We start from the raw sequence: 144,179 nt of genomic DNA on the forward strand, positions 1-144,179 counted from the left end.
ATGGCTGAAGAAAATATTTCTTTTTTTATAATTAATCTTTTCTCTAATATATGATACAACAATTGATCTACTTTCTTTCAGTATTTGATTAACTAACCTGCCAAAAAATTTACATAAATACAATGAAATATCATTCATTCTTTTGCGTTAACATCTTTTATTTGGAATAGTTTTAAAACTTATTTTATGTTTATTTATGTGTATTTGCATGTATATGTGTATGTGTGTGTGTGTGTGTGTACAACTAAGATCCTCTGCAACTATATTTTTAAAGAAAACGATACCTGAGTTTATGTAGTAATAGACTTTACTTGCTGATTTCATGTAGAATTATCCCTAAATTTTAAACCTTTCTTACAAAACTTTCAATAATAATGTACGTAGATATTTCTGCTAATATATTTTTCTATTAATTACTTTTGGACTTTATATCATTTTGTCCATTCTTGTGTCTACTTTGACTTTTCAACTTGCCTGTGGGTAAGCATAAAACTGCATAATACTGAATTCACTCAAAATGTGAAAGCACTTTCACAGAACAAAGCAGTATGTCAGGGATGCCACAGACACAAGAATGAGCAAAACAAACTCCTATTTCCATTGATCTTAAAATGCTAAAAATATAGTCAAGAAGGATGTGTCTTATGTTGAGGAGATACCATTTCATTAAGGAAATAGAAAAAATATGTTTGAAACAACTAAATACATTTAAGTATTAATATCTGTATTCTTTGGTTGTCTATGATCATTCTTTCACTATTAACTTACAAGCAAGCAAAGCTACATCACTGGAACTTTTAAATTCATGTGAACCAGTGTGATTCACGTGGATCATTCTGTTTCCAGAAGTTTTCCATTTTATATCTATGCTTGAGGTATAATGATGTATTACAGTTTTCCCTCATTTTCTTAAATTGAGAGTAAACAAAATTATCCAACTACAAAATTGAAGTTATGCAATAGAACCACATTCTTCACATTTCCATGATATGCTGTGAGATTTTTAAGTTTATTTAATATATTTTTAGAGTTTATATAATACATCTCAATGTTCTTTAGCTGAAAACAAACTAAAACAAGATAAAAATAATAAATCAAATGTTCTAAATGTTCACATTCCTCATGACTACACAAATTTATAACTAGAGCCTTGGTCTTTCCAGTAGCCTTCATACCTCAACTTCTGTTCACATCAATCTATTTTCATTGTCATTAAGTTGAAGTCCTCTCATAAAATATGGCACAAATTATGTCATTTCTCTCCTCAAAACTCTAAAGTCTCTCACTTCCACTGTTTCCTGCACCATGCAGCCCTCTAGTGCCAATTATCTCTTCCTTATATCCTACTTTTCTTGGCTGCAGGGCCACTGTGTCCTATGTTGAAACTCAAATAATGCTCAGCATGGTTTCACATGTCAGTTCAACTACATTCCTTTCTCTCTAGTTCTCTTGTAACTCTTTTGGATTCAGACATAAAGGTCATTCTCTACCCACCAACCTACATAAACTTAAAATCACTTTCTATCTTTGTAGTAGGAGCTGTGGACTGTGTTCCTGCCACCCCAGCTCCTGGTTGCCTGGCTAGCTAATGCCCCAAAATAAAACACACAAACTGTATTCTTTTAAACATTGCTTGGCCCATTATATCAAGCCTCTTCTCGGCTAACTCTCGCACCTGGACTAGCCATTTCTAATAATGTGTGTAGCACCCGAAGGTGCACTTACCGGGGAGATTCTAGCCTACATCCATCCTGGGTCGGAGCTTCATCGCATCTGCCCCAGAGAGGAGAACTATCAAGTCTGAGCTCACTTACTCTTCCTCCCAGCATTCTGTTCTGTTTACTCCACCCACCTAAAGGCTAGCCAATCAAATGGGCCAAGGCAGTTTCTTTATTAGCCAATGACCTTCCTCCATCATATCTTTCAATATACATTCCTTCATCGTTATCATAATTTTCTACACAGTAAGGATCATCTCATACTGCTTCATTAACAACATTATCATCATTATTCATCATCGATTATTTTGGGACAGAATCTGATTGTACAGCTGTAGTTGCCCTCAATGCAGGCCTCAGATTCCCAGCATTTGCTTCCCAAGTGCTGGAAATAAAGCTGTCGTCACCACTCTGGTCTTTAATATTATTAGGGTTAGTGTTCAATATATGTGATTTCAACAGAAAATAAGCAGTTTAAAAACTTAAGAGTTTATTTTATTTTTCACCTACTTACAAGAGTTAAAAGAATACAGACTAGCATACTACATCTTTAAAATAGTTACTGTTGAGATGACTCAGCAGATAAAGTTCCTTGCCATAATTCTTGGAGAATTAAGCCTAATCACCATGGAAACACAAGATGGAAAGAGAGAACACACTCCTGCCAATTGTCCTTTGACTAAATATAATCCTGTATTTAAAAGCACATAAAATAAAAGTTAAAAACTATATATGCAGGGACTAGAGAGATGGCTTAGTTTAAATCAGTGCCAGCTTCTCTACCAGAGGACTGTGTGTGAATATCCAGCACCCTCAAGCTGGCTCACAGCTATCTGTATGTCTATAACTTCAGTCTCAGAGAATCCATTTCCCACTGTGGGGCTGTAAGTATAACAATTATACATATGACATGAGATTATAATGTAAACAAAGCACCCATATAGTTATAACTAATTAATTAGCTAAGTAATTAGTTACATGGAAGAAACTACCACACCTCACACTTTAAAAAATATGTATACAGGTATATTTATCAGCATTTTATATAATTGAATAAATAAGAGACTCTTTCCAAAACAAAATGGTCTGTCCTTAACCCCCACTTGATAACAAATATAGCATCAATTCTCTTCATATATTATATTTAATTAAAATTGTTTTCAAAATTCTTTTCATACCTTTGTCACTTTGTGCCAGTTACTAGGCATTTAATGGATTATGAAAAACTTTTGGGCCTCTGGATTTTCTGACCTGTACATTTTTTATTGAATTTAAGGTACCATTTGAAACAATGAGTTTTATAATGAGATAGTAATACATCTTTCTTCTTTTTTCTTCTTCTTTTTTTTAGTAAGAGTCAGACTGTATATCCCTGGCTGGCCTCTAACTCAATGAAATCTACTTGCCATTACCTCCAAAATTCTGGAGTTAAATGTGTGCACCATACTGCTTAGTCATACTTTTTTTTTCATTTATCCTCTTCATGACTGCCCTCTCTTATAACCTTGCCTTCCTCTGACAAGTCACTCCCCCAACAAGAGTAATCTACTTTGTTTACAAGACCCTCTTGTTACTTTAACTTGTATAATTTATTTTTTGGAAATAACCAGGTTGTGTAACATTTTAAAAACATTGTGTCAGGCAATTTTTGTTTATTTGTTTGTTTTTTCTTTCACCTTGTGTTAAAACTTTCTACCTTCTGTGGAGGGGGCAATTAATCATGTCATCATTGTTGGCTGAGATACACAATTTGGCTTCATGTAAAAAAAGACCTTATGTTTTCCCTTTACACTTTTCTGCTGGTTTGGAATTCCTTTCACCTTGTGTGTATGCATGTTGATTGCTTTAAAGGGAGAAAGGATGGTTCCAATTCACTGGTGTGATTCAAAGATGAAGGTACTAGCTACTAGTGACTTCTTCTAGGCAGAGATTACAGTAGTTTATTTATTACTATAGCACATAATGAAATATTTTGTTAGCAGATATTTCTATGATTCAGTGGAATAAGGAAGTAACCAAAAGAAGAACATTATCATGAACTTTTTCCCCTTAATTCAGCCAAGAATCTCTAGCAAGCTTTTCTAAATTACTTGACTTGATGAGACTTGATTATTTTCCAAGATGTGTCAGATCTGTAGTCCTTGCCATCTGCTCATTAAGATGAAGATTAAAGCTGATTTATTAACATTGAAGCAAGTACTCATGTAAAACCTTATTATTTCTTTCCTATTCTTAGATTTAAATATCCAGCCCTTTGTATATATGTACCATCCTTCTTCCTACTCTAAAAAGATCCTAAGAGGGTTTTGATGTACAGGTTAATTTAAGGTTAATATTTCTACTAGAGTTAATAGAAGAGCCAAGAAAATGATTTAGTTTCAGAGGACTCTATAATTAGGGTTAAAATATTCTATTTATTTTTCAAAGAATAATCATTTTATCCTTCAACAGAAAATTAATTATGTAACAGAAATAACTAAAGATGCAAATAAACTATTCTGAATACAACTAAATAAAAGTCATAGTAATATATCCACTAATTAATTTATTTAGCTACTATCTAAAGAATGATAAATTAATCACAATTTTATATGACATTGGAAAATGATAATTTGATAGAAGACAGGAATATCTACTGTTTTGTAATCTAAAAAGCAGATCTTCTTACCTACATTAACCACATAGACATGGAACACCTTTGAACATTTAGCTGCTTCCAGCTCAAGACATATTAGTTACTTCCAATTGACACCACCAAAATAATGTGTAAAAACCATAAGTGTGGCAAGTGTTTATTCTTATTTTCATGTATCATTTCAGAGGTCTGCCAGTGCCTTGACAGTACAACCATTGTGGAGTTCACAGTTATAGCTGCATGGGGTATAGATTCCTTACTTCACAATAAACAGAACCACAAAGTGGACCCTTGACCAAAGAAAGGTATGATATCCCCAGATGAGCCCTTAGTCATATCCACAATCTCCAAAGTAGCATAAGAAACTGACAATTGGGCTGGAGAGATGGCTCAGAGTTTAAGAGCACGGACTGCTCTTCCAGAGGTCCTGAGTTCAATTCCCAGCAACCGCATGGTGACTCACAACCATCTGTAATGAGATCTGGTGCCCTCTTCTGGCCTGCAGGCATGGAGGCTGAACACTGTGTATATAATAAATAAATAAATAAATCTTAAAAAAAAAGAAACTGACAATTCAGAAATAAACTCACAGAGGAGCTTTTCAGTTTTATTCATTAAAGTGAAATGTTCTATTGACCTATTAAAATTGTTAACATATTTGCAACTGCCTACTCTGTGTTTCTCATTCACCTGTCCTCCCTATGTGTATCTACCAACATATTTCTAACTAAAGTTTCAAAACCAAGTACTTAGCTCACTCAGTTCACTTGGTGAAATTCTGGTGGTACATTGGTTTAGACGATCATCACCCAGGAAAAAAAGGCTGTTATGGGGCATAGCCTGGAATTCTAACACTAGATAAGCAGAGACAAGAGGAAGGATACCTGGGGCTAGCTGGCCAGCCAGTCTAGGCAGCTCACAAACCCCAAATTCAGTAAGACACCCACTATGAAAATAAATTGGAGAATGATTCAAGAATCTTTGAATTCTGCCATCTGTGGACACACTTGTATACACATGCTCATATGCATACACATACTCGTACATAATATAAGCAATTAAAATGTGATAACAGTATTTATGTGTTATCTCAAATATTCATTCACATAACATGTAAAAAAATATGTCTAAAATGAAAACTAGCTGTATCATTGTTACACAGTTTACTTTTCAGTTACCCTTCTACGAATTCTAGAAATATAATTACAGAGCAACCACATGATAAAACATCTCATATAATCTATCTCAGATAGACTTTATAATTCAGAACAGTGAAAAATCATATATCTGGGTGCTGGAGACATAGTTCTACAATGAAAAAGGCACTAGTTATTCTCACAGAGGACTTAGTTTAAGTCTTTTAACCCAACATGGCAGCTCACAACTATCTCTAGCTCTAGTCTCAGAAAGTCCAAAGTGCTCTTCTAGATTATATGGGAACCAGACATGAACATGATGCATATATGCACTTGTAGGCAAAACTTTCAAATGCATAAAATAAAATAAAACTTTTATAAAAATGATAAATACAGGTAACTTAAGATAGCATAAAATCATAATTTAAGGAGATATTTCAGTAAAAATTAAGGACATAAATCCATATTATGTGAAATGTTTTGTTTATTCTGGAGTGGTCTTTGGGAGCTAAGGAGTTTTCTATACAAAGAGATAATGTAGAAAATAAAATCAACTTTATTTTAACATTCAGTTGAGAATTCTAAAATGAAAACCTTGGCAAAAATAAACAAAATGAATATATCTTTATTAATAGACTATTAAAATATAATATAATACCATTAATTTCAGGATTAAAATAGCAATTTTTATTTGTGAAAAAATATTTTTATTCTAAAACAAGACTGAAAGAAAAAAACCTTAAGTTCTAAATAATGCTAACAGATTTTTGTTTTGTTTTGCTTTTTAACATATCTCTTAAATTTTTAGGGAAATAAAAATATTAAGGTTTATACACAAGCATAGAAACTAATATATGAAAAATTAATGAGAATAATGGAGTTTTGGGACATGATTTATCATTGCTAATGTGTCTGTCATGACAGACATAAAAAGTTATTTTAATCTACATCAGTTAAGCTCTATATCACTCTTCTCAATTAAAATAAGTTTCCTTCATATCTAGGGTATGAGTCAGATTATTTTACAGCAATAAAACTAAACTAAGCAGTCCCTGAAATTTTAATCACTTCATCATACAATTTACATCTGAAAAAAGAATCAAAAGACTCATTTTTCACTTGATTACCCAGGTCTAAACCTATTGAATGAAGAAGGCTCACTTTTGCCTGTAAGGTGTTCTTGTGAAAGACTATTCACATTATGAAATTTCCACAGGAAGGTAGGGTTTATTCAAATAGCCAGTTTCTTAATCGTGGAGTTATTTGTATGGAATCCATAAACAAGATGGCAGGGAAGAGAGAAACAAAAGTGAAAATAGACAAGAGCCCACAATAAAAGTGAAAGACTCAGGACAAGTCCATATGGAAATAAACAACAATGAAATATAGGCCACTGTTAGAATGTATAAAAAATAAATATTAAGATAGGGAGCTTAAGAAAAAATTGCAGTCACTGAAAAAATTAGAACATGAGCCCATTAAGAGATTTATTTTATTAACTCAGTAAAAAGACAGAGGAAACAATGGGTAAAATTATACAACTTAAAGAAATATATGCACTAAATTTTAACTGAGAACATTGAGGTAGAATTTTCAGACATAACAGGAAAGGTAAGAGAAAATATAGACTTTTTCAAGCTGAGTAATTTAAAGGGAACATAAAGGTCATGAGTTGTTTGTGAAATTAAAAACCTGAGATCATGGGAAACATAGTTTTGTTACTTCCATGATCATGACTTTCATGTATTAATGTGTTGGAAGCAAAATATATATCATCTAGAAAGAGTATAGATAAGCTTTCTCACTACATCCTCTTTCCCTTGCCAAGATTATTCTCTCATTTAAAGTAATGCCCAAGCACACAACTAATTCAAAGATGAAAATATATGTTTCTCAACCCCTCTTCTCAATGCATTGAACACAATGTTGCCAGTCTGAACTGTTGCCAATTCAACTAGATTAACTAGCCTTACAGTGCTCTGAGTCATGGCAAATTTCTGTAGATAACAGACAATTGGATTTTGAGCTCTTTACTGGGCAATATGCAATTGCTCTGTGGTAAGCTCAGTTGCTGCTGCCTAGATTCTGTTTGATACAGTGAGTGAAAAAGATGTCCATATGATTTCCCTATCTAATTCTCTCTTCAGATTCACTTTGTATATAAGCTAAATGTTCCTAATGAAATATTTAAGGAAAAAAAGTATTACACTTACCACATTCACCAAAAAGGGCCATGTAAACACATTTGATACTTCATCATTTATTTTCAGGTGGAAAAAAAGATATATTTTTTGAACATTTTTTCTATTAAAGATGCTGACATTTCCTCCATTTTCTGGGGACAAATGAAGCATTTATAAAGAAAACTATTGACTATCTAATAGGTTATGTGTTGGCTTGATTGATAAATTTTCAGTTATTTAAGAACTTCTTTATATGCTGACATAAATAAAAATAAATACTTGCAAATCATACTTCAATGAAGACATTTTTAATACAATGAGAAAAGTTAATTTATCTAAGTTGAAGACTTTTCCTTTAATGGTTATATTGGTACTTTGTGCTTTAAGCATTCGTGAGCAACTCAAACTTGCTATTAAATACATTTTTAAATAATTATGATACTATTAAGACTCCATTTCAAAATAATTGCACTCACTTATCTTTTAACTTTTACCTTTTTTTCCCATGTAGTGGAGAAATTGCTTTCCGGGGTACAATCTTATTCTATTCTTCAACTTCGGGAACATTCTTGTTATTTGGTACCAAACTCAGCACTTTTTCTGTGTAGATAATGTATCAGCCATTAGAGGGAATCTATGAATATATTTATGTTGGAGAATCATAGACATAGAGTAGATATCAGAATTTTAATAAGAATGCCAGTATTTTCAAATAATAACTATCTATATCTGAATATTCTACTCTAATGGAACATCTAGAAATAATAACTTGTTGGTTTGATTGAAGAACCAATATAGCCTTAAAATATTGTTTAAGCATCTAAGAAGTCCACAGTAAATTACCCAATTTGGAAGTATCAAAACATATATTTGAGACCCAGGCCAGCTGGCCTTGGTGAGTTCCTGATAGAACATCCCCATTGTCTCAGTGTGTGGGTGCACCCCTCGAGGTCCTAAGTTCCTTACTCTTGCTCCGTCTCCTGCTCATGATTTGGACCTTGAGATTTCAGTCCGGTGCTCCAATGTGGGTCTTTGTCTCTGTCTCCTTTCATCACCTAAATGTTTTTCTTTGGGTTCACCTTCTTAATTAGCTTCTCTGGGACCACGCATAATAGGCTCAACGTCCCCTATTCATGGCTAGAAACCGGACTAGCTGAACATAATGGACAATGAGGACTACTGAGAACTCAAGAACAATGGCAATGGGTTTTTGATCCTACTGCACGTACTGGCTTTGTGGGAGCCTAGGCAGTTTGGATGCTCACCTTACTAGACCTGGATGGAGGTGGGTGGTCCTTGGACTTCCCACAGGGCAGGGAACCCGGATTACTCTTAGGGATGATGAGGGAGGGGGACTTGATGGGGGAGGGGGAGGGAAATGGGAGGTGGTGGCAGGAAGAAGTCAGAAATCTTTAATAAATAAAAAAAAACAATAAAAAGAACTGAACAAAAAAGAATATAAGGTTGAGAGAGATAACAGCCTGAATTGTTTGCATAAGGAAATGTTTTAAGGTCTAAAAAAATCATTTTGGGTTGGTAATACAAGTTAGGATAAAAAATATGGTTTAAGTATAAAACTTTGAACTTCCTAAGATAGGCTACATAATGGAATAATTTCTCCAAATTTGTCAAAGGAAATGGGATAGATATTGCAAATGTAATTCTTACCTGAAAAAAAAACATATATTTGAGAATCTAAGTAATTACCTATTATAATAATAATTTTAAAAGATTCTCAAGTATCATCTTATCATTCTAAATAAAATAAAGGAGTAGAAAAGAAGAAATAACTTCAGGCATATGCCTTCATGAAAGCAGATACTGAGAGGTAGAGAGAAAAGTGTAACCATTTTATGCAGCCATAATACTGCAAGTAAGGAAAAATGTGTGGTCATGATTTCTTTCTGCTGTTTAGTTCTCCATTGTGTAAATGTACCGCATCTTCTTTATCCATTCTTCGGTTGAGGGGCATTTTGTTTGTTTCCAAGTTCTAGCTATGACAAATAATGTTACTATAAACATACTTGAGCACATGTCCTTGTAGTATTATTGAGAATCTTTTGGGTATAGAACCAAAAGTGGTATTGCTGGATCTTGATGTAGGTTGTTTCCTAATTTTTTGAGAAGTCACAATACTGATTTCCAAAGCACTCCCACCATCAAGGGAGGAATGTTCCCTTTACCCCACATCGTCTCCAGCATAAGCTGGAATCAGTGTTTTTGATCTTGGCCATTCTTACACATGTGAGATGGAATCTTAGAGGTGTTTTGATTTGCAATGTTCTGATAGTTAAGGATTTTGAACATTTCCTTAAGTGTCTTTCAGCCATTTTAGATTCATCCGTTGAGAGTTCTCTGTTTAGGTCTGCGTCTTGAAATTTTCATGCAAATGGATGGATCTAGAAAACATCATATTGAATGAGGTAACCCAGACCCATAAATATAAATATGGTATGTACTCGTAAGTGGCTTTAAACATAAATCAAAGGAAAAAAGCCTATAATTTATAATCCCAGAGAACCTAGACAACAAAAGAAAACTAAAAGGGACATTCATGGATCTAACCTATATGGAAAGTAGAAAAAGACAAGATCTCTTAAGCAAATTGGGAACATGGGAATCATGGGAGAGGGTAGAAGGTGAGTGGGAAGAAGGGAGGGGACCAGGAAAAAATATATAGTTCAATTAAAAATAATAAAAAATGAATGGAATATCAGAACTAGAAAGCTAAAAGTTATATTAACACAGATTTCTTGTGTGGGGAATGCAGCCATGTTTTATCTGGTGGAGAGTTGTATTTTCTAATGGTTTAGGAAATTACTGAACAACACTGGACATTATGTCTTTTCACAGCAAGGATAAAAGTTATAAAGGACATGTGTCTTTACTAACAGTATTTCTCCCATTATCCCCATGCCCTTTTAATTTCCCTTCTCAGACGAGATGTGGTGAGTGTTTATAATAAGCAATTGACGTGGAGAAAAGATAAAACTATATTAAAGGAAAGAATAGAATAAAAATAATGAAATAATCTAGCATGTATAATGATATCAATAATAACGCACAAGTATATTTCTGAGCACCACTGTGTCCCATAAACATTTTGACATCAGTAAATGATGTGAGGAAATATCTTACATGCATCTTTTGATAGATCCATGTGAAGTGGATAAAACAAATGGCAGGAGGAATGTAATCACTATAGTGTTACTAGACTGTTATTTCACCTCCTCAAGACTTATAAAGTTCTGAGCTACAAAATAAAGAGATATCTTCTGTCACCAAGAAATAGATTGAAACTATGAAAATTATCTTTACTTATAAATGTGGCATAGAGGTAAGGTGATAACTGATAATTTAAAATATCAAAAAAGGCAAAAAGACAACAATTCAAAAGTATTAATAAAAGCTGTAAATGTTTTACATTACTTTTTAGATATGATAATATTTCAGGATTCTCTCTGTCTGTTTCTCTGTCTCTCTGTCTCTGTCTCTCTCTTTGTAGGTGTGGGTGGATGGATGTGTGTGTGTGGATGTGCCCATTCATTTCTCAAAGAGGGTAAAGCTTCTAATGTGGAGTCAACAAAATCTAGTACGTCCCTTTGAGGCAGGACCAAGGCCTGACATTTCTCAAGTGTGTTCTTTCAAACAGATCCCTGCAAACACTCTCACTTCATTGCCCATATAATAGTTAAATATTGTGCTCCTATTTGTACATGGGACTATGCTGTCAAATGAAAATAAAGCATATTATGAGCACCTATTAGGTGATATTTCGGCCTCTGTTCCCATGCTGTATGTTTACTTTTGTCTGGAATTAAGTTGAGCTGCCTCACTGAAGCTAATTCCTGGAAGGTTGTTTTCATTGTTTTCACAGTTGGCCAAGCCCTGCCTTGTGCAAAATCTATGCTCCCTTTGCCCTCAGGGTTTGGTGACCAACTAACCAAAAGAAAAAAGGAAATACCACAAATAAGGAGGGATGTGTGTGAGAGTAGGGGTGGCATTGTATCTTTGTATTTTCCTTGTGGGTAATGAATGCAGTTTGTACTTAAATATGTGAAAGTAGGAAGTTTTGGATATATCATGAATGAGGAGGGTAATTCATGTTTTTAAAAATAGAATGCAATCTTTCTTAAATGATTAAATATTAATTAAAATCTTTCCTAGTGATTAAATATTATAAGACTAATTTTTAAAACTGAATGAAATATTGCTAGAACATATTGGACAAAATAAATACAGTCCTAAGAATTTATATCTACAATGCTATTATTGAAATTTCTGAGATTTCAACCAAAGAAGTTGATTATATACTTTATAAATCTTTGAAAAGCTGGAGAACAATATAAAAATCTGAATATAGAAAAAAATCTCATTAGAAGCAAAAAAAATAAAAGAATAATGAATGAAAAAGGAAAAAGGAAAATAAATAGAAAAAATTCAACAGAGTTGGCTCAAGATAGATACAATTGATGATAAATCTTTAGGTAAATTTAAAAAAGAAAAAAATCCAAATAAAGTTAAGTGTTAAAAAGGAAACATAAGAATAGACACAAATAAAAATTTAGAGGATCTCTGAGGCTGAGTCCTTACATGTAAATTCAATGAAAAACTTTTTAAAGAATTAATACACTTACATGGTCTATAAAAATGAATTCAAGAGGAATGTAAATTCAATGAAAAACTTTTTAAAAAATTAATACACTTACATGGTCTATAAAAATGAATTCAAGAGGACACAAAGAAATGTGCATCAAAACTATAATTAAAAGTCCACAACCACAACAATACCCAAGGTCTGGATGGTCTATATGAAGGTCTATATGAAACCATTAAAGAAAACTGCATTGCAATGTTCCTTAATCAATAATATAATATATTAAAAGATGGACATGCTTCTAAGTTCACTTTATAAAGGTTCCAGTCCTTCAATACTAAGAGCAGATAAAGACAAAACAATACAAAGTTATAGTCTAATCTCCTTGGTAAACATGGGAGCAGAACTCCTCAATAAAACACTAACAAACTAAATTCAACACTTCAAAAAAATCATTCATCATGATCAAAGTCACTTTGTTTGGAGACAAAAAATAGTTCCAAATATATAAATCAATATATATATATAATACATCATATAAATGGATGCAAAAACAGAAATTTTGAGCTGACATTAGGGAAACAAAAAGGGGGATTTTGCTAAAGTTTGATATCTCTGAAGAATTTTATACATACACACACAAAGTGAAAGAAACTGAATAAAGGCTATCTGTGACAAAGTTGAAATGAACACAATAAATGGGGGAAAATTAAGCAATTTGAATCAAGTTAGAAATGGAACAAAATTATCTGCCTTATATCCTCATAGTCAATGTACTACATCAGATCTTAAAATATTAAAACAAGAGATAGAGATAAAGGTTTAAAAGAAGAAAAGATTAACGTAAAGTTTAGTTATTTAGAGATGATATAATCCTATAGATTTGAGAACTTAAACACTCCACTGGAAAATATAGTTCTAATAAACACTTTTAATAATTAGACAAGACAAAAATTAACATTTAAACTAGTAGTCTTCTTGTGTACAAAAAGGCAACATTCTTAAAAATGGTCAAAAAAAATTCACAATTGCTTAGTAAAAAAATAAAAATCCTTTGTAATTACTAACTAAAGAATTTAAAGCTTCTGTGAAGTTTTAAGTTGCTGAAGAAAGATATTGAAGAAGACACTAGAAGGTAAAAAAAAATACTTCTTTTTCTCCATGGGTTAGTAGAATTAATATTATGAAAATGGCCATATTACCAAAGGCATTCTACAAATTAAACAAAATTCACATTATAATTCCAATACCATTATATAAAGAGATTAGAAAAAGAATTTTAAAATTCATATGGAAATACAAAAAACCTCAAATTGTCAAGTAAATCTTAAAAAATTACTAGTATGGCTGATAACATGCCTGAATGTAATATATACTCCAGGATACAGAAGCAAAACTTACATAATACTGGTACAAAATTATAGCATATTAATTACTGTAACAGAATAAAAGGTCCATAATTAAAACAATATGGTAATCCCTTGTTATATTATTGACAAATATGCTAAAGGCTTACATTATACAAAGAGATAGCTCCTTTAACAGATTTTCTTAGAAATGTCATCTATTTGACTCTGCTTCAATTGTGCTGGTATTACAGGTATATACCATCATTCACAGTTCTTCATTTCCTTTTAATGTGGTTAAAATAGAACTCTTTTGTTTTATTTAATTTTGTTTATTTGTTTATTTTGACTTCTATGTTCTTGCTTTGTAATGATTTAAATGTTATATACATATTTTTTTCTTTAAAAAACTGAAAAATACACATGTAACACCAGTAGAAACTGGTACACATTCAGTAAATTGAAATGTAATTTCCACTCTTTTCATTAAAAGCTGTATTTTTTTAACAAAACCAAATCAAATAAAACAAAACACCATTTTAAATAAAAATCATAAAGTTACATGGAGGGGGTATCCCTATTAATTGTTGGTCAAGGACAATTCAAAAGTCACCAAATCAATCCAGGCTATCAACATTGCTTCTAATTACCTACCAAGAGAGTTAGACAACATGTTAAAGACACCTTGCCAGTTATTTGTGGGACATATTAATGCCCCTATTTATTGATATTTCTGCTTATGTAAGTAAATTTTGTGGTTTCAGTTTGGCTATTATTCCAGAATAATTAATAATGTGATACTCTCTAGTCTCAGCAGTAACACTTTATTTACTACATTTTGATGAAAACGAAGATACCAAATATAATTGACAAACTAATGACCTATAGGTCTAAACAAAACGGACAACAAGAAATCATTAGGCATTTGCATAGATCTAGTTATTTACATTTTTCCTGTAATTAAGTTGTTCAAACTGTTTCCTTTAGTATTCTACAATCAGCATTAATATGTGTGACATACAAATTAGTATCATTAAAACATCCTGAGCAGTATATCTATACATGCACACATACATTTTTCACATTTTGTTAAATTTATAATTATATGTATAATTCTATCTTTGTATTAGTTGTAAACATAAGTGCATGTCCAGGGACGACAGAATGTTGCATTATTCTCATGGATCTGAAATTTCAGTTGACTGATGAACCAGAAAACAAAGAGCTGAAATTCAATTGCAGGTCCACTGAAAGAGCACTATATACTCTGAACAATGTACCCATCTCTTACACTCCAGGAAAAGTACAATTACTACATTCAAAGATTATCAATGTTCTACTATTTGATTTTATATTTTATACTAATGTAAAATATTTAAATATATGATGTCAAAATAGATTCAAATATCTCCCATAACGTTATTTTTGTGTTGTAGTAGGAGGCTTCTTGTTGGTTCCTGGCAATCTGGCTATCTTAGACCCAAAATAGTCACCCAGAAACTGTAATAATTAAATCACTGTTTGGTTCATTTATTCTAACTTGTTATTGGCTAACTCTTATATTAATTTAACCCATTTCTATTAGTCTGTATGTCATCACGAGATAGTAGCCAACCAGCAAAGTTTCAGCACATCTCTGGCAGTAGCTCCATGGTGTCTCTCTAATTCTGCGCACCCTTTTATCCCAGCATACAGCCTAGCTTTTCCTGCTTAGTTCTGTTCTTCCCTGTCATAGGCTCAAAGCAGTTCTTTATTCATTAACCAGTAAAAGTAACTTGTTATAAGAATTCATGCTGCCAATAGCCATTAAATTACATGCTCCCTTCAGTGTGACTGCTTCTATTTATGCCAATGTAAAGCATTCATCTGGTCTCTTTTCTGGCTGCCAGATTCAGTTGCAGAAGATTGTGATTTGTGAGTGACCCCCTAAAAAAACAAACTTCTATCATTCTCAATTCTGAGCTAGTGTGGGTTCTTCTTAAGTGTCTGTCTTCATCTGCTACTCCATGTGGATTCAGACTCTACACCTACCAGGTGGATGACCTGAAGGCCTGGCCAGTTCACAGCACAGAAAGTCTCCCAACCCTGCCTTCTTGGTTTGGTTTTACCTAAGCGACTTTTTGTAGAATCCCACCACAGAAGTGCTAACTGCGCTCAGCAAAGTAGAAATTTCCCAAACACATGCATACACCCTGCCGCCACTGCCATATTCTCTGGCGGAGTTCTCTGCCTGTTGTGATTCCCTGCCACTTGGCGACTTGTGAAGAATCTGGTTTGTACTTCCTGTCCATGTTCTGGGCTTCTTGCTCGGTGTATTGAATTGTTTTAATCCATTTTATTTTGTCTAGAAAAGCATATTTCTCAGTGTTTAACCAATACCAAGGCAAGAAAGTAAAGTGGCTCAGGACCATTTGTGTCACCACTGGTAGTATCACAAATATGCAACCACGACACCTGCTGAACAATAAAGATTATTAAATGTAATATAATTTGCCAGATCTCATAACAGGTAATTAATACATTGACATTGAAACTTTGAATAATGTAGTGAGGAGGCAGTGGGCCTGCTTTTCATCTTGCCTGGCTCCCGCATGGTTAGCTTTACACCTGAAATAACAACACATAAACTGTATTCATTTAAACACTGCCTGGCCCATTAGTTCTAACCTCTTATCAGCTAATTCTCACATCTTGATTAACCCATTTCTAATAATTTATGTAGCACCACAAAGTGGTGGCTTACCAGGAAAGATTCAGCATGTCTGACCTGGTGGCTGGCTCCACTGCGTCTGACCCAGAGAGGAGAGGCATGGCTATTACCTCACTTCCCTCTTCCTCCCAGAATTCTGTTCTGTCTACTCCACCCACTTAAGGGATGGCCTATCAAATGGCCAAGGCAGTTTCCTTATTAACCAACAAAATCAACACAAAACAGAAGAACCTCCCACATTAGAGTAACTTTTTTTTTGCTAATAATATGTATTATATTCTATAAGGCTTATATGGTTATGATGATACAACCATTTATTGGGTATTTGGACTCAGTTTTTTTCTTCATATTATATCATTAAGAAAGAAAGTGGCACTTTTAGAAATGATACAGTCTTAGAGACTACTAATATTCAACTACTTGACAGGATTAATACTAATGAAAATCAAAGGTTACCTGAAAAAAATAATACTATTAAAAAAGATAACATTAATTTGACAGACAAAATTGAATCTATGTCTAAGGGTACTGAAAAATTATCTGAAAGAATTCATGCTGTTTACCTTGACAAAAAAAGTGTTAAAAAGTTATGATAGGTTAACAGATAGAGTATCTCTCCAGGATGTCAATCTGCACACTATTCAAATAATGTCCAAATATAAGATGTTATCTTCAAAGAAGAAACTTCAGACCTTGAAATCATATGTGCAGAATGAGGACCAGAGGCTAGGTGCCTCAATGAAATCACTAGAAATATATACAGTCCAGGATATTCAGGATTTGCAAAAGACAATAGTAAAAAGATTTGAATGATTGAGGAAATTATTGGAGCTGATGAAAAGGGAAAGAAGGCATATGAACATGACACCATCACCAGTAACTGTCAGAGATAACTTACCCAGGGTTTCAGCTTCCTACTGTGACAAAGCATCAAGTTTTAAAAAACTAAAAAGATCCAAAGAAGGTAGATGAATAACTGCAGACATGAATATTCTAAAAGAAATTAAGCAAGCTGTTGTAGCAAATGGCTTGCATTCTGCATTTGTTAGGGAGATGATAAAGATACAGACTTCTAGCATTAAGGTGACACCATATGACTGGATTCAGTTAGTTTTAGCAGAGCTAGATGATGGACACCAGTTGATATTTAGATGTTATTTCAAGTAACAAGCTAAAATTTAAAACAACAGGGAAAAGCAAAAGGACTTGACACTTTCCAAGATCAAATTATTGGTGAGGGCACTTATGCTGACCCACAGGGTCATGTATCTAACAGAAAAAAAAATTTCACTATGCCACAAAGCAGCCTTAAATGCTCGGGATAGAATTCAAGAACTAAGAAAACAATTTGAATCAATACCAGGGTTAAACAGGGCCATAAAGAACCCTTTAGTGACTTTTTACAAAGATTAACTAAGGCTGTACAAATAGGAATAACAGACCCAGATGCTGGATGAGTACTTATTGATTCTCTGGCTTTGAAAATGTCAACTTAAAATGCAAAAACATACTTGGGTCTCTAAAGGTTAGATCACCACCTAAGGATGAACAGATCCTGCATACAATGAAAAATGAGACATTTGTCTATATTACTAAATCTTGAGTAGGAAAAACAATTTTTCATGCATGTCCAGTTTATCAAACAGTCCAGGAAAGAGCAATTCCTTGCCAAATGGTCAACCAACTCAATAAGGAGCCTCCTCAATGCCCATAGTCCTCTTAAAGTAGCTTGGTGCTGTCAGGAACTGATGTGTCTCACTGTCATGAAACGTCTTAAGTTTTTAAACATTCTAAATGCCATATTCTGAAGGTCTCTGAAAGATTTGAAGAATACCTATCTAACTGAAATATATCTCTATACATCTAGATAATCTAGCTAACATGACTACAAGCTTGACTATTATCGATAATTATCTATCAACCTATATTTCTTAATTATACATTACATTTTTAAATGAACTACATAATCACAATACCTTAATCAAGAGCAGAAATATACATATAACAAGATTGACTTTAAATTTGTATCAATAAACCAAGATGTATACCTGTGCAAATCTCTGTAGCATATCCCCCTTTAAATGAGAAGAAACATTTATAAACAATATTTGAGAATATGGGCACAGTTCTGTCCAAACTTCTTACTGCTGTTTATTGAGTGAAGTAATTTTTTGAGAAATGTTCAAGGCAACCTTTCAAGGGGTTGTGTTCCATCAAACCACACCACTCTGGAAGCAATCCACAAGTTCTCATCCTCTGTGGAAACAAAAGTAGAACATTTTTTCCAAAGCAACAAATCCTTAGACCCAGATTTGGAAGTCCTAAAACCTTTATAATATACATGCTGGTTTAGCTTATCAGCCCACACAATGAAATGTCTCTCTGTACTTAGCACCTTTATATCAAAAAATTCAAAGAAAACATAATAATATACATAATCCACACTCTCTGTGTATATACCATCTTTGTGTGGCTTTTTTTTCTTCTCTCACCCAAGCCTACATACATTTTTCCAAAACTGTGACACATTTGGAGTTCTTTTACATCTGGATTTGTCTGAATCTGTCCTTATTGAGTTATCTGTATTTCCTTACAGTATGGAAGAGCTTTTAAAATGGTAAGCAACTTGTTTGCAGCTAGTCTGGATGCTGACTCTACCTCTCTCCACTTTTAAACTTGTGGAGGTACCATTACTGCTAGCTCTGGGGCTGCCAGGTAGGAGCTGAACTCAGCATTTTAACTCTGAGAATGAGTGTGCAGCACATAAATCCTTTTTATCTGAGTAATAGCTAAATCTACCATGCAGAGCACTGTGCACCCTAGAACTATCTCTGTGTTTGGTGCCAGGAATCCATCATGTTCTCCTGATGTGCAGTCCTAGCAATCCTGATCCTGCCACTTGCCCTTCAAAATCACTTGTCATTTTTCTCTATAGATGGGTTTCTTTATCCACTACTGGACATACCTCAAATTAATTCAAGTAGCTTTTATTCTTATATTTTAATTATAGATCTTCATAAGTTGAACTCATCACAGTTCTATTGTATATGCCTGTAATTTCATTTACTCAATTCTTACAGATGTATAAAATCTGAACAAACCTCAATTTTCACTAAGACTACAATTAATCAAGAATTTAGGCAAAATCATTCTCATAAAAACATATGAAATCTTTTAAAAGTAAGCCTTTTTGATTACTATTTTACATATTCAATTTATATAATGATTCCATACTCAAATAGTGGATATGAATTATGTGCAGAGTAATGAGCTTGTTTTGTGCACAATTTTGGCTGGATAGAATATTATCTCAAAAAAATCTGTAACCCTCCTGTATACAAATGAGAAGTGATATGAGAAAGAATCCCAAGAAACATCACACTTTACAATAGCCACAAACAATGTAAAATATCTTGGATTAACCTTAACCAAGCAAGTGAAACATTTGTAGAAAAAAATACTCTAAGTGATTCAGGAAATTGAAAGGAACATCAGAAGATGGAAAGATCTCTCATGTTCATTAATAAGTAGAATTAACAATAACAAATAGCCATCTTGCCAAAATCAATCTACATATTCAGTGAAATTCTCATCAAAATAAAAACACAGTTTTTTTCAGATCTTGAATGAAGAATACTCAATTTCATATGGAAAAGGAAACAAACAAAAATCCCAGGATAAGTAAAACAATCCTGAACAATAAACAAAACTCGAAAGGTATTTCTCTTCCTGATTTCAAACTGTACTACAGAGCTAACATAATAAAAAAAATATCTTTTTGCATAAAAAAAGACATGTTAATCAATGGAATTGAAAAACATAAATTCCCACATTTATAAACACCCGATTTTTGGTAAAGAATTGAAAAATACACAATAAAAAGATAGCATATTCAAAAAATGGTGGTATTCTAAACATATGTCTTGTTAGATGCACATTTATCATGTAGAACAAAACCCAAGTCCTAGTGAATCAAAGTCCTCAACATAATACAAGATACACTGAACCTCATTACACACACACACACACACACACACACACACACAGACAGACAGGTTTTTATTCAAAAACATGGGGAATATATTAACCAAAACACAAATAGTGAAGACAATAAGTTTGACAAAATAATGGGATAACAGGAAACTGTAATTCTTCAATAAGAGGGCACTAGCAATAGGATAAATTGGCAATCTACAAAATGGTAAAAGATTTTCATATATTGGCTATCTGATAGAAGGCTAACATCCAAAATATATTTAAAAATGCAAGAAACTAGACATCAACAAACAAATAATTCAATTTCAACATGGGGTTAGAGCTAAACAGAGAATTCTCAATAGCTGAATTTCAAATGGCTGCGAAGCATTTAAAGCAATGCTCAATATCCTTAGCTATTAAGAAAATTCAAATCAAAACTGTTTTGAGATTCCATCTCACAATAGTCAGAATGGCTAAAGTCAGTAACATACAAAACAGCTCATGCTGGTGAGGATGTGGTTCAAAGGACATATTCTTCTATTGTTGATGGGAATACAAAGTTTTACAGTCACCACTGTATTCAATATGGTTCCTCAGAAAAATGAGAATGGATCTGCCTCAAGACCCTGCTGTAAGACTCTTGGGCATATACCCAAAAGACTCTCCATCACAGCATTAGGACACCTGTCCAACTAAATTTACAGCACCTTGATGTGGGTATCCCCTCTGTATGCTGTGAATATCATTGGTGAATAAAGAAACTTCCTTGGCCTGTTAACAGGGCAGAACTTAGTTATCTGGGGAAAGCTAAACTGATTGCTGGGAGAAAAGAGGCTGAGTCAGGGAGAAGTCATGTAACCCCACCAAAGACAGATGCCAGAAATTTACCTAGTAAGCCACAGCCTTCTTGCAATACACAGATTGATAGAGGTGGGTTAAATTAAGATGCAAGAGTTAGCCAATAAGAAGCTAAAGCTAATGAGCTATGTGGTGATTTAATTAATACAATGTCTGTGGTTATTTCTGGTTTGAGCTGTCAGGTGGCCAGGAAACAAACAAGTGGCCTCCTTATAACAGCATCTTATTCCTAATAGCCAGGAACCTAAAAATAGTTATCCCTCTACAGAAAAATGAATAAAGAATATGTGATACAATGACAAAGTGAAATATTACACACATACTTAGATAATTACACCATAAAATTAGCAGAAAATGGATAGAACTAGGAAAAAAATCATCCTTAGCAAGGAAACCCAGACATAGAAAGACAAACAAGATATGTGCTCACTTTCAAGTGGATATTAGTTGTTGTAGAAAGAATAATAATGCTACAATCCATCCACACAGGAAGACTAAGAAATATGTAGGGTTCAAAGAGGACACATGCACCTTCTTGGGAATGGGAAATAGAGTAGATTTTATGAGTAGATTAGGGATGTGTGTGGTAGGAAAAGAAGGGATCAGGTTGGGAAAGGAGAGAGCATAGGAAGTGATGACTGGAGTAGGCATGCATTTACGGGCTAATGTGAAAACCTAGTATATTGGCAACTTCCTGGATCCTATGAGGATGACCCCAGAGAGGATCCCTAGTAACAGAAGTTATGAAGCCAGAATTGACCATATTCTATAACCAGGCTAATCTCCCAGTGGAGGGTGTAGGACAGCAAACCAGTCACAAAACCTTCAACCCATATCCTGTCTTGCCTGAATATGCACTGGGGCAATGAGGGCTCAGAGTTTGTGGGACTGGCCAAACAATGGCTGGTCTAAATTGTTGCCCAAGCCATGAAAGGGAGCCCATCACTACTTGAGTGGCCATGTATTGGAAACTGATGTTTCAGAGATAGGATAGAACTAAACATCACTGAGAAAACAAAAGCCAATTAAATCATTTCTAAAGATATTTTTTTTTAAAGAAGTACTTTTAGATAGGTGCCAAGCTCAATCATAATTAGAGAGGCTTACTTTAGTAGCTGCTGGGAGGAGATGTAGAGACACACACCCAAACTTTAGGCAAAGTTTCATGAACTTGTTAAACAGGGGTAAGGGTAATTGTTGGAGCCAGAGAGCATGAGAACAACAGAAGAACATGGCCCCCAAAATCAACTAAGCAAGGTTCACAGGGCCTCACAGAGACTGAAGCAGCAATGACTGAGCCTGTATGTATTGGTGGCAGGCACTCTGTATGCATGCTGTGGTTTTAAACTTGTGATTTTTGTGAAATTCCCAGCAGTGGGATTCCTAACTGCTTTTGGTATAATTTTTCTTCTACTGTATTGCCTCATCCAGCCTTCATATGAGGTTTTGTACTCTGTTTAATTGCATCTTAGTATGCTGTGTTTGGTTAATATCACTGGGAGGCCTGCTCTTTCCTGAAGGGAATAGGAAGAACAGTAGTTCTGAGAAGAAGAGATATGGAACTAAGACTTGGAGGAGAGAAGGGACAGGAAACTGTACCTGGGATTATTGTATGAGAGAAGAATAAAGAAAGAGAACAAAACAAGAAAAAAGAAGTGAGCTTTCATCTGTTCTTGTTAAAATTCGATTCATCTCTCATCATGGACTCAAACACTTAAAACTGTTAACCCAATTAAATACTTTTTTTTATAAGTTTCCTTTATCATGCTTTTTTTTTCATAGCAACAGGGAAGTTACCTGAGACATTATCTATGTGCAGTTAATTTTTATATAGACATAATGACTACCTATACATTAGGATACTCATAGAAGCTAGGGAGATGACTCCATGGGGTAAAAGTTCTTGCTGAGAAAGCATAAGTCCCTGAGTTAAAAATCTCCAGCATCTACATATAAAAGAGTTATGCATGGTCATCCTTTCAATTGTAACCCCAGCATTCTAGAAGATGTATGAGAGACAGAGTCAGCAGTATCACTGTAGCTACTGGTTATTACTAGTCTAGCTATAGGTTTAGTGAAAAGATAGGGAGTGCTAGAGGAGAACACTTATAACATGCTCCTGTAATCTCTGCATATATGTGCACACAGGTATGCATATCTCTATATATGGACTCATACATCACATATAAATTTTCCTCCCCATTTGCACACATACACACACACACACACACACACACAAGGTTTTAGAAAAACCAGAAGACTGGCAATATTTGATTATTGGAATGAACATGATTTATCCTTACTCTAAAATGCTAATGGCATAATTAATAGTCTACAAGTTATCTCATTGAAAATCATTCTACATGAATCATAACAAATAACAATTTCTTTGAATTTTCTTTGCTAAATTATATGTCTCTATCTTAGAGTGTGTGCTGATTCCTTGTACAAGAACTGATTACTCACTCATGTTCTTATTAAATTCAATAACCTGTCAGTACTCATGGAAAATTTGGAAAACATAACATTGACAAATGATAACAATTAAGAATAATTCCTTGCTCATTAACTGTTTGACATACTCAGTGTCTGAAATAAAAGAAAGGAAGCAGAATCAAATGATGAACAGAAAACGCCATGCATTATTTAGCATTTTATGTAGGAGGAGCAGTATGTAGAAAGTATTTACTTACTAAAAATGGTAAATTTCAATTAAGAACTTATATACAAATTGATGTAAATTTACATGTAAAATTGCCACTAGCTGCAGCTATCTTAAAAATAGAGCAGCAGTTGAAATATTCTACATGAGATTAGGATTGGTCAGAATGAAAATGAAGACATAAAAAACATGCATATAATGATTTAATTAATTAAACAGTGAAAATCATTCTTTGTCTCCATTCATTTCAGTAACAAGATAAAATATAAACCTTACAGTTTTGCAGGAGCTCCTTCTGCGTCTTCAGCAAATAGCCGCTGAGATACCAGCCCATTGGGGCTTGGTCTCTCTTTTTTTTAAAAAAGCAGCCACTTTCGTCCACTCGCTCTCTGGTTTCCAGCTCCACTTCCGGTGACTAGGCTCCCTTCCTGATTGCACAGTGGGCTGTTGTCTGGGACGGTGATCTGTAAGTTTTTCCCCCTTAAATAAACAACCATTCTATTAATCATAATTCCAAACTGGTGTGGGATTGTTTGTGACTTACCTCTTCATTGCATATTTAATGAGAGTTTTTTAAACTACCTAACACACACTCACAGATATATCTTGAATTTTTATAGGAAAATTCTATGCTATGTATTGAATTTTTTCAATCATAACTGTTTATTTCTGAGTATTTATCTTCATTTTATTCCTGCTGCAGTGGTAAAATCACTGAAAATAGGCAACCTAAAGGAGACAGGATTTACTCTAGTTCCTTGTTCAATATACAGAGCACCATGGTGGGGAAGTTGGTGGCAAAAGCTTAAAGCATCTTGTCATGTGGCATCAAATGTCAAGAAGCAGGAAGCAGTGAATGAATGTTTGTGTTCAGCTCATTTTCCTACTTTTTACATAGTGTAACGGCCAAGCCCAGCACATGGTAATATCTACTTTTAATGTTAGTCTTCCTACTTTAATTTCCCTGATCAGTGTAACTGTGTTAAGTGGCAAAGTAGTCCCTCATTGGTATGCTTAGTGACTAGTTACCTGGGAACTTGCAGATCCCATAAAGTTGATAAACATAAACTGAATTAGGATGACACCAATAACACTGCCAAACTGCATATGGAAAAATCTACAGGACCTCAATGCTACAAAAAGAACTATAGGCAATGGAGAAAAGCTGGGAGTAAGAGAGGTAATGCTCCCCAGGGAAGTGTATATCAATTCGTCACCCACTGCTAAGGGTCAGCCCTGAAAACATACACAAAAATAACAATAAATTGAATTACAGGTTTTATTTTGAAATATATATATAATTATGCAAATATATAAGCAATAAAAATAGATTTTTTTAAAGACAATACATTTGAAGGTGGATAAATGGGAGGGATTAGAGGGATAAAAGGAAAGGAAGAAATATTGTAATCAAAAAACTATCTAAAAGGCAAAAGGGAACTATTTCAATTTTGCTTACTAAAATATTTTATTTATAGTCTCTTTTTATAATATATGTTTCTTTACAAAATTACACATTAACTTCAAATTTTGAAATAGAACAATTGTGAGAAGCCATGACATTTAGAACTATTGACCTAGATCACAAAGATCAGATCAGACTGAAAAGGCATATTCATAATGTAAAATTTCAATTTTGGAAATTGAGAAATAGATATAGAATTCAACTTCTCTAATATCACACATATCACATTAGCAAATTCAATTACATTTTTAAAAATCCAGTTCTGATTATTAAGTCGTACTCTAGAAGACTTTAGCATCATTTCAATGAAAAGATAATCTAATTTTCTCCAACCTATTAGTAAACACCACCAAAAATATCCATAATTCTTGTAAATTCTTAACTGGTTTTGTTATCCAGAATATATTTCTCTGTATTTTATAATCTATTTTCTATATTAGAACTGGAATGCACCTTTGCAAATAAATGCCAGACTAGGCTATGGCTTCTTACTGACATTCACATAATGTATTTGCATTTTCTGTCAATTAGTGACTAAATACTTAAACTGGTCTCCTGAATCTTCACACTTTCTATGGAATTACCTCCTTTATTCTCTCTTAGCTTAGTTCCTCCTGTCATCTATGCTTCTTCTTCTTATCCAGTTTGTATATTTTCATCCAAAACATAGTTCACCACGTTGCACTCCTTCCTGATCCCCCAACACATTGTCTCTTCATCAGATGAACTACTAATGATCTGGTGAGCCAAAATCCACATTACTACACCTACTTGAGATACGGAGACCTACATTGCTAATCAAGAAGTAAGATATCTGCCTTTATTCCATATAAAACTATTCTGTTTTATTTGAAATTAAATAACTGTCTTCATTAATCTACAGTTGTCACTTTCTCTAAATCCATGCATTCTTTATATACTATATATCTATATACTACTTAGAAGTATATATACTTACATGCTGCTTATCTACTGGAAAATTATATAAATTGCATTTTTTTTTAGTTTAACTAAATATTACTTTTGGATTTTGTTGTTTCTCTTTCATGACTAACATGCAAAATTTTATTAAGGATAGTTGATACATTTTAAACAAATGCAGAACACATACATTAAAACTAGCTTTTAATATTTTGTTAGAAGATAAATGTCATTGTTTTCTGACAGAAAATAATATTGAATATTTGAAACCAAGTTTCTTCATAGGATTAAAAGATTTCTTTCAACTTTCAATGTACATTAGTACTGAAATATATGAATGATAATAAACTTCTATTTTATTTTACATTATTTATTTTATCAAACCTATAATAGTTAACTTTCTCCTGGAATTGAAAGTAGTGGTTTTGTAGCTCTGGAGTGTAACCACTTATTTTGCACAGTAGGCAGTAATTTGTGGAACTTGTATTCATGGTGCCTAGGAAACTAAAAGTTACAATGCATTTAACAGAATTTTACACACACTTTTGAATCATAGGATCACTTCTGGTAATGATTTCTTGTCAGCAACATCCCATCTGACAATTTTTCCATCATATATCATAACAAAGACATCACTGGAATGCTGGGTCTTGATCTATTCTGCATAATTTTTATGACTACAGACTTATTAAACATTTAAACATTGTAAGAGGTGCATTATTTTCTGTTTGTATAACAGGCAAAGAAAATACTCATCTATAAACATAAAGTATTGTATGCTTTTAGTTCTCTGGCTCAGGATGCAAAGACGTGGATTCTTGAGTGTTCCAAGCCAAACAAGACTACACAATTAGACTATGTCTCAAAAACAAGAGAAAGGTAAATACCCAATTGCACATGAAACTGGCATCTTTAAAAACTTTATTGAAAATAATTCTAAGGCAATGTATTTTGAACATATTTTTTCCTACAAGTGTTCAGGCACGCTCTGCAGAGTACTCATGAGCAGATTGTACCGTGTCTCCATAGGAGGCAAATTGTAGCCACACTTGATCTTTCTCTTCCCCCAGGCAAGTGGTTCTCGGTCTCTTTCTTTCCCTCTTCTTCATCCCTGTTTCTTTCTCTCTGTGTCTCTTTCTCTGTCTCTCCCACCCTCCCACTCTCTTCCCAATACTCTCTTTCTAAACAAAACTACATGCTCAACCTCTCTGTGTATGACTTACTTTGAACTTGCTGAGGTTTGGGCCCATCCTTCTCCTGCCCTATCATACAAGAGTACCTTGCATGACTTGACCAGGCTCTCTCCCTGTTCCTTCCTGCCTGGTGGCAGATGGCTTGAGGCACACAGAGGTTCTGAAGGTGGAACAACAGCTCATATTGCAACTCCCTTTTTGTCTGCTGGAATTTCACACACTTAATAATGGTAGGCCACTCTTCCAACTCTGTCCAGGCTTCCATGAGTAAAGATTTAGATTTGTTTCTCAACTCTGTGTGTGTGTGTGTGTGTGTGTTCAGGTGTTCAGGCTCCAGTCTGTAATGGTCTGTCCTGTCCCTTTAAGAGAAAGATCCACCCAATTCACCAATCCCCCCCTCAACCCCACTTCACCTTCCTTTGTTGAGGCAAGCAGATCTTTCTTTCTCCCCTCCCCCTCTCTCTCTTTCTTTCTCTCTCTTTCTCTATATCTCCCTCCCTATCTTTCTCCATTTTCTGCTTTGCTTTCTCTGTCTATGCATCTTTCTCCTCATCTCCCTCCCTTCTTTTCCCATTTCATCTTCCCTGCCAAAATGTATTTTTCTGTCTACTTGGTGTATAAAAGAATGTGTAAAGTGTGTGGCTACCTGGATGTGATTCGGTTCTAAATATGTGTTTTACACACCCTGTATGCCAGCTGTATAAATGCTGTGTAAGACATATCAATTCTCAGTGACTTGCAACATATGGTTAGGCACCATCTTGGCTAAGGGCAGGTCTGATGACCTCACTGTCATCTTTGTTATGGGTGACTATGTGGCCTATGCCATCTTGACTAAAGACAAACATAGCAGATAAGATGACCTAACCTCCATCTTTGCCATGGGCAATCATATGATCAACTGCCCCAGCAAAACTCCACCCCAGGTTTGGACTGGGAGGAGCTACAAACTTCATCCCATGTTTGGACTGGGAGGATCCAAAAACTCAAGCAGTTCTACCCTTAACTAAGTGGCACCACACTCTACCCCCATGCAAAGATTTTATCTGTCTATAACATCCCTCTAACACCTCTAACAAATCTGATTTTCATTGATGGCTTTGATTCTCCATTTTTTTCTTTGCTCCGAAGACCTGCACATCTGTGTGACATGCAACATGTGACACATGCAAGACAGAGATGGAAAAGTCAGCTTTCTCTCACTCATTTTCCATTTAATTTTATGTGTAAATTTTATGTGTAAATGTAAGCAATATAAACCAGCTTGAACTCTTTACGTGTATCTGTGTATGCAACTTAAATTCAACTGTGCATGTACAAAATTCAGTTTATTGTACCTTGTAGTGAGGAGTGGCAGGATACATTCCTGCTGCCCAGCTCCCTGCCGCCCGGCTAGCTTATGCCCCAAAATAATTATATGGAAACCGTATACTTTTAAACACTCCCTGGCCCATTAGTTTCAGCCACTTATTGGTTAATTCTCACATTTTGCTTAACCCATTTCTAATAATCTGTGTAGCACCACGCAGTGGTGGCTTACTGGGAAAGATTCAGCATGTCTGACCTGGTGACAGGCTCCACAACTTCTGCCTCACTTCCCTTTTTCCCAGCCTTCTGTTCTGTCTACTCCACCCACCTAATTTTCTGTCCTATCAAAAGGCCAAGACAGTCTCTTTATTAACCAATGAAAGTAACACATAGACAAATGACCCTCCTCCATCATTTCCCCTTTTTCTGTTTAAACAAAAAAGAAAGGCTTTAACTTTAACATAGTAAAATTACATATAGCAAAACAGTTATAAATCAAGAATTACAGTTACAATATTTATATTTTATCTTTTATCATAACTAAGGAAAACTGTAACTATAAATAACCATTTTTCAACTCCATCAAAGATTCCAGAAGGATATAATATTACCTAAGTAAACAAGAGATAAACAACTTTCAAAACTCTAGAAATGGCAGAGACATCTCACTGTCTGGACAGTCACCCAATGTTTTCTTGTACCGTTGGGGCATCCATCTTCGGCCTACAGGCCCATAGTATCCAGCAGACATTTCCATGAAGCAGGGAATTTCAAAGGCAGTTCGGTCACTATCTGTTGTGTCCTGCAGAATGTCTCATAGACTCTTTCATAAATCAGGAACCCCAAAAGATCATCTCACCTTTAGGTAAGTTCAGCAGTCCTCTCTCTGTGGGTTCTCTTGGTCCAGTTCATGCATCAGTCCAGGCAAGAGCAGTTTCTTGCCCAAATGGCTAACCAACTCTATAAGGAGCCTCTTCAATGCCCATCTTCCTCTTTAAGTAGATTGGTGCTGCTAGGAGCAGACTTGTTTCATTTTCATGAAAAGCCTTAAGTTATTAAAACATCAAATGCCATATTATGTAGTCTTTGAAAGATATGAATGCCTATCTGAAATATGTCCATGAACATCTAGAAAGTCTAACATGACTACAAATGACTATTATCGATGATTATTCATTAACAATCTATATACATTACATTTTTAAATGAACTACACAATTACCTCAATCAAGAGCAGAAACATATATACACATAACAAAATTGACCTTAACTTTATACCAATAAAGCAAAATTTATAACAATGTAAATTATTCATATCTATATCATATTCCCCTTTAAATGTAAAAGAATATTTATAAACAATATTTGGGAATAAGGGCAGTTATTTTTCTCCAAACTACTTCGTGCTGAATAGGGGTTCTGTGAATCAGGTCTTTTATGGTGTAACCTGTGTGCTAGGTTCATCTCAGTCAGCAGTTGAGTGAAGTAATTTTTTGAGGGTGTTCACAGCAACCTTTCACGAGGGTGTACATATTGGGATAGAAGCAATCCATAGGGTCTCATCCTCCGTGAAAACAAAAGAAGGACTTTTCCAAAGTATCATAACCTTAGATCCAAATTCTGAAGTCAAGGTATTTTCAAAATATCTATCTTGGATTAGTTAAGCAGCATTTATAAACAAATATCTTTTAGCATCTGTTGCTCCTTCCTCAGCATTCAAACAATTCAAAGAGAGCAGAATAGCATACAGTATCAAGATTCTCTGTATATTTTCCATGTTTGTGCAGCTTTACTTTAACCTCTATTTTGTTTATTTTTACTTTTATTTTTTGAGACATGCTCTCTGTATATCTCTGTCCTGAAATAACTCTGTAGACCAGGCTGTCCTTGAACTCAAAGAGATCAGTCTGTCTCTGCCTCCCAGGCATTGGGATTAAAGGTGTGTCCTGCCACACCTAGAAGTCACAGAGGTCAATCTTCCTCTGCCCCTTGAAGTCTCAGGGGTCAATCTACCTCTGCCTCCCAAGTGTTGAGATTAAAGGTGTGTACTACCACACCCAACTACTCTCTTTCTTTCTTTTTTTTTTTACTTTAAGAACTTTAAGTTTTATCCTGCATATATTTTTTAACATGCTGTAAACCATTTAGAGGGTTTTATCGACTTTGAATCTTTCTTTTACTGTATATCTCTCTTTTTGTGACCACATGAGTATTTATGCAGAGGCTATAAGCCATGGCTTTGATGGCTGGATCCAGCCCATTCCTTAGCTTTCCAGCCTCATGGTGGAGGTACCTGCTGTAGCCATTTTTCTTGCCACAACTCTATGTCATTTCAAGGTCCCTGCCAGCAAGCAAGCTGCAGCATTCTGCTCACAGACCACACTCAGTTGGACTGCCTGCCTGAAAGAGTCAAAGTTTGCCCTGGCAGAACAGCCCAGAAAGCCAGCATTTAAAAAATTTACAACTTTTTTCCTGCTACAGCTGAAAACCAAAAAACATGTGTGCAGCTTTTCATCAACACCATTTAAGTGTTTTGTGGCAGGACCTCTTAAAAGAACTGCAAGTTTTTATAGCTAAAACTGAGTCAGAAAGTCTCTCTTAGATGAGAGCGCTTGCTTGCCTCTAGCAAGAAGAGCAGACCCGAGAAATTGCTGCTACCAAGAAAACATGCTTTATTCTTTCCCAAGCTTTCTCAGGCTTTCTGTGGATTCAGTTATCCACATCTGGGTGCCATTTGTAGTGCTGAGACGAGAAGGCCTGCTTTTCGTCCTGCCCAGCTCCTAGTGAGAAGTGGTGGGATGCATTCTTGCAACCCAGCTCCAGGCTTCCCAAGAGCTTATGCCCCAAAATAATTACACGGAAACTTTGCTTTTAAACACTGCCTGGCCCATTAGTTTCAGCCACTTATTGGCTAATTCTCACATTTTGCTTAACCCATTTCTAATAATATGTGTAGCACCACAAAGTGGTGTCTTACTGGGAAAGATTCAGCATGTCTGACCTGGTGTTTGGCTCCATGGTGTCTGTTTCACTTCCCTTCTTCCCAGCCTTCTGTTCTGTCTTCTCCACCCACCTAATTTTCTGCCCTATCAAAAGGCCAAGGTAGTCTCCTTATTAACCAATGAAAGTAACACATAGACAGATGATCCTCCTCCATCAGTACCTCCTTTTAGACTAAGGAAGCAATAAGTCTCAAATATTTTAAATTAATTCGTACTTTTAAATGATGATAAATATATGCTCATATTTGTTACAACATATTGTCTATGTAGTTGAACTCTGCTTTAAAATATGTCCTATGTAATTATTAAAAAAATGAGCTTATAAAAATCTATTTCAGATTAACAAAAGCTAACATTCTCAAACATAAATCTCACCTATTAACGTAAAGCTAGTTACAGTCAGGACACTGCATAAAATAATCCTCCACAATCTCTCAGTTAGGGTCCAAATCTCCAGGCTGATCCTTCTCTGTAGTTGTAAGCTATATATACCCAACAGCTTGTCCACAAATTCCCTCAGAAGTTCTTGGGAATATGGCACTTAAGTGTTTAAATATTAAAAGGCTTTCCATGACAGAGAGACATGTTGGCTCCTGGCCACCACCCCACTCCCTCTAAAGAAGATAAATGTGTACAGAAGAATGGTCATTTATAAACTGTTTCATAAAGTGAAAGCATTAGCAACTGAACAATACTGCCTTTCATTCAAACTGTTAAAGGTTTCCAGAAAATGGACAATGGGACATTGAGGAATCAATAACTTGGTTTCCTAGTGCAACTAAGTTGGCCTTCCTACAGACTCCTAAACCACAGGATCTTCTGAGGTCTGCCAGGGCCCATGCTGTGAGTCATAGGACCAATGTTGTCCCAAAGCCCCTGTCCTCAATGACCATGGATGACCCTGGGATGTGGCTGTCTAGGTAGCCAATCAATTTTCTGTCAGTTTTAAATTAATAACTCCAGTAAAATTTATTCTTCTCAAGTTCTCTTATGCAATTTGATTACTCATCACCTTGCCAAAAGACTTTTCAATTTTCAGTGTAGCATTCAGGTCACAGGCCTCATGCTCCTAGTCTTTACCAGACTCAAAGAGGGTATAAACTCACAAAATGATTTTTTTCTGAGTGTTAAGGTAATGTAATAATAATAGGGAAAGAATATGTACTTTTAGGTTTATTTATGTAAAGGCATAATTACTCAGAGGGTGAGTATCTAACAGTGTTTTAGGGTCTAAGGATGTGATTAAATCTGTACAAGTGCAAGTTATCAGACTTCTTTCTCACTAATCTGTTGTTCATATTCTTAACATTAATTAATACAAATTTGACAAGCTATCTAGCTTTGGCAGAGTACTACAACTTCTGTAATTGCAAGATCAAGATTTTAAATTCTCTTTGGTTGTTTTCTAACTATATAACTAAAAGATACTTTTCAGTGTAGAGAAAACATTTGTCACCATCATTTCTGACAGGCATATACTGCAGTTTCACAAAATAATTTCAGTACAGATTATGAAGAATAAAAATACTAATATGTCTAAAATTTGTTTTCATAATCTCAAAGAATTGTTATAAGTTCCAGGTAGTCACCTTGGAGAGTTCACCTCAAACATGTCAGATATACACATCCCTCAATTACCAAGCCCTAAGCAGCCCAAGTCTTCCCACATTTTCCTGACCATGATACCCTTCCCTTCAGTCACCAGTAACTAAAGAAATTTTTTCCTAAACTTAACCTTATCCTCTCTATTGCCAGCACCTTGTCAGGTCCAAGAGATACCAGACAATTCCCCAGAGCCTGGACAGCAGTAAAAACCAACAACCCCAGAATATGGCAGCACTCCAGATGTCTCAGGTCACTTTATGCCTCAAATCAACAGAAAGAAGCCTCAAGAACTTGACACTAAATTTGTTTAAGCTGCCATACCTTTTTAAATAAAAACAGAAGTGAGAAATGTTAGTGTTTAATCATACTGTGTCATAGTTTGTCACAAGCAGATCGTAACCTGTCCTTTTTAAAAAGGCTAGCTCTGGGAGTGACCTTTAGGAGCAGGCAAGCAATGCCAAAATGATCTCCAGAAGTAGGCAAGTAAGGCCTGAGCAACACCTGGGAGATGGCAGGCAAAGCTCCAGTGACCTCCAAGAGCAGGCCTGAGTGATCCTGCAGGTGCAGTCAAGTAATGCTGGTGTGACCTCAGTGAGCAGGCAGGAAGGTCTGAGAAACCTCTGAAAATGACCAAGTATAATCTAGAAACAGTGAGTAACCTCTGGGAGCAGGGAAGCATGGCCTGAGCAACCTCCTCTAGCAGACAGGAAGGGCCAAGCGACATACAGCAGTGTCTGATCAACCTCCAGGAGTGATGAGCAACCTCATCAGGGAACAGACAAACAAGGTTGGATTGACCTCCAGGAGGAGGAAGGAAGGCAGGCTCAAGCAAACTCAGGAAGTACCAAACAACCTATATGACTGAAATCATTGTCAGGAATCCACCTCGAGGAGCAACCATGTGAGCCTGCCACCTGGAAGAGTGATCACCAGAGAGACATCCCCAACTGTACAAATTAGAGGAAAAGATGGGTAGACAACAAGGTAAGAACACATTCAACAACACAAAAAGCAACAGGGGACTACTAAAGACTACTGGTTCTATAACAGCAAGACTTGAACACCCCAAGAATTAGAGGGAAAGGCAAGAAATTGGGAGAAATCAATAATACCTTTAAAGAAAAGCAAGAAATAGCAATCAAACAGATGACAAAATGATTCAAAACTTGAAAGCAGAAATAGTGACAAAGAATAAAATACAAAACAAAGTAATTCTGGAAATGGGAAATGTGGGTAAATGATCAGGAATGACAAAAGCAAGCAAAAACAATAGAATACAAGGGATTGAAGAAAGATTGTGATGTATTGAAGATACAAGGGAGGAAATAGAATCAATCATCTGTCAAACAAAATGTTCTCTAAGAATAGTTTAACACTTTCGTATTTAGCTTCTCTAGGATCACAGATTATAGGCTCAATGTCCTTTATTTATGGCTAGAATCCACTTATGAGTGAGTACATACCATATTCTTCTTTTTGAGTCTGGGTTACCTCACTCAGGATAGTGTTTTCTATTTCCATCCATTTGCATGCAAAATTCAAGATGTCATTGTTTTTTACCACTGAGTAATACTCTAATGCATACATATTCCATACTTTCTTTATCCAATCTTCCATTGAGGGGCATCTACATTGTTTCCAGGTTCTGGCTATTACAAATAATGCTGCTATGAGCATAGTTGAACAAATGCTTTTGTAGTATAATAGAGCATCTCTTGGGTATATTCCCAAGAGTGGTATTGCTGGATCCTGGGATCCACATCTCTGAATGTGGCAGACAAGGAGGGCTGACTTAGAAGCCAAGGACAATGGCACTTGGTTTTGATCCTACTGCATATACTGGCTTTGTGGGATCCTAGTCTGTTTGGATGCTCAACTTCCTAGACCTGGATGGAGGTGGGAAGACCTTGCACTTCCCACAGGGTAAGGAACCCTGACTGCTCTTTGAACTGTAGAGGGAGGGTGAGGGATGGGGGAGGGAGGAATGGGAGGAGGGGAGGAGGTGGAAATTTTTAAGTAAAAGTAAATAAAAAATGAAATAAGAAAAAAGCATCAAAAAAAGAAGAGTTTAACACAAAATATCCAGGAAATATGGGGCACTATAAAAAGAGCAAACCTAAGAAAAACAGGCATAGAAGCAGGAGAAGTTCAACTGAAAGGTACAGAAAAAAATATTCAACATAATTATAAAAGAAAACTTCCCCAACCTAAAGAAGGACATGCCTATGAAAGTAGAAGGAGGTTACAGAATACCAAATGACTGGGAAAAAAAAAAGAAATGAGCCCCCTCACTACAAAATTAAAAAAAAATAAAAAACTAAATATACAGAATAAAGAAAGAATAGTAAGAGCTGCAAAGAAAAAAGTCCGAGTACCATATAAAGAGAGACATATCAGAATTACACTTGAATTCTGAATGGAAACAATGAAAACCAGGAGGTCCTGGTCAAGCATTGTATAGACATTAAGAAACCATGGATGTCAGCCAATACAACTAAATCCAGCAAAATATTCAATCAACATAGACAGAGAAAACAAGATATTTCAAGATAGAAGCAGGTTAAAACAACATCTAGTCACAAATTCAGCCATATACAAAGGAATAGAAGGAAAATTCCAACCCAAAAAATTAAGCTACACCAACAAAAACATAGAAAAGATTATCTCACAACAGCAAATCCAATATAAGGGAAAAACACACACAATTATACCATCAAAAACAAAAACTACAATTACTGGAAATAACAATCACTGGTCATTAATATTCCTCAATATAAATGTACTCAACTCACATATGAAAAAACACAGGCTAACAGATTGGATATGAAAACATAATCTATCCTTGCACTACATTCAAGAAACACACCTCAACCTCAAAAATAGACATCATCTCAGAGTAAAGGGTTGAGAAAAAACTTTTCAATCAAATGGGCATAAGAAACAAACTAATGTAGTTATCCTAGTATCTAACTAAATAGGTTTCAAATTAAGTCAATCAAAATAGACAAAGAAGGACATTTCATGTTTTTCACAGGGAAACTCCCTAAGTGGAAATCTCAAATCTGAACATCTATGCACCTTCAGATCTCAAAGAAACATTGCTAAAGCTTAAGCTGCACATTAAGCCTTACATATTAATAGTGGGAGACTTTAACTCTCCTCTCTCATCACAAGACAGGCTTTCCAGACAGAAACTTAACAGAAAAATAAGGGAACCAAAAGTAGCTATGACTCAAATGAACTTAACAATCATCAATAGATTAGTCCATCCAAAGAGATTCAATACAATATCCAGCAAAATTCTTCACAAATCTCAAAAGAACAATACTCAACTTCATATGGAAATCAAGTACTCAGGCTAGTCAAAACAATCTTGTATGATAAAGAAACTTCTGGAGGCATTACCATTCATGACTTCAGACTCTACTATAGAGCTATAGTAATGAAAACAGCCTCATATTTATAATAAAACAGACAGGAGTACCAATGGAATTGAATCAAAAACCCAGATATCAATCCACTAACCTATGAACACTTGATTTTTGACTAAAAAGACAAAATAGAGAAAAGAAAGCATATTCAACAAATGGTGCTGGCATAACTATATATCAATATAAGAGAGAATGAAAACAAATCCATATTTATTACCAAGTACAAAATTTAAGTAAAAATGGATCAAACACCTCAACATAAAACAAAGCACACTGAACCTTATAGAAAAGAAATTGGAAAGTATACTTGGAAGCATTGGCACTGGAGACCACTTCCTAAATATGATCCCAGTAGCACAGACACTGAGAGCTAGTTACCATTTACAATTAGTAAATGGTACCTCAAGAAACTTAGAAACTTCTGTAAAGCAAAGGACAGAATCAACAAAACAAAATGGCAGCTTAAAGACTAGGAAAAGTAATTCATTACACAACATCTGACAGAGGACTCAATTCCAAAATATGCAAAGAACTCAAGAAAAATGACAACAAAATAACAAATAATTCAAAAAAAAAAAAAACAAATGGGGATGGGGTATGGTCCTAAACAGAGAACTTTCAGCAGATGAATCTCAAATGGCTGAAAGACACTTAAGGAACTGTTCAACATCCTTAGTCATCAAAGAAATGCAAAACAAAATAACTCGGGGATTCCATCATGCACCTGTACTACTGACCAACATCAAAAAAAACTATTGACAACTTATGCTGTCGAGGATGTGGGGTAAAGAGAACACTCCTCCTTTGTTGATAGGAGTGCATAATGTACGTCAGTTTTAGAAATCAATATGGCGATTTCTCAGAAAATTAGTAAACAACTTACTTCAAGACTCAGTAATTACTACATTTGGATATATAGCTAAAGGATGCCTCAAAGATGTGTGTTCAACTATGTTCATAGCAACATTAATCATAATAGCCAGAACCTGCAAACAACCTAGATGTGCCTCAACTGAAGAATGGATAAAGAAAATCTTGTACATTTACTCAATATTGTACTACTCAGAGTTAAAAAATAAAGACATCTTGAAATTTGCAGGCATGTAAGGCTGCGTGTTCCACATTCTCTCAGTCTCTATACATTGCTCACTTGTAGATCTCTGTATTAACTACTATAGCTTCTATGAGAAAGGCTGAGTGCTGAACTGTTGCAAAGAACAAGCCGCTTGTTGGTTCCCAGCTGCCTGGCTAGCTTAGACATGAAATAATCACATAGAAACTATATTAATTAAAACACTGCTTGGCCCATTAGCTTTTTTCTTATTGGTTAACTCTTACATCTTAATTTAACCTATTTCTAGTAATCTGTGCATCACCATGAACAGTTTGTGGCCTACCAGCAAACTTTCAGCTTGTCTATCTCCAGTGGTGGTTCCATAGCATCTCCCTGACTCTGGCTCCTCCCAGCATTCAGTACAGTTTTCCCCACCTACTTCTGTTCTTCCTTCCCATAGCTCAAAGCAGTTCTTTATTCATTAACCAAAGAAAGCAACACACAGAAAGAAGGACCTCCCACACCAATGGAGATACCTCAGAGTACATAGAAATATGTCCTTTAGAGTCATTGATATCCTAATATCCCTTTAGCAGAATATAGTATGTGCTACTTACAATGCTTGTGACCTATCTATTCTAAAGTTCCTATTCCTGTTAATAGTTTCAATGTGGTTTCCATTTCATAGAATGTGCCGTAAATTAAAATTTTAAAAGTGATTAGTTACTCTCGTAACAGTTGTCTTAATATTATCAATGTGTATTTTTTAGGTAGGACTCTAGTATCAGTCTCAGGATTTGTGTCTGGATGATACTGATGATTACTTTTCTTCTCATCCTAGTGCCATGAATACTAGACAGTAGTGTGAAACTTCCAGTTAGACGCCAGCTCAATTTTTTAATGTTTGACTAAATGCATTGTCTTCAGCAATAGAGTGGTTTAAGAGGTCTTTCAGTATTTGCGTTGCTTTCATTGGTTAATAAATAAAGAAACTGCTTGGCCTGATAGGGCAGAACTTAGATAGGTAGAGAAGACGGAACTTTATTCTGGGAGGAAGAAAGCAACAGATAGAGCTGAACCGCCATTAAGCTGCCAGGTTCGACATGCTGAATCTTTCCCGGTAAGCCCCAATCTCGTGCTTAAACACAGATTAATAGATATGGGTTAAATCATGATATGAGAGTTGGCCTAGAAGAGACTAGATATAATGGGCCAGGCAGTAATTTAATTAATACAATTTCTGTGTGGTTATTTGGGGAGTTAAACTAGCCAGGCAGGATGGAAAAAAAAAAAAGGCCCTATGTTCCCTACAACAATGGAGCTTTACCATCATCAGGTTATAAAGAGTCAATAGCCTTGGGAGTAGCATGTGAATATGCTCAGTTATATATGAAATTTATAGCATAAAAGCAAAAAAAAAATATAGGCTTAATCAAATATAACCATGTTGTTCTTTTATAATTTTTATTTTTTGCCCTAATCGTTCACTTGAATATGTAATCAAGTAAGTTTTGGGATTTGTATTCATTGTAATAGGACATGGCTTTATACTATTTTTTAACATTAACATTGACTGTAGCATAATTTGAGAAATAAAGATTAAAAGTAAAAAATGTATACACAAGAACTGAATTGGTGATAAAATTCTATGTGTAATAATTATTTATATTATTGACATTGTTAAATTTTCTCTTTATTGTTGAATACTAACTTTATATATTCATTCAGGAAGCAAAGGGTAGTATTGACAAAATAGGTGCTATCATATGGGAGGACAGTGAAAGGATCATGTCTTGAGCTTTTAAAGTATACCCTTATCCAAGCTTAAATCTGTAGCTGAGCCTCTGCTTTTCTGATTATATGCTAAGTCAGAGAAACCTCACAAATGAAAATTGATATTCATTGAAGACCTCAAATGAATATTTATAGCATTATAGAATCCCTGGGAAAAAGTAGAATGGTAATCATAAAAACATTTTCATTAAAGATTAAAATTAATTTAGAAGGTAGTTCATATGTCTGTGTTGCATCATTATGACTTTGAAAATTTATTATCACCAGGGAAAAGTAAATTAAACATACCACATCACCATATTCAGAATGGCTGTTATTCATAAGTCTGACAAATATTGCCAAGGATGTAGAGAAAGAGAAAGTCTTATTCAGTGCCAGTGGGAGTGCAAAATTTAGAGTTGCTGTGGAACTTAGTACAGAAAGTTCTGAAAATATTTTCAAAGAAACTACCTGATGACCCAGTTAAACCACACCTGGCTATATAATCTATGCATAGTGTGTCTATACTCTATCATGTGGATACACTTCTGCAAATAGAATGAGTTTAGGTGTTCATCTGCTGAGAGACAAATGGATAACGAACAAGTGTATATATAAATGGTATAAATTTATTCAAGTATTAAGAAAACTTAAATCAATACATTGTAGGATAATGAGTAAATCTTAAAAGCATCATATGAAGAATTTGACCCAAACTTCCAGCCACGGACCAGCTCAGGGGAGCCACTCAGACCATGGAAGAAGCAGGGTCTTGGTAACAGGAATGTACAAGTTCAGGGAGTGACAGACAGACACAGCATACAAGAGAGTGGTCGTAATCTGCTGTAATTTTACTGAATTCACGTTTTCATTATATAGTATTCAAACAAAGAACAAATCAGAAGGTCATGTATCATTGGTTGGCACAGTATGAAAGCTTCTTTTAGTCACATCAGCAATATTTAAGAAAAAACATATTATCAAGGACAGGTGTTAAACATAAAACATCCTTAGAAGAGGAAATCTTGTCCTTGAGAACGTAAACCTCAGACAAGTGGTTTCATCTTAAGAATAGAAAGTTTCTGTCTCATTATCACTATCATGGCCTTTCCTCTTTCTAACACTTTATCTCATCTAGTGACCAAATATGCCTAACCGGTTCTCTGCTCGTGTTGAAATATACTTTTTATTACCTTCTTATGCAGCAGACACCATGAGGGCTGGGATTTAGCAAGCCTATCCATAAAGTTCAATGTATAGTATAACAGTCTGTCTATCATCATTAACCCTTGCTCATCATACACCCCGTGTATGACAAAAGTTCTGCTGTAGTCTTATAAATTCCCATACTGTGCTTCCTTATCCCAGAGCTGTTCCTGAAGAGATAATCCTTGTCTTGTAGATATATAGAATATTATTATTATAAAAACAGATTGTGCAAAGCCCATATCCCACATAGCCAGCTAATTGAGAAACCCGTCTATGTCCCAAGGGTGGCCAATACTGGGCCATCTGCCATTGACCTCCAGGAAGCCTAGTCCCATGGGACATGTTGCTCCCGTCTGGCATAATGACATATGTCATGTCACACAGATGACACTGGAGTTGGTGTGGCACTTCCAAATTTAGAAAGATAAAAAAATTTGTAATTCACATAATTGTATGTAGTGTGTGTGCATGTGTGTGTATGTAAATATGGATAAAGCTAGAAAAACTAGAAAGGAAACCAAAAGAAAATAAAAATGGGTGATGAAGAATAATGGGGGATTAGGATATGAATACATGCAGCAGGAAAGAGAAAAAGAGACTAGGAGGATGGAAAGTTATAAGAGTAGATAACTGCGAATGGGGGCTGGAAAGAGATAAGAGTAAAGGATAACATATTAAACCATACTTTGTACAAAAATATCACAATGATAGTTCCTTGTGTACTAATTTAAAAAATTCAATTATTTACTTAGAAATATAACAATGACTGCATGTTATTAGAAATATTTAACTTCTCAAATTTCCAAAGAATATCTGGACTATTTGATCAAATAATTTTTAATTATTTAGGCAATAAAAAATTTAACAAATTATTAATGTAAATAATATATTCAATATAAAGTGTGTATTTTATAGAAAAAAGCAATTGTAAAGATTTTATTTCACATATAATACTCTTAAAGATATTAAATATGAATCATTTGCTATGATATAAATTTTGATACATTAGACCACACAGTTGTAGAAGAAGCTTAGTGTGGGTTGATGGATTGGTCTTACAATATTAATGATATAATTATACTGATGTTTAGTGATCAATACTCCATGAAATCCCAGCATAATTTGTGAACAGTCAGTAGATAATAAAGGTCATAAATTAATAATAGTAACTTTTATCTTTGTGGACCATAAGATTTCTGTCATAGATACTCAATTTTCTCTACAAAAGAAGAAAAATACAAAATGCTATAGAAACTTACCAATCAATAATGTTTTACTTGGAAAAACAGATAGTTGGGGGGTAGCACAACATTTTAAACTGGAGTACTCAGGAGGAAGAAGTAGACCACTCTTGTCTACACAGTAAGTTCTGGGACTGATACACAGAGAACATGCCTAGAAACAAACTTAGAAAATAAATGACTGATCTGCCAGCTACAGTGTAAAAAGCCTTATGCTAAAGCACAGATGAAAGAAAATATTCATTATATCCAAATTTATAGATGGGATTTGATCATATAATACTACTTTTTATTTCTAAATTAGTAAAAAACTTTTATTGTTAATGTTTTATTAATTCAATGGGGATGTTTAGTACTTAATCAGGAATTCCCATGATTCTTTAAATATCACACACATATTCAAACATACACACACACACAGAATTTTCTTAAGTATATGCAGGAGAAAACTATATATACATTACTATGTTTATGTTGCACTGTGTCTATTTCTTGTTCCTTGTCCCTATGACAGTGACAAAGGATAGAATTTCACATCCAAGAGACACAAAAAAGACAATTAAAAATCGATTTAAAGAAATAAAGATATCTATCTACTAGTTCCTAGTATTATAGACTCATAATTACAATGACATCAAAAAGTCTGGCTCTAATTACTCAGTATAAGCATACTTAAAATTTGGAATTGAATTCTCATCTAGTCTGATTTATCCAACTGAATTACTAAATATTAAACACTTATATGTTTGATAGTGTCACATGCTAGGGACATAGGAAAAGCAGCTCACTCTGCAGTCTGCCCATCCCTGACCTGAAGTAGAATGACCTCCTTGAAATAGCTACTTTGAAAAGCACTGATTTGTCACAGGATTTAAGCTGCAATCTCTTGTCACTTTAAACATTACATTACTTAATTTAGTTTTCAAATGATATCATACTATATATCACTAAATGCTGTGGGACAATGGTCTGTATTCTGTCACTTGTATTTAAAATAAAGGTATTTTAAATTGGCTATTACCGCAGGCTTCTTATTAACTCTTATAACTTATAGTAGTCTGTGTTAGCCACATGGCTTGCTATATTTTTAAATGAGGCAGTCCAAAAAATGGATTATGAATATGTATCTTTGTTTAGATGTTTGTTATAAGTTGTTATGGATAACAGGAATAAACCTGAACAATGGAGATTTGAATCAGAGTTCTTGTTTAAATAAAAGGGGGGAGGGTGCTCTGGGACAATGGTCTGTACCCTGTCACTTGTATTTTAAATAAATACTGATTGGCTAGTAGTCAGGCAGGAAGTTGAGGCAGGGAAAGGAGAACAGGAGAATCCTGGAAAGAAGGAAGATTCAGTCAGCAATCATCACCTAGAAACAGAGGAAGCAAGATGTGACTGTCTTGTCAAGAAAGGTACCAATCCACGTGGCTAATGCAGACAAGAAATATGGGCTAACATAAGTTATGAGTTAATAAGAAACCTGGGCTAATGGATCAATCAGTTTATTGTTAAAGTAGGCCTTTGTGAGTTTATTTGTGATTAAATGGATGTGGGAGGTAGTGGGACAGAAAATCTCAGTCAACAACTAAACAATGGAGAACTTGTATTAGAGGTGTGATTAAGTTCCTTCCTCTACACTTTCTGACCTATAATCTGCTTTATTTCCCATCAGGGACAGGAGATAATATACAAATATGAATCATGAGTAGATATAATTTTCAAATAAATCATGTTTTTCTTTTCACTGATACAGACCAAAAGAATACTCAACTGAGAAATAATAAAAAGAAAGAAGAAAAAAATAATGTAAAGTTGAATCATATGAAATTTGCTTCTGTTAATTCATTGGGTAGAAAAAAGCAATTCAGTGATTCACATGATCATCAGAACCATAGTAGTTTAGTTATAAGTTACTAGAAATACAGATCCAGAGGTGGTTTAATTAAGGATGAGTATCAGAACTTTCTTGAGTACTTTGCTGGAAACAATCTAAAGATTTAAGAAAATAAAATAACAGTATATTATCCTATTAACACATTAAACATTGTAGCAATTTCCAGAAGAGGTTTTTAAAACAATGTTGTCACAGCTATATGAAATAAAACTATAAGGATCAATAAAGAGCTTCATGATGTCTAATTTCCCTTTTTTCCTTCTCTTTATTCTCCCCAACTCTCTCTCCTCTATAGGACAGAATTATAGGTATCAGTACCATTCAACAGATTTGTAAGCACAGAGCCAATGATGGGATTCCACAGTAATACAGCCCAACCCTTTATACAGAATCATTCAAGAAAAACTTGCTATAGCCTCTCTAATAATGTGATTATCAAAGTAGGATTGTAGTTGAATCACTATGTATAGTTCAAAAAATTTGACAAATGGATATCCTTGATATTAATCATTTGATCATCAAATGAGTAGAGAGAGTCTGCTCACTTGAAATACATTTAGTGAGGCGTGTGTGTGTGCATGCATGTGTGATTTAGTTGTAAAGATCATATATTTGACTTTAATAACAAGCCTAAGCTATCAGTCAAATTTTAATAATTAACAGAGTCCAAAATCCAGGACACATATTTTCATATAACAATGAAGAAAGTTTAAAAAAAATAGTTCCAAACAAACAAAAACACAATCAAACATAACTTGTTAGATGTACAGTTTTTTTAATGCCATGGTACAGAGCCATGTTTTACAGGTGTAGCCTGTATGTTTGAAGGACCAGCTTGCCATGATCTAAGCTATGCAGAAGTTTATATTTTTTATCATACAGACAGGAAAGGGTACAGATACATAAGGTTCAGATGACAAAACAATCCCTAAACAGGCTGTGTTGTGCTTAACAATGTGCATAGGCTTAAGATAAAGAAAAATATTATGGATAACCAATAAATAAATAAATAGATAATAAATTAAAAGATAATAAAGTAAAACTTTTAAATAAAGAATAATGTAATAAAAAATAATAAGTCATATAGAGATGGGAAATACATAGGAAGTCTGGATCCTGTATATTTTTGTTATCTTTGAATTTTTGATTACTGATGAATAAATGAGAGTTATTAGAGACATTGTCTTATGAAAACTGGTAAACTAAACCAAACTATATATTTTTAAAATGTCATAACTTAAAAATAGAAGTCAAAAATATGTTATGTTGAAGAAGATGCTATGCCTTTGACTACCCAGAAAATGAAAGGCTGTGTATTCATTCAAGATTAAAGAAGATCAGTTTTGATCAGAAGAGACCCCCTGAAAAACCATAAACTATAGAATCAAAAAACTATAAGACAGGTGACATACTTTTTACCAACACAAACATAAAACAATAATCTTTGACTGGCTTTTGCACAATTCACAGTTCATATATGTGTTAATACAGATATGTATGCTACCTTTGAAAGTTTATTATTTTGCAGTGCTAAGGGATCAAAAATCAATGAAAACAGAGAGCTCAGGTAAATTATCCATTCATAGTGACTCTCTTGCATTTTCCTCAAAGTTCTGTATGCAGTAGATCTTCAAGGATGCTTGTTGAGATGGTCCAGTCTCACAGACTGTTCTAGCCAGGACTTGATTATTAGTCTAATTTCCTCAGAGTCCTCTGAAATACCCTTGTATTCCTAGCTAGCACTCATAGACAAGAAGAAGTAGTCTAGACAAAACAGTGCCCATATTTTCAAGAGATGGGGTTGATGGTTTTTGGTCATTCAACAGGTTATGGATGTTTGCTATTGTTTAAGGGGGTTGGTTACAAAATGTTATTGGCCATGCTGAGGGACAATCCTAAACAAAGGAGAATACATTCATGGATCTCTTTGTGAAAGGAAAAGGGGTATAAAATATAGAAAGGGTTAGAAAAAAAGAATAAATTTTGAGTCTACTTTTAAACAACTATTCTCAAATATGTTCCATTGTTATTGAATTTTATATATTGATATAAATTAAAGTTTACTTTCAATAGGATATGCTGTATACATGTTTCTACTCTTGTTTTAGGTATTGTACCTACACAGCACATTTAACAGTGTAATGTCAATTTCTAATTTTTGAACATTGCTAGTGTAAACTATTTAAAATATTAAAGAAATACATGCTAGTAATTAGTAACATATAACAATCAAAATTGTATTCATGTTACATATGTTTTCAAGGTCATAGATATGTTTTAGATATGTGATTTTCAAACATATCAATGACCTAAAGAATATGGCAATTAAAATGTTAAAATAACATAAGGCTTTTCATAACAAAGAGATATATCTGTCCCTTGCAGCAACAATTTACTTCAAATAAGATGATGGGCACCAAAGAAACAACAGGTGGAATATGTTTGCAAAGGAACAAAACTAACATTCAGGCAAGAAACTGTTTCTGTATTGACTGTTGAGAATATGCTGTACAAAATGGGCAAGCAGGACACAAAGGAAAAAGACTATTGAACTTTACTAATATTGAAATCATTCATTTTTACTAGATGTTACAGAAGTGACCTTATTATTTATTCAGTTACAAAAATAATCAGAAAAAGGAACCATTATATATAAATAACATATATCCAAGTCCATGCAAGTCTGCCAGGTCCTCTAGAACAAGATAATAGAGAAATTGATCAAATATTGATTGAAAATGTGCTGAAGACCTCAGAATTTTATTTTAAAAGCATGTCAATAGCAAAGGCTTAAAAAAGAACTTTCTCATCACTTGGCAAACAAGCTAAAGAAATTATTAGGTAATGTCTTACTTGTTATTTATACAACCAAACACAAGTACCTACAAGAAGTAAGTAACCCAAATGGTATATATCACCTATGATACCTATTAAGGTTCTTAAGGGGAAACTACTTTGAGTTTGGTAAAGGCTAATTCAGCAATCACGTATTTGCTAGAATTTATAGCCATTATGGATATATCTATACAAATAAAGACAGACAATTGTTGTGGGAGCTTCGGGCTGCATTCTTGCCATTCAATTCCCGGCCGCCTGGTTAGCTTATGTCCCAAAATAACAACACACAAACTGTATTCCTTTAAACACTGCTTGGCCCATTTCTATTCATGTGTGTAGCAGCCCAAGATGCACTTACCGGGAAGATTCTAGCCTATGTCCATCCTGAGTGGGAGCTTTAGCACATCTGCCCCAGAGAGCAGAGCTAAGGCATATGAGCTCACTTCCTCTTCCTCCCAGCATTCTGTTCTGTTTACTCCACCCACCTAAAGGGTGGCCAATCAAATGGGCCAAGGCAGTTTCTTTATTAGCCAATGACCTTCCTCCATCATTTCCCCTTTTTCTGTTTAAACAAAAAAAAAGGAAGGCTTTAACTTTAACAACAAAATTACATATAACAAAACAGTTATCAAGCAAGAATTACAGTTACAATATTTACATCTACTTTATCTTTTATCATAACAAAGGAAAACTATAACTATAACTAAATATTCTTCAACTCCATCAAAGACTCCAGAAAGATACAATATTACCTAAGCAAACAAGAGATAAGCAACTTCTAAACTCCAGAAATGACAGAGACATCTCACTGCCTGGACAGTCACCCAAAGTTTCTCTGTACTGTTGGGGCATCCATCTTCAGCCTATAGGCCCATGGTATCCAGAGACATTTCCATGAAGCAGGAAATTTCAAAGGCAGTTCAGTCACTATCTGCTGTGTCCTGCAGAATGTCTCACAGACTCCTTCATGAATCAGGAACCCCAAAAAGGTCATCTCACCTTTTCAGCCGTCCTCTCTCTGAAGGTTCTCTGTGTCCAGTTTATGCAATAGTGCAGGCAAGAGCAGTTTCTTGCACAAATGGCTATCAAACTCCATAAGGTGTCTCTTCGATGCCCATCTTCTTCTTGAAGTAGATTGGTGCTGCCAGGAGCAGAGTGTCTCATTGTCATGAAAAACCCTAAGTTATTAAAATATTCAAAATGCCATATTCTATAATCTTTGAAAGATATGAAGAATGCCTATCTAAAATATATCTATGTACATCTATAAAATCTAACTAACATGACTACAAGCTTGAATATTATTGATAATTATCCATTAGTAACCTATATACATTACATTTTTAAATGAACTACACAATCACAATACCTTAATCAAGATCAGAAATACATATACATATAACAAAATTGACCTTAAATTTATATCAATAAAGTCAAATCCATATCAATGCAAATTATTCATATCTATATCATATCCCCTTTTAAATGTAAAAGAACATTTATAAACAGTATTTGGGAATATGGGCACAGTTAATTCTCTCCAAACTGCTTCCTGCTGAATGGGGGCGCTGTTATTCAGGTCTTTTATGTGATAACCTGTCTGCTAGGTTCATTTCAATTGGCAGTTGAGCAAAGTATTTTTTGAAGGTGTTCACATCAACCCTTCAGGAGGGCATGGTCCATCATACCATATTGGAATGGAAGAAATCCATAGTGTCTCATCGTCTGTGAAAACAAAAGAAGAAACTCTTTTCCAAAGTATCATATCCTTAGATCCAAATTCTGAAGTCAAGGTATTTTGAAAATATCTATCTTGGATTAGTTCAGCAGCATTTATAAACAAATATCTTTTAGCATCTGTTGCTTCTTCCTCAGCATTCAAACCATTCAAAGAGAGCATAATAGCATACAGTATCAAGATTCTCTGTGTATTTTCCATCTTTATGCAGCTTTATTTTAACCTCTATTTCATTTATTTTTACTTTTAACTTTTTGCTTTTTGAGACAGGTTCTCTGTATATCTTTGACCTAGAATAACTCTGTGGACCAGGCTGTCCTTGAACTCTCAGAGATCCTTCTGTCTCTGCCTCCCAGGTATTGGGATTAAAGGCGTGTGCTACCACACCTTGAAGTCACAGAGGTCAAGCTCCCTCTGCCTCTCAAGTCTTGGGATTAAAGGTGTGTACTACCACACCCAACTACTTTCTTTCTTCCTTTTTTTTACTTTTAATATTTTTAACTTTTAGCCTGCATATATTTTTAACATACTGTAAATCATTTAGAAGTTTTCTTTGTTTTTGATGCTCTCTTTACTCTATCTCTCTCTGTTTTTCTGACCATATGAGTCTTTAATTTACCAAGCAATCTCAGGGGCTTTGACGGCTGGATCCAGCCCATTCCTTAGCTTTCCAGCCTCATGGCTAAGGTATCGGTGGAACCATTTTTATTGCCACAGTTCTGTGGCATTTTAAAGTCCCTGCCAGCAAGCAAGCTGCAACAGCATATCCACAGACAACACTGAAGTCCTCTCTCTGCAGTCAGCCTTCCTGCCTCAAAGAGTCAGAGTTTGCCCTGGCAGGATGGCCCAGAAAGCCAGCATTTTAAAACAGCACAACTTTTTCCAGCTACAGCTGAAAACAAACAAGCATGCAGTCAGTTTTTATCAATACCATTTAAGTGTTTTGTGTCAGGACCTCTTAATGAGCTGCAGGGGTTTGCATCTAAAGCTGAATCAGGAAACCTCTCTTAGATGAGAGTGCTTGCTTGCCTCTAGCAATCAGAGCAGACCCGAGAAATTGCTGCTACCAAGAAAACATGCTTTACTCTATTCTTTCCCAAGCTTTCTCAGGCTTTCTGTGGATCCATTTATCCAAATGTTGGGGGCCATTCTGTTGTGGGAGCTTTGGGCTGCGTTCTTGCCACTCAATTCCCAGCCGCCTGGTTTGCTTATGCCCCAAAATAACAACACACAAACTTTATTCCTTTAAACACTGCTTGGTCCATTTCTATTCATGTGTGTAGCACCTCAAGGTGTGCTTACTGGGAAGATTCTACCATATGTCTCTAAAACTTGAAACAGATTTTGCTTTCCATAGTAAAAAGCATATTACAGGTATACCACAGACAACTACAGGGCAGACCATTACAGAATAATCAAATTGAACTCAAAATGATATATGTTAAGTAGGAGAAAGGTATGGAAAAGACGCCCAGAAACAGATTGCATAATGCTTTATTAACTTTTAATTGTTAATGAGAAAGGAACTACAGCTGTGGAGAGACACTGGGTAGAAAAAAAAAACCTAAAGAATTAATCCCATGATAGGTTAGAATGAAATAAAGTAAAGGGTTCATTATTTAGGGGTGAATTCACAGATCAACAGACCTCTGTCCAGACAGGGAATAGGAACTGATTCCAGAGCGAAAAGAGGCCACACAAGCTTTACATCTGTATTTATATAACAGGAGACCATGCCCAATGGGGTTGGTATCTTAAAGGCTATTGGCTAGAGGAGTTCCCATAGCACTTCCCACTTTTGCCTAAATAAGAGAGTATTGAATTCAGTATAAAATTATATACAATAAGAATAAATATCAAGTATAAAATTTAGAATTGCAACCAGCATAAACAATAACAAGAAAAAACATATGCTAAATGTTTTAATAATTATCCTATCCTAAGAAATTAAGTTTTACATTCAAAATGACTTGGATAAATTATGAGAGAAATGTAATTAAGACTCTCTAGTCTTCAACCTCATTGAAGACCTGAGAAGGGAAATAAGTTTACTTGAATAAACAAGAAGTGCAATCAAGCAACTTCCAAAATATTCATTAAAGACAGAGACAATTGGCTACCTAACAAATCACCTAAAATCTCATTTGCAACAATGGGACAGCCAACATTTGCTAAGGCTTTGAGTAACTGACAGATCATTTTCAGTGGCAGGAAAAATTTTAAAACAAGCTTAACCTGTATTGGCAAGGTTTGACAGTTATTTTCCTTGTATCCTGCTTGTCCAGTCCAGACACCATGCATTTTGTCAGTGGACAAGGCACGGGTAGGTCTTTGCCCAAAGGTAGGTTTTGTCAAGAAAAAAAAACAAGCTCCAAGTGGAGTGTTTTGATACTAAACATTCTCTTGGGAAAAGATTAGTGTTGCTAGGTGCAGTTATGTCTCATATTAACAGAAACCTAAGTTGTTTAAGTGTCAAATTCTACAGTTCTTTGTAGTAGTTGAAGGATATTTATCTATGCAGAATGCAATCTCTATGTATCTAAAGAACATAATTAGTTTAACTATAAGTATAACAAAAATAGATGACTACTAACCTATAATTCTTAATATGTATATAGCTTAAAGAGCGAGGCCTCATACTAGAATATTAAACAATATTTAAACAACTGTGCAACAAATGAAGAAAATGAACTCAAAATGTAAACAATTTATTTAAACAAGACATTTAAGTATCTTGATCAGAGGTAGAAATGTATAGTGCACTAAAATAAATATATCCTAAAACTGAATCAATGTACACAATGTATTAAGTAGAGGTAGAAACATGCATGCATAAAATATGACAAAATAACTTTGCATTTGTGTACAAATATTGTAAACAGAAATAGGAACTTATTCAATATGACAAATATAATTTAAACTTGTATCCACATACAAGAATCTATACCAATGTAAATTGTCTATAAATAGCTCACAAGTATTCACTCTACTACTCACTATTACTATTTGTTGTCAGGGTTTCTATCCTACCCAGTTCCCACAATCATTAAGTCCCAAAGAAATCACACAGAGGTCTACATTAACTATTAACTAGTTAACTCATTAGCTCAGGCTTCTTATTAACTCTTATAACTTATATTAGTCCACTATTCTAGTATATGTTAGCCACATGTCTCGGTGCCTTTTTCAGTGAGGCAGCCACATCTTGCTTCTTCTGTGTCTGAACTGGGACTGTGTACTCTTCCCAGAATTCTCCTGTTCTCCTTGACCTGCCTCTACGTCTATCTGGTTGTCTTGCCTATACTTCCTGCATGACTGCTGACCAATCAGCATTTATTTAAAATATTATTGACAGAATACAAACCATGGTCCCACACAAATTATTAGTGTGAGTAAGCTCACACTAACCTCCTTATTAACTCATTCAATTTCCCCCCTTTTCTCAAAGAGATTCCTGAGCCTGCATAATTTCCACCTCTACACCAACCTTATACCAGTTATAAACAATACTTTGTTGATGTCCTTATTCCTTAAGTTAAACTTTGTTGTGTGAGGGAATTACATCTTCTAGAATTACTTCCAGTTGTCATGGGGCAATGCTATTTCTATGGATTCCTTGTAAAATTAAATGATAGTTAAGTTTCAAAATGATTGTTATGGATAATTGCAAATATTCTCTCAGTATTCTGTGGGGTTTTTCTAAAGTTATTATTTGAAGTTCTGGCCAAAGAATTCATAAGAATCTGCAGTATTTCAGCTAAACAAATTAAAACCATCTGGTACTCAAAACCAATCTTGAATTAGAACTATCAGCATTGTGACATCATAACAGATATGTGTAATCATTGTTGTCAAAGTTCACTGCAGGAAAAATTAATTTTCATTGTGGAAAACTTAAAAAATTTTCATATATATATATTTATATATATTTTTCATATATATATTTCATATATATGTATATATATATATGATTACAGGAAAGATAGAGACAAAATAATTATATTATTTAAATCACTGTCCAATCAGTTAAGTGTATTGCTAGTTAGCCCTTACATCTAGTATCAGGGCATTTCCAGTATTTTATGTTTTACCATGAGGTTTGTGGTCTACCTGCAGTGTTCCAGCCTGTCTGTCTCTGGTGGTGGCTCCATTTCTTCTCACTGTACTTCACCTGTCTTCTCCCAGCATTCAGTATAGTTTTTTTCCACTTAGTTCTACTCTTTTGTCCTATCATAGGTCAAGACAGTTTTCTTTATTCATTCACCAATGGTATTCACAGCACACAGAGGGAAATCCCACATCACATCAATCTGCCAGATTTCATTTCTTTGAGAATCCTTTGGGTAACTCCTTGCAGGTAGTGGTGATTGGTTATAGAAAGAGAAAGTAGGACATCACCTTATAATCTTCTTATTTTGTTGCCACGTAATAGCAAATTATTTCTTTAAACCTTTGCTATTGGCATAATATTTTTATGAAATTCTGAGCACATTCCAACCAATAATCAACCAATTTCTGCTTTACTTTGTGTTAGAGGACCCGAGAAACCTATATGGGACCAGATGTGTGTTATGTTTATGGGAAAAAGTCTATTTTTAATTATGTCTTGAAACTGAATGAAAATGAAGTCAATTCTGCATTATCTGATATAAACTCAGCTGGTTCAAATTGTAAAACAACTCTTTCTGCATATTAGAAATCAGGAAATATATTGAGAAGTTCTTAATTTCCTTTAGTATCATGAGAATTCTTTCTTTTGGACATAATTATTAGGGCTTTGTTCCACTTTCCTTAAATAATCTTACTGGTAACCTGCCTTTCCTGATTTATTTACATCAATATAAAATATACAGGCTCCAGTTATTGGTGTGTCACATACAATGCAAGAAGGATCCAAGTAGCTCTCTTAATAAGCTTAATTCTATCACTTTGGGGATAATTGATGTTAATCTCTCCTAAAAAAATTAGCACAAACTCTTTGCCATGATTCACTATCTTTCTGTAAATTTTAATTCTATCATTAGTAGAAGGCACTATAATCTTTACTTGGTCTTCCCTACTACTTGATAAAGATTAAATTTCTTCATATAATTAATTCAGTGACCTTTGCCACATAAATTTTTAATCTTTTTCTTGGATTATGTGGTAAAAATATCTAGTCTAAGATAATATCTTCCATCTGCTTTAAAATTCCTGTAGGGGAAATTTTTGTGGGTAATAAGACTATAATGCATTATAGGTTGGGATCCAACCTATCCACATGTACTTTTTGTAAATTCTCTTCAATCAAAGTTAATTCTTTTTTAGCTTCAGAAGTTAATTCCCTGGGACTATTTAAGATTTAGTCACCATCTAATCTTTTGTTTAAATTAATTATTAGATCAGATGTTATCCCAATAGCTAGTCATAGAGTAGAAATATCTCTTAACAATCTTTGAAAGTCATTAAGATTCTGCAGTCAGTCTGTCGGAATTTGAACTTTTTATGTCCTAATTTTCTGTAAACCTATTTTATAACTTAGGTAATTGATGGAATCTCCTTTGTATTTTTTAGGAGCAATTTGAAATCCCCATTTACCTGAAAGTTTCTTTACTTCTTCAAACATTCTTTCTAAATTATCTGCATTTGAATCAGATAGCAAAATGACATCAATGTAATGGTAATTTATTGATTTACCAAATTGTTTGCATATTATTTACAATGGCTCACTTAGAAAATAATGGCACTGATGGGCTATTGAACATTCCCTATGAGAGGATTGTCCATTGATATCTATTAGTAGGCTGAGAATTATTATAAGTAGGCACTGCTGTTTTCTTGTAAAGGTATAAAGAAAAACAATCTTTTAAATCAATAATTATAAGATGATATAATTTAGGTATTAAGAAAGGCAAAGGAATTTCACATTGTTGAGGACCCATACGTTGAATTACCTTCTTGCCAACTTTTAAATCTGTCACCATTCTCTATTTTCCTGATTCCTTTTTAATAACAAATACAGATTTCAAAGGACTGTTTGATTCTCCAATATGGTAAGCATCTATTTGCTCCTGTACCAACTGTTCTAAATCCTGCAATTTCTCTTCTGTTTATCCCATATTGGTTCCTCTGTTAACCATTTTAAAGGAAGGGCTGCTGGTACTTCTGAAGGTTTGCTATTAGTTTAGTGTTCTTATACAGCCTTAATGGCTGGTGAACTTTTTTATAGTACCTTATAATATCCTTCCAAGAAACATGAGTTTTTGGGACTGCAGGAATATTAATCTTGATATTCCATTGCTTCAGCAAGATATTACCTCATAAATCTCTGCAATATTAACCACATATGGCCTCAGCCTTTCTTTATGTCCTTCTGTCACTATGTGTGATGGAGGTGGGTCATCTTTCTATCTGTTGTTTCATTGGTTAAGTAATAAAGAAACTGCCTTGGCCCCTTTAATAGGACAAAAATTAGGTAGGTGGAGTAAACAGAACAGAATGCTGGGAGAAAGAAGCCGAGTGAGGAGTCGCCATGATTCTCCCACTCCAGACAGACGCAGGTTAAGATCTTTCCTGGTAAGCCAGCTCGTGGTACTACACAGAATATTAGAAATGGGTTAGATCAATAGGTAAGAGCTAGCCAATAAGAGGCTGGAACTAATGGGCCAGGCAGTGATTAAAAGAATACAGTTTCCGTGTAATTATTTCGGGGCATAAGCTAGTCGTGCGGGCGGCCGGGTGTCGGGGACGCAGCCCCGCCACTCATATTACAACAGAGTGGCGCCCAACGTGCTAATGAACTCCACGTAAAACCTGAGAGGGCTTAAAAAGGACACAGAGATAATTTAAGACAGCTTTTTGCTGTTTGTGGGTTGCGTGTGGTAAAGAAATTTTCCTGACTCAGCAGCAGGAAAAAACTGGCTATTTTAAAATGCCGGCTTTCTGGGCTGTGCCGCCATTGCAATCTCTGTCTGGCTCCTGTAGGAGACAGAGCTTTTGAATGGAGCATTTGGAGTAAAGTGCTACGATTTGTTTGATGGCAACTAGACTCACTGTGTGCCTAAAAGGAAGTCATTTTGTGCTGTGGCTCAGAGGCACAAACAGCTCCACCATGCTACTGGTGCAATGTACAAGGATCAGAGGCACGAGCGGTTCCGCCATGTTGGACTGGGCGGGGCAAGCAGGCAGTACCTGTTTTTGACCTAGGAATGTCACAGCTTAGATTAAGTGCTTAGCGATTTAAAAGCACAAAACAAAGTTCTCCTGGATAGTAAAAAAAATTAGATTCACAATAGAACTGATTCAGACACTGTTGGATGAATGTACGTAGGCTTGAGAGAGAGAAAAATATATATATAAAGAATAAAGTTAATGTCTTAAAAAAAGGGTAAAGTCTTTAAAGAGACAGAGTACAGATAGTTATAGATTAAAAGAAATAAAGAAAAATAAGCCACGTAACAATGGAAAATTCACAGAGAGTCTGGATTCTTTGTATTATTGTGTTTTCTTTAAAATTTTTGACTGTAAAGGAGCTAAGTGCAGAGAGACATTTCATTATATGGGCTGCCAAGCTAAACCAGAATGGATACAAGGGTATTATGATTTCAGAATATGGGTCTAAGGATATGATGCTTTGGAGAGGGTCTTCTTTTGTTTTCACAGAGGATGCGACCCTGTGGATTTCTTCTATCCCAATATGGTATGATAGACCACGCCCTCCTGAAAGGTTACTGTGAACCCCTTCAAAAAATTACTTCACACAACTGCCAACTGAGATGACCCTGGCACACAGGTTATCCCATAAAAGACCTGAATAACAGCGCCCCAATACAGCAGGAAGCAGTTTGGAGAGAAAAAACTGCGCCCATGTTCCCAAATATTGTTTATAAATGTTCTTTTACATTTAAAGGGGGATATGATATAGATATGAATAATTTGCATTGGTGTGGATTTGAAGGTCAATTTTGTTATATGTGTATGCATATTTCTAATCTTGATTAAGGTATTGTGATTGTATAGTTCATTAAAAAATGTAATGTATATAGGTTGTTAATGGATAATCATCGATAATTGTCAAGCTTTTAGTCATGTTAGTTAGATTTTCTAGATGTGCATAGATATATTTCAGCTAGATAGGCATTCTTCATATCTTTCAAAGACTGCAGAATATGGCATTTAAATGTTTTAATAACTTAGGACTTTTCATGATAATGAGACACGTCTGCTCCTGGCAGCACCAATCTACTTCAAGAGGAAGATGGGCACCGAAGAGGCTCCTTAAGGAGTTTGATAGCCATTTGAGCAAGAAACTGCTCTTGCCTGGACTGTTGCATAAACTGGACACAGAGAACCCGCAGAAAGAGGACTGCTGAACTTGCCTAAAGGTGAGATGGTCTTTTGGGGTTCCTGATTCATGAAAGAGTCTGCGAGACATTCTGCAGGACACAGCAAAAAGTGACTGAACTGTCTTTGGAATTTCCTGCTTGATGAAAAAGTCTGCTGGATACTATGGGCCTGTAGTCTGAAGATGGATGCCACAACGGTACAGAGGAACTTTGAGTGACTGTCCAGGCAGCGAAATGTCTCTGTCATTTCTAGAGTTTTTTTATTTCTTGTTTACTTAGGTAATATTATATCCTTCTGGAGTCTTTGATGGAGTTGAAGAATGGATAGATAGTTATATTTATAGTTTTCCTTAGTTATGATAAAGGATAAAATAGATATAAATATTGTAACTGTAATTCTTGCTTGATAACTGTTATATGTAATTTTACTATGTCAAAGTGAACGCCTTTCTTTTTTGTTTAAACAGAAAAAGGGGAAATGATGGAGGTGGGTCATCTTTCTATCTGTTGTTTCATTGGTTAAGTAATAAAGAAACTGCCTTGGCCCCTTTAATAGGACAAAAATTAGGTAGGCGGAGTAAACAGAACAGAATGCTGGGAGAAAGAAGCCGAGTGAGGAGTCACCATGATTCTCCCACTCCAGACAGACGCAGGTTAAGATCTTTCCTGGTAAGCCAGCTCGTGGTACTACACAGAATATTAGAAATGGGTTAGATCAATAGGTAAGAGCTAGCCAATAAGAGGCTGGAACTAATGGGCCAGGCAGTGATTAAAAGAATACAGTTTCCGTGTAATTATTTCGGGGCATATGCTAGTCGTGCGGGCGGCCGGGTGCCGGGGACGCAGCCCCGCCACTCATATTACAACATATGTGTTTAAAGCATCTGTTGCTTTGTTTCATTTAAGATAGGTTTACAGTTCCTAGAAATTGAACATTTACCTCTTGAATAGGCCAAGTTGAATGCAAAGATTCTGGAATAATGATAGTTACAATTTCACCCATGACCTATAATCTTTCACTTGTAATGTTATTTACCTTTAACTTTAGACTGTGGGCATTTATAGAAGTCTGCCTAAATATATGTTCCCTAATTTCTAATGAAATTTTTGATTCATCCTCCATATTTATGCCATCATCCAGAACGCCATGGATTTTACAGCAGGTACTGTATTTTTTTTCCTGGTAAGAAAAGGCATCAGCAGTGACTAAAAATGACAAGACCACATTTGACCTGGGGTCCTGCAAGAGAACCCCAAGGAGCTTCCCTATGGAAACAGTTTGTCTAGAATGTCTTTTTTATCTACATTTATTGATCCAATCTTTGCCTCTGCTACATCTTTTACATAATTCAGAAGATTTAGACATTGTCTTTTTGTCATTACAAGAGGAGACATTATTTCTTGGAATGCCTTTTCAATAATCCTTTCTCAGATGTCCTATTCTACACAGTTAATACACTTGACCTTTTGATGTCTCTTCATATCTTTGAAAATAGCTTCTCCTACCCAAGACACATTATTTTAGTCAAATTACTGAATGTTCATTTTATGCAGGATCCATTCTTCCATTGGTGCTGGTCTAACCTTTAAAAGTTCAAGTATCCTTTTACATTCTAAGTTGGTATTTTCAAAAGCCAAAGAATTAATAAGTACTCATCTTGATTGTCATATTCCTCTTTGTACAGCCTTAGTTAATCTTTGTAATGAGTCACTAAATGTTCACTTTGACCCCCTTTAACCATAGTATATGATTCAATTCTCTTTCCTACTTCTTATATCCTGTCCCAAGCATTTACAGCTGATGTATAGCATAGGGACAACATGACAACATGTGTTCTTCATAAAGAGCTTGCTTGTATGGATCAACATAAGGGCCATTTTCAAGAATTTGACCTTGGGAAGCCTCAAATAATTTTGCTCTTCCCTATTGTTCTAAAAATTCTGCTTTGTCTCACTAGTATAATTTCTATAGTAATTGCAGCCCATCTTCAAAGACTGTTGAGACAAATTGAAGCAAGCCATGTTGGGTAGCCTTATTGCTAGAAGCCCATGTCTTTACCATCTCTGACTCTGACATGTACTGGCAATGTTAAATCCTGTCCTTGTACCTTCTCTTCCTGCACATCAGTTCCAATAATTTCAAATATTTTTACCACTGTCATTTGTAAAGCCTGAATCTCCTGACCTGTGAATATTTCTAATGATTCCCTCAACTCAAATAACTTCTGGTCCACATTCTGCACATATGATTCTAAAGTATTAAGTTTTTCCATTAATGATAACTTCTCATCCTTGGATATAGTTTAGGTGACATGAAAAATTTCTTCATAGAGAGATACTCTATCCACTAATTTATTAAAACTTTTTTAACAGATTTTCATTGACAAATTCAATACTATGAATTGTTTCAGATAATTTCTCAGTACCTTTGACATGGATTAAATTTTGTCTTTCAAATAAACATTATCCTGTCAATGGCATTAATTTTTCAACTAACTTTTCATATTCTGTGGTTTAAATCTTATAGCTAGATATTCATTATTAGCTCATTAAGACTGTAAGTGTCTCTTACTTGGTTTGTTTTCAAACCATTTTTAAGGATATAATATGAAAATCAAAGCTAAGTCCCAATAAGAAATGAATGGATGTATTAGAAAAACCACCTAAACCTTTCAGGATACCATCTATAATATAAGCAAAAGGGTTATTAAATTCCTGGGCAGTGATATTGTCTGCAATTATATAACTTTCAGGTTTATTGATTTATTTATTAATCAAATGAATTTACCTCTAATATGAGATTTTAGTAAATTGTTGTAAGTATAATAATCTTTATTGTCCATGAGGTGTTGCAGTTGCAGGTATGTGGCAGAGAGATGACTGTTAGTGGCCTGAACAGTCCTGCTCAGTTCCACATTGGTGCTTCCTTAAATACTGAGAAATATGCTTTATAAATTAAGAACAATTAAATCAATTCTGTACATGGAGAGAGGTATTTTTGTGACCAGAGTATCAGGAACACAGAGCTTTCATGCAGAGAACACCAACTAGAACTGTGAAACTAACCACATAGCAGGGAAAGTCGCAGGAGAGTCTCTCTCTCTATATATATATATTGCTTTCCATAATATTAACCATATTGCAGGTATACCACATAATCCTAAATGCAAAGTCAGTATAGAGAGATCAAACTGAAAAGTAAAAGTATATTTTGAGTCTTTGAATGTTTTCTTGAGACATACTTTTCCTAAATATTTATATGATTGAAAGGTACATTGTAACATTAAATAAGCAGAAAGGGATGATAAAAACCACAGCAATAGACTGCACATTGCTTTATTAACATTTGTTCTCTAAATGCTAATCATAAATTAACAATAATTGTGGAATGACATTAGATAGTAGAAAAACTACAGAATTAAAGCAGCAAGTATACTGTAAAATTATGTTGACCTCAGAATGGAAACCAGGACATGTTTTTTGCTGGGGAAAAGGTTTTGCTTTTGTTTTTACAAGAGAAGAAAAGTTATGGATACTATCAACATTGATAAAGATTGAATTGAATAAGAGACACCCCTCGATTAAAAGATAAAAAATTTAATTAAACAAGAAGGTCATTCATTCTAAACTAACTTTAAACTAAGAAATGTTTTCATTTGATCAGATATAACTTGCCTTATGGGAACCTCCTAAAATTTAAGGTTGGGGAATGGTTTCAATTTTTTTCTTTAAGGAAAATAAAGGCATCAAGCTTAGGAATCTGAAGACCACTGGATAAATAAGACATCTGAAGAAAAAAATTGGCCAAAGAAAAGCAATAATGTGTCATATTGGTATATTATTTTTCTTACAAAATATAATTTCATAATGTTTGTTTTCTGTTATTCTCTACAGACATATAATACAATTGGCCATTTGTAGTCCCAGTTCAAGTAAAAATTATAACTGACTTTGGAGTTAAGAGTGTAAACATGCTTGTTAAAGTCCAAAATCAATCACACATTAGAAGAGCCACCCATTATGAACAGAAAAGCAAAAGTTGAAGGACTATTTATTTCCACTAATCTCATAATCCCATGATTCTATTTTGAGTCTTTGGAGCTTTTCTTGGAGCATGAACATTATCTGAATATTTGTAAGCTTAAAAATACATTTTAAAGTTTTAATATTGATATTAATGATTATATAGAGAACTAATTCTAGAAAATAGACTTTATCTAGCTTTGTGTACATACTTTCAGGTTTTAGTCTCTACCAGATAATTAGGAATTAAGTTTTTGTACTCTGGATGTATATAACAAATAATGATCTTTTAAATTCTTTAAGATCTACTGCATAAGACATTTAAAATGTTCAAGATTTCTTCAGTGAACCTAGACCATAAATAACAGTGACATTTGAAGGCGTCTAAAGGAAGATGGGGCCTCACAACTCTGATTCCACTGGGACTAAGATAACACCACTATGCTGCAAAACACCACAAAAGATGGGCTTTGGAATACAAACTGCTCAGGGAAATATTATGGTGATAGCTGAGATGATCCAGCTAGCCAGACTACTCTAGCCAGGACTTGATACAAGTCTTGTACTTCCCCATTATCGAGGCTGGACTGCACAACAAATGATACAACTACTCCTTCCAAGACTTGATAATTAATCCAAAATTTTGTTTTCATGATCCCCTAAAAATGCCATCAGCCCCAGAGAGCAGTCAGTAAATTTAAGAATATGATAACAACATTCCTAAGAGTGGTGGTGGGAGGTTATTGGTTGTTGATTGGATTATAAATATTTACCATTGTTTGCAGGTGTTGGTTACAAGTTGTTATTATTTACAGGAAGAACGTTGAACAGAGAATATTAGATTCACAAATATTACTTTGAAAAAAATTAAAAATATAGGTATTATAGAATATAAGGTTAGAAAAAATAAGGGTGATATAAAAAGGATTAAAATATAGATTATTGAATCTATTTTTGAAGCAAAAAACCTACTAATTTTAAATATTTTACATTTTGGCTTGGATTTTTTATGATGATACAAAGTTGAGATTATTTTTCTTAGAACATACACTGCATACATTTTTAATCTTGTTCAAGGTATGGTAACAATGCACACTTTTTAACAATGTAGTACAATTTTCTAGTCAATGAAAGACATCATTACTATCTATTTAAGATGACAAAAAATGCACCTTATCAATCAATCAATCACCTTTTATAATCAAACTTGTAGTCATATTAGTTATGGGTTTTTTTTTGTTTTTTTTTTTTGTTTTGTTTTGTTTTTGTTTTTCGAGACAGGATTTCTCTGTAGCTTTGGAGCCTGTCCTGGAACTAGCTCTGTAGACCAGGCTGGTCTTGAACTCACAGAGATCCGCCTGCCTCTGCCTCCCAAGTTAGTTATGTTTTTAAGGTTAAACAGAAACATATTTTAGACAGATTGTTTTCAAACAATTCAGAGATATACAGAATATGACATGAGAGAGTTAGTTATGCTTTTAAGGTTAAACAGAAACATATTTTAGACAGATTGTTTTCAAACAATTCAGAGATATACAGAATATGACATGAGAGATGTTTTAAAAACATGGGTTCTTTTCTATTTTTTATGACAATGAGTCATATCTGCAGTTGAAAGCACCCACCTACTTATGAAAAGATGATGGGAATCAAAGAAACTCCACATGGAGTTTGCTTACTTTGTGACAGTACTTAGCCACTGAGTAAGAAAGTACTCTTGCTTCAACTGTTGACATTATACTGTAAAAAAATGGACAAGCAAAACACAAAAGTAGAGACTTCTGAGCATTGCCAAGACAAGTTCAAACAGCCCTTCAAAATATCACAGAAAAGTATGTCAGTTTTGTTACACCTATATGCTAAAGATGGATGTCCCAATGTTGTAAAGAGACCTTGGGTGACTGTCAGGCAACCAGCTGTGCCTTTCAATTTCCACATTTTTTGGAAATCACCTGCTTGCAGTACCTTCTTACTCGGGTAATATTATTTCCTTATTGGATCTCTGATAGAGTTGAAGACTTTATATTTATATTTTTTTTCTTTTCACCAGATTTAGAAAAGAAAAGAAATTAACTAAAGAAATGTAAAATATGTATGAGTTAGAGACAAACCTAGATGCCCTTCAATGGAGGAATGGATGAAGAAAGTGTGGAATATATACATATTAGAGTACTACTCAGCGGTAAAAAACAATGACTTCTCGAATTTTGCGTGCAAATGGATGGAAATAGAAAACACTATCCTGAGTGAGGTAAGCCAGACCCAAAAAGAGGAACATGGGATGTACTCACTCATAATCGGTTTCTAGCCATAAATAAAGGACATTGAGCATATAACTTGTGATCCTAGAGAAGCTAAATAAGAAAGTGAACCCAAAGAAAATCATATAGTCATCCGCCTAGAGAGGGGAAGTAGACAAGATTGCAGGGCAAAAACTGGGAACTTGCGGGTGAGGTGGCAAGGGGCAAAGGGGAAATGGGATGAGAAACATGAGAAGGGGAGGATGGGAGGAGCTCGGGGGATTAGGATGGTTGGGAAATAGGAAGGGAGGATACAGGAGCAGCGAAGTGTATATCCTAACTAAGAGAGCCATCTTAGGGTTGGCAAGAAACTTGACTCTAGAGGGGTTAGCAGGTGTCCAGGGAGATGTCCCCAGCTGGTACCTTGGGCAACTAAGGAGAGGGAACCTGAAATGACCCTATCCTATACTGATGAATATCTTGCATATCACCTTAGAACCTTCATCTGGCAATGGATCGAGGTAGAGACAGAGTCTCAGTTTGGAGCAACGGTCTGAGCTCTTAAGGTCCAAATGAGGAGCAGAAGGAGGGAGAACATGAGCAAGGAAATCAGGACCACGAGGCGTGCACCCACCCACTGTGACAGTGGAACTGATCTATTGGGAGCTCTCCAAGGCCAGCTGGATTGAGACTGAATAAGCATGGGCTGAAACTGGACTCTCTGAACATGGCAGACAATGAAGGCTGATGAGAAGCCAAGGACAATGGCACTAGGTTTCGATCCTAATACATGAACTGGCTTTGTGGGAGCTTAGCCTGTTTGGATGCTCACCTTCCTGGACCTAGATAGAAGTGGGAGGACCTTGGTCTTCCTGTAGGGCAGGGAATTTGGACTGCTCTTCAGTATCGAGAGGGAGGGGGAATGGACTGGGGGGAGGAGAAGAGGAGTGGGGATAGGGGGAGGGGAGCGGGGGGAGGGGGCAATATGTGGGAGGAGGGGGAGGGAAATGGGAAACAGGGAGCAGCTGGAAATTTTAATTAAAAAAGAATAAAAAAAAAGAAAAGATAGTTTAGGTAATGCAAATTATAATGAAAGTAAATTAGTATCAATTTTTGGGCTCACTAAGATAGGATAAATATAAAGTAATTTTTCTGAACTTTTCGATTGCTAATAGACTAGATTTTTGATGCATTTATTGTCCATATGTATTGTATACAGTTATTGTGCTTATTGTATATAGTTCTTATATTAGTCATAATCTTCTTTTTAAAATCTTTAGACAAAAAAGGGGAAATGTGTGATATCCTGTTTGTACAAATAGAGTTTCCTTGAAGATCAGAGAACAGAGCTAGCCAGCAGCTAATCATAGAGGTCTGGAGGTCTGTACAGAGAGACAAAATGTGATATGTCTGGGAGGAAAGAGGAAGTGATAAGGTGGGAAGAAATAGAAACTCACTCTCTTTTTGATTGGGAAGTTGTGGAGTAAGAAGCTGTGGTTTTGTTCCTTCACCTCTTTGATATGTCAGCATTTTAACAAATATCTGATCCTGAGCTTTTATTATTAATTCCTATTATAACTCATGTTGCATAAAGTGGGAAAATGTCCAAAATTCCTGCTTTAGAGAAATATCTTCTTGACATTTATCAAATTATTCTAGGTCTCCAGGAAGAATGTGGATGCCACAACATTACAGAGAAACCATGTGGTAACTGTCCAGGCTGGACATATAACTGGACAGCCAGATGTCTGTCCTATCTGTAAATATAGAACTGGTGTGCACTATACTCTTTGGTATCTTAGGTAATATTTTATCTTTCAGGGGTCTTTGATGAAGTAAAAGACTAGATAATTATAGTTAGTGCTTCCCTTAATTATCATAGAAAGTAAATTAGGTACAAAACTTTGAATTTATCAACATAGGATATGCCAGATGCAGATGAACTGAACACTTTGAATTTTTGCTTGATAATTGCCCTTATTGTATACAGTTGCATTTGTTAAAGTTAATATCTTTTCTTTCCATTTAAACAATGCTTGATAATTTCCCTCATTGCATATATTTCTACTATGCTAGAGTTGAAACATTTCCTTTTTATTTAGACATAAGTGAGAAAAGTTGTGGAATAATTTTTATTCACAATGTTAAGATATGTCACTAGGATTGGTTGTATAAAAAGATGGATTTTAGGGGCAAACAGAAAGCAGGGAAGAAGATGGAGTTACCAGGCAGGCAAAGGAAGCAGAAAAACAGTATGGATAGTACAGAACAAAGGTAATAAATCCATGAGGTAGAAAGTAATTTAATACAAATGGATTAATTTAAGTTTTGAGTTAGTTAGAAACAAACATAAGCTATTAACCAAGCCTTCATAATTAATAAGAATAACCATGTGATTATTTAGTAGCTGACTTTCAGGACAGATAATCCATCTATAGATCATTACCACTACTGCATATTTGAAATATCTAGCAGTGTTGACCTGTTGAAGTGGGAGTGACGGGGCTGTGTCCCCGGCACCTGGCCACCCACATGGCTTTACCCAAAATAATTACACAGAAACTGTATTCTTTTAAACACTGCTTGGCCCATTAGCTCTAGCCTCTTACTGGCTAGCTCTCATATCTAGATTAACCCATTTCTAATAATCTGTGTAACACCATGATCTGGGCTTACCAGGGAGATCTTAACCTGCGTCTCTGTCTGAAGTGGGAGAATCATGGCGACTCACTGACTCAGCTTCTTTCTCCCAGCATTCTGTTCTGTCTACTCCACCCACCTAAAGGTTGGCCTATCAAATGGGCCAAAGCAGTTTCTTTATTAATTAACCAATGAAAGCAACAGATTAGAAAGAGATCACTCCCACATCAGTTGACCCTTACCATATTATTTTCAATTCAACTGCAACTATTACAGAGCCATTAACAAAGAAAATATTTTGCATTCTATATTCTTGATAATAAAGACATCTGTTCTAATTTCAAAATACAGACATTTCAAAACACCTAAAATTGTTTTGTCTAGAAACTATGTGCAATTTCAAGCCTTATAACCCTTATATGTAGCAACACAACAACCTGGTTGCTATTACTCCTCATTAGAAGACACTACGTTCAACTGTCATTGGTATGATAATACATTTAATACATATGCCATATTTTCTCAACATGGTAAGTAAGAAGACTTAATTTTATCTGGGAACATTGAAGAAGCAAGTATGGGAAAAGAGAGGAAATGAAACTCATAATTAAGCATATGTTGTGTTAATAATTTGTTAGTGTTGTAGTTATTTGTATATTTCTTCCACTTTTTAATTTGAATGTTCTATTATTCTACATCACTCTTAAATATTAAGAAATATTTAATTAGAAAATAAACAGAAATATGAACAGAAAACACACGGAGTGAACTATGCTGTGTCTACCATTATTAGTACCCTGAGTTTCACATTTCCAAGTGCAGAAGTTAAAATTTAGGCACTCTTAAAAATAGATGACTAAATCTAAGTTTTGAGGTGAAAATTAAAGTTGAAATCCTATAAACTTGTAGTCACAGAGATTTTTCATCACATTCCTCTGACATGAACTAATAACACTATAACAAGAAACTGAGGGGGAATTTCTAATGTGAACATATGGCTACAGAATTATTGAGAGTTTCCCATTAAAGGTAGCCAAATATGTATTCCATTAACCATTTATCCTACTCTTTGAGTTCACTGCATATGAAGTATATATGGATAATTCATAAACTGTTCTTAGATGATTAATGAGATTAAGAGACAGAGAGAAATAATTAAAATGAGAGATATTTGATTAATCTAGTGTGATAAATGACACAGATAAAATTCTAAACTGCATTAACATTATATGTAAAGCTATTTAAGTAATAGGGGAAACTAACAGAATTATAATACTAGTATCATTTTGATCAATATAAATATGACTCTAAATTTAACAACTGTCCATAATTACCAAAGCAAAATTTATTGTTCTAGATTTTCACAGCACAAAATATCTGGAAAAATAACTTTAAAAACAATCTTTTATACTACATTAAATGATCTAGTTAATTCTATGTGTCTTTTACTTTCCTAAATTTTGTTTTCATTTAAAGGACATTTTAATTTAAAACATTACTCAAACATTCTAAAAAAGCCAAATAGACAAACTGATTCTTTCTCAATGGCATCACATTGTATCAGCAACCAATTTGTTGATGATAGCTTCATATAACTAAAATTTTTATATTATTTTCTATGCTATTGTATAAAAGTTATTTTATTGAATTTTGTATTCATTAATTAAATATATTAATGATATTTTGATATTATTGCCTCATCCACCACTCATATTTGAATTGAAACATTCTTACATTGTAGTACTAACACAACTGAAATATGTCTATAACATATATAAACAGAAGGATAATTTTTAATTTTTACACAGGAAGGAATATAAAGGCAATATATAAAAAGTATAAAGAGATATGAAAACATAAAACAAGAATTGAATGGAAACCAGTACTTCAAGACAGAAATTGTATTTGAGTTTTGTTTGAAGTTCTGGTATAAACAAGAAGGTGGAGAGTCAGATTTTCATGTGAGAAAATGGGTTCTGACATCCTAGTGTTCTGTGGCATAGTTTCTATCATGTGAATATGATAGCCAATATACAAGTGGTGTCTAAATTATATGAATATTTTAAAGTTTATGATAAATAATAGAATTTAAATGCTTACAATCATTGTAAAGGACTCCATTAATGAATGCCATTATTTTCTTATAAAGAAAACATTGAAAACGTTAATGTTTTACACCCAGATTTTGTTGGTAAATAGCTGCTGAAAGGTCAGTTCTCAACATGTCAGAAACTGAGGAGGGGGTGTGGAGTAGGCGATTAATCACACAATTGACATTTCTATCTGTGGGAGTAAGACTTATTCTCTGAGGTCAGTGAACAGGACAAAACCTTTTTTTTCTCACCCAAGGAGAGAAAAATGCATTCAAACACACACACACACACTCACTCACACACACACACTCACACACACACTCACACACACTCACTCACACACACACTCTCACACACACACAAACACACACACTCACACACACAGACAGACACACATATTCAACACATTCCAAGCTATCTTTAGTTGTTCCCTTACCTTTTTCCTAATGTTTCCGTTTGCATCTTTCCTTCAATTTTTCCTTATTTCCCAGTAAAATATTTCAAACAATATAAAATCTTAATGTGGTCATATCCTATTTTTCAAGTGAATAATTACAACGAATATAAGTAAAATATAGCATATTCCCCAGTTCTCTTAAATGATTAAACATTTTACCTATTGCAGGTGAGAAACAAATTTTTCCCAAGTACCCACAGACATGTATGTCTAAGCAACTTGTTACAGAATAGCAAAGTATTTTTCTCAGTCATATTTTTTTTTACCAATAGGGTGCTTACATAGTTACAGTGAAAGGATCAATCATATTATTACTTATCTCAAAAGGTAATGTTATAAAAATCTTAAAAGAATCATGAATCTAAATTTTATATATACAAAGCAATTGGTCATTTCTACTTTTAGCCTCAGAATACATACCAATGCATCAACAGTTTTTTATTAAGTCATATCAGAAAACTGAAGGCAGAAATATGTACAGGGAATTAATCATAACCTTTGATCACTAGCCCATATTATTAAGAAAGGTATGTCAGCCAGCAATAGTCAACCTGCAAATGTTTTTGGTCCCTGATCTCAAAGGGTCACTTGCTCAACTATCAAATTGTGCCTTTCTAAATTTAAATTGTTCCCCAAAATTTTCTACATCAAAGCCATTGACAAAAACATATTCACCTAACTTTACTAATAATCTGCATCATACAATTTTTTCTAAGTATGGTGATTGAATCATTACTCTGCTCCAGAAGTAATGCTGGGAAAAATTCAATCATTATTATTGTAAGTACCAGTAATACTGCCCAGTGAGGACCTAGGTGCCCCCTGAAAGTTTGCATACAGCTCGTAGATGATGAGGGACTGTAACTATGAGAGCAATAAGCAGAGCTATGCTCAATAACAGCATGAGGTCTTTAGGACACATATTCTTTGGGGTCTGGCTCTTCAAGGCTCATCTGGCACATTTCTGCTGACTACTATACTCATAATCATAAGTTGCAAGGCTGCTTGCTGTTTAACTCAAATGGCCATTGATACAAAATTGTGCTTTTACAAAACAAGATACACCCAAAACATTATGGCTCTGTGACAGTCTTCATTAGCTCATTTGCTATAAATGAGGAGGTTCTTTAATGAAGGGCACTAACATTTAAAATTTTATTATGAATTATATTGGTCTAGAGAAATCATAATATTATATTATTTTTTAAGATCCTTGATGTTACTAGTACTGGAAAGTTGGTTACAGTTCTACTGTCATGCATGTTTTCACTCTTGTTGAGTGAGTATTTGAGTCCAGTTAGAAAAGTTCTGGTTATGATCAACATGTAAGTGTCATTCACTAAATCATTATGGTTAGCTTGCCATTCTGGTCATTACTGTGGTTCACTAATGTTACCACAGAGTAAGCCTACTAATAGCTTCCCTGCTTGGATGCTTACATGATATTTTCTCATGCTATGGAAACTAGACAGCGTTCAGGCTAGATCCATCTCAAATAATTCCAGTCCCATGTCCAAGGGTTCAGAACCTTCAACTAAGGCAATTTAACTTCAACCTAAGAGACAACCAAGGGAAAAACTCCTAGCCTTTAGAAGGAGCTGCGGGCTGCATTCCTGCCACCCAGCTCCTAGCAGCTGCCTGGCTAGCTTATACCCCGAAATAATAACATGGAATCTGTATTCTGTTAAACACTGCCTGGCCCATTATATCCCCCAGCAGAGAGGTCACCAGCTCCTGGCAGCCATGCAGCGACCAAAGGCTCAGAGACAGGTCGCCCAATAGCCCCACGTTGGGCACTAATTGAAGGGTTAAGTCACAAACAATCCCACACCAGTTTGGAATTATGATTATTAGAGAGGTTATTTATTTTAAGGGGGAAAATTTACAGATCACCGTCCCAGACAACAGCCCTCTGCACAATCAGGAATGGAGCCTACTCACAGGAAGTGGAGCTGGAAGTCAGAGAGTGAGCAGAGGGAAGTGGCCGCTTTTTTAAAGGGAGAGAGACCACGCCCCAGTGGGCTGGTATCTCAGTGGCTATTGGCTGAAGGAGCAGAAGGAGCTACCGCAACACTAGCCTCTATTGTTTTAGGAGCTACTTCTACTACACTGTCTAAAGGAGATTTCTAATGCTTTGTAATAATGGTTCTTTTAGGGAGCATTGTCAGCTTTAATGACATAACTTCCAAATATGTATGCATTTGTTTGTACAAATTTATATGTGTTTTATATAATTTTATTATAAAACAATGTGATTTCTTGAGACTTTATCAAATACTTTTTGTGTTACTTGTCTCTCTTTCCTTTATCTCCTTTCATCTTGAATTCTACACAACCTCCCCCACTGGAGTCCCTTCTGTGCTTTTCCATTTTCCTCTTCATATCACCTGTGTCCTATTATTTTCCTTTTAGTATCTCCTCCCACAATCAGTTTCTACCTTCCTGGGATTTTTATTTACTTCACATTGTACACTCACATCTGAAGATTGGTGCTAAGAACTTCAGATGAGAAAGAACATGTGTCCTCTGGAACCCATCCCACAAGGATACATCTACATTGCATTTCCTATATTTATGACTTAAAAATGTTATAGAAAAGGTAGTAAAATAGCTTATAAACTCAGCATAGCAAAAATATCTGCTATGAAATAGTCCCAGAAATTGATGAATAAACAAGATCTGAACAATAGTAATGTGAAAGGGATATTTTACATGTGGTTTTACTTCTGGAATTAATGCAGATGATGACCAGTTTGAGAGGCATATGAAGTCTAACAGCCATATATATATCATAACTAGTCATCCTGTCTTTTAATTTTTTTGATTTATGTGAGCAGTTCCCCATATGTTCTGCAAATGATAAAGTTTAAATTGGAGAAAATTCTTTTTTGTTGTTTTTTTTGTTGTTTTTTGTTTTGTTTGTTTGTTTTTTTCATGACAGGGTTTCTCTGTGGTTTTCAAGCCTGTCCTGGAACTAGCTCTTGTAGACCAGGCTGGTCTTGAACTCACAGAGATCGGCCTGCCTCTGCCTCCCAAGTGCTGGGATTAAAGGCGTGTGGCACCACCAACCAGCTTAGAGAAAATTCTTAATTTTTGTTAAAAAATAAAAATAAACGTTTTAATATAGATACTTAAAGTGTGATATAGTAATTGCCTCTAATTGAACTATTAATTTTATTTGAATCTGAAATAGTGCAATGTAGTCTCATTATCACCAGTGTTTTAGAATAATACATTGGTAATTATAAGAAAACAACTGGTCAAAAACTAAATAAATGATGTGTTTATGATATTTAGCAACTAAATGAGATGAATCTTGGCATTTTCTGCCATACTAATTTTGATCAGTTGACAAAAGCAGTGATCCAAGAGGCAAATTTGAAAGGGCAATTTTATTGTGGATCACTGTGAATGTAATTCTAGTCAAATATTTGTCATATTGTTTAATAATAAATTTGATTTAAAATAAAATACAACCTCAATTAGAGGTTAAGTGAAAACTGAGTATTTATAACTTGAATATACAGTTTGACCAATCCACAATTTACTTTTGTTTCCTTAAAATTCAGATTTAAATATACTAGAAAACAATAAGTATTTGTAAAATGAATAAAGAAATGTTTCGGAGAAAATTGTTTAAATTCTCTAAAACACCACCTATGTTTAAATATATTATCATGGTGAATTTTTCAATATTTATCATATCTTATCACTATGTGAAAAGAATGTGAGATAAAAATAATAGTATGTGAAAATTCTGAACTAAGAGATTTTTATAATTTAGTTTATCACTGTAACATATATCGATGCATTGAAAAAAGCCAAAAAATATTCAATAACTATTTAATAAATTAGGTTTTGAATAAAAAAAGAATGTAGTAAGTAGAAAAATGAACAAAAGTTCACAAGATGAAGTTCATCAGGCTTCAATTTATAGTGTAATATCATATAAATATCTCTAAAAAATGACAAGTAGTCGTCTCATAGAAGCATCTAATAGTAGCAATCATTCTGTGCCACTCAAGTTTCAGACACTTTAGGTGTTATATTTAGTTCAGAATTAGATATCAAGAATTATATATCAAGAGGATTATTTAATGTTCATAAAATCACTGCCTTGAAGATAGTGTTACATTTTCTCAAGTCTTTTTCTGAGAAACTGAAAATGTACTGCAAAGAATCGAGGAATCAGATAATGATACATTTTTGAAAAGCAAAATAAGTCTGTTTTTATTATTTTCCTGAGCAGTGAGTGGATGTGTATGAAGAGAGGTAGGGATTCTCTATAGGAAATGACTTCTTTTGTCTTTGTACTTCATTGCAACTGCTTCTCTGAAAGGCAGTAAATTTGCCATTGTGGGATGACTGAAAAAATTGAAAGAACATTCCCCTCAGAAGCTGTAGCTAGACCATATTTTTTTTTCAATATAAAACTTTCATAATAATCTGCCTCTAGTATTTCTTTTAATATGAAATTCACTTGATCTGGGATTTGCAAGGTTACCTGCCATCAGGACAAGAAATAATTTTAAGTTACATTTAGTTGTTTGTAGTTAGCAAATGAACTGCCTCAGCAACTACACATGCAGACATAATCTCAATTATATGTGTTATCAGAAACAATAGGCTACATAGAAGATAATACAGATTTCTTGGCAATGGAAAACTTTTTTACTGAAGACATATTGGTAGATTTGAAGTCATGCATTTTGGGACTGTGGGGACTAAACACGGCATCTTATTAACATGAGGTAAGGGTTGTGTCACTAAGATGCATCCTTATTCATAGTCTTCTTACTTAATAATCAAATAAGGATTTTATTGCTTCCAATAGTAAAGATGATTCACTCAGACCCTATCTTTTTTTGTTTTTACAATCTTTAATGCTGTTTCCTTTGTACTTCCTCTCATCCATACATGAATATTCTTTGTATCCACAGATCATTAAATTTCTTCATAACTATAGATCAATTTGAGCTATGATTAAAAAGTGAATGTTCCTACCAATTGGAATCTTTACATAACTCATGGTGAACTCTTCTATTCAGTCTTTCACACTTTTTGAGTATATTAAAGATTTTGCCATAAAAGGTTGTGATTAAAAAAAAGGCAGAATAGGACAGAAAAAAATGGTATTGTGGGACAAGAAAAAGGTATGCAGCTTTTTCCATGAAAGAGGCTTGTACTAAGACCAGACATTGACACTTTCAGGACTCTCAGACACTAGGCATATAATAATTGGCATGAATAGAAAGTCTGAGTACACTACAGGATGAATCATTCCCCACTCATTAGTAGACACTGAACAAGGCAGAAGTAAACACTGTTATTCAAATAACCTCTGAATGCCAGAGGAAAAGGTGAATTATTTTAATCTAAATCATCTGCTGAATTTGACAATTTTTGCAACCACTTTGATTTATAAAACAATAGCTTGACTTAAGCTTTCATGAATTATTCATTATTAATAAATTTATAGTCCTAAATATAGTTTGTATATATGTATATATGTAGCAAATATGCATTTTAAAGCTTAATTATAAAACGAGTTTCCATAAATCTTTCACCTTTCCCAAAGAACTAAACAATATCTAAGATGAATAATGTATTCTTTAATCAAATCTCTGCTTAGGCATAGTTCCAGAATAGTCAAAGTGTGACTTATGCTGTGAAATCATCTCTCACATTAAAATTTGTTGTATTAGTAATGGTAAAGTTGGCCATTTTGAATTTGAAATAGTATAACAAATATTGCCTAGATACAAATTATTTTATGTTTCTGTTAAAATCACATTATTTGCTGTAAATGTTTCGATTTCACTTTGAGAAATTAACTTTTAATATTTAGATGTAGTTATTTTATGTATAATAGTGTTAGCTTGTATGTCTATATGCAAGTTCATTAAGAGCCTGACTAATGCCTGGGGAGCTTAAAAGGGGGTATCAGATTTGATGGAACTGGAATTACAGAACAGGGCTTCATCAAGAGCAGTAAATGTCCTTAACCACTTAGTCATCAGTAGAGTTCCAGAGAATTCCAATTAAACATGTTTATCTTTTTGTTTTTCTCTATGAATTGATATTTTTTTTTTGGTTTTTTTTTTTTTTTTTTTTTGAGACAGGGTTTCTCTGTGGTTTTGGAGCCTGTCCTGGAACTAGCTCTTGTAGACCAGGCTGGTCTCGAACTCACAGAGATCCGCCTGTCTCTGCCTCCCGAGTGCTGGGATTAAAGGCGTGCGCCACCACCGCCCGGCCTATGAATTCATATTTTAATGACATAATTTATTAACTTTATACTCAGACATAACTCTTAATTGGACACAAATTCAAGAAAAACAATAGTTTAAATTTGCGTCTTCAAGGTTATATTCAAGTCACCCACATGGATAGAAGCATGCTTTTTTCATATGCTAATAATATCATTTGGAAATAAGGAATGAGTTGAGAATTTTGCTTGTTTGAAATTTGTGTGTAGCATGAACTCATTGTATTCATAATAATTCAATTAATTGCAAATATATTCAAAGTCAGCTTGTCATTTTTGCCAGAAACTGACTTGAAAGCAATAAAATTTTATATAATAAAAAACAAATGAACCCACTGTGCTGTGTTATACTATTATTTCAGCATTCAAAAAAGTGAGTCGGGATTGCCATAACTTTGACACTGCTCTGGAATACACAGTGGGGTCCTAACTACCCTCGATTACTGGATAAAATCATGCTCCAAAATACCAAAACCAAACCAAACAACCAGAACAAAACATCAGAACTATGTTAAGAAATATGATAAGCTTACTTACAAAGTTAAAACTGTTGGTGCATTTTAGTTAGACTATTTTAAAAAGAAGGCTTAAATATTTTATATTTATTATGAGAAAATCATCTTTGTATGTGGGGTTAAGTTAAACACTGTCCATATTTGTCAGGTTTGTAAAAAGCATTTTGATGAGTTAAAATTATATTTATAAAATAATGGTGTCATATGTTATACTTTCAATCTCTGCTGCTTAACTTTTCTCAAAAATGAGTTTTGGAATCCAGAGAAATGTGTGACTCATTCAACCAAGGAGATTACTTTTTAAATTAACAAGAGTAGTCTGAAATATTGTGGGAGAATGCTCTCTTACATTGTAAAGATATTTCACTCATATTGTTTTAATAAAATTCAGATTGACCAATAATCAAGCAGAATGTATAGGTGGGATGATCAGACTCAGAAAATTCTGAGAAGAGAAAAGAGAGTCACAGTCACCACCCAGACATTGAGGAAGCAAGATGAGAATGCCTAACTTAGGAAAGCTTACAAGTCACATTGCTAAAGATAGATAAGTATTGTGGGTTATTTTAAGTAATAAGAGGTTGGTAATAATAAGCCTGATCAAATAGGCCAAACAGTTTATAATTAATATAAGTTTCTCTTTATTTAGGACTTAATGACTGTGGGACCAAGCTGGGTAAAAACTTCCATCTACACTGAAATTATTTTGAGATAGATAAACAATATTAATATCGTAGACTTTTTGATATTCTCTCATTCAGGTATTTTTTCCTAAGTTTGAAGATGTCATTGTTCTTTCAAGGAACAACTCTGAAAAGCTGGTGAGTATTCATTGTTGTAATCTTGGCTGTGACGTTAAGTTTCACAATGATATGTTGGGAAAGAAAAAGAAAATAAGAACAGTAAAAGCAAGACTCAAAAAACAGAGAAAAGTTTGCCATGGATCTAAAAGAATATATATGTATGTATATATATTAAAGTGTTTATATATGTATATTAAGGTGCACAACACATTTTATGCATTAAAGTGTTTATAAACACTTTAATGCATAAAATGTGTTTGGAACACTTTGTATATAGCTATTGTTATTCCAAAGATAACAGGAAAATAAATGAATGTATAATAATGAATGTACATAATGAGATATGAACTGTATTGAAATACTTAATTCCCTTCTCATTTCTTTTTGCCTATGTATGTACTCTGTAGTAATTTTCATTATCAAATGGTACTATGAAGAGTGAATTTGACTTCTGTTTAATTTATACAAGGGTGATCTTAATGGCCTGTAAAAAAAGTCTTCATATTCATTGTGTCATAGTTTTAGTTATTTTAGTCAAAGAAGTTAATATTTTAATATTGTACATCCAAAATGTATAGTCCAATATTTTAACCCATTAATCTATTAAAATGTATAGCAAACCCATGTCAAGTTTATTTACAAATTTATTGTAATGCTAACTTTAAGCTAATAGTTTTTCTTTGGGAGACGTGCTAAATTAAAGAGTTTATTCCTAATTTATTATTTTAAAATTGAAAGATTTGAGTGGTAGAACAAAAATATGTTAAAAGTGGAAAATAAAGATTTTTCCCATAATTCATAAACTCTAAAAATCTTCTTTAAAATATATTGTTGAAAAATTGCTTTACACTAATAATAGCTTTTTAAAAATATACTAATCTCTGGTATAACAATCAAAGGCCATACATACAACACTATGTGAGATCATATATTATAGCTAATGGGTTTTAAATGAAGCAACAAAAGGGCACAAATTTGAATATGTAGAGTACATAGGGGTGGTTATGGAAGAAGTTTCAGAAGGGGTTAAGTATAATTAAAATACATCATAAAAATTATCAAAGAACAAAGAACATATGAAAAGATGTTTTTGAAAATATATATATGCCCATACATTTAACTTTACTGGTATTCTATTTTTATTTTTTGTGCAACTTTCCATTATTTAATAGCACTCTTCACCCCAAACTGCAGGATGCCTATAATATTTTTCAGGGCAAGTGTGTTAGTATCACCATCTCTTTCTGGAAATACATTACTTTGGAATATATTAATTTATTCTACATTTCTGAAAGCAGAATTTTAACAACTTAAGTTTGTTTATTCATAATTGTTTCCCTTTCTAGTACTGATCTGAATATATCATTCTATTACTTTCTAACCCAAAACTGTACTGCTGAGAATTTTGCCATATTTTTCTGACACTCACTTCTCTCACTGTTGGAACTGTAATCTAAATAATCCTCAAACTCTTTTTCTTTTTTCACTTGTCTAATCTTTTTCTTTCTGTTCCAAATATTCAAATATATATATATATATATATATATATATATATATATATATATATACTCTCCCATTTTTGGCTTTATTAACTCATTCTTGTGCCTACTCAGGTCTAAGTCTGAATGTACCTAATAGTATCTATTATTTTCATAATTGAACTTGCGTTAACATTTTTAAAATAGTCTACCTGCTTGTGATATAATCCTATTTGTCCTCCCTTCCTTCTTTCCTTCCTCCTTTCCTTCCTTCCTTCCTTTCTTTTTTTTTTTTTTTTTTTTTTTTTTGGTTTTTCGAGACAGGGTTTCTTTGTAGCTTTGGAGCCTTTCCTGGAACTCCCTTTGTAGACCAGGCTGGCCTCGAACTTACAGAGATCCGCCTGCCTCTGCCTCCTGAGTGCTGGGATTAAAGGCGTGCACCACCACTGCCCGGCTTTTTTTTTTTTTTTTTTTTTGGTCTTTTTTCTTTCTTCCTCCCCCATTCACTCCCTCACTCTTTTTTTTTTCTTTTTTCAAATGGGATCTATGTGTAGCCAAGGTAGCACCATATTTTTCACGTGGCCCAGTCTAGCTTTGAACTAACTATGTAGTCCAACCTGTCTCAAAAGTTATAGCAATTCTCCTGCCTCAGTCTCTCAAATGTTGGAATTACAGACAATAATTACCATGCCTCAGCTTACAATGGTGATTTGCGTGTGTGTATGTGTGTGTGTGTGTATTTTCTTCCTTCAGAGCTACCTTTAGTTTACTGAACAATGTTAAAAAAATATTTTGATGTCTTTACTTAGTGAATACACAAAGTTTTTATTTTTATTTATGACCATCTTTTTAATAAATTAATTTTGGTTTGGATCAAAACATATTATTTTGTTGTAGGGAGCTGTGGGCTGTGTTCCTGCCACCCAGCTCCCGGCTGCCTGACTAGCTTATACCCCAAAATAACAACACACAAACTGTATTCTTTTAATCACTGATTGGCCCATTATATCTATCCTCTTCTTGACTAGATATAATAATAATCTGTGTAGCACCCCAAGGTGCACTTACCAGGAAGATTCTAGCCTACATCCATCCTGGGTCGGAGCTTCATCGAGTCTGCCCTGGGGAGCAGATGCATGGCATCTAAGCTTACTTCCTCTTCCTCCCAGCATTCTGTTCTGTTTACTCCACCCACCTATGTTCTAACCTATGAGGGCCAAGCAGTTTCTTTATTAATTAATTAATGACCCTCCTCCATCATTATTTCTATGTACATTATGTGCTTTCTAAGTTACTAACAAGATTTTTAATACTGTAATGCAGATTATCAAAGAACAAAGAACATATGAAAAGATGTTTTTGATCTAATCATACTTGAAATTAGAATTTATCCTTTCTACATTAACTAACTATTGTTTGTTGCTATTGTCTGTGTCTTCTGTTGCTTATGTTTGGTTGTGTTTGCTGTGTCTAATGTTGCCTGTGTGTCTAATGTTGCTTGTGTTTTTCATTGCTGTTGACTGTCTACTGTGTTTTTGCTTGTTGCTGTTGGTTATTCTACTGTTGTTTGTATTTGGTTTTTACTGTTGGTTGGGTCTAATGTTTTTTATATTTGGTTGCAGTTGTCTATGTCTACTGTATTTTGTGTTTGAATGCTGTTCTCTGTGTCTAGTGTTTTTTGTATTTGATTGTTGCTGTTGCCTGTGTTTTCTGTTATGCTGCATTGTTGTTGTTGGTTGTGTTGGTGGTGGTGGTGCTGCTGCTGTTGGCTGTGTATAAGGTGGTTTGTGTTTGGTTATTGCTGTTTACTGTGTCTATTAAAAACTTTGTCTGATATGCAAAATATACAGTTTATCTAGTTGATTTTAGGCATAAGAATTTTTTTTTTTGTTGTTGTTGTTGAAAAAATTTCTGGCTCCTCCCTGTCTCCTATTTCCTACCCCTTCTCCCACTCCGCTCCCCTTCCCCCAACTCCTCTCCCCTTCCTCCCACTCCTTTCCCCCTCTCCACAATCCTCTCCCCCTCCTCCTACCACATGCCCCTTCCCTCTCAAGTCTGAAGAGCAGTCCAGATTCCCTGCCCTGTGTGAAGTCCAAGGTCCTCCCCCCCTCCATCCAGGTCCAGGAAGGTGAGCATCCAAACAGGCTAGGCTCCCACAAAACCAGTTCATGCAGTAGGAGAGCTTTCATTGTCTGCCATGTTCAGAGAGTCCGATTTTATCCCATGCTTATTCAGTCCCAGTCCAGCTGGCCTTGGTGAGCTCCCAATAGATCAGTTCCACTGTCACAGTGGGTCGGTGCACCCCTCGCAGTCCTGACTTCCTTGCTCATGTTCTCCCTCCTTCTGCTCCTCATTTGGACCTTGAGAGCTCAGTCCAGTGTTCCAATGTGGGTCTCTGTCTCTATCTCCATCCATGGCCAGATGAAAGGTCTAAGGTGATATGCAAGATATTCATCAGCATGGCTATAGGATAGGGTTATTTCAGGTTCCTTCTCCTCAGTTGCCCAAGGTACTAGCTGGAGACATATCCCTGGACACCTGCGAGCCCCTCTTGAGTCCAGTCTCTTGCCAACCCTAAGATGGCTCCCTTAATTAGGATATATACTTCTCTGCTCCCATATCCACCCTTCCTTTATCGCAACCATCCCATTCCTCCAAGCTCCCCCATCCTCCCCTTCTCACTTTTCTCTCCCCATTTACCCTTACCCCCATCCCACCCCACCCACAACTTCCCAGTTTTTGCCCGGCAATCTTGTCTACTTCCCATATCCAAGAGAATAACTGTCTGTTTTTCTTTGGGTTCACCGTCGTATTTAGCTTCTCTAGGATCACAAATTATAGGCTCAATGTCCTTTATTTATGGCTAGAAACCAATTATGAGTGAGTACATCCCATGTTCATCTTTGTGGGTCTGGGTTACCTCACTCAGGATAGTGTTTACTGTTTCCATCCATTTGCATACAAAATTCATGATGTCATTGTTTTTTACCGCTGAGTAGTACTCTAATATGTATATGTTCCATACTTTCTTCATCCATTCTTCCATTGAAGGACATCTAAGTTGTTGCTTCCAGGTTCTGGCTATTACAAATAATGCTGCTATGAACATAGTTGAACAAATGCTTTTGTCATATGATAGGACATCTCTTGGATATATTCCCAAGAGTGATATTACTGGGTCTTGGGGTAGGTTGATCCCGAATTTCCTGAGAAATCACCACACTGATTTCCAAAGTGGTTGCACCTTTTGCTTTCCCACCAGCAATGGATAAGTGTACCCCTTAATCCACAAACTCTCCAGCAAAGGCTATCATTGGTGTTTTTTAATTTAGCAATTTTGACAGGTGTAAGATGGTGTCTCAAAGTTGTTTTAATTTGCATTTCCCTGATCACTAAGGTGGTTGAGCATGACCTTAAGTGTCTTTTGGCCATTTGAATTTCTTCTGTTGAGAATTCTCTGTTCAGTTCAGTTCCCCATTTTTAATTGGGTTAATTAGCATTTTAAAGTCTAGTTTCTTGAGTTTTTTATATATTTTAGAGATCAGACCTTTGTCTGTTGCAGGGTTGGTGAAGATCTCCCAGTCAGTGGGTTGCCTTTTTGTCTTTTAGTGACAGTGTCCTTTGCTTTGCAGAAGCTTCTCAGTTTCAGGAGGTCCCATTTATTTAATATTGCCCTTAATGTCTGTGCTGCTGGGGTTATATGTAGGAAGTGATCTCCTGTGCCCATAAGTTGTAGAGTACTTCCCACTTTCTCTTCTATCAGGTTCAGTGTGTTCAGATTGATATTGAGGTCTTTGATCCATATGGACTTGAGTTTGTGCATGGTGATAGATATGGATCTATTTTCATTTTTCTACAGGTTGACATCCAGTTATGCCAGCACCATTTGTTGAAAATGCTTTCTTTTTTCCATTGTAAACTTTTAGCTCCTTTATTGAAAATCAGGTGTTCATAGGATTACAGATTAAAATCCAGGTCTTCTATTCGATTCCATTGGTCAACTTCTCTGTTTTTATGCCAATACCAAGCTGTTTTCCATACTGTAGCTCTGTAATAGAGTTTGAAGTCAGGGATGGTAATGCCTCCAGAAGTTCCTTTATTGTATAAGATTGTTTTGATTATCCTGGGTTTTTTGTTTTTCCATATAAAGTTGATTATTGTCCTCCCAAGATCTGTGAAGAATTTTGATGGGACCTTGATGAAGATTTCATCGAATCTATAAATTGCCCTTGGTAGAATTGCCATTTTTATTATGTTGATACTCCCAATCCAAGAGAAAGGGAGATCCTTCCATTTCCTGGTATCCTCCTCAATTTTTTTCTACAAAGACTTCAAGTTCTTATCAAATAGATCCTTCACTTCCTTGGTTAGAGTTACCCCAAGATATTTTATGCTATTTGTGGCTATTGTGAAAGGTAATGCTTCTCTGATTTCCCTCTCTGCTTCCTTATCCTTTGTGTATAGGAGGGCAACTGATTTTTTGGAGTTGATCTTGTATCCTGCCATGCTAATAAAGGGGTTTATCAGCTGTAGGAGTTCTTTGGTGGAGTTTGTGGGGTCACTTATGTGCACTATCATATCATCTGTAGTAGGGAGCTGCGGGCTGCATTCCAGCCACCCAGCTCCCGGCTGCATGGCTAGCTTATGCCCCAAAATAACAACACACAAACTATATTCTTTATATCTTTGCTTGGCATATTATATCTAGCCTCTTCTTGGCTAATTCTCACATATTAATTTAGCCCATTTCTAATAATCTGTGTAGCACACCAAGGTGCGCTTACCAGGAAGATTCTAGCCTATGTCCATCCTGGGTTGGAGTTTCATCACGTCTGCTCTGAGAGGAGCAGACCTGCATCTGAGCTCATTTCCTCTTCCTCCCAGCATTCTGTTCTGTTTACTCCACCCACCTATGTTCTAACCTATGAGGCCAAGCAGTTTCTTTATTAATTAACCAATGACCTTCCTCCATCATTTCCCCTTTTTCTGTTTAAACAAAAAGGAAAGGCATTCAGTTTAACATAGCAAAATTACATATAACAAAACAGTTATCAAGTAAGAATTACAGTTACAATATTTATATCTATTTTATCTTTTATCATAACAAAGGAAAACAGCTATAACTATCTATCTATTCTTCAACTCCACCAAAAACTCCAGAAAGATACATTGTTACCTAAGCAAACAAAAAATAAGCAACTTCCAAACTCTAGAAATGACAGAGACTTCTCGCTGCCTGGACAGTCACCCAAAGTTCCTCTGTACCATTGGGGCATCCATCTTTGGCCTACAGGCCCATAGTATCCAGAGACATTTCCATGAAGCAGGAAATTTCAAAGGCAGTTCAGTCACTATCTGCTGTGTCCTGCAGAATGCCTCGGAGGCTCCTTCATGAATCAGGAACCCTGAAAGATCATCTCACCTTTAGACATGTTCAGCAGTCCTCTTTCTATGGGTTCTTTGTGCCCAGTTTATCCAGCAGTCCAGGGAAGAGCAGTTTCTTGCCCAAATGTCTAACAAACCCCATAAGGAGCCTCTTCGATGCCCATCTTCCTCTTGAAGTAAATTTGTGTTGCCAGGAGCAGACATGTCTCATTGTCATGGAAAACCTAAGTTATTAAAACATTTAAAATGCCATATTCTATAATCTTTGAAAGATATGAAGAATGCCTATCTAAAATATATCTATGTACATCTAGAAAATCTTAACTAACGTGAGTATAAACTTGACTATTATCAATGATTATTCATTAACAACCTATATATGTTACATTTCTTTTTTTTTTTTTTTTTGGTTTTTCGAGACAGGGTTTCTCTGTAGCTTTGGAGCCTGTCCTGGAACTCCCTTTGTAGACCAGGCTGGCCTCAAACTCCCAGAGATCTGCCTGCCTCTGCCTCCCGAGTGCTGGGATTAAAGGCGTGCGCCACTACCGCCCGGCTATATGTTACATTTCTAAATGAACTACACAATCACAATACCTTAATCAAGATCAGAAAAATGTACATACATATATATACATATAACAAAATTGACCTTAAATTTATATCAACAAAGCAAAACTTATACCAATGTAAATTATCCATATCTATATCATATCCCCCTTTACATGTAAAAGAACATTTATAAACAATATTTGGGAACATGGGCACACTTTTTTCTCTCCAAACTGCTTCCTGCTGAATGGGGGCGCTGTTATTCAGATCTTTCATGGTGTAACCCGTGTGCCAGAGTCATCTCAGTCAGCAATTAAGTTAAGTAATTTTCTGAAGGTGTTCACAGCAACCTTTCAGGAGGGCATGGTCCATCATACCATATTGGGATAGAAGCAATCCAAAGTGTCTCATCCTCTGTGAAAACAAAAGAAACTCCTTTCCAAAGCATCATGCCCTTAGATTCAAATTTTAAAGTCAAGGTATTTTCAAAATATCTATCTTGGATTAGTTCAGCAGCATTTATAAACAAATATCTTTTAGCAGTTCTTGCTCCTTCCTCAGCATTCAAACAATTCAAAGAGAGCATAATAGCATAAAGTATCAAGATTCTCTGTGTATTTTCCATCTTTGTGCAGCTTTGTTTTAACCTCTATTTCATTTATTTTTACTTTTAACTTTTTGCTTTTTGAGACAGGTTCTCTGTATATCTTTGACCTGGAATAACTCTGTAGACCAGGCTGTCCTTGAACTCTCAGAGATCCTTCTGTCTCTTCCTCCCAGGCATTGGGATTAAAGACATGTGCTACCACACCTTGAAGTCACAGAGGTCAATCTCCCTCTGCCTCCAAAGTGTTGGGATTAAAGGTGTTTACCACCACACCCAACTACCTTCTTTCTTCCTTTTTTTTTGATGTTTACTTTAAAAACTTTAACTTTTAGCCTGCATATATTTTTAACTCACTGTAAATCATTTAAAAGTTTTCTTTGTCTTTGAATCTCTCTTTACTGTATATCTCTCTTTTTCTGACCACACGAGCCTTTAAAATACTGAGCAATATGGGTAGGATTAAAGCCGTGGTTTTGACGACTAGATCCAGCCCATACCTTAGCTTTCCAGCCTCATGGCAGAGGTACCGGCTGTAGCCATTTTTATTGCCACAACTCTATGGCGTTTCAAGGTCCCTGCCAGCAAGCAAGCTGCAACACTATATCCACAGACACCACTCAAGTCCTCTCTCTGTAGTCGGCCCTCCTGCCTCGAACAGTCAGAGTTTGCCCTGGCAGGACAGACCAGAACACCAGCATTTTAAAACAGCACAACGTTTTTCCTCCTACAGCTGAAAACAAAGAAGCGTTCAGTCAGCTTTTATCAATACCATTAAAGTGTTTCGTGGCAGGATCTCTTAAGAGCTGCAGGGTTTTTCCACTAAAGCTGAGTCAGGAAGCCCCTCTTAGATGAGAGTGCTTGCTTGCCTTTGGCAAGCAGAGCAGACCCAAGAAATTGCTGCTACCAAAAAAAAAAAAAAAAAAAAAAAACATGCTTTACTCTATTTTATCACAAGTTTTCTCAGACTTTCTGAGGATTCAGTTGTCCACACGTTGGGCAGCCATCCTGTATAGGGAGCTGCGGGCTGCGTTCCTGCCACCCAGGTCCCAGCTGCCTGGCTAGCTCATGCCCCAAAATAATGACACACAAACTGTATTCTTATTAATCACTGCTTGGCGCATTATATCTAGACTCTTCTTGGCTAATTCTCACGTTTTAATTTAGCCCATTTCTAATAATCTGTGTAGCACCCCAAGCTGCGCTTACAGGGAAGATTCTAGCCTATGTCCATACTGGGTTGGAGCTTCATCACGTCTGCTCTGAGAGGAGCTGCCCTGCATCTGAGCTCACTTCCTCTTCCTCCCAGCATTCTGTTCTATTTACTCCACCCACCTATGTTCTAACCTATGAAGCCAAGCAGTTTTTTTATTAATTAATCAATGACCTTCCTCCATCATTCATCTGCAAAGAATGAAAGTTTAACTTCTTCTTTTCCAATTCGTATACCTTTGATGCCCTTATGTTGTCTTATTGCTATTGCTAGAACTTCAAGCACTATATTGAAGAGGTATGGAGAGAGTGGACAACCTTGTCGTGTTCCTGATTTTAGTGGGATGGCTTTGAGTTTCTCTCTGTTTAATTTGATGTTAGCTGTTGGCTTGCTGTAAATAGCTTTTATTATATTTAGGTATGGCCCTTGTATCCCTAATCTCTTCAAGACCTTTATAATAAAGGGATGTTGAATTTTGTCAAATGCTTTTTCAGCATCTAATGACATGATCATATGTTTTTTTTTCTTTCAGTTTTCTTTTTATATGATGGATTACATTGTTAGATTTGCGTATGCTGAACCAGCCCTGCATCCCTGGGATGAAGCCTACTTGATCATAATGGATAATTTACCTAATGTGTTCTTGGATTGGTTTGCAAGTATTTTATTGAGGATTTTTGCATCTATGTTCATGCGTGAGGTTGGCCTTTAATTCTCTTTCTTGTTTGAGTCTTTCTGTGGTTTTGGTATAAGGGTAACTGTAGCTTCATAAAAGGAATTTGGCATTGACTTTTCTGTTTCTATATTGTGAAATACATTAAGGAGTATAGGTATTAGGTCTTCTTGGAAACCCTGGAAGAATTTTGCAGTGAAACCATCTGAACGTGTGCTTTTCTGGTAGGGAGGTTTTTGATAACAACTTCTATTTCTTCTCGACTAACAGGTCTATTTAGATTGTTCACCTGGTTCTGGTTTAAGTTTGGTATATTGTATTATCTAAAAACAAGTCCATTTCATTTATATTTTCCAATTTTGTGGCATACAGACTTTTGTAGTAAGATCTAATGTTTCTCTGAATTTCCTCTGTGTCTGTGGTTATGTCCCCCTTTTCCTTTCATATCTTATTAATTTGCATATTCTCTCTCTGCCGTTTGATTAGTTTGGATAGGGGTTTATCAATCTTGTTGATTTTCTCCAAGAACTAGCTTTTTGTTTCATTGATTCTTTGGATTGTTTTCTATGTTTCTATTTTGTTGATTTCAGTCCTCAGTTTGATTATTTCTAGTCTTCTACTCCTCCTAGGTGAGTCTGCTTCTTTTTTTCTAGAGTTTTTAGGGGGGCTGTTAAGTCTTCAATGTGTGTTTTCTCCATTTTCTTTAAGTGGGCACTTAGTGCTATGAATTTTCCTTTCAGCACTGCTTTCATAGTGTCCCATAGGTTTGAGTATGTTGAGTCTTTATTTTCATTGAATTCAAGAAAGACTTTAATTTCTTTCTTTATTTCTTCCTTGATCCAGGTATGGTTCAGTAGTTGACTGTCCAGTTTCCATGAGTTTGTAGGCTTTCTGGGGGTAGCATTGTTGTTGAATTCTAATTTTTATCCATGGTGATCCGATAAGACACAGGTGGTTACAAATATTTTTTTGTAACTGTGGAAGTTTGTTTTGTTACCGAGTATATGGGCAATTTTCAAGAAGGTACCATGAGCTGCAGAGAAGAAGTTATATTCTTTCCTATTTGGGTGGACTGTTTTATACATGTCTGTTAAGTCCAATTGATTTATTACCTCCATTAATCCTCTTAATTCTCTGTTAGGTTTCTGTATTATTGACCTGTCCATTGGTGAGAGAGGAGTATTGAAGTCTCTTACTATTAGTGTGTGTGGTTTGATGACTGCCTTGAGTTTTAGTAATGTTTCTTTTACATAAGTGGGTACTTTTATATTAGGGGCATAGATATTCAGGATTGGGACTTTGTCCTGCTGAATTGTTCCTGTTATGAATATAAAATGTCCCTCTCCATCTCTTCTGATTGATTTTAGTTTGAAGTCAACTTTGTTAGAAATTTGTATGGCCACACCTGCTTGTTTCATAGGTTCATTTTCTTGATAAACCTTTTCCCAGTTTTTTACTCTGACTAGATGTCTGTCTTTGTGGTTGAGGTGTGTTTCTTGTAAACAGCAGAATGTTGGATCCTGTTTATGTATCCAATCTCTTAGCCTGTTCCTTTTTATGTGTGAGTTGAGTCCATTGATATTAAGAGATATTAATAAAGAGTGGTTGTTAACTCTGGTCATTTTTTCTTTTTCTTTTGTAGTAGAGTTTGTTTGTTTCCCTTCTTTGAGTTGTGCTGGTGAAGGGTCATTAGATGTCTGAGTCACTGTGGGCATTATTGGACTCCTTGGGTTGTAATTTTCCTTCTATTACTTTCTGTAAGGCTGGATTTGTGGCTACGTGTTGTTTAAATTTGTTTTTATCCTGGAATATTTTGTTTTCTCCATTTATAGTGAATGAAGCTTGGCTGGGTATAGTAGTCTGGGCTTTCATCCATGGTCTCTTAGTTTCTGCAGTACATCTATCTATGACCTTCTGGCTTTTATGGTTTCCATAGAGATGTCGGGTGTAAGTCTGATAGGTTTACCTTTATAAGTAACTTGACCTTTTTCCTTTGCAGCTCTTAATATTCTTTCTTTATTCTATAAGTTTTGTGTTTTGATTATTATACAGATTTTTTTTGATCCAGTCTATTTGGTGTTCTGTATGCTTCTTGAACCTTCAAAGGAATATCTTTCTTTAGGTTGGGAACATTTTCTTCTATCATTTTATTAAATATATTTTCTGGACTGTTTACCTGTACTTCTTCTCCTTCTTCTACCCCTATTATTCTTGGGCTTGGTCTTTTTATTGTGTACCAGATTTCCTGAATGTTTTGTGATGAGAATTTGTTGGATTTTCTGTTTTCTTTGATCAGTGTGTTTATTTTCTCTATGGTATCTTCAGTGTCTGAGATTCTTTCTTCTATCTCTTGTGATCTATTGGTAATACTTGTCTCTGTAGTTCCTGTTTGTTTACCCAGATTTTACATCTCCAGCCTTTTCTCGGTTTGTGTTTTCTTCATTACTTCCATTTCATTCTTCAAGTTTTGAACTGTTTCCCTTACCTGTTTGATTGCTTTTTCTTGTTTCTCTTGTGTATCTTTGAGAGATTTATTCATTTTCTCTACCTTTTTGTTTGTCATCTCTATTTATTTATGGCAGTTTTTCACCTCCTGTTTAAGGTCCTCTATTATTTTCATATAGTTCAGTTTAGAGTCGATTTCTTCTATTTCTTCTGGAGTAGCATGTTCCATTCTTCTTGTTTCTGGATCCCTGCATTCTGGTGACGTCATGTTGCCTTTCAGGTTGTTGGAGGAATTCTTGCATTGGCACTTGCCCATCTCTTCCTTCTAATGGAGCCATGAGAGGCCTGGTGTCTTGGTCCAGTCTTTGCTGTGACTGACTCTCTGGGTGGATCTCCTCAGTGTAGAAGCAGGAACCGTTCCCATCCAGATGGAACTCCTCAGCACCAAAGCAAGGACACCTGGTAGCCAAATGACCCATGGAGAAAAGGAAGACTGTGGGGGCCAGGGCAGGGTCAAGTAGAACACAGGAGACCATGCAGCTCAAGCTGAAGGTGCCTGTGCTTCCTTGCGGGGGGACCTTGAGGCCTGCCTGGTAAGCAGGCACTCACCGTTCTGGGTGTTTAGCCTTAGTGTAGGATCAGGAAACTGTTCTTGAGCAAAGGACCTAGCAGACAGCAGGGCAGGCTTGGGGGGTGTCTGGGGGCTGAATCCTGTGTAGGAAAGACAGCACTGCAGTAGGAGCTGGAGGAGGGGAATTTGTGCTCTCTTCCACGACCAGCTGCCCCTGGATAACACACGCTCACCTGTCCAGATGGAACTCTGATGGAGGAAGGTCATTGGTTAAAAATAAAGAAACTGCATGGCCCTCATATGTTAGAACATAGGTGCGTGGAGTAAACAGAACAGAATGCTGGGAGGAAGAGGAAGTGAGCTCAGATGCAGGGCAGCTCCTCTGAGAGACAGACGCCATGCTCTCCAGAGCAGATGTGATGAAGCTCCGACCCAGGATGGACGTAGGCTAGAATCTTCCTGGTAAGCGCACCTTGGGGTGCTACATACATTATTAGAAATGGGATAGTCCAGGTGTGAGAGTTAGCTGAGAAGGGGCTAGATATATTGGGCCAAACAGTGTTTCAAAGAATACAGTTTGTGTGTTGTTATTTTGGGGCATAAGCTAGCTAGGCGACCAGGAGCTGAGGCGGCAGGAACAGAGTGCTTAGTTCCCCCCAACAGAACTCCTCAGCCAGCATAACAATTTTTGTGGGTATGAACAGTACTCTTCTAATGTCTCTATATATGTGTTTTTCTTTTACATGCATTTCTGTGTTTACAACTTTGATGTATGGATGTGTTAATGGCAAGTGTGTATGCATATGCATGTATGCAAATGTGAGTGTCTATGTGTATATAGTTTTATTCTCTCTTATAACACATTTTGAGGCAAAAGGTCAATATCAGATGCTTTCTTCTAGTGCAACTCCACCTTACTTAATTGATGTAGTGTTTCTTAATTAAACGCAAGTGGCTCTGCAGAAAATCTCAGAGATTTACTACTCTCCACTACTCAGAACTGGGATAACAAACAAGTTCTACCAAACCTATGTTTTATGTGAGTTCTTAGTATTCAAACTGAGGTCATTGTGCAACGAGCATTTTACCAGTTGAAACCTCCAAATACTCTAATGTTTAATGATTTAAAGCCCAAAAGTATACTGATAGAAACTAAACCTTCAAGAGTGAGAAACAAATTGAAAATCCAAAAGGCTAAATTCCTTATGAAAATTGCTTCAGATAAAAGGGTACAGTGTGATATATTTCTCTCTGTTTGTCACTAAAATGTTGGAAACATAGTTCAGATCAGAAGGCATTGTATAGTATTTGGATAAATTTCTTCTTTTCTTTTCTTTTTTTTTTTGGTTTTTTGAGACAGGGTTTCTCTGTGGCTTTGGAGCCTGTCCTGGAACTAGCTCTGTAGACCAGGCTGGTCTCTAACTCACAGAGATCTGCCTTCCTCTGCCTCCCGAGTGCTGGGATTAAAGGCATGTGCCACCATCGCCCAGCTTGGATAAATTTCTTGATGTACATATGAACTGCTGACCATAAATTTTTACCATGATACTCTTCTTCAATTCAGCTCTAAATTAATAGGGATAATTGATCACTGCTTGAAGCCTCTGAAAACATAAGCCCATGCTATATTTTCCCTCCATATATGTTTATTTACTCAACTAATAGTTGAGGTGGCAAAAAAGATGAATAACACTAACACACCACAAATTTCATATAAAATTATTATAAAATGCAAACTCACAGATAGTCTAGGGTAAAATTTCCTGAATTTTGCAGATTTTCATGTAGCATGGATTCTAATCATTCTTAGTAAAAACCCAGAATCACATATTAGGAAATTAAAGATAAAGGGTCACAGAAGCAATATGGCCAGACAGTAGAGAGACCTTTGACATCTACCAATGCTCAGACAGAAGGGCCAATCCTGTTCTCAGGTTGTCTCTTCAGACTGCATTCTGAAACTACAGTAATGAACCTCAGACTGCAGGAGCTCTTGTCTCCTCTAGTCTTCTATTCCTATCTCTGCCCAGCCCTATAACTTCTATCTCTTCTTTCTACCTCCCTAATTCCAGGATGAAAGATGTGGGATCTCAAGGGCTGGGATTACCATTCTGTGAGCTCTGTTCCTTTTTTAGACAAATTCTATCTTATGTAGCCCAGCATAGCCTTGAACTAACAAAGATTCCTCTGCTTCTCTCTCACAAATCCTGGGATTAAAGTTGTATGCCTCTAGTGGCTTAGCTTGTCCCTTTGATCTTCAGACAAGCTTGATTTGTTAAAACACAAACAAAATATTTCTACATTTTAATACAACTTTGTCTTACCTTGTTGTTCCTGCTTTTCACCATTTCTGTGATATAAAATTTTATTTCTTAGAACTCATTAAAATATAAGAGCATATTGATACTCTTTGGGACTGTCAGGATATAGAAAATTTTCCCAAATAAAGCTCCTCCTTATCGCCTCAAGAAGCAAGATTACAATTTTATATCAAAGTTTCTTAGTGATTTAACTTGCAAATTGCCTTTTGACCCTCTGAGTTTCTAACATGGCTTTTGTAAATTGAGCTAGATATATCCTCTTGCTGCTTTCCTCATGGTGTGACATTTTATAGCAGTTTTGATATTTTGTTAACAAAAAGATTGAGGAAATAACACTGAAATGTTGAGATTATTTTTTTTAAGAATTTCTTACCTACCAGAAGATCCATCAGAGGGAAACTTCATCTGGCAATGGATGGAGATAGTTACAGAGTCCCACACTGGAGCACTGGAATGAACTCCCAAGGTCCAAATGAGAAGCAGAACGAGAGAGAACATGAGCAAGGAAGTCAGGACCAACAAGGGGTGGGGCTGATCTAATGGGAACTCACCAAAGCCAGCTGGACTGGGACTGTTGGAGCATTGATCAAACAGGACTCTGAACATGGCTGACAAGGAGGGCTGACTGAGAAGCCAAGGACAATAGCACTGGGTTTTGATTCTACTGCATGGACTGGCTTTGTGGGAGCCTAGCTGGTTTGGATGCTCAACTTCCTAGACCTGGATGGAGGGAGGAGGACCTTGGACTTCCCACAGGGCAGGATACTCTGACTGTTCTTAGGACTGGAGAGGGATGGGGAGGGGAAGTGGGGTCAAGGGGAAGGGAAATGGGAAAAAGGGAGGAGGTGAAAACTTGTAATGATAATATAAAAAGTATATAAAATAAAAAATTAAAAAAAGAATTTCTTACCCCAATTGTGAAGGGAACTGTTTAAGGATTTCAGTGGGTGGATTTGGAATCCAGACAGAGATAGGAAATCAAAAAATTGTTGACCCTATAAAAGGAGGCTTTCACATGCCTGAAAACATACAGGGAAGCATATAAAGGTATTTTATATATGATGTTTAAATCAAAACAAAAACATAAAACAAGAATTATATTGATACTCATATGTCAAGTCAGAACCTGCATATAAAATAAGCTTAAAAGTTTGCTATAAACAACAAAAGGGAGAGTCAGAATTTTGGTGTGACAATCTTGCATCTGACATCCATGTTTTCTGTGACAATGTGCCTATTATATTAATATAATAGCAAGTACACAAACGATGTCAATATTTTAGAATATTTTGAAGTTTAAGTGCAATAAAGGAATTTAAATGTTTATAATGTTGTATAGGATACAATTAATGGAATGATATTTTCTTGTGGATAAAAGAGTAAAGTAACTTTATATAGCCTAATTAAACAATGTTGGGATATTGAATTTTTAGGAAACCAAGATAGACCCAAATATTTATGACCTTGAACATTAGCCATGATTTTGATCATATAAATGACCCAATCCAATCTCTATTTAATAGATTAAAGGAGAATATCTAGCATATCTAGAAATGGAGAAAAGTAGATATATAAAGTGCAGAAAAACTGTGAGCATGAAACACACAATTAGGAATAGGACAATCCCTTGATGATGACCAAATCTGTAGTAAGAAACTGTTGCATTTAAAATAATGAATATATTTAATTAATATGTAATTCATATTAATTAATATAAAAACATGATAATATTTTTCACATCCATATATCAGTATTCTTCCTTAGCTTGATATGATATTAACACTGTTGTTTCTGTCTAGTAGATCATGTGAAATGAAGAGAAATGTCATTTGCAAATAGAACACATATATTAACTTGTTGTTATGTTAAATTGAAGAAATATTTTAACAAAAGACATTAAGAAAATAAATTATACCAAAGACAACCATTGACAGTCTACCTTCTGCAGAATGGTTAGGTAAGAGAAACATAATCTAAAATGAAATTGTCTTTAGAGAAAATTTGTTTGAAGATTAAAATTCAAAACACCTTACTGTTTTGTTTGATTACTTTGAAAAGCATTTGGCATCTAATGTTGAAAACCATGTTGATGGTAAATATGTCAGAAGGGGTAATATGAATAAAGGAATCCCACACTAGCTCTGAATAGGTTATAATAGGGGGTTCTTTAACAAACGGAAACTCACAGATCACAGCAAGGAACAGAAATGGAATCCAACATCCAGGTGAAGCAAGTGAGAGAGAGAGAGAGTGAGCAGAGAGACCCATGGGAATTTTGATACCAAAGGCCATGCCCAACCTGGTCTGTCCTCTCAAAAGGCTGGAGGAAATTTCCCATCATCTTCCCCTGTTGTCTGAATAAGAGAGTTAAAAACCTGATATAAAATTATGAGCAATAAAACAGATATCAAGTAGAAAATCTAGAATTACAACCAGCATAAACAATATCAATAAAGAAACATATGCTAAATCTTTTAATAATTATCCTATCCTAAAGAGTCTAATTTTTACATTAAAATGGCTTGGCAAAGTCGTAAGAGGAAAATAACTATGACTATCTAGTCTTAAACCCCATAAAATGGCCAAGAAATTACTTGAATAGGCAGGATGAGCAATCAAGCAGCTTCCAAAATGTGCAGTAGGTGACAGAATTAACTGGCTACCTGGGCAATCACCCATAGTCTCATTTGTATTATTGGAGCAACCAAATTTGACTAAGGTTAGAGTAACTTGACAAACTCTTTTCAAAGGTAGGAAATTTTTCAAAATCATCTTGCCCTGTCTTGGCAAATTTGACAGTCTTTTTTCTTATATCCTGCTTGTTTAGTCTGGACACCATGCATTTTGTAAATGGTTGATGTATGGGCAGTTCCTTGCCCAAAGGCCAATTTTGTCAAGAAGAAAACAGTCTCTGAGTCTTTGGTGCCCAACATTCTCTCTGGAATAGATTGGTTCTGCCAGGAGCAATTGTGCCTCACATCAACAGAACCATAATTTATTTCAATGCCATATTCTACAGTAGTTCTTTGAAAGGCTGAAGATTACCTATCTATGTAGAATACAATCTCTATGTATCTAAAGAACCTGATTAGTATAAAGTAAGTATGACACATTTTGTAAGCAAAAATAGGGGAGTATATTTAGTATAACTTGAATATATAAATAATATAATTTGAATTTCTATTAACACATAAGAATCTATATCATTGTAAACTTTTTGTAAATAATAGCTAACAAATATTCACTGTCTTACTCACTATAATTTTATTAATGGGTTTTTGATCCTATTGCACATAATGGCTTTCTGGGAGCCTAAGTAGTTTGGATGCTCACCTTAATAGACCTGGATGGAAGTGGGTGGTCCTTGGACCTCCCACAGGGCAGGAAACCTGATTGCTCTTTGGGCTGAGGAGGAAGGAAGACTTGATTGGGGGAGGGGGAAATGGGAGGTGGTGGCAGAGAAGAGGCAGAAATCTTTAATAATTTAATTAATTAATTAATTAATTAATAAAAAATAAAATTAAAAAAATTAAAAAAATTTATTAGTGTGAGTAAGCTCACACTAATCTACCTACTATCCCATTCAATTACCTATTTTTGTTTAGATTCCTCAAGCTAAAATATTTCACCCCAACAGCTAACCCTATACCAATTGAAATCAACCCCTAATTAATGTCCCTAACCCTGAGGACAATTTCTTTTTAGGGGAGAAGGGCATTTGTCTTCTAGAATTATTTCCATCTGTCATTAGAGTGATGTTCTTTCTATGGGATTCTGTAAAACTAAAATGATGGCTAAGTTTCAAGATTACTGTCTGATATAATTGCACATAGTCTGAGTAGTCGTAGTCAATTGAAGTTTTCTGAAGTTCATATTTGGAGTTCTGGCCAGAAGATTATAGGTAGGTGCACCATTACAACTATCAATGTTGGAACCATATTGAGCAGATGGTACCAAAAACCAGTTCTAAGGTAGAGCTATCAATATCATGATATCATATCAACCAGGTGGAACAGTTGCTGTGGGGCCCCATTTTCTTCCTGGAAATTTCAAAGCTTACTGCAGGAAAATCTTGCAAATGTAAATATGGATAAAATAAATTTTTTTCCCTAAAATTCTATCCAATGCCAGAAGACTTCTGACATAAGAAAGAAACTGTGATTTTTTTTAACAACCTGCTATTTAGAGAAGGAGAGCCATTATCCAAATCCAAAGACAACTTTGAATTTTAAGTGAGTCTCTAATTATATATATCCTCATATAATCTGTTGAATTTTGTAGCTGAGTATTTTCCTGCAAAGAACACAACCCTTCCCCAATCCATATGAGGTATTTTATTACCTGTGTGATTGTTACCTCTGTGACAAGCTGCCATTTCTCTTTCTCAAGAAGTTTCTCCTTTTCAAATAGAAACTTTACTAATTTTCATGGAATCTATAGCTTTTCTTCTTTAAAAACAAGACCAAAACCCCTTCCCTAACTTAGCACATCTTCTGATTTCCTTTCTATGGTAAACACATCTTGAAATACACCAGCTGATTTAATTCAAAAGACTTTTTTATTACCCAATGTTTATCTACTTCCATTATTCTTTTCTTATTAGCATTAAAAATTAAAGGTTAATAAGATATTATGTATTCTATTTCCAGGGTTATTTTCCATCCCTTTCTGTTTTTGTTTTAACATATTTATAGTTCCATTTGATCTTTCTATTACAGACTGACCAGTAGGATTGTTTGGTATATTTGTAATATACAGCAAAAAACTGTTTCACTTTCTTAAAGAAATATGCTGGACCATTATCTGTCTTTATTTGTGCAGATATGCTCATGATGGCCATGACTACAAATAACTGTATAATTACAAAATCAGTCTTTTCTGAGTTCAAGGCAGTTGCCCATTGAAAACCTGAATAAGTGTCAATGGAGTGGTGTACACATTTTAATTTTCCTAGTTCTTTAAGGTGGACTACATCCATTTACTATATTTCTTTCCTTTGAGTATCCTTTGGGTTACTCCTTGCAGGTAGTGGTATTTGGATATAGAAAGAGCAAGTAGGCCATCTCTTTATAATCTCCTTAGCTTGTTGCCATGTAATAGAAAACTCTTTCTTTAAACATTTACTATTGACATGATGCTTCTTGTGAAATTCTTAGGTCTTCAGCACACTTCCAATCAATAATCAATTTCTGCATTACCTTGTGCAGGAGGACATAAAAACCCATATGACATCAGATGTCTGATATGTGATATATATTTGGGAAAAGATATATATATATGAAAAGCCTATTCCTGTTTACATCTTAAACCTGAATAAATAAGAAGTTAATTCTGTATCATCTCTTATAAATTAAGCAGTATCAATATGTAAAACAACTCTTCCTGCATATTGCAAATCAGTAACTATATTGAGGAATTCTTTAAAATCTCTTAGTACCTTGGAAAGAGTTTAAATGGTTTTGTTCCATCTTACTTAAATCTGATTTGTATTCCGCCTTCCCTGATTTATTTGCATCAATATAAAATATTGAGCTCCAGGTATTGGTGTATCACATGCAATTCAGGGTAGAATCCAAGTAGTTCTTTTATAAGGTTAACTCTATTGCTTTTGGGATAATTGTTATTAGTTGCTCCTAAAAATTAATATAAGTTCTTCCCCAGGATTCATTGTATTCAGACAGTTTTTAAATTTCATCAGTAGTAAAAGCCACTATAATATCTGCTGGGTCTATTCCTGCTAGTTGATAAAGTCTCAATTTTCCTTGTATAATTAATCCAGAGACCTTTTCCACATAAGATTTTTATTTGTTTATGTGGTAAAAAAATCCATTCTAAGACAATATTCTCCCTCTGTATTAACATTCCTGTTAGAGGTAATTCTGGAAGGAAATATGACTAGAATGCAATTCAGATTCAGATCTACCCTATCCACATGTGCCTCCTGTAATTTCTGTTCAGCGACAGTTAATTCTTTCTCAGCATCAGTTAATTCCTTGCAACTTATTATGTTTTTTTCACCATCTAAGGTTTTGTTTAAATAAATTATTAGATCAGTTGTTATCCCAGCAGCCAGTCTTAGATTGGAAATATCTTCTAACAGTCTTTGAGAGTCATTAGGAATCTACAATAGTACTCTCATAATTTGTGCATCTGTTTTATAATTCTCTGTAAACCTATTTTATAATCTAGGTAATTGAAAGAATCCCCTTTGTATTTTTAGGAGGAATTTGCAATATCCATTTAGACAAAACCTTCTTTATTTCCTTAATGATTCTTTCTAAGGCATCTACATTTAAATCAGCAAAATGTCATCCAAATAATGGCAAACTATAAATTTAGGAATTTGTTTACATATTAATTTCAAGGGCTGACTTAGAAAATATTGCCACCTGGTGTTCAATGGAGCATTCCCTGTAGGAAGACAGTCCATTGATGTCTTCTGGTAGGCTGGTATCTTCTAGTGCTTACTTATAATAATATAATAAGTAAGCACTGTCAAAGCAAATATTCTCTGTCATTTTCTTGTAAAGGTATAGGGAAGAAACAATCTTTTAAATTAGTAACAATAAGAGGCCTTCCTTTAGGCAATAAGGAATGCAAAAAAATCCCAGATTGTAAAAGGCTCATAGGGTGAATTACCTTATGGCCAGTTCTTAGATTTGTCACCATTCTCCATTTTCCAGATTCATTTTAACAACAAATACAGGAAAATTACAAGGGCTGGTGAATTCTTCAATATAGTGAACATCTAGTTCCTCAAAGAGTTTTTCCTGTTAAAGGCAATTATTTGACTCATATTGGTATCTCAGTTAATTATTTCAAAGGTAGGACCATTAGTTTGTCTGAAGGTTTGCTGGTTGCTTTGTGTTCTTGTGCAGTCTAGATGGCTGGTGACATTTGTTTATAATACCTTATAATATCACGCCCAGAAACATGAGTTTTGGGGACTGCAAAAATATTGATCTAGTTTTTCCCCTCCTTTCTATCCTTCTGGCACTAATCACATCTCATTCTTTTTTTCACTTTATGTGGTGTTCCAATTCCTAGAAAATGAACATCTGCCTCTTGAAGAGACAATTGACATGCCAAGCTTCAGGAGTAATGATAGTCATATCCATATCTGTGTCCACTATACCCTCAATGTTAATGTTATTTATCTTTAATCTTAGTTTTGGTCTTTGATCATTTCCAGAATTCTGCCAAAATATATGTTTCCCATTTTCTACTAAAGTTTTTCAATTAATCCTTCATGTCTATTTCATCACGCAGAACAGTATGATTTTTTAGAAGAAGCACTGAATTTTTAAATTTTCCTGGTAACACATGTTTTTCACAGTGACTGGGAATGACTGAACCACATTTGACATGGGGCCTCCAAGAGGTTCCCCTAAGGGTTTCCCAATGGTATTGGTTCCTTTGTCTGTCTTTTGTTGATCTACACTTATTGGACCAATGTTGGCATTTGGCACATCTCCTACAAATTCCAGAAATTTGAAACCATCTATTTTTGCCATTCCCAGAGAAGACATTATTTAATTTTTATTACTTTATAAATAATACCATTCAAAATTTCCACTTCTGCTCCTCCTCCCACTTCTGCTCCTCATCACACCCCTGCTCCCCCACTCATCCTCCCCCTCCATTCCTAAGAGAGGGCAGGGTACCCTGCACTGTGGGAAGTCCAAAGCCCTACTCCCTCCATCAATGCTTAGGAACCCAAAAAGTCAGTACATGAAAGAAAAAAATCTCAGTGCCATTATCATTGGCTTCTCAATCTGCCTCAATTTTCAGCCACATTCAGAAAGGCAAGTTTGATCCCATGCTCTTTCTGTCCTAGTGCAGCTGGATTTGGTGAGCTCCCATTAGCTGAGGCACACTGTCTCAGTTTGTGAACCAACCCCTCATTGTCCTGACTTCCTGGCTCTCTTCTCCCTCCTTCTGCTCTTCAACTGGATCTTGGGAGCTCAGTCCAGTGCTCCAAGGTGGATCCCTTTCTCTATCTCCATCTGTCGCCTCTCCTGCCTAGGTTTTCAGTGTTTTTTTTAAATTTATTTTAGCCATTCTAATAGGTGTACGATGGTATCTCAAAGCTGTTTTGATTTTCATTTTCCTTATAGCTAAGAAAGTTGAACATGTCCTTAAGTATCTTAAATATTGATTTGCTGTATTCTTTTATTATATTTAGGTATGATCCTTGTATCCCTAATCTCTCCATGACCTTTATTATAAAGGGGTGTTGAATTTTGTCAAATTTCAGCAGCTAATGAAATGCTCATATTTTTTTCTGTTGTATGGAGCTGCAGACTGCTTTCATGCCACCCGGTTCCCGGCCGCCTGGCTAGTTTATGCCCCGAAATAATTACAAGAAACTGTATTCTTTTAAACACTGCTTGGCCCATTAGTTCTAGCCTCTTAATGGCTAAATTCTCACATCTTGCCTTAACCCATATTTAGTCATCTGTGTAGCACCAGTCTTACCGGGAAAGATTCAGCATGTCTGATCTGGCAGCTTGCTTCATCAAGTCTGCCCTGGAGAGCAGTGGCCTGGCATCTTATCTCATTTCCTCTTCCCCCCAGCATTTTGTTCTGTTTACTCTACCCACCTATGTTCTAACCTATGAGGCCAAGCAGTTTCTTTATTAATTAACCAATGACCTTCCTCCATCATTTCCCCTTTTTCTGTTTAAACAAAAAGGAAAGGCTTTCACTTTAACATAGCAAAATTACATATAACAAAACAGTTATCAAGCAAGAATTACAGTTACAATATTCACATGTATTTTATCTTTTATCATAACAAAGGAAAACAGCTATAACTATCTATCTATTCTTCGACTCCATCAAAGACTCCAGAAGGATATAATATTACCTAAGTAAATGAGAAGTAAGCAACTTACAAAACTCTAGAAATCACAGGGACATCTCACTGCCTGGACAGTCACCCAAAGTTCCTCTGTACCGTTGGGGCATCCGTCTTCGGCCTACAGGCCCATAGTATCCAGAGACATTTCCATGAAGCAGGAAATTTCAAAGGCAGTTCAATCACTATCGGCTGTGTCCTGCAGAATGTCTCGCATACTCCTTCATGAATCAGGAACCCAGAAAGATTATCTTACCTTTAGGCAAGTTCAGTAGCTCTCTCTCTGCGGGTTCTCTGTGTCCAGTTTATCCAGCAGTCCAGGCAAGAGCAGTTTCTTGCCCAGATGGCTATCAAACTCCATAAGGTGCCTCTTCGATGCCCATCTTCTTTCTTCTTGAAATAGATTGGTGCTGCCAGGAGCAGACATGTCTCATTGTCATGAAAAACTCTAAATTATTAAAACATTTAAATGCCGTATTCTATAATCTTTGAAAGATATGAAGAATGCCTACCTAAAATATATCTATGTACGTCTAGAAAATCTTAACTAACATGACTACAAGCTTGACTATTATTGATTAACAACCTATATTTCTTAATTATACATTACATTCTTAAATGAACTACACAATCACAGTACCTTAATCAATATCAGAAATACATATACATATTACAAAATTGACCTTAAAATCCATACCAATGCAAATTATTCATATCTATACCATATCCCATTTTAAATGTAAAAGAACATTTATAAACAATATTTGGGAATATGGGCATAGTTATTTCTCTCCAAACTGCTTCTTGCTGTATGGGGGTGCTGTTATTCAGGTCTTTCATGGTATAACCTGTGTGCTAGATTCATCTCAGTCAGCAGTCGAGTGAAGTAATTTTCTGAAGGTATTAACTGCTGCAACCTTTCAAGAGGGCGTGGTCCATCATACCATATTAGGCTAGAAGCAAGCCACAGGGTCTCCTTCTCTGTGAAAACAAAAGAATCTCTTTTCCAAAGTATCATATCCTTAGATCCAAATTCTAAAGTCAAGGTATTTTCAAAATATCTATGTTGGATTAGTTCAGCAGCATTTACAAACAAATATCTTTTAGCAGCTGTTGCTCCTTCCTCAGCATTCAAACAATTCAAAGAGAGCATAATAGCATAAAGTATCAAGATTCTCTGTGTATTTTCCATCTTTGTGTGGCTTTATTTTAACCTCTATTTCATTTATTTTTACTTTTATTTTATATTCTCTGTATATCTTTGTCCTGGAATAACTCTGTAGACCAGGCTCTCCTTGAACTCTCAGAGATCCCTCTGTCTCTGCCTCCCTCCCAGGCATTGGGATTAAAGGTGTGTATTGCCACACCTTGAAGTCACAGAGGTCAATCTACCTCTGCCTCCCAAATGTTGGGATTAAAGGTGTATACTACCACACCCAACTACTCTCTTTCTTCCTTTTTTTTTTACTTTTAAGAACTTTAACTTATAGCCTGCATATATTTTTAACACACTGTAAATCATTTAGAAGTTTTCTTTGTTTTTGACGCTCTCTTTACTGTATCTCTCTCTGTTTTTCTGACCACATGAGTCTTTAATTTACCAAGCAATATAGGTAGGATTAAAGCCGTGGCTTTGGTGGCTGGATCCAGCCCATTCCTTAGCTTTCCAGCCTCATGGCTGAGGTACTGCTGGAGCCATTTTTATTGCCACAACTCTGTGGCATTTCAAAGTCCCTGCCGGCAAGTAAGCTGCAGCATTCTGCTCACAGACCACACTCATTCAGACTGCCTGCCTGAGTCAGAATTTGCCCTGGCAGGACGGCCCCAAAAGACAGCATTTTAAAACAGCACAACTTTTTTTCCTGCTACGGCCAAAAACAAACAAGCATTTGGTCAACTTTTTATCAACATTACTTAAGTGTTTCTTGACAGGACCTCTTAAGAGATGCAGAGTTTTTCAGCTAAAGCTGAGTCAGGAAGCCTCTCTTAGATGAGAGCACTTGCTTTCATCTAGCAAGCAGAGCAGACCTGAGAAATTGCTGCTACCACATTGGGCGCCATTCTGTTGTATGGAGCTGATGGCTGTGTTTCTGCCACCCGGCTCCTGGCCGCCTGGCTAACTTATGCCCCAAAATAATTACATGGAAACTGTATTCTTTTAAACACTGCTTGGTCCATTAGTTCTAGCCTCTTAATGGCTAATTCTCATATCTTGCCTTAACCCATATGTAGTAATTTGTGTAGCACCAGTCTTACTGGGAAAGATTCAGCATGTCTGACCTGGCGACTTGCTTCATCAAGTCTGCCCTGGAGAGCAGTGGCCTGGCATCTTATCTCACTTCCTCTTCCTCCCAGCATTCTGTTCTGTTTACTCTACCCACCTATGTTCTAACCTATGAGGCCAAGCAGTTTCTTTATTAATTAACCAATGACCTTCCTTCATCATTTTTCTTTCAGTTTATTTATATGATGGATTATATTGATAGATTTTCATATGTTGAACCAGCCCTGTATCTCTGGGATGAAGCCTACTTGATCAAAATGAATGATTGTTGATGTGTTCTTGGATTTGGTTTGCCAGTATTTAATTCAAAAGTATTGATTGATGTTCTTGAGTGGGATTGGTCTATAATTCTATTTCTTTTTTGAGTGTTTGTGTGGTTTTTGTATCATGATAACTGTAGCTTAATAAATAGAGTTTGGCAATGACTCTTCTGTTTCTATTATGTGACCACATTAAGGATTATAGGTATTAGCACTTCTTGGAAGTTCTCATAGAATTCTGTACTAAAATGATCTGGTCCTGGACGTTTTTTTGTTTGGGAGATTTTTGACGACAACTTCTATGTCCTCTTGACTTATAGGTCTACTTAAATTGTTCATCTGGTCTTGATTTACATTTTGTATACTGTATTTATCTAAAATATGTCCATTTCTTTTACATTTTCCAATTTTGTGGCATACAGGCTTTTTTAGTAAGACCTATTATTTCTCTGAATTTCCTCAGTGTCTGTGGTTATGTCCCCCTTTTCATTTCTGATCTTGATAATTTGATTATTCTCTCTCAACCTTTTGACTAGTTTGGATAGGGGTTTGTCAATCTTGTTGATTTACTCAAAGAACCAGCTCTTTGTTTCATTGATTCTTTGGATTGTTTTCTGTGTTTCTATTTTATTGATTTCAGCCATCAGTTTATTTCCAATCTTCTACTTCTTTTGGGAGTGTCTCCTTCTTTTTTTTTTCTTTAGAGCTTTCAGCTGTGCTGTTAAGTCTCTAAAGTGAGCATTCTCCATTTTAAGGTGGGCACTTAGTGTTTCCTCTTAGTAGTGCTTCATAGTGTCCCATAGGTTTGGATATATTGTGTCTTCATTTTTGTTGAATTCTAGGAAGATGTTAATATCTTTCTTTATTTCTTCCTTGATCCAGGGGTGGTTCAGCAGTTGACTGTTCAGTTTCCATGAGATTGTAGGCTTTCTGGGGGCAGAATTGTTGTTAAATTCTAAATTTACTCCGTGGTGATCCAATAAGACACAAGTGGTTACTCTAATTGTTTTGTATCTGTGAATGTTTGCTCTGTTACAGACTATGTGATCAATTTTTGAGAAGGTTCCATGGGATGCAGAGAAGAAGGTTTATTATTTCCTTTTTGGGTGGAATGTTCCATAGATGTCTGTTAAGTCCATTTGATTCATTACATCTGTTAATTCTCTTATTTCTCTGTTAAGTTTCTGTCTCTTTGACCTGTCCATTGTTGAGATAGGAGTGTTGAAATTTCTGTGTGCGGTTTGATGTGTTATTTGAGTTCTAGTAATGTTTCTTTTACATATATGGGTGCTTTTATATTAGGGGCATAGGTATTCAGGATTGAGACTTCATCTTGATGAATCGTTCCTGTTATGAGTATAAAATGTCCTTCTTCATCTCTTCTCATTGATTTTAGTTTTAAATGAATTTTGTTACATATTAGGATAGCCACACCTACTTGTTCCTTACATCTGTTTGCTTGGAAAACCTTTTTCCAACCCTTTACTCTGAGGTAGTGTCTGTCATTGAGGTTGAGGTGTGTTTCTTGTAAACAACAGAATGTTGTATCCTGTTTATGTATCCAATCTCTTAGCCTGTTCCTTTTTATAGGTGAATTGATTCCATTGATATTAAGCAACATTAATGACCAGTGTTTTTTAACTCCAGTTATTTTTTGGTGGTAGTATTTTTGTGTTTCCCTACTTTGAGTTGTGTTGGTGGAGGGTTGTCACATGTCTGTGTTATTGTGGGTGTTGTTGGCTTCCTTGGGTTGAGGTTATCCTTCTAGTACTTTCTATAAGGCTGGGTTTCTGGATATATATTATTTAAATCTGTTTTTGTCATGGAATATCTTGTTTTCTCCATCAACAGAGAAAGAACACTTTGCTGGGTATAGTAGTATGGGCTTGAATCCATGGTCTCTTCATGTCTGCAGCACATCTATCCAAGACCTTCTGGCTTCCATGGTTTTCATTGAGAAGTCAGTAGGAATTCTGATAGGTTTGCCTTTATATGCTACTTGAACTTTTTCCTTTGCAGCTCTTAATATTCATTCTTTATTCTGTATGTTTTGTGTTTTGATTATTATATGGTGAGGGGATTTTTTTTTTTTTTGATCCTGTGGTAATATGAGCGGCGGGTCTGCGTCCCCGGCACCCAGCCGCCCGCATGGCTAGGTTATGCCCCGGAATAATTACACAGAAACTATATTCTTTTAAACACTGCCTGGCCCATTAGTTCCAGCCTCTTATTGACTAGCTCTTACATATTGATCTAACCCATTTCTAATATTCTGTGTAGCCCCACGAGCTGGCTTACCAGGAAGGATCTTAACCTGCATCTGTCTGGAGTGAGAGAATCATGGTGACTCACTGACTCGGCTTCTTTCTCCCAGCATTCTCTTCTGTCTACTCCACCCACCTAAGGGTTGGCCAATCAAATGGGCCAAGGCAGTTTCTTTATTAGTTAACCAATGACCTTCCTCCATCATTATCCAGTCTATTTGGTGTTCTGTAAGATTCTTGTACCTTCATAGGAATATCCTTCTTTATGTTGGGAAAGTTTCTTCTCTAATTTTGTTGAATATATTTTCTGGGCCTTTGAGCTAGAATTCTCCTTCTACCTCTATAATTCTTAGGTTTGGTCTTTTCATGGTATCCCACATTTCCTGGATATTTTTCATGAAGAATTTGTTGGATTTGCTGTTTATGTTGGTCAATGAGTCTATTTCCTTTATTGTACCCCCAGCTCCTGAGATTCTTTCTCCTATCTCTTGTATTCTGTTGGTTATGCTTGTCTCTATAGTCCTGTTTATTTATACAGATTTTCCATATCCAGCCTCCCTCAATTTGTATTTTCTTTATTTCCTCCATTTTTGCCTTCAAGTCTTGAACTATTTCCTTTACCTGTTTGATTGCTTTTTCTTGATTTTCTTGGGTATCTCTGAGAGATTTTTTTTTATTTCTTCTAGCTTTTTGTTTATCTTCTCTTCCATTTCTTTAAGGGAGTTTTTCACTTCTTGTTTAAGGGTCTTCATCATTTTTTAAAGGTTATGTTTAAAGTCGAATTCTCCTACTTTTCCTGGGTTAGGATGTTCAAGTCTTTTTGTTGCATGTTCACTGGAAACTAGTGTTATAATGCTGCTTTTCAGGATGTTGGAGAAATTCTTGCATTGGCACCTGCCCATCCCTTTCTTCAACTAAGGCCAGCAGAGTCTTGGCATCTTGGTCCAAACTTTGCTGTGGCTGATTTTATACTTGTGAGTTTTTCTTGGTCTGCCCTCTCTTACGTCCTCTCAGCACTGGAGAAGGCTCTTGGATCCCCTATGCCCTGAAGCAGGCTGTGCTGGGTGATCAAAAGATTCCACAGATGAAAAGGCAGGCTTAGGGGGCAGGGTGAAATGGGGCAAAGAAAGCCAGCATCCAGGAACACATCCAACTGGATGTCCAAAAAAGCTTAGAGAATTGGAGGGGGCCTTGACTCAGTTTCCTGGGACCATTCTGCCATGTGGCTATTCAATTTGATCAGCAACAAATGCTGTCTTTTCTGTACTATATATTTCTGGGTTCTTTATTAAAGATCAGGTGACATTGGTGTGTGAATTTATGACTGGGCATTTGATTTGGTTCCATGTTTAATGTGTTTTGTACTAGTATCACACTGTTTTTATTACTGAACCTCTATAGGACAACCTAAAATCCATTATATTGATAACCTCCCACATTGATCTAAACTTAAGTGTTTTTTCTGATATTGGTTAATTTGGAACTGCTTTGTTAATTGTTACATTTTTTTAAAGAACAAACTATTTTTCATTGGTTCTTAACCCTGTTTTTTATTGTTCCTATTTTATAAATTTCAGTGTTGTGCTTGATTATTTATTCCCATCTACTCCATCTGTCTTAATTTCTTTTTATCATAAAGATTTCAGCTGTGTTGCTAATATAAGATCATCTAAATTTTATGTAGGCTCTTATTGCTGTGAACTTGCCTTTTAAATCAATATTTATTTAGTCTTATAAGTTCAAGTATTATGTATATTTATTTTTATTCAAATTTAGAAAGCATTTAATTTCTTGAGCCACCTTTTATAACTCATGGTTTTCCCATATGGTTTAAGATATTATTATTTCTTTTTTTCTTTTCTTTTTTTTTCTGAGAATTGCTTCATGTCCAAAATGCTTTCAGGTTGGGAGAAATTTCTATGCAGTCCTGAGAAGAATGCATATTCTTTTTTGTTGGGTGAAATATTGTGTAAATATTTGTGATATCTATTTGGTTAATAACTTCAAAATGGATTTAAAAATAGAATCAGTCCTTCTGTAACATGCTGTATTAAATAGTGCTGTATCTATTCAAATGTGCAATCAGAGGCTGCACATTTATTTCCCAGCTGCCCAGACCCAAATAATCACACATAAACTATAATAACTACAACACTCTATGAGTGATGGCTCAGGTGTACTTCTAGCTAGCTCTTCCATCTTAAATTAACACATTTGGATATATATATATATATATATATATATATATATATATATTCCTTAATATATATATATATTCCTTAATATGAACTATAGACATATAGGCATCACTATGTGGTAACAAGATAGAAAGAATATTAAAAGCAAAAGAATGTAAGAAAAAATGTTAAAACCATTTTAAAATCTGATAAAAATAAACCTTGAAACAAAAATAATCAGAAGAATTAGGGAATGATATGACATATTCAACAAAGGGAAAAAATGCTCCAACTGGAAATTGCAATTCTTAATATCTATGCAACAACAAGTGGAAACAAAAGCTTGTAAAACAATCATCAGAGTCACTTAAATCAAATATTGATCCTCATATACTGATCATGGAATATTTCAGTAACCCACTCTCAAAATTAGATAATTTATTTAAGCAAAAACTGTACAAAGAAATGATAGAGCTATTTGACTTAACAGATGTTCACAGAACATTTTATCCAAACATAAAAGAATATACCTTTTCTTCATACCTCATGAAACATTTACCAAAATTGACAACATACTCCAACACAATGCAAGTTTCACTATAAAACAGGAAAATCAACACAACTTCCTGCACCTTATCTGATGAAGAAAGATGAAACTTAGCAACTACAGAAAAAAAAATAATACTTGAAAACTGAACAAAACCCTACTGAATAATAATTGGATCAATACAGAAATTAAAAAATAACTTTAACTTTTAACTTTTTTTCAATGAACTTCTAAAATTGAACGATATTTTAACAGACAGACTCACAGCATTAAATGTCTATGTGTGTGTGTGTGTGTGTGTGAGAGAGAGAGAGAGAGAGAGAGAGAGAGAGAGATTTCATAATAGTTCCTTATAGGACACCTGAAAGTTCTGAAACAAAGAGATGTAATCATACCCAAGAGAAGGAGATAGTAAAAGTCATAAATCTAAAGGATGAAGTCAATGAACTATAAACAGTAACAACAACAAAACAATTAGAAGAATCAGTGAAACAAAGAGTTGGTTATTTAAGGAAATCAATATGAATAGTAAACTCTTATACAAATTAATTCAAATGTGGAAAAGATTATGAAAAGGGGGAAATAACAATAGACACTAAGAAATACAGAGAATAATTTTCTGAATACATCCCATTCGTCAAATTTATATCAATGTCAGATAAATAAATGAAATAAAATTCACACGTCAAATTTATATCAATATCAGATAAATAAATTAAATAAAATTCACACCAAATAAAATAGTAGAAGTCATAAAAGTTTCCCAACACAAAATAAGTCTGGGGCCACACAGTTTCAGCATGGAATTCTTCTAAAATTCCTTAAAGGAGTTAATACCAATGCTCTTCAAATTATTATACAAAACAATGTGTATCTCCTTTTACGAGGACACGTAAATGTGTCCTTATGCCCTAAACACATAAAGACACATTAAAAAGGAGAAAAATTGGTCATTTTCCCTTATGAACATAGAAACATAAATCTTCAGTGAAATACATGAAAGCCAAGTCAAAGAGCACATCAAAAAGGTAATATACCATTATCAAGTAGGCAACATTCCAGAGATTCAGGAATGACTTGAGATAAGTAAATTGAAAAATGTAATACACCATATAATTAAACAAAATTCAAAAACCTTGTGATCATCAACTTAGACTGAAAAGTATTGAACAAAATGCAACACTCCTTCATGATAAACTTCCAAGAGAGAATAGTCACTCCCATATATAAATACCTCAACATAATAAAGGCAGTTTGCAATAAGCCAATACACCACATAAAGTTGAAAGAAGAGCAACACAAAAAAATTAAACTAAAATCAGGAATAAGAAAAGGTTGACTACTTGCTCTCTTCCTATTCAAAATATTGTTTAATGTCTAAGTTAGAGCAATTAAGCAACTGGAGAAAATCAAAATGATACAAATTAGAAAGGAAGGAGTCAAAATACTTTTACTTGTAAATAATGTAATGGAGGTAGTACCTACATAGATTTTACCCAATTTATTCAAGCAACTTTTCAAGTATTAGTACAGGAAAGTACTCAGTACTCTACCAAAAGAGAAACATAAACACCAAGACAACTACATAACGATTTGATCTATTACAGTTTTTTTTTAATGCAAGATATTCCTGGGCAATAGGATAACACAGATTGTGTGAGTGGGAGTAACCAACCAATGTCTGATTTTAGTTAAGGTCCACTTCATGAGACAGAAACAATACTGCTTGGGGATCCAAAAACACGAGACTAGATATCCCAGAGACCCAAGGTAAAATAAAATTCTACAGGTCTAGAAAAAAAAAGATAATGAAAATGATCTCTAATGATCTTCTGTTATACTCATAGATCAGTGACATATTCAGTCATCATTAGTTTCCTCTTCCTAATGTAGCAGATGGAAAAAAAGAGAACCACAGCCAGATAGTTTGCAGTCAAATTTGAAAGGCCTTGAACCATGAAGCCATAAAGAGGAAGTTTCTATTAAAATCCTTCGCTTAGGTCTCAAAGAACTCTAAGGAATGGCAGTTGGAAAAAGTGCAAGAGTAAGAGTGAATGGAGGACACTAAATAAACAAGGCTTTCTAAGTCAAGACCATCAAAGGTCATATGAACGCACAAGGGCAAGGGGACATCTTTCAAAGGGCCTGCAGAGGTCAGCACTAGTTCCTCTGGGTAAATATTTTGGCTTCTAAGTGTGAAAATTAGTGAGTCTCTGAGTCGTGTGCCTTTTCTAGGGCCTTTTTCCTTCTGTTGGTTTGCCTTATCTATCTTTGGTGTGATTGTTTCTATATTACATTATTATACTTAAAATTACTAAATGAATGAATGAATCAATAAATGAAAACAAGTCACTAGGGTAAATGTTAACAACTAACTGTTACTTATAATTTCTGGAATAGAGAACATTAGTTTGCCTTAATTGAGTTATACTGGTTATGTCAATCACTGCACAGCATGACTCATATTCAGTAGTAGTTGTCCAACATATAATATAAAATATAACACCAATAGTCTCTGTGTGTGGGGGGGTACACACCAAAATGCTTTATCCTTTCACAAGACAATTTCTCAAACATATTCATTGCTGATTTAGTCATAATACCCAGAAATTTGAAGCTACCTAGATGTCTCTCAAAAGATGAATGAATGATGAAAATGTGGTATGTTTTCACAACAAAGAACTACTCTGTCATTGGAAAGAAATGAAATTTGCAGGTGAATATATTTAACTAGAAAATAGTCAACCTGAGTAAGTTATAGTAATAGAAATATGGTATGCATGTGTGTATATGTGTATATTGGCTATTTTTTTTTTTTTTGATTTTTCGAGACAGGGTTTCTCTGTGGTTTTGGATATACTGGCTATTAAGTTAATGAAAACCAAGCTACAATCTACATAGATTAGCTATCAAGTCATGGAGTTGAGGACAAAGATCTCATTAAGAAAGGGAAATAGAATAGATAGTTATAGATGATATGGTGAAGTGAAATGTGAGAACAAATGAAGAGGCAAAGGAGAGAAGAGGATAAAAGAGAAAATATTGGGGATAAAGCTATTACTTGTTATTTGAGGTGTAACAAAGAAACCTAATGCACTTGAAGCTTCCTAAAATATATACATATATGAAAGAGCCCTAAGTAATGTTGGCAAATAATTAGAGAGTCAGAGTTCCAACTGGGCATCTTTTGTCACCAAAGGAAGCTTCCAGTAGCAGGATTGAATTATATCTAATTGAGTTGCTATAACAATGGGATCCCATGGAAATCCTCAAACAACCCAGGTTGTTGGTTGCTCATCACAGATTAAACAAAATGTTCCATTGCTGAATAAATTACCTACAAAACTCATTTAACATGAAAAACAGAGATTGTGCCTACATTGAACCTTCGTCCCTATGCTCCAGCATTTTTGATATGAGAAAGTACTCTGAAAGATATCAAAATAGAAATGTAAACACTAACACAACCACATGTCATTAGAGTGATGATGGTGTCCTGCCTGCAATATATGTTAGTGCAAGGGTGGCATACAGCTTCTGGCAATAACCAAACAATATCTGATCTCACTTAAGGCCCACACCATGAGATAGAAACCATACCTGACATTGCTTAATTGACACATAATCTGAGGCTAGATAATCCAGGGCCCTGGAGTTTAACAAAATATTGCTGGCAGAAAATAAAAAGAAAAATGGAGCAATAAACTGATCCCTGCTTACTTAATCATCTGTGTACAGCCATCTTCTGAGGAGCTTCCTCCCGTACCAGATACCACAGCCAGAAAACATATAGAACAATTTAAATCCAAAAGGGATATCTTATCACAAATCCCATCTGTAAAGGCTCAGGAAACCCTGCAGAAGAGGAGAAAAAAATCTATGTCAGAGAGTATGGAGGACATCAAGAAAAATGGCCCTGAAAGTTAACTTTATCAAAACATGTATGAACACAGACCAGAGATTGAGACAGTCGCACAGGGCCTGCACACATCTTTCCCAAATCCTTTGGGTCCATATTGTTTCCAGTGTAATGTTTTTATGGAATTCCTGAGTGTGTGAATGAACAGTTCTCTGTTTTCTGTGCTTTCACTTGGGCTCTTTTCCTTCTTTTGTGACTCTTAGCAGACAACAAGTTGAACTGTAGCAAAAAAAATTTATGTGACTCATTGCACAGTATATAAAATCCTTGCCCACAGTCTTTTACCAGCATATAGATTCTCCATTAAAGTTTTCTCTACATTTTCCCTGAGTATTTTATGAAATTAATTTCTAGTTTAGTCAATTTTCAAGGTCAGGCCCTGTCAGAGCAGGGGATCTGGTTGACCTATTAATAATAGACATGAAATAATTGTAGCATCATATCTGATTTAAGTAAAACTGAAGGAAAATATGATTTTAAGGGTTTTGTTAAAATATCAGTTGCTCATGAATGTCTTCTCTATCTGAATGTAGCTAATCACAAAGGTTAAATCCATATTTGAAATGTATCTAAGTTATTTATGATAGCATTTGCTTTAATGATTTTATTTTTCTGCTTTCATTCCACCCATTAATGTGCTCCTACTACAGTACACATCACTGAGTGATGTGGGATTCCCCTCTGTGTGCTCTGAATATGTTTTATTATCATTGGTTAATAAAGAAGTTGCTTTGTCATATAGCAGGGCAGAATATAGCCAGGCTGGGATGAAAATTATATATATATATATATATATATATATATATATATATATATATATATATAGAGAGAGAGAGAGAGAGAGAGAGAGAAAGAGAGAGAGAGTAGACATTTGGGAGGCCAGGAATGAACAGGCAATCTCCTACAATTGAGGAGACAAATGAGAGTATTCTAAATAAGTTTTGTCTTCGGTGAGATTTTTTTTTAAATACAAATAATGTGAGTTAAACAGCTACTTCCTTTTCAACTGAAGTCTATTTTGACTACTAAATGGAAATTTTTGATTCAACTCGTATACTGGTTCACAGATTTTGATAGTGACATGCTTATAATTTTGCTCTGAGTGAGATGTTGACCCTTTCCTAGTTTACAATAAACAAAAAGGCAAATATTTATACCATGTCCTGTTGTCTACAGTTGTTTTTAAATGTTCGCCTATTTTAATATTATGTGTGTGAGAACGTATATAAATGTATGTTCATCACATATGTGCCTGCAATGCCCAAAGAAGACAGAACAGAGTATCATGTCCAGTGAAATTGAAGCTAGAGAAAGGAATGAGCCATGATGTGGGTGTTGGTCCTCTGTGAGAGCAGAAATGCTATAAACCACTAAGCCATCTCTATAGCTCCTATTTATAAATTATTTTATGCATGAACAAATTTGAACACAGAATCTGAAATCCCACCCCATCAAACACAGGAAGAGGCAATGAGAAACTTTTACCAGAATTACTCAGTTAATGTGAGAGATAATACTTATACCAATCTATGTTTTCTAAACTCAGTGTCAGAGATTTCTGGTATTAACTCCTTCTGCAGTTTCCTAGCCTGTATCCTTGCCATAAACTTCTTTGCCAGCCTTTGTTTGCTGCAATTTGACTTTAATAAAGGTGGAATCAAATCCCTCAATTATCAGCATGGTAAAAATCCAAACTGTACTTTAAAATGTGTGCTGTTCATTAATATTTATAAAATGGAAAGTATTACCAAAACAGGCTGGTTTGTATTAAGCTCTGAGGAACAAAGAGTGAATTGAGATGTTAATGGGAAACAACTTCTCGAAGAGATACAAGGAATTGGCCCCACTCAGACAGTGCTCACTTCTAGATTTATCTCCGTATAACCTCATCAACCCATAGTGATAACATTACCATAAAATGAAAAGAAATCTAAAATTATAGGAAAGCAGGGAACAATTCTGGCACTAATGGATTGGTTATAACTCTATGGAAAATGCAGTTGCCCCTGAGAAAACTTTTGATATGGAAAATAGCTCAGATTTATCCCAGTGCCTCTCACAATTAGTTCTTTTTCTAAATGGGCCCATTAATCTCAATATTTCTAAGATAATTGTTTGTGGCTCAGTGATAAATAGCAAGGCACCATCTGTACAATAAAACCTCTTTCTATTCTTTTCCTCTTGTTATTGTATCTTAATCCTGATGCTATTTTTAAGACAATGTGTATCTTGGTTAAGGAACTAGTTGCATACTCTGTAGTGAATCTAGGGTAAGTTTACAACTCTGACTATGAATTTTTAAATACTACCATTTGTCGGAACTCATCAGCTGGGAAAAATAATTTACTGCAAGGATCTGTGTAAACAGTTGACACTGAATGTTAACACTAGTTGCTTTTATCCTTTTAATATGTGCAATGTAGTAAGGAGTATATATCATTAATGGTTTGAGTGACAGAATGCTAAAGATATGTATTACGAGAAAGTTGTTTGCAATTAGATTTAAGTAATTATAAAATTTTTGAAACCAAAACAAAAAAAAATCATCAGGTTAATGTTTTTTGTTGTTGTTGTTTTGTTTTGTGTTTTGTTTTTTTTTGTTTTTGTTTTTTGTTTTTTTTTTTTTTGGCCTGGGATGTATGAGCAAATGGGAAATCACACCAAATCACCTACTATATTCATTGCTACTGTGCACTCACTTCTTTTTTGATGAAACAGGAAAAATATATTTGATATTAGCTTTTTAACCACAGGTTGAACTCTGCCATCAATATAGCATATAGCATAACTTTCAGGCAGGTTTTCAATGCAGATTGGAGTTACAATACATTGTTATGAATCTTGGATAGTTTGGTGAAGAGTCTGGATTTTCATTTCATTGGTTAATTTGTTCAATGTTTTCTTCATCTATATTGACTTTTCTTTTTTAACATGCATAAAGTTAGTATCCCACAGTTTATAGGATCTGAGAAAATAGTTTTCTCCCTTTATTATCTCTAGTTTTCACTTTTTTGGTTGACCAGCTATTAATGGGTAAAATTTGGCTGTATCTTTATGAAGTTGATATTTATTTGCCCTTATGATTCAGCATCATTCAAGTTTTAATAGGCTCATTTTAATATCATCAGTGTAATTAATATTATATTAGCTCCTAAGCTGGTGTATCCATCTCTAAAATGTACTCAAGACCATGTACTATTAGCACCTTTTAAAAAACGTACTGAATTTGTTCTTTGACAACTTCATACACATGCAGACTATGTTCTTATTACTGTGACCTCCTACTTTTTAAATTGTTTTTCCTACCTGAGCTATCTTCTTTTTCCCATTCATATTTTCATTTCTGTTTGTTTTTGTTATTATTGTTTAGATTAATTAGTTTAACCCACAGTTGTATGTGTGACAATGGGTTTGGAACTGTATATTAGAACCTGGGAGCTCTTCAGTAGTTATACAACTAAAAACAGTGGCTACAACTTTTTGCATGAGATTTGTTTACATTGTCACTCAATGACTGCTAATAAATGTTAAACCTTATTCAGAGGGTAGAGTCCATGTTCATCTGGACAAAAAAAAGTCATAGAAATTTTTGGCCAATCCAGATAAAGACATAGAAACAACAGAAGAAATAAGGAGCTGAAAAATGGTTCAAGGGTCTTTTCAATCTTGGATGGTGGAGAGGATGGTCATCAGATCATTTCTTTGTTACTTTGTAGATCTCTCAGATTTATATGCTAATATTGACTCGAGTTTTATTTCTAAATAGAACAATGAAAGTAGCTGCTATATATGACAGAAAAGTGGCAGATCAACTACAGCTGTTGCTTACTTTCCCCCCTTACCCCAGACACTCCCAGTGAGTCTTGTGACAGTTTTGTTGCAGTCTACTTGTAGAAGTCTCCTGCTGCATTCCTCAGACACCACAGGCAGCTGGGCCAGACTCAGCATCAGACAATGTCATTGTTCAGGCCATTCATGCACTCACACAGTGTTTTCTCAGCCCCACTACTGTGAAAGCAGGTATGTTCTTCCTGGCTACACTCTGCCTGTGCCCTCTATCCAGCAGTCTGGTGAAGCAACAAAAAACAGTGGTCTCCTTGCATTTCCTGTACAGCCCACCACACTTGCAGCAAGTGCCCTTGTGCCCTCCCACACTAAGTCCCATCTTACAGACTTCTCCTTTCTCCTCATATCTGCTCTTTAGGTAACTTATCCCCCCTTTACCCATGGCGTATGACAAGGTGCAGTAGCCCTTGGCTTAGATATGCAGCACAGACTGCCCAGCCCTGGGCATCCCACCTTTCTCTCCCTTCTTGCCTACACAGAAAAATATCTTTTTTGCCGCTAGTTATACTTGCATAGCTCTGCCTACACTGTTGTCATCAGCAGAACTGGTGAGAAACCTTGGAATTCTTAAGGGGTAAATTAGATTTAAAAATAGAAATAAATAAAGAAGTATTTCCTATGTTAAGAATGGAAAACAATGACACAGATGGGAAGTTAAGACTCAGTATGGCTCCACAATGGATGATTTGAAAATGGAAACATTAAATGAAGGGATAACCAACTTATCTGGGATTGACATAATGCTGATAATGATTAATATCAGTTTGGCAATTCATATTTTCTCATTAAAATATTAATTATCAATTAAATGAATTGATAGGTGTGTCAAATATGAAAATTTGACTAATAAGAAACAAGCCATGATACAAGCCTTATAAAGACTTACTAATGAACAGTAACTGACTATTCAGGTTGTAAATGAGCAGGGCACAATAGCTTTCGAGGTTAGCAACAGGCCTACTTTTGAAATGATCAACAGACAAACATGTCTGGGTAGAACAATGACCTTTGACATCAGAAAAAATTTATAGGAGCTAGAACAGCTGGTACAGAAACAGCTAAATGATCAACATATTGAAGAAACCTGTAAATAGAAATGTTTTTATTTCTTCATTTTCTACACAGTCAGGGTCTTCATTTCTTTTTCCTATGTAATGGTATCAACTAGAATATATTGTATAATGTTTTGGGTATGGGTGTGTGTGTGTGTAAGTTTTGCTAGATACAGTATTCTCAGTCTGTTAGAAGGTATCAATGGAAAGTTCTTCCAAATAGGATGTTAAGCAATTTTACCTTTTGTCAATATTTTGAATAATAGCCATTAGAAATAATTTATAAACAATTCATTCAATCTATAATTTACCATTATATGGAGATATGGATGTTATCTTACTATCTGATTCAGATGCAAAAAACCTTAGAAAAATGTTTGAAGAAGGAAATTTTTCCTTGTTTGTGTATTACAAATTGCTCCTGAAAAAATACAAATAGGAGATTCTATTAATAACCTAGAATATAACATACATTTACAAAGATCCAACCACAGAAAGTACAAATCAGGAGAGATCAATTATTAACTACTAAAATTCTTCAAAAATTGTGGGGAGATATTAAATGCGTTAACAACTCAAAAACTAAGCAATTTATTTCAAACTATAAAATGTGATAAGGACTTAAATAGTTCAAGAAAATTATCAGCTGAAGATGGGAGAGAATTGGATTTGGTGATAAAGGAATTACAGGATGTGCATGTGGATCATTAGGATCCATAGCTTGATAGTATTCTGGTTATTTCACCTTCTGTACATTTTCATTCAGAAATTCTTAGACAGAGATAAGAATGTAACTTAGGATGAATATTTTTACACACAACAGGGTAAAAGTTAAAGACCTATGTAGAAAATATTTTTGAATTGATTCTGAAAGAAAAATTAAGACTTAGACTATTAACAGCAATAGACCCAGAAGAAACTGTGATATCTTTTACTCATGCTGACATTTTCTCATTGTGAGAATAAATGAAGCAAAATATGTCAACTTATAAAAAAAAAACCAATTGGTTCCTCCCTCACATGATATGAGGAACATGAATTTCTGAAGCTCATACATTCTGTACTGATATAAATACACAAGTAAAGGTAGGTAATAAGTCAGATTCAATAAGAAAAATTGCCTAAATCTCTTATTATTTCATTTAGAAATCAGAATTATATGCTATTTTCATGATACTATAAGACTTTCCAGAACCTCTTCACATAGTTACTGATTTTCAATATTCAGAGAATTGTTTTGCTTATTGAAACTGTTGAATTTAATCCAGGTAATTCAGAATTAACAATATTAGTTATTCAATTACAAGAAATTATCAGAAATAGAAATTATTACTTATATATAACAAATATCAGAACCCTTATGGGCCTATGAGGTCCTCTATCACATCATTAATTAAAGATGAAATTAATTGCCTATTGTTAGGGAATGGCCTAGAAACCTCAAAATTTCATAAGATATACTATGCTAATAGCTAAGGCTTGAAGAATCTTTTTCTGCCACCTGGCAATAAGCCAAGAAAATTATAAATAAATGTCCTTTTTGTTCTTTGTATAATGAAACTCTACTACCTATGGGAAGTAACCCAAAGGATGCTCAAAGAAATAAAATTTGGCAAACGGATATGTTTTATTTTGCAGACTATGGAAAATTAAAATATGAACACCAAGTCACAGATACTAATTCAGGATTTTAATGAACAACTACTTTGAGTTCTGAAAAGGCTGATTCTGTATATACACACTTATTAGAAGTTATGACTATCATGAAAATATCTGTACAAATTAAGGCTCACAATTTCAGCATATGTCTCTAAAAAAATTGTTTTTTAATATTACAATATAATATATTACAGTTATACCACACAAAATTTCAGGCCATACAGTTATAGAAAGATCTAGTAGCACTTTAAAAGATATGCTTAATAACCTGAAAGTTGTAATAAAGACACTCAAGAGACAGATTACACGATGCTTTATTAACTCCAAAAGTTTTAAATGTTATTGATAAATTAATAACAGATGAAGAAAATACATTGAATTGAATCAAAAACAGCTGAATTAAATCAACAAAAATGTGTTGACCTCAGAAAGGAAACCAGGATATGTGTTATGTTGGGAAAGAGGTTTTTTTTTTTTTGTACAGGAGAAGAAAACTATAGATACTGTCAAGATTGATAAATATCAGATTTGAACAAAGATATTTCTTGATTCAGAGAGACAATAGTTCATATAGAGTACCAACTAATTCTAGAAGTAGGCTTCATCTAGATTCCTATATGTGATTTTTGGCTTCCATCTGAGGCAAGAAACAGGAATTAAGCATGTTTATCCCAGATATATTTAAAAGATTGTGTCCCTTTAACCACTCTGAGATCTGTTGCACATGACATTTAAAATGTTTAAATTTTCTGCAGTGAACCATAATTATGCCTAACAGAAATCTTTGAAGTCCCTACAATGTTGATGGATCCCCACAGCAACAATTTTAACTGAATTGTGCAACATTACTAAGGTGACAAACACCAACCAATGATTAAGTTTGAACTACAAACTACTCAGCACAATTTTAAATCAGTTTGATAAGACAATCTAGCTTCATAGACTACTCAAGCCATGACTTCAGGTAAGCCCTTCATATCCACACCATTCAAAGACTATCCAACATCTAGTACTCCCAGTACTTGATTTTTATTTCATCTTTTTCAGTGTCCTCTATAGATGTTATTGCCCCCATAGAGCAGGAAGTAATTTTAAGAACACAATACCCATATTCCCAAGAGGAGCATGGGTGTTTATTGGTATTTCAGTGGATATTTGACATCATTTAGAAGGATTGGCTACAAGTTGTTATTGGTCATGGTAGGAAGCAAGCTAAACAAAAGAAATTAGATCCAGGCATCTCACTCTGAAAAGCAAGAGGAAGGATGTAGGAATGATATAAGAAAAAAGTACATTATTTAATCTACTTGTACAACAACCACTAGTGTAAAATATTTTACACCACTATGGATTTTTTATATTGATACAAATTTAAGGTAATTTTTTTCTTATACTAATATATGTTTCTACTCTTATTTGAGATATTTTTCATAATGATACAAATAAAAGGTTATTTTGTTGTACTTTATATATGTTTATATTATTTTTTACCTTCCCAGATGAAAATTCAACAAATGTATATACTATCTAAAATGACTCAAGAATAAATAAATGTTAATATATCTTTGAAAAAAGTAGACTGGATTAGTAACCAAAGTCTACATATGAGGAAATACCCAGGACAAAATCTTCATTAGTATATTCTCTCAAGAATTCAAAGGATAATTGAATACCCATATCTCCTAAAACTAGAGTAGGAAATAGCCCATTTGTACCACTATTATGATACCAAGTCCAGTGAAAGACAAAAATAATAATAATAAAAATACAGACCCTTATCTTAGGTAAGCAAATGTTCTGTAGAAAATACTAGCAGAACATGTCTAGCAACAAAGTCAAATACAATATATAATAGGCAATTTAGATATATTCTAGAAATGTCAGGGTAATTTTCTGTAGAAAAAACAATTTAGTATGTTACATTAATAAACTGTAAAATAATTGGAGGCTTGTTTCTAGGAAGAAAAAATATTTTACAAAATTGAGTTTTGTTTTACCATAAAATATTTTAAAAAAGAATAAAATGAAACTCTCTCAACATTATATATTTTTAAAGGCCCAGAGAGGGCATAATACTTAAAGGTAAGTAAATAAATAATGCTTTCAATTCAAATTTTGTTTTATAAAACATTTGTGTATATATATATGTATATATATTTGTGTTTTATGGATTTATTATATAGAGACATGTGTGCCACTGTTTCTTTCTTTTTTTTTCTTTTTTTTTTTTTTTTTTTTTTCGAGACAGGGTTTCTCTGTAGCTTTGGAGCCTGTCCTGAAACTAGCTCTTGCAGATCAGGTTGGCCTCAAACTCACAGAGATCCACTTGCCTCTGCCTCCCAAGTGCTGGGATTAAAGGTGTGTGCCCCCACTGCCCAGCATGCCACTGTTTCTATATGTGCTTCTGATGCTTTTTCTTTGGCTCTGTTTCTCCTGTATGTGCTGTTTCCATTTTAATTATTGTGACTTGGGTTTATCTTATTTTATTTTATTATTCTTCTTTGGATGTCTGTCGGTATTGTAAGATATGACAGATGAAAACCATGATGGAGGCTCTCAGAGGTGTTGAGTGAGGTGAAAGTGTAATCAGAATACATTGTATGAAAATATTATTTTCAATAAAAGACAAAAAAGAAGAGCTTGAGATATTTCAGATCTGTTTGAATCTTTGCTGAATATTAATCTGTTAATACAAATGTTGTGTATATGTCTGTGTGTGTATGTGTGTGAAAGTTTTGCTAAGTCTAGTAGTCTGAGCTGGCATCTGTGGTCCTTTAGAATCTGCAGCACATACATCTAAGACCTTATAAGATTTTTATTACTACACTGAGAAATCAGGTGTTCTTTTAATTATACCAGTATGTGTTTTGTGGTCTGTTCCCCTTTCAGATTTTATATTTTCTTTGTTTTGAAAGTTTAGTATTATGACTATTATGGTCTAAGGACACTTGCTTTTCTTGTCCAAGGTATTTTATTCTGTGTCCTTCTTTTACCTTGATATGAAATCTCCTTCTTCAATTCAGAGAAATTTTCTTATGAGATTTTGTTAAAAATATTTTGTGTGCCTTTCCCCCCCAAGATTTGCTTTGATTTAACATTTTTTTAATGGCTATCATGTCTTTAATGACTGAGATTCTCTTTTTCATCTTTTGTAATTTATTAGTAATACTTGCCTCTGTTAGAGACACTATATTTTTCATTTCTTTATTTCAGGCAAGATTTTTCCTTTTTTGTAATGATTCTATTTGAATTTTTGGGTCTTGAATAGTTTTTTCTTGTTTCTTTCAACTCTGGACTTTAAAAGATTTCTTTAAGAGATTTATTCATTTCCTCATTAATAACCTGAGTCATAATTAGAAAAGCCATATTAAACCATATTGAAGTCTTTTTATCTTGTGCTTAAGCTTTGTTGCTATATACTGAGTATACTCTAATAGTGTTGCTGGACTCTAATAAAGACATATATGCCTGGTTGTTATGGATTACGTTTTGAGGCTAGGGCCTAGGCATCTGCATTTAGAAGATTATAATTCTAGGTGCTGGTATCTGTTTTCATCTTTGCTCTATAGGTGTTTTATTTCTTAATTTCTGACATCCTGTTTCTAGGAAAATGTGGTTTCTATGTGTTTCCTGGTTAGAAATTCTTCTGGTATGTTCAATGATGCTTATATTAACTCAAAAATTCAGTAGCCCTCCAATTGAATGAAAAAGGACATTAGAAGAACACATTCTACAATAGCCAGAGATAATATAAAATATCTAATGAAACAAGTGAAAAATCTATATGACAAGAATTTTCAATCATTGAAGAAAGAAATTGAGGAAGAGATTAGAAAATAAAAAGATTTCCCCTTGGTATTAGCATAAAAATAGAGATGTTGACCATTGGATTAAAATTGAAGATGTAAATATTAATCCACAAACTTATGTACACATGATTTTTGACAAAGAAGCTAAAATTATAGAATGGGAGAAAGAAAGCATCTTTAACAAATGGTACTGGCAAAACTGGAAGTCAACCTGTAGAAGAATAAAAACAGATCCATATCTATCACCATGCACAAAATTCAAGTCCAAATGGATTAAAGACCTTAATATAATTTCGACCACACTAAACCTGATAGAAGAGAAAATGGGAAGTAGCCTGCAACACATGGGCACAGGAGACCACTTCCTATGTATAACCCTAGTAGCACAGACAATAAGAACAACAATGAATAAATGGGACCTCCTGAAACTGAGAGGCTTCTGTAAAGCAGATGACACAGTCAATAAGATAAAAGGCAGCCTACTGAATGGGAGAAGATCTTCACCAACCCCCCCATCAGTCAAAGGTCTGATCTCCAAAATATATAAAGAACTCAAGAAACTAGACATTAAAATTCTAAATAACCCTATTAAAAATAGGGTACTGAACTGAACCGAGAATGCTCAACAGAAGAATTTTAAATGGCCAAAAGATACTTAAGGACATGTTCAACTTCCTTAGGTTTCAGGGAAATTTAAATCAAAACAGCTTTGAGATACCATCTTACATCTGTCAGAATGGCTAAAATCAAAAACATCAATGATAACCTATGCTGGAGAGGATGTGGAGTAAGGGGGATACTCATCCATTGCTGGTGGGAATGCAAATTTGTACAACCACTTTGGAAGTCAGTGTATTGGTTTCTCAAAAAATTGGGAGTCAACCTACCTTAGGATCCAACAATACAACTCTTGAGACTGTACAGAAGACATGCCCAATCATACTACAAAACATTTGTTCAACTATGTTCATAGCAGCATTTTTTGTAATATCCAGAACCTGGAAACAACCTAGATGTCCCACAATGGAAGAATGGATAAAGAAAGTGTGGCACATCTACATAATAGAGTACTACTCAGCAATAAAAAACAATGGCATCTTCAATTTTACATGTAAATAGATAGAAATAGAAAACACTATCCTGAGTGAGATAACCCAGACCCCAAAATGTGAATATGGTATGTACTCACTCATTATGTGGGCACTTAGTGCTATGAACTTTCCTCTTAGCACTGTTTTCATAGTGTTCCGTAGGTTTCAATATGTTGTGTCTTTATTTTTATTGAATTCAATGAATATTTTAATTGGTTTATTTATTTTTTCCTTGACTCAGGGGTGGTTCAGTAGTTGCCTTTTCAGTTTCCTTGAGTTTGTAGGCTTTCTGGGAGTAGTATTATTGTTGAATTCTAGCATTACTCCATGGTGATCTGATAAGACACCGTAGGTTAATCCAATTACTATTTTTTTTTATCTGTGGATGTTTGCTTTGTGACCAAGTATGTGACCAATTTTAGGTAAGTTTCCATGAGGTGCTGAGAAGAAGGTATATTCTTTTTTGTTTGGGTGGTATATTCTATAGATGTCTGTTAAGTTCATTTGATCTGTTACATCTTTTAGTTTTCTTATTTTTCTGTTAAGTTTCTGTCTGTTTGACCTGTCCATTGTCTAGAGAGAAGTATTGAAACCTACTGCTATTCATGTGTGGGGTTTGATGTGCAATTTATGTTTTAGTATGTTTCTTTTACATATGTGGGTGCTCTTGTATTACAGGCATAGACATTCAAGATTGAGACTTCATCTTGATGAATTGTTTCTGTTATGAGGATATAGTGTCCTTCTCCATCTCTTCTGATTGATTTTAGTTTTAAATCAATTTTGTTAGATATTAGCATAGCAACACCTACTTGTTTCTTAGATCCATTTGATTGGAAAACCTTTTCCTAACCCTTTACTATGAGGTAGTGTCTGTCTTTGAGTTTGAGGTTGCGCAGAATGTTGGATTCTGTTTTTGTATCCATTCTCTTAGCCTGTGTCTTCTTATAGGTGAATTGAGTCCATTGATATTAAATGATATTAATGACCAGTGGCTATTAACTCTCGTTATTTTTTGGTAGTTTTCTGTGATTCCCTTCTTTGGGTAATGCTTTTTGGGGTTTATCATATATCTGTGTTATTGTGGGTGGAGTTAGCTTCCTTGGGTTGTGGGGTTTTTTTTGTTGTTGTTGTTTTCTAGTACTTTCTTTAAGGCTGGGTTTATGGATTCCTATTTTTTAAATCAGTTTTTGTCATTGAATATCTTTTTTTCTCCATCAATGGTGAATGAAAGTTTTGCTGGGTATAGTAGTCTGGGCTTGCAATCACGGTATCTTAGTGTCTGTAGCATATCTATCCAAGTCCTTCTGGTTTTCATGTTTTCCATTGAGAAGTCAGGTATAATTCTGATAGATTTACCTTTATATTTTATTTGACCTTTTTCCTTTCCAGCTCTTAATATTCTTTCTTTATTCTGTAGGTTTTGTGTTTTGATTATTATATTGCAAGATTTTTTTTATATAGTCTATTTGGTGTTCTGTAAGCTTCTTGTACCTTCATAGGAATATCCTTGTTTAGGTTGGGATAGTTTTCTTCTCTAATTTTGTTGAATATGTTTTCTGTGCCTTGTAACTGGAGTTCTCCTTCATCTACTGCTATTATTCTTAGCTTTAATCTTTTCATGGTGTGGCAGATTTTCTGAATGTTTTGTGTTAAGAATTTGTTGGAGTTAATTTTTTTTTTTGACCAATGAGTCTATTTCCTTTATAGTATATTCAGTGCCCAAGACTCTTTTTTCTCTCTTTTGTATTCTGTTGGTTATACTTGTCTCTGTAACTCCTGTTTGTATACCCAGATTTTCCATTCAGAGACTTCCCTCAGTTTGTGTTTTCTTTAATATCTCTATTTAAGTCTTCGAATCTTGAACTGTTTCCTTCGTCTATTTGATTGCTTTTTCTTGGTTTTCTTGGGTTTCTTTGAGGGATTTATTAATTTCTTCTAACTTTTTGTTTGTAGTTTTTCACTTCCTCTGTAAAGGTCTCCATCATTTTCATAAAGTTACATTTAAAGTAGTTTTCCTCTACTACTTCTGGGTTAAGATGATCATGTCTTTCTGTTGTGTATTCACTGACTGGGTCTTGGTGTTACCCTGTTGTTTATTAGGATGTTGGAGGAATTTTTGCATTGGCACCTACCCATCTCTTCCTCCAAATGAGGCCCACAGTTTTTGGCATCTTATTCCAATCCTTGTTGTGACTATCTCTTAGGTCCCCTCAGTATTAGAGCAAGCTGTGTTGCAGAGTTCTATGAAGCTCACAGGAAACAGGCAGTTTTGGGGGTGGGGTGAATTGAGGAATAGCAGGAAAACTCCCTGCTTGTTGGATAGAAAAGTCAAGAGAGTTGGGGAGGGGCCCTGGGTTTTGTCCCCCAGGGGGCTCCTAGAGAGTGAGCCATCTGGCTGCCTAGTCCTGTGGCTGCTGCTGCCTCATCCCTTAGGTCTATTCAGTATTGGAGCAGGCTGTGTTACAGGGTTCCATGGAGCTCGCAAGGAACATGTGGGTTTGGGGGTGGGGTGGGGTGGGGAATTGATCATTTCCTTTCAAACCACCACATGGGGCAATTTGGAAACTAAGGGCAGTTGAACTTCCTGGAATCCTTGAAGATGACCCTAGCAAGGATTTTTAGTACAATAGGATATGGAGCCTGCACTGGCTATCTTTTCTAAGCAGGCAAGGCTTCTAGTGTTAAGACTGGGATACCACCTCTGCAGCAAAACCTTTTTCCTAAAACCCGTCCTGCCAGCAAGAAGTGCTGTGGCAGTTGGGGCTCAGAACTTGTGATCTAATTTGAGGTCCATTCAGGGAGAGGTGCTCATGCCTTATACTTCCTGGATTGTCAGGAACCAGAATCTCAATAGGCCATACAATTGCAGTACATCTAAATATGACTATCTCCCCCCAAAAGTCAATAAATTATTTCCTAATGATATTCTGTTATACTCAAAAGTTGGTGCCTAGTCCAATTATCATCAGATGTGCTTCGTCTGACATATTATGGGAACAGATGCAGAGACACCCAGACAAACACTAGAAGGAACTTGGGGAACCCCACAAAAGAAGGGGAAGAAAGATTGTAGGAGCCAGAGGGGTCAAGGACAACAGGATAAAATGGCCCACAGAACCAAGAAAGCAGGCTTCATAAGGACTCACAGAAACTTAATTGACAATCATAGAGCCTGCCTAGGTCTTTACTAAGTACTCTGCATATATGTTACAGTTGTTTAGCTTGGGTTTTCTTGGAACTCCTAACAATGGAAGTTAGGGTTGTCTCTGACTCTTTTGCCTACTCTTGGCACCATTTTCCTCCTTATGAACTGCCTTCTTCAGTCTTACTATGAGGATTTGTGTCTAGTCTTATTGCTTCTTGTAATGCTGTGTTCAGTTGATATCCCTGAGAGGCTTGTTTTTTCCTGAATGGAAATGGAGGAGCAGTGGATCTAGGGGGAAGAAAGGTGGGAGAATGGGAGGAGTAGAGTGAGGGAAACTGTGGGCCCTGTGGAAGCACAAAGATGGATCCCGGGTCACAAGTAGAATGTTTATTTGATGACAGATACTTAAATATTTGGCAAGATCTCAGCTGAGTAGAGTATCATAACAACATTCTGATGTACAAACCTAGGTAGAGGACATAGCATGAGTGGACTTTGTCCTTAAGGGAACTCCCATCATTATAGATTCTTGCTCTGCCCATATCAAGTTCAGTTGCCAGTCGATGGTTTAGTATCCATGGCCTTAGAAGGGATTGCTGTGTACTCTTGTTCACCATGTACCATTGTGCTACTCAGAGTTTTAGTCAATGTTGATGAGTGCTTTCTAGTATCTATATATTTCCTGCATGAAACTTCCTTGAGCTTAGTCATGAGTTGTTATCTGTGGGAATAATAAAATGGTATATGTGGTGTGGTTTATTTCTTTTTTTAAAGGTTTCTTTTGATAAATTTAATTATCATATCCAGTATTAGGTTTCATTACAATATTTTCAAACAAATTTTTTTGATTGTCACCATCCCCTTCTTCCAAATTCTTCTTGCACCCTTCCAAAACTAGCATGGTTGAGCTCCAAAGTGTTTCTGCTACATTTGTGGTATTCAAAGACCTTAGTGCAAAGAATATTTTTTTATTTAATTTAGTTCTTTATTATAGAGAACAATTCAGAAGACTATTTTAATCAATGATTTGCTGTTTTATTTAATTCTCAAATTTTAAAAACTATTTTATATTTATATGCTATTTTGATATTTATTTTCTAATTTATAATATTTAGAATATCAAATTTTAATTAAATATTTTATCTAATTTACAATCTTGTTAAATTATTACAAAGAAGTTTTAAAATTTATTTCAAAATTTATATACAGTTTTAAACACACATGATTCTGTCCATAAATGTTAAAGTCCTTATACTGTGTTTTCCCATGCTTTCTCTATACCAAACACTGATGTCCTTGGTACTGGAAGACTGAGTACGTTCAATGTATTCACAATTCCTTGTTCTTTCTCTTTTTGTATTGACCTGTGATTATGAGCAGAGCTCATTGTTGATGCAGGTGAAAGGTCTTATGAAAATATAGTAACTGACATGCATTTTTCTGCATTGGAGGTTACAAATAACACTTGTCTTCAGTTTTTGCTTGACCTAATGTCTGAGGTCATGTCTAAACTGCCCTTTTCTTTATTGTAGAGAACATAAAGGATTTCTGAGTTCAGCAACCACTGTTCTTTTAGTCAAAGAGAATTTTCAGTTTTCCTTTGTTATTCTGGCTTTTGATTTCTAGTTTTGACCTGGAATTATTATTTTTTTTTTTTTGGTTTTTTTTTTTTTTTTTTTTTTGGTTTTTCGAGACAGGGTTGCTCTGTGGTTTTGGAGCCTGTCCTGGAACTAGCTCTTGTAGACCAGGCTGGTCTCAAACTCACAGAGATCCGCCTGCCTCTACCTCCCAGGAATTATTCTTATAGATTATTTTTCTCTTTGGATTACCCAAATGCCCTGGTAAATCTTTTTGTGAAATCTTTCTCTCTACACCAAGATGTATGTACCCTCTTATGGCTCCAAGAATCAATGATGGATGCATGTTATAATCTTTTCTAACTATAGGATAATCTAAAAATGTCTGCTATATATTTTGCTACTTTTCCCAAATCAAGCTTTCTTATCATCTTATCATCTTTGGTTTTCCATAGCATCTTTTCATTTGTTATTCAATGTCAATGTAGAAGTGCTCAATTGACTTAGTCTCCTGGGAATTTCAACAGCCTCTTATCCTCAATATTGGAAGTCACATCTGGATTCCTGTACTTAGAATTTGGCCAATTAATATAATTTGATTTTAGTTTTTAATTTCTGATTATTTTGAACTTTTTACATAAAGATATCACACATCTTTAGAATTTTCTAAATTCACTTATTAGTTTATATTTTATGTACTCATTAGTATTTGTATGTGAAAATAAAGGAGCTTTCTCTTTTATTTATGCCAATAATTTCTTTTGGGTTAATCTTGTTAAATATATTCCATTTTTCATCACCTTTTGAGACCAATCTCTAAGCATGTCTGTGAGGCCTCTTCTAGACTACGCTAGTAGAACAATGAATATATACTGTTAGACTAAATAGAGAAATCCAGCTAAGCAACAGCGTTCATTGCTCTCTGCTTTTATCCTGACTCTAATCCTGGTATGAATGTGAGATACTCATTCTGGCAATTATGCCTTCTTTAAAGGACCTACTTTCCTTAACTTTTAACCCAAAATGCTATTGTTATTATTATTAATTATTAATAATAATTTTGTTATTTGTTTACAACAATGACAAAAATAATTAATACAGACTCATAGCAGTGATTAAAACTTCATGAACACAACTGAATATGGTATGTTGTCTATTCTTGATCCAAGGGATTTATTTCTCTGACAATTATTATTGATGAACAGCTTGCTTTTACATCTTTTAGAGTGACTAGAATGTGTCCATATATTACTAAGGAATATATTTTAGCAATGGTTGTTGAAACATTTCATGTCTTTTCTTCATGAATTAGGAAGATAATGTGATAAGTATGCACATTTATTTTAGAGGTTTGTTACTGTGTGTGTAGGTATGTGTGTGTCTGTGTGTGTTTGTACATATGTGAAGCTGAGATCTTGAATCCTGTTTTATCACATCTTCTTACTTATATGTGGTATAATGCTTTCTTCTGGTTTGGTAACTTCTAATGGCAGAAAGCATAGGTCACCTTTCAATAATTAAGGACTAGATTTGGCTCTAAAATTAAGAACAAGATTTCATAGCTCTAGAAGGTGACATTAAAGCATCCAAAGAAGTGTTATTAAAAAACAGTCGAACAGAGATATGACACCTGTGGACCACATCAGTGATTAGCATGGTATAAATCTTATGGGGTACACATAATTTAGCAGTAATCAATAGTTTGCTGATTGGACTTAAAACCTGCTCAACAAGAGAGATGCCATAATAGAAACCTAGATAAATACTCAATGCTAGTGCAGTCATAGTTATTGAAGGACAAACATTAATTTGCTAAACCAGAAATAGCCCAAATACCAACTTGCTAACAATTTTCATTACACCCATAGATAAGTGTAGTTTTTACCCTTATCAATGTAAATTGATGTCTAAACTGCACAGAAAAAAAAATCATTGTATGCACTCAGCAGAATATATATGTATATGCCAATGCATGTATGCATACAATAATAATTAATGAAAAAAAATGTCATGAATTTGAAGGTAGCAGGGAGGATGTAGGAGGAAAAAAAGCAGAATAAATTTAACTAAAATATAATATTTCTTTGTCTTTTCAGAATGTACATTACTAAGGGGAACTTATAATTTTAGTTTTGTGTAATGTTGCTGTCTAATGCTCTTCTCCTTCTATATTCAGGACTTACAAAAAGATCTGTGCCATTAATAATTTTGTTGACTTGGGTCATCATCACTTGCAAACTTCTTACGCCAGTTTTTTTTAAAAATATTTATTTATTTATTATGTATACAATATTCTGTCTGCAGGCCAGAAGAGGGCACCAGACCTCATTACAGATGGTTGTGACCCAACATGTGGTTGCTGGGATTTGAACTGAGGACCTTTGAAAGAGCAGGCAATGCTCTTAACCGCTGAGCCATCTCTCCAGCCCTTACCCCAGTTTTTGACAGACTTTTTTCTCTATAACTTTGTGTTTCTTTATGATATGTGTGTAAAACCTCAGAACCCTGTCCATAATCTAGATAGGGTTGGGCTGGTCCAGAGCAATGATGTTTCTTTCTTTACTTTTTTTACTTTTAATTTTTTATTGACTTTTATTGAGCTCTACATTTTTCTCTACTCCTCTCCCTAACTCTTCCCTCTCCTTCAACCCTCTCCCAAGGTCTCCATGCTCTCAATTTACTCAGGAATTCTTGTCTTTTTCTATTTCCCATGTAGATTAGATCTACCTAAGTCTTTCTTAGGGTCCTCATTGTTATCTACGTTCTCTGCAATTGTGATTTGTGGAATGGTTTTCTTTGCTTTATGTTTAAAAACCACTTGAGTCAGTACTTGTGATAATTGTTTTTCTGGGTCTGAGTTACCTTACTCAAAATGATGTTTTCTAGTTCCATCCATTTTCCTGAAAATTTCAAAGTGTTGTTATTTTTTCTGCTGTGTAGTACTCCATTGTGTAAATGTACCACATTTTCCTTATCCATTCTTTAGTTGAGGGACATTTATTGTTTCCAGGTTCTGGCTATGACAAGCAATGCTTCTATAAACATAGTTGAACATATGTCCTTGTTAAATACTTTATTATAATTTACAAGTGAATTCAAAACCTGGAGCTTTCTTTGGTGTGATAATTTTCAATAATACAACTAATAGATTTTATGTCTATACTGTTATATTTTAATATCTTCATAGTATATAATTGTGTTATTTCAGCATATGCAAATATTTTTATATATAATGGGCCACATATGTTGTATTTATTCACACATGTTTTATCTGTGACTTCAGATAAAGATTTAAATATGCATGTATTTTGACCCATTATTCAACTATACATTCTTCTTTGACCTTTTTGATAGCTTACATCTTTTAGAAATTGAATTTTATTTAAGAGATTGAGTTTATAAATATTGATATTTTATAGTATCTTTTACTCTTCTGATGTATGTGTCATAAAAATCCTTTGCTGGTATTATTTAGTAAATTGTTGCTAACACATTAGTCAACCTATTAAATATTTATAGACTTTGGAGAAACATATTTTTGGTATATATTTGTGACAATTTTGGATTTCTTCATTCTGTGCTCCTTTGTTTAGTATGCCTCTTTTGTGCTTGTTCTGTGCTTTCTTTGCTCTTTAATTATTGGTGGGCTAACTTGGCTTACTGACCTTAGTCTTTTTTATAAGTCATTCTATATTAGTCATACACTATCTAAACACTGACACTCATTGATTTCATGTTTTTTGTTTCAAATGTGTTTATAACAGAACTCCTTCTGTGGACCATGTTGGCCTTTGGCCTCAGGCTCAGAGATCTGCTAGGCTTGCTTCCTGAGTGCAGGGAAGAATAAAGGCTTGCACTATCACTGCCGGCACAAAGTCACTTAATAAGTAGAATCTAGGTTTAGATCCCTCTAATTTAATATAGAAGCTGAACATCTATATCTTTATGTATCTATTAGTGATTAAAAAAAAACATTATCTACAAAGAAATATTTGTAACAAAGAAATTATGACTAAAAAAGAAGTTTCTATAATTTCATCTCTTCACTAACCCCACATAAGACAGGACTGATCTCTAAAGTATACAAAGAACTCAAAAAATTTATCCTCAAAAGAACAAATAATCCCATAAAAATGATAACTCTCAACAAAGATACCTAAAATGGCTGAAAGACACTTAAGGAAATGCTCAACATCCTTAGTCATCAGAGAAATACCAATCAAAACAACTCTGAGATTCCTTCTTACTCCTGTAAGGATGGCTAAGATCAAAAACACTAATAACAACTTATGCTGTAGAGGTTGTGGGGTAAAGGGAACACTCCTGCATTTCTGGTGGAAGTGCAAGCCGGTAAAACCCCTTTGGATATCAGTGTGGTGGTTTCTCAGAAAATTAGGAAACAGCCTTTCTCAAGACCAAGTAATACCACTTTGGGGTATATATCCAAAGAATGCTCAAATGTGCCACAAGGACATGTGCTTAGCTATGTTTATAGCATCATTGTTTGACGTATCCAGAACCTGGAAACAACCTAAATGCCCCTCCATTGAAGAATGAATAAGGAAAATGTGGTATATTTACACAATAGAGTACTACACAGCAGAAACAATTGATGACATCTTAAAATTTGCAGGCAAAGGGATGAAGCTAGAAATCATTTTGAGTGAGGTAACCCAGATCCAGAGAGACAATTATCATATATACTCACTCATAAGTGATTTTTAAACATAAAGCAAATAAACCAGCTTACAAATCACAATCTCAGAGAACCTAGACAATAATGAGTACACTAAAAGAGATATACATACATCTAAACTACATGAGAAGGAGAAAAAGATGAGGTCTCCTCAGAAAACTGGGGGCATGGGGACCTTGGGTCTATGGTTGAAGGGGACAGCAGAGGCAGGGAGGGGAGCAGAGAACACTGTAGAGCTTAATTAATTAAATTTAAAAAATAGTATCTACAAGTCAAATCACTTATATATGATAATGTAATTAAAAGTTTATATTATTTTATGATTATTTTAAGATTATAAGTAACTGAAATGAACATTTAATGAAACTAAAGTATATTCTTACATTGCTAGTCTTAAAAGTCTTTTTATATTAGAGCATTTATGTTATTTTAAAACACATTAACAACATTGATAATAACATTCCAAGAGGAAGAAGGTACTTCTTGGTTTGTTTCAGAGTAGCAGAGATCTTAGAGAGTTAACAGAGTCCACAGCTAGTTCCTAGATTCCAATACCATGAACATATTCTTTAATACAAATGAAGAAGAGCTTTTGTAGCACCTTGCATTCTAGCCACTTAGCATCAAACGTAAATGGATGGATCTAGAAACATCATATTGAGTAAGTAATCCAGATCTAGGTTATAATTCTTTTTTTCTTTCTGTATATCCTTAATTAAGTGCATCTCTTATTGCACCAAAAGAAATATAAACAGTAAAAAACACATTTTCCCCCAAGGTCCTTGTTTTTCACCCAGTAACCATCCTATCACTTTTGCAATAAAATTTCTCACCCTCATACCTATCCATATAGTGTCTATTTCTTCTCTAATTAGTTCTGCAATCTGCTTTTCTTCAGTCATTGTTCTCAAAACTATCAATGATAACAGAAGTTACTCTCAATGTTTTTTTTTCACAGTCTGCACATTCAGATGATTTTATATTTCTTTGAACTTTTACTCTAGAACATCAAACCTCTCATTCCTCCAATTTTAACCATCTCTACCAAAGTTACTATAGACAAAACTATATTTATTTTTCCCTTGGCATTTTACCAATTTCCTCTACTGTTTCTCTGTTTTTCTTTAATCTTTACAGAACAGCCAGATAAAATATTTAAAAATACATATCTTTCCAGTTTGCAGTATTTCAGCGATTTTATTTTTACTTGCAAACAGTCTCCATTTCCTATCAAGTCCTTCATGTCTTTGTTGTCTAGTTACATTAAATTATGACCTCTATTTGCATGAAAATTGCTTTTATTTATTGCCTTACATTTGTTTATTCAAGAATTGGAATGTGTTTTACCCAAGATTTCTGATCTTACATTACTATGGATATTATCTATTCCTCAATGAAAGAGTAGAGATTGAGAAATTTTCCTCATTTCATGTTCAGGAAGTAGACATGAAACCATAGATAAATAAAAGTTACATTGATAAAGGCAGATTAATAAAAACTAAACACTTTTATGACTTTGAAACTGTTGTGGTTATCCAGAGAAAATATTTTAGTGCTACTAACTGTTTTTCATAGGAACTTAAGACCATAATAATAGATAGAAGAGTGGAAAATACCAGTAAGACGCTATCATCAGAATGGTGGAAATGGATGAAGCAGGACTGTAGAATCCATTCCTATCTGCTTCATTTTCCAGATACTTTCCTTTGTAAAGATAACCAGACTTTGCTTTGTGGGCTTTCCAACCCTTACAAACTTTATACCTCTCTATACCAACAATGTTCTTAGAAGGCTGTGAAGTAACAATGTATATTTTGACTAAGATTATTCATATACTCGTTTTATTTTTTAAATTGTATTTGTTTTTATTTCAGGTATATTAGTGCTTATCTTGCTTGTAAGTCTGTGTTGGGGTGTTCAAAACCTTGGAGCTGGAGTTACACAGACAGTTAATAGACATCATGTGGGTACTGGGAGTTGAACTTGGGTCCTCTGGAAGACAGCCAGGGCTTTACACATTTTAGCCATCTCTCCATAACCAGATAGTACTTTTATTTTTGCCAAATATTTCTGATATAAAATGTTTGGTATTTAATAACATGGCCATATTTTATATTGTATAATTAAAACTGTATTTAGAAAACACAAATAAGGGCCAAATTTTACCAAAGATTAGAAAAAAATAAAATCAAGGTAAGATCTATTAAATCACAACTCTGATAGGGCTTTTTTCTTGATTAAAGAGTGCCTTTTAATTTTATTAATGTACTAAGTATTTATCTTTGAAACTCATTTTCCCTTTCTTCCATCATTTTCAAATTCTATCCCTTGTCACTATTATTGTGATTTTTTTTTATATTTCTGTCCCTCTTAAACTCATATTACAACTCAGTCTTCCACATTACTTGTCCTGAGTAGAGTGGTCTATTGATGAGAGATTGAAATTTAAAACTTGCCTTGATGAATGTTCTAAATGTTGTTATGAAAGGCCCTTGCTTCAGAAATCTGTCTGGCTTTTAAATTTCTCCACTCCTAAATGAAGGAAATTCATCCCTTTGAATTCCAGACTCACCTGCTATGTAAAGAGCTGAAAACAAGGTGCGAGCCATTCATGCCAGCTGCTAGTTTTTCGATCTTGGACTCCATAAAACTATGAAAAATAGAATTCTACTAGTCGTTAGTCACCTGATATAAGATACTTCATTACAGCTGCAAATGATGAAACAGGATGCTCAATTATGTTCAACTTTTGTATCTGAAGATCTCCTGCAGTGCCAGAAAAGGTAAAAAATGTTAACCACTCCATTTTATCTTTCAAATTGAACATTTTAAGTTAACCTTCATGAAGACCATCTGTGTCACAAGCACTTAATAAATGTTTACTAACCTTCCCAGTTCATTCCAATCTTATCCTATCACTTTTATGTTAAATATAAAAGTTGAAGTACCATTTATAATAACTTAGACCTGGCCTTTCAGAGTTGTCATTTCCTGATACTCCCTGAGAACTCCAGAGTAAGAAAATGGTTTTGTGGAGACATTATAACTGCCACATATCTATGTCAAATAGACAAACCACCATATTCTTTACCAAAGGTCACTGGAAGGCACTAACATCTAAAGATATTAACAAAGCAATAATCTCTCCTATCCACAGAAAGATATACACATGCCAGAGAAACACTCAGAAATAAATTACAAAGACACTGGGCCTTTAGTAAGCAGATGTATGTATCATGATGTGAATTGAGTTGATAGTTGTCTGTTCTATCAAAACAACTTGAAAAAAAGTTTAGAATAGTATAAATTTACTTAGATTATGCTGTATAAATGAGACCACATCAATTAAGCTGTGATGTCAGCTTGTTGTTACTAACATAATTCTAATGTCAAATGTGTGTTTTTTCAACAGCAACAACCCATTATCTTACTGTCTAGATAGAGACTTGTTCTAGTTCAAGTCTAGTTCAATTCAAGTGAGACTCTAATATCTGCAATTAACTTTATGTGCCAGTGTCAAGAGCTCAGAACCCCAAGGAAAACCATTCTGTAAATTTTAATCACAAAAACAGGGTAAATAAGGTACAAACATCAAACTGACTTGTTGGAATAATGAGGTTCCAAATAACAACAATGACTTAGGTTTGGTAATTTGATAGCATGTCTTAAAGGAGTAGGAAACCAATTAATTTACTGTCATCAGGTTGGAAGAGGGCATTGGCCTAACCAACTCCATTTTATTCCTCACTGTCTCTGTTTTGCTTATCTAATATTTTTCCTCCTCAATCATTATTCTCCAGTCATCTTAGATTACATGGTCTGATACAATAAGGAGCTAAAATCATCTCCAATTAACTTACAATCTTGCAAGGCTACTGACCCTATAATGTGATCAATCAATGGTGATGGGAGGCGTTATCTCATGATAGAAACTGAGGTTTCACTTAGGCACAAACAATCATCACAAAGGAAACACAGTCCAGCAAGTGATGACAGTAATAATAACTGTAGAACTTCCTCTCACAACCAGAACTAAGACAATGAGAAGTCAGTCCCTGATGGGGGATTCCCCTCTGTATGCTGTGAATACTATTACTTAAGAAAGTAACTGCCTTGGCCTGGTGATAGTGTAAAACAGAGCAAGGAGGGGAAATCTAAGCTGAATGCTAGAAGAAAGGAGTTGGAGTCAGAGAGAAGTCACATAACCCCACCAGAGACAGATGCCAGAACTTTACCCAGTAAACCACAACCATGTGATGACACACAGATTACTAGAAATGGGTTAAATTATGATTTTTTAATTTTGATTATTTTTTTAATACCAATCAAAATTCCCACTCCTATAGAAGGAGGTGAGTAGGTCTGCTTTTCATCCCGCCCGGCTCCCACATGGTTAGCTTTACACCCAAAATAACAACACACAAATTGTATTCTTTTAAACACTGCCTGGCCGATTAGTTCTAGCCTCTTATTGGCTAATTCTCACATCTTGATTAACCCATTTCTAATAATCTGTGTAGCACCACAAGGTGGTGACTTACCGGGAAAGATTAAGAATGTCTGAACTGGCAGCTGGCTCCATTGTGTCTGACTAACTATGCTTTCTTTCTCCCAGCATCCTGTTCTGTCTTCCCCACCTACCTATGTTCTCAGGCCAAGCCGTTTTCTTTATTAATCAACCAATAAAAGCAACAGATAGACAAATGACCTTCCCACATTATTTAAAGACCCTCCTACATCACACTCTCTCCCCTCCTCCGATTTCCTCCACACACACCCAATCCTACCACCCTCTAATCCTGAGAGGATTAGGCACTTTGCTTTTTTTTGTTTGTTTGTTTTTTTATTGTTTATTTATTTATTAAAGATTTCTGCCTTCTCCCCGCCACCACCTCCAATTTCCCTCCCCCATAAAGTCCCCCTTCCTCATCATCCCTAAGAGTAATCTGGGTTCCCTGCCCTGTGGGAAGTCCAAGAACCACCCACCTCCATCCAGGTCTAGTAAGGTGAGCATCCAAATTGCCTAGGCTCCCACAAAGCCAGTACATGCAATAGGATCAAAAACCCATTGCCATTGTTCTTGAGTTCTCAGTAGTCCTCATTGTCCATTATGTTCAGCAAGTCCAGTTTTATCCCATGCTTTTTCAGACCCAGGCCAGCTGGCCTTGGTGAGTTCCTGATAGAACATCCCCATTGTCTCAGTGTGTGGGTGCACCCCTCGCGGTCCTGAGTTCCTTGCTCGTGCTCTGTCTCCTGCTCTTGATTTGGACCTTGAGATTTAAGTTCAGTGCTCCAATGTGGGTCTCTGTCTCTGTCTCCTTTCATCGCCTAAATGTTTTTCTTTGGGTTCAACTTCTTAATTAGCTTCTCTAAGACCACGCATAATAGGCTCAACGTCCCCTATTCATGGCTAGAAGCCAAATATGAGTGAGTACATCCCATGTTCCTCTTTTTGGGTCTGGCTCAACTCACTCAGGATAGTGTTTTCTATTTCTGTCCATTTGCCTGCAAAATTCAGGGAGTCATTCTTTTTTACTGCTGAGTAGTACTCTAATATGTATATATTCCATACTTTCTTCATCCATTCTTCCATTGAAGGGCATCTAGGTTGTTTCCAGGTTCTGGCTATTACAAACAATGCTGCTATGAACATAGTTGAGCATATACTTTTGTTGTATGATAGGGCATTTCTTGGGTATATTCCCAAGAGTGGTATTGCTGGGTCCAGGGGTAGGTGGATCCCGAAATTCCTGAGAAACTGCCACACTGTTTTCCAAAGTGGTTGCACAAGTTTGCATTCCCACCAGCAATGGAAGAGTGTACCCCTTTCTCCACAACCTCTAGAGCAAAGCCTACCATTGGTGTTTTTTATTTTAGCCATTCTGACAGGTGTAAAATGGTATCTTAAAGTTGTCTTGATTTGCATTTCCCTGATCTCTAGGGAAGTGGAGCATGACCATAAAAGTCTTTGGCCATTCAAACTTCTTCTGTTGAGAATTCTCTGTTCAGCTCAGTGCCCCATTTTTTAATTGGGTTGATTAGCCCTTTACGGTGTACTTTCTTGAGTTTTCTATATATTTTGGAGATCAGACCTTTGTCTGTTGCGGGGTTGGTGAAGATCTTCTCCCAGTCAGTGGGTTGCCTTTTTTTCTTAGTGACAGTGTCCTTTGCTTTACAGAAGCTTCTCAGTCTCAGGAGGTTCCATTTATTCAATGATGCCCTTAATGTCTGTGCTGCTGGGGTTGTACGTAGGAAGTGTTCTCCTGTGCCCATGTGTTGTAGAGTACTTCCCACTTTCTCTTCTATCAGGTTCAGTGTGTTTGGACTGATATTGAGGTCTTTAATCCATTTGGACTTGAGTTTTGAGCATGGTGATAGATAGGGATCTATTTTCATTCTTCTACAGGCTGACATCCAGTTTTGCCAGCACCATTTGTTAGAGATGCTCTCTTTTTTCCATTGTATACTTTTAGCTCCTTTATCAAAAATCAGGTGTTCATAGGTTTGTGGGTTAAAGCTAGGGTCTTCTATTCGATTCCATTGGTCGACTTCTCTGTTTCTATGCCAATACCAAGCTGTTTTCAATACTGTAGCTCTGTAATAGAGTTTGAAGTCAGGGATGGTAATGCCTCCAGACAATCCTTTATTGTATAAGATTGTTTTGGCTAGCCTGGGTTTTTTGTTTTTCCATATAAAGTTGATTATTTTCTTTTCCAGATCTGTGAAGAATTTTGATGGGATTTTGATGGGGATTGCGTTGAATCTATAGATTGCTTTTGGTAGAATTGCCATTTTTACTATGTTGATCTTCCCAATCAAAGAGCAAGGGAGATCCTTCCATTTTCTGGTGTCCTCATCTATTTCTTTCTTCAAAGACTTAATGTTCTTGTCAAATAAATCTTTCACTTCCTTGGTTAGAGTTACCCCAAGATATTTTATGCTATTTTTGGCTATAGTGAAAGGTGATGCTTCTCTGATTTCCCTCTCTGCTTCCTTATCATTTGTGTATAGGAAGGCAACTGATTTTTTGGAGATGATCTTGTATCCTGCCACATTCCCAAAGGTGTTTATCAGCTGTAGGAGTTCTTTGGTAGAGTTTTTTGGGTCGCTTATGTATAGTATCATATCATCTGCAAATAACGAAAGCTTAACTTCTTCCTTTCCAATATGAATCCCCTTGATCCCCTTATGTTGTCTTATTGCTATTGCTAGAACTTCAAGCACTATATTGAAGAGGTATGGAGAGAGTGGACATCCTTGTCGTGTTCCTGATTTTAGTGGGATGCCTTTGAGTTTTTTTCCGTTTAATTTAATGTTGGCTGTAAATAGCTTTTATTATATTTAGGTATGATCCTTTTATCCCTAATCTCTCCAAGACTTTCATCATAAAGGGGTGTTGAATTTTTTCGAATGCTTTTTCAGCATCTAATGAAATGATCATATGGTATTTCTTTCAGTTTATTTATATGGTGGGTTACATTGATAGATTTGTGTATGTTGAACCAGCCCTGCATCTCTGGGATGAAGCCTACTTGATCATAATGGATAATTTTTCTGATGTGTTCTTGGATTCGGTTTGCCAGTATTTTATTGAGGATTTTTGCATCAATGTTCATGAGTGAGATAGGCCTGTAATCCTCTTTCTTGGTTGGGTCTTTGTGTGGTTTTGGTATCAGGGTAACTGTAGCTTCATAAAAGGAATTTGGCAATGACTCTTCTGTTTCTATATTGTGAAATACATTAAGAAGTATAGGTATTAGCTCTTCTTGGAAGGTCTGGTAGAATTCTGCATTGAAACCATCTGGTCCTGGGCATTTTTGGAAGGGAGGTTTTTGATAACCATTTCTAATTCTTTGCAACTTACTGGTCTATTTAGATCGTTCACCTGTTCTTGGTTTAGCTTTGGTATATAGTACTTATCTAAAAAGATGTCCATTTCTTTTGCATTTTCCAGTTTTGTGGCATACAGGCTTTTGTAGTAAGATCTAATGATTCTCTGAATTTCCTCTGTGTCTGTGGCTATGTCCCCCTTTTCATTTCTGATCTTATTTATTTGCGTGTTCTCTCTCTGTCATTTAATTAGTTTGGATAGGGGTTTGTCGATTTTGTTGATTTTCTCTAAGAACCAACTTTTTGTTTCATTGATTCGTTGAACTGTTTTCTGTGTTTCTATTTTGTTGATTTCTGCCCACAGTTTGATTATTTCCTGTCTTCTACTCCTCCTGGGTGCTTCTGCTTCTTTTTTTTCTAGAGTTTTCAGGTGTGCTGTTAAGTCTTCAATGTATGCTTTCTCCGTTTTCTTTAAGTGGGCACTCAGTACTATGAACTTTCCTCTGAGCACTGCTTTCATCATGTCCCATTGGTTTGAGTATGTTGTCTCTTTATTTTCATTAAATTCAAGGAAGACTTTAATTTCTTTCTTAATTTCTTCCTTGACCCAGGTGTGGTTCAGTAGTTGACTGTTCAGTTTCCATGAGTTTGTCGGCTTTTTGTGGGTAGCATTGTTGTTGCCTTCTAACTTTAATCCGTGGTGATCTGATAAGACACAGGAGGACACTGATATTTTTTTGTATCTGTGGAGGTTTCCTTTGTGATCGAGTGTGTGGTCAATTTTCGAGAAGGTTCCATGAGCTGCAGAGAAGAAGGTATATTCTTTCCTATTTGGGTGGAGTGTTCTATAGATGTCTGTTAAGTCCATTTGCTTCATTACCTACAACAATTCTCTTAAGTCTCTATTAGGTTTCTGTCTGATTGACCTGTCCTTTGGTGAGAGAAGTGTGTTGAAGTCTCCTACTACTAGTGTGTGTGGTTTGATGTCTGCCTTGAATTTTAGTAATATTTCTTTTACATAAGTGGGTGCTTTTATATTAGGGGCATAGATATTCAGGATTGAGACTTCGTCCTGATGAATTGTTCCTGTTATGAGTATAAAGTGTCCATCTCGATCTCTTCTGATTGATTTTAGTTTGAAGTCCATTTTGTTAGAAATTAGTATGGCCACACCTGCTTTTTTCTTAGGACCATTTGCTTGAAAAACCTTTTCCCATCCCTTTACTCTGAGTAGATGCCTGTCTTTGTGGTTGAGATGTGTTTCTTGCAAAGAGCAGAATGTTGGATCCTGTTTTCGTATCCAATCTTTTAGTCTGTGTCTTTTTATAGGTGAATTGAGACCATTAATATTAAGTGATATCAATGACCAGTGGTTGATTACTCTGATTATTCCTATTGTTTTTTGTAGTAGAGTTTGTGTGTTTCCCTTCTTTGAGTCGTGCTGGTGAAGGGTCGCTAGATGCCTGAATTATTGTAGGCAGTGTTGGCTATGTTGGATTACTTGTGATTTTCCTTCTATTACTTTCTGTGGGGCTGGATTTGTGGGTACGTATTGTTTAAATTTGTTCTTATCCTGGAATGTCTTGTTTTCTCCATTGATAGTGAACAATAGCTTGGCTGGGTATAGTAGTTTGGGTTTGCATCCATGGTCTCTTAGTTTCTGCAGTACCTCTATCCAGGACCTTCTGGCTTTCATGGTTTCCATAGAGAAGTCAGGTGTAAGTCTGATCAGTTTACCTTTATAAGTAACTTGCCCTTTTTCCTTTGCAGCTCTTAATATTCTTTCTTTAATCTGTATATTTTGTGTTTTGATTATAATATGGCGAGGGGATGTTTTTCTTTGATCCAGTCTATTTGGTGTTCTGTATGCTTCTTGAATATTCAAAGGAATACCTTTCTTTATGTTGGGAAAGTTTTCTTCTATAATTTTGTTAAAATATTTTCTGGACCTTTGAGTTGTGACTCTTCTTCTTCTTGTATCCCTATTATTCTTAGGTTTGGACTTTTTATTGTGTCCCATATTTCCTGAATGTTTTGTGATGAAACTTTGTTGGTTTTGCTATTTTCTTTGATCAGTGCGTTTATTTTCTCTATATTGTCTTCAGAATCTGAGACTCTTTCTTCTATCTCTTGTAGTCTGTTGATTATGCTTGTTTCTGTAGCCTCTGCTTGTTGACCTAGATTTTCCATATCCAACTGGTCTTTATTTTGTCTTTTCTTCCTTGCTTCAATTTCCGTTTTCAATTCTTGAACTGTTTCTGTTACCTGTTTGATCGTTTTTTCTTGGTTTCCCAGTGCATCATTTACGTATTTACTCATTTCATCAAACTTTTTGTTATACTTCTCATCCATTTCTATAAGGGTGTTTTTTACATGTTGTTTAAGGGACTCTATTGCTTTCATTAAGTCAATTTTTTCCACTTCTTCTTTGTTAGGGTGTTCAAGTCATTCTGTTGTAAGATCATTGGGTTCTGGTGTTTCCATGTTGTTTTTCATATTGTTGGGTGAATTCTTGCCTTGGTGCCTGCCCATCTCCTCCTAACAATGCTATCTAATGGGTCTTTTAAGTCAAGAACAGGTTTCCCTGCTGGCCAACGGATCCACTTACAAAGTGCCCTCGCTCCGTTTCCTGGCTCCTGCCATGGGCCAAGATCGCTCTCACCACTCAGAAGGATCTTCAGGACCAGGACCAGGCTCCCCATTTGCCCAGGACCTTGTCCACAAAAGGCCTACCCCGCTGTAGGCCAGCCACCAAGACAGAGAAACTCCCGCTGTCCTCTGCCCCGAGCTCCCGACCCAGTGCGCAAACAGGCTATACTGGGTGATCCAGCAGCCCTGCAGAAGGGAGGGGGAGTGGAAGAGGGCCCTGGGCACAAGATGGGATGTGCCAGAAATAGAGAGGTCGCAGCAGAGGAGGAGCAGACCCTGCAGAGGGTATCAGCCTTCGCAGGCTTACCAGGTGGGTGAAGGGGTCTGAGAATGCTCCAGCTCTGTTTCCTGTGTCCGGGAGCAGGCCCAGAACACTCTCCCCACTCAGGAGGTTCTTCAGGGACAGGACGCAGCTCCCCCTTCGCCCTTGGACCTTGCCAATAAAAGGCTTCCCTCTCTACAGGTCAGGCCCCCAAAAAACCTACTTGATTTAACTGTGCTGGCAGGGGGTCCGCCGCTTCCATCCGTGAGGGCCGGGGGTCCGCTGCTGCCGTCTGCTGCGGGCCAGGGTTCTGCCGCTGCCGTCCGCCGTCCGCCTCGGGCCGGGGTTCGCCCGCTGCCGTCCGCCGCGGGCCAGGGTTGGCACTTTGCTTTTTGGAAGGTACAATGCCCTCCCTACTACATTTAGGCCAATCAAGGTATACATCTAAAGAGAATAGGAGAGCAAAAGACCAGTACATGCAGTAGAGATAAATCCCAGTGCCACTGACAGTTTCCTCTTTGTCTGCCCCAGCCATACAGCTGTCAACTACATTAAGAGTGACTAGTTTGGTCTTATGCTTGTTCCTTCCCAGTCTGGCTGGAGTTGGTGAGCTCCCATTATCTCAGGTAACCTGTTTCAGTAGATGAATGCTTCATGATCTTGGCCTCTTTGATCATATTCTCGTTCCTTCTACTCTTCAACTGTACCTTGGGAGATCAGACCAGTGCTCTAATGTGGGACTCTGCCTCTGTTTCCATCTGTTGTTGGAGGAAGGTTCTATTATAATATTTAAGATAATCATCTGTCTGAATACAGGGTAAGCCAGTTCAGGCATCATCTCCTCTATTGCTGAGGGTCCTAGCTGGGGTCATACTTGTGGATTCCTGGGAATTTTTCTAGTGCCAGGTTTCTTGCCAACCTCCTAATGGCTCCCTCAATCAAGATATTTCTTTTCTTGCTCTCATATCTGTACTTCCTCCATTCCCATGATGCTTTTACCTCAAGTTCTCCTCACCCCCCCCGTATCCCCATTGTCTTTCCCTTCTTTCCTTCCTTTTAACCCCCGACCCTCATGCTCCCAATTTTGTCAGGTGATCTGTTTCTTTCCAATTTCCATGTGACTCTATATGTTTTGGGGGGCGGTTCACCTTATTA

This window comes from Chionomys nivalis, chromosome 1 (assembly GCF_950005125.1).
Source record: "Chionomys nivalis chromosome 1, mChiNiv1.1, whole genome shotgun sequence".
Classification (NCBI taxonomy): Eukaryota; Metazoa; Chordata; class Mammalia; order Rodentia; family Cricetidae; genus Chionomys; species Chionomys nivalis.